The sequence below is a fragment of the Ylistrum balloti genome, unplaced genomic scaffold (assembly GCF_031769215.1).
Source record: "Ylistrum balloti isolate Yb309-2 unplaced genomic scaffold, AGI_CSIRO_Ybal_v1 Utg370744, whole genome shotgun sequence".
NCBI classification, from domain to species: Eukaryota; Metazoa; Mollusca; class Bivalvia; order Pectinida; family Pectinidae; genus Ylistrum; species Ylistrum balloti.
Window position 1 is genome coordinate 230,816 of NW_026782438.1, and position 142,480 is coordinate 373,295.

The window sequence follows — 142,480 nt, forward strand, 5'->3', positions numbered from 1 at the left end:
AGCTCCCCGAGTTACTCCCCTTCGTTATATATCCTATAGCGATGAGCTTGACAGCCGATGGGGGCCGAGACGGAGAGTAGCAAAACTATTGCCGATAATCAATCGGAGATATATAAAGCACGTGTAATATACGTCACTGTATCGCTATTACAGTATATCATACAATAAAGAAAGATGTTTTTGACCAATCAAATATGTGAATGCTTAATTATCCACCGTTGTGGTGATTCAGGGGTTAGAGGGAACTCTCTTACTTCATATTTGTTATAATCCCTCAAAATATATCTCATTAAAAAGAATTACAATGAAGGGGAATAACTAAAATGCATTTGGACTTAGATTATCTCCCCTAGACATTATAATTATGTAATCTTGAAACGCCCATACGAAATGAAATTGACCATACACAATTTTACTGTGGGTGTACAAGATTACAATAAAAAATTAAAATGACAATTTAAATGAAATAGCTTCTGAATCAGGTAAATGCTGATAGTAGTGTACCACAAGCATTTGTATGATCGAGAGTCCGGAAACATCAAAATACTTCAAAGTATGATAATTTGTATCGGCGTCACTAATTTCCATAGCTGTTATCTTTCCTATTAATGCCATTCAATTTGGTGCACGGAAAATAAAAAAATAACTAAAATACGTCAACTATCCATGAAAATTCCTCAGTAACATGTTGAAACAAACATCATTATAAGTAAGTGAATATTGGCTTGCAATTTAAAATGATACGAAAATTGCAGGAAATTCTTTGAAAAATATTATTAATGTATCATAACCAAAATAATCTTGAAATTTTCTTCAACTATTATATGTAGTAGTAAAAATCAATATCTTTCAGTTCTCGGGTTCCTTATAACTAACTCTCTCACATGTACTTTCCACTGAGCTAAATATCGATCGCACATACAACCTCAAGGCAACAAAGCAAAGATGAAAGATATTTCACTTTTAAATATACTGCAAGATATTCAGCTAGGCATACTTTCTTTAACTTCAGAATTATTTTTGTAAGGATCAATATTCCTTGTATATAATAATTCAAATGTTTCAAAAGTAAAGACAACGAAAATAGAAGTTAGGTAATACTTGATTTACTGCTCTCACATTCGCTTCATATCAGGATGTGATTTAAAGTTTATAACAACCAAAATAACAAAGTAAATGATACATTGTAAACCTGTCAGCTTTATAGTTATCCACTACACATTACCAAGATGTTTCCCTTATGCATCAGTACTTCAAAACATAGCTTGTTTCTTATAGCTCCATCTTCAAAAAATGCACACCAATATGAAATGTAATTCACAGTAATAACAGCAGATATTTCCCTCTTAATAATTAGCGTGTTTCTGACATAATTAATACGAAAAAACATATATAGTACTTGGAAAACCCTGAAGTTGGGCATATTATATTCTGTGTAGAGGGTATCAAACAACATTAACAGAGTTATTTTTTCCTATAGATAAATCTATATAGTTTACTTAGCCTTCTTGAAGTAATCACGAAGCGGAGTCAGAAATCTGTAAACGTGCTTTTATTTTTAGCAGGACTCCCGAAGTACAACATGGCCGACCAAGCACATGAACTTCCAAAAAGCCCGGGAGATAACTCTAATTACTCTAACCTCTCATTAAAGGGAAATAACTCATGGTGTTACATTTACTACACTTCTAAATATGATTGTACATTTCAGGATCAAATAAAATTAATTTGATTCGACAGACACTGAAAGGAAAGAGCTTGGTTCACAGCAGAAAGTAGGTAAGGAATTCCTCATCTGATCCTGTGAAGCCAGACAACGAAAAAACTGCAAAACTGCATCCGGTTCATACCCTCTGTATGCTGGATGAAAACTCAAGAGTTCAGCACAAAGTCTTACAGTTGTGACATGATGATGTCTTCTTCAGATTTGTAAAGTATTAATAACCATGTCTGGGACTGATGGTCACTGAGGCCGTGTCAGGACAGGTCAGTTTTGTATTCAGATTTCAGATTTCTTTATTTAATTAACCTCAGATCATACATGACATATGAGGATTGACATAATTGCATTGATATACAACATAACGTAGTTAGCATGATATACCTGTATACATTGTACTAATTAATAACAAAATAGTTTGGGTTATGCTTCATAATATGTGAAATACATTTACACAAGTTCAACAGTTCATTTAAATTGTTTGTTGTCATAATCTTAATGAATTAACGTACATATGGATTTACACAATATTGTGTACCTATGAAAATGTTTCTTAAATTAGAGAAGTAATTACAGACTAATACATAATGATATTCATCGCCAATTTCGTTGCTATTACATAAAACACATTTCCTATTTTCCCGTGTTATATTGTTCCATCTTCCAACTTCAATAGGGAGACGATGATTTGTTGTTCTAAATTTGGAAAAACACTTTACATAGTGAGCGGGTAAGGTTGAGATAAGATAATTTTCGATTTTTAAATCAGACTTTATTAAACTATACATTTGTCCTTTGTTAGAATTAACAATTTGTTGTTGCCATTCCTGAAAGTTCTGGTCAAACAACCTTTGTTTGATAGTATACTTCAGCCATTTTACATTTAAAAACGATTGACTATGCCAAATATTACTCATACCACAATTGTCCAATGTAGACTTTACTGCTTGTAACCACTGAGACTGGCAATTGTTAAAGTAATTGTATTTCAACAAAAAATTGTACACTATGTGAGCAAGTTTACAGTCATGTGACTCGACAATTCTAGCCCAGTAAGTAACCACCCGTGTTTTGATATGTACACTTAGTGGGACACGTCCGGTCTCACCATACAACATATATCTCGGTGTACTTTTTTTAACACCAAGTGCATTTCTGAAAAAATTTAAATGTATTTTTTCTTTACAGGCTGTGCTTGTGAAACTCCAGATTTCACATCCGTATAACAATATAGGAACAATTTTTGGTCAAAAAGTATTAATTGACAGTCAACAGGTAATCTTAAACTATGAATTCTAGTATACAGAGCATACTTGGCTTTTCGTACAAGATTAATTTTCGCTTCTGCGAAATTCCTACTTTGTTTAAATACAATACCAAGATATTTGTAACGGTCTACAATTTCTATATCCTTCCCATCCATTCTAAAATGGTGGTTCGGTGTACCTCTACTACCAAAAATAACTATTTTTGTTTATTTACATTAAGTTTGAGTTTCCATGTATTACAATATTCATTAAACATATCTAGATTATATTGTAGATCCGTCGCATTATCTGCCATAACAATAGTATCATCGGCGTAACATAAAACGTTAAACTTTATACACATATCCAACATTTCTCTATCGTTACACCCTCACAACCTTTGTGTAGTGAAAAAAACCTCTAGATCGTTCAGAAATAAGGAAAAAAGTATGGGAGACATATTTTCGCCTTGCCTTACTTCGGTTTCACATGGAAAAAAAGCTGAATTGGTATTATTGATTTTTATACATGATTTAATACCATTATACATATTAACAATAATATTATACACTTTTCCGTTTATACCATATTGTATTAACTTTTGCCATAAGCCTAGACGCCAAACGGTATCAAAGGCTTTTGAAAAATCTATAAAGGCACAGTATAATTTCTTTTTACCATGTTTTAGAATATCAATTAATGAATGTAAAACAAACATGTTATCTAGTGTACTGTATCCACTACGGAAGCCCGTCTGTGTCTCGCTATTAATATTACACTGGCTGACATAGTCGCCGAGACGCTTGTTCAGGATCGCCGTGAAAAGTTTACCCACGGACTTGTATATATTAAGTCCGTGGTTTACCTAAGCAGCTTAATATCGTAACAGGCCTATAGATCTCTGGTTGTGTAGAATCACCACCTTTGTAAATAGGACATATGTATCCTTCGAGCCACGAATCGCGTATACAGCCGGAGTTCAGAATTAGATTGAAAAACTTTACATATAAGGGTAGAAATATATGTTGAGACGCTATGATATGTTCGTTCAACACTCCGTTGAGTCCTGCTGATTTGCCCGTTTTTAGTTTTTTTTATCGCACTTTTAATTTCCTCTTCCGTTATTAATCCATTCAATAGTATGTTTTTTTGTCCATTGTGTGTAAAATATATTTCATCCTGTCTACCACTGACATCATCCGATTTATTCAAGTCCCGGAAATACGTATACGTATCGTCAAGTGTCACCTTGTTTGTTTTTTCGTTTTTGTTCATATATTTGTTCAATAAGCTCCAATATTGTTTAGGGTCCTTTGTTCTCATTTTCCGTAGTTCATTACACATATCTGTGTTGTATTTTCTAATATGTTTGTTCATACATCTTTTGTGGCGTTTACTACACCCAAGTAGATTTCTTTTGTTCGCTTCACTTTTATTGTTATTGAACTTTTTCCTTGCGATGTGATAGTGTTCCCTACCACTTTTGCACTCTGTGCCGAACCAAGTTTTATTTGTATTGGACAGTTTGTTTGTCTTTTTTCGTTGTGGAAACGTCATATTGGAACTTATTGAAAACATCGCTGACAATATCAGCCACAGAATTCACAAATTCTTTATCAACCACAGTTGGCACATTGTTCAAGCGTTGTTCTAGTCCGTTGATAGAAATGTTATTAACGAATATACCAGCTTTCTCCTTTTGCCATTTACATGCTTTACAACCGTTGTCAGATACAGAATTATCATATGTTTCTATTTCTCTTGTCAAAGTAAACACAATAGGGTTATGAACATCAGATAATAAACATGAATGGTCCAAGATTTCAAATTCTGTTATTTTACAAAATAAGTTTGGAGAAACAATCAAATAATCAATCGTAGTAATATTATTACTTGTAGCTTTACCAACACCCAGATCTTTACCATGTCTGCCGTTGACTATGTACAAATTAAATTTTTTTTACAGATCTCTATAAGTTTATAACCAAAGTTGTTCGTAGATTTATCTTCATTTGCTCGTTGGAGCCATGTTATTCAGAAGGAATTCCATTTTCTTGGAAAAAATAGCTAATTAAAGCAAAACAAAAATACACGCGTCACGAGGTTATATAACAGAGCCAGGGGCGTAGCTTCCATAGAAAGAAAAAACCCGGGCTTACACATAAAAATCCATGCATAGAGTATGTCGGACAAAGTTACAAAACTAAGGTTGAAAATAAATATCTAATATTTTTGATAAATCAAAAAATATAAATAAAAAATTGTTGAATAACTAGGCCTAGTGCATTTCGTTTCCGGAACTTTATACACGTCATACTATTCTACTTCTTACTGTCATTTCAACGTTTCCGATTATAATGTTGTTAAAGTGCAAATTTTTAAAATGAAGAAGTCTTCTGGATTACAGACGTCGATCGACCAGTTTCAAACAAAATAAAGTCTTTTATTTAGTCAGGGGTTGAAGTTTGATGTTAAAATAAATAAAAAAAAAACTGTCTCAGAAAACGATTCAAAACATCTTTGAAATCATGAAATTAATCCCAGTTGACCACGAAAATGTTGTTGACGTCAGCCGTATATTCAAGATAATTCATAACGTCAAATAACATTCATAAATTCAATATCCAAATTCTGATGAAACCATTTTTTTTTATATATCAAATTATTTGAAACGTTGAAGTTACTGAAACATTTCATGAAAAAGGTAGTTATTGAGAAAGTACCAAATTCACGCCAAAATGTACAGGGTTACAGGAGTGAAATGTCATTACCGACGCTGGTCACACGGTCGAAAGCACAATCGAAGTCAATTTTTTTTCACCCTGTCATCCATTTGTTCTCCATCGTGTAGTAATTGAGAGGTTATGGAGGTTTTCCGAATCTATCCCACAGTTGCTGAGTGGTACCTCTTGAATAAACAATTAGCAAACGGGCCAGGGAAAATTATCGTTGTGTTATATCAAATCCTTGATTTCCCTGAACACATCACTCAAAAAACCTTTACCCCAAACTAACCGTAACATTTTAATTTTTTTCCTTCTGTGTGATCAGGAAAATAAGAAAAACCATAGATCTATGACATTGTAGCTCAAGTCACTACAAGGATAGAGTTAACGAAGGGAAATAACTCTGGGAACCCAAAACGAGATTTGTAAAAAAAAAATACATCGGTAACAGTATTGCATTGAAAAAGTATAGAACTTTGTTTTCAGCACGTGTTTTGTCCGATTTTGTCTGTAAATAGCCATAAGATGGATGTTTGATGAAATAGATTTGAATTTAAAAACGTCGCCCTTTTATTCATTTCTGCGTATTCCGCCATTTCTGTACCGTTGTTTCGTTCAACAACACATCGAATGAACCTGTATAGCTTTTATTGAAATGATCCTGCTTCCGAATCACTATAGTTGTTATCACATATTGGACCATTCCTTGACTACAGATTGAAACCAATCCTTAACATTTACTGCAAAATTGGACAGAATTTGTCTGGACATAAACAAAATGGTTATAATCACTTTTCTTGAATTGCACGAGGTTTTAATCATATATAACGTGCTCGTTATAAACTATTCCCACTAGATGTTTATGCCAACTGAGAAAATCTTCAATACATTACGGTATAATGGGACAAGACAGGAACCTTAACTGCGTGTGTCGCTTCCCTGTCGAAATCAACGGTTTCGCCAATTTTATGATAGATTTACAAGGACTTCTGGGGGAATATAACCGTTAGTGATGGCGTAGTGTGCTGTTTGCACATTATCATGTTTTCAAAAGTGTTTGCCGTTGTCGAAATAACGTTAGAAACAACAGATATTCAAGTTTGAAATGGACACCTACCTTTTGTTGATTGAACCCGCCTCCAGTGTTTATGAAGACGACCATGTTATGGTGGGTGGTCATCGAAATTATGGGCTTATCGATATTGATGTTATTAAATTCAATTACCTGTCTTTAAAGTGCAACAAAAAATATTATGATCGACATTTTGATGCATTTTAGCAATATTCATGGTGTGATATTTTTGCATGATTGTGTGATGGACTCTATTGAATTTTAGCTTAATCTGTATTGTACACCGATTTGTCTTGGAGAACAGTTTTCTTCCTACTGTTCAGTGTTACACAAGATGTTGGTATCACACTTCAAACTGGCTAAGTAAGCAAAAAGCTTTTTATTGCTTTTTTTCTGGTACAATATACTATTGAGTACCATTCTGTATGGAAAAAAACGACATAAAAGAGATTATGGTACAATTAGTTTAATGTTAAACCAGAAAATTACTTAACTGATATTATCCATAAAATCCACGTACGATTTTTAGTTGAATTACGGATACCAGTTTCTATGAATGGCACTCTTCGTGGCCGTTTCAGTATTGCTGATGTCGTGAACCGAGTGCCTTTCCCCGAACGAGCCTTCCGTCAGTTTGCACAACAGCTGACGATGAATTGTTACAGATAAATAGTCCTTAGACAGCTTTCAGAACTTCCACTGTACAAAAAGACTGCTTTGTGACAACTCCGCCTATTTGTTTGAGTAATTTCGTGTTATTTCATAAAGCTCTAGGATTCAATTCAAATAACGTCTTTTCATTCTCACTTTTACTTTATTATACAAATACTCACACACAGCTTACATCATACAACATATTGAGACAAGTCAACAGTACACACGTGAATGTGACTCTTTATTTCAACGTTTCTTTATTCTATTATATTTATTCTGAAAACATGCTACGACACTGACCTCAAATGTTACAAGAACGTCGGTAACAACAAAGAGTTATTTCCCTTCGAACTGAATAGGGCAGATATGAAGGGGCACAACTCGTACTGTCTTGCGAATATTATGATAAAGCATCTCGATCGGGAACCCTCGGCACTTTCCGCAAGCAGTTGATTTAATATTCACAGGCCTGAACCTATTTTCACGATTTTCGTGCGAGAAGTCGTCAACTAAAGGACAAACTCGAAACACGGGGTTTCAAAAGATGCAGCTGAAAATTATGGGGGAAATTTACGGTCGTCATAGTTAGTTATATCATTAGGAAAAAATTACATTTCTTTGTGTGATATGAAGCTGGACGTATTTGATACTCTTTAGTTTGCCAGTTGGTTCCGTCGTTGTATACTTTGTTCACATTTGCGCACGTGACATATTTTACTTAATTGGATTGACCAAAATTTGCATGGTACTTCTCTTCAATTAAGCACAAGACGCTTACTCTTCCGGAACACCTTGTTATATTTTCCTTGTATATTTTCATGCGTCTCCGACTATATATTTCATTTGTTCCTATTCTGCGCAAGTTTTATTGAATTTGAATTATAATTATGTTGACATATTGCTATTTTTTTTTTTTTTTACATTTATGTGCGTTATCTGTATTTCCTTTGACTATTACATCACACAGGTAAATATTCATGATATAAATAATCTATTATAACTAACACTATTTCCCACACTTTACATAATTCTTGTATATGGTATGATAACAAAAAACCATTATCGTTAACTTGAACACAAACAGATATATGCTCCTTGGAATTCCGCTAATTCATAAATAATTACCTTCCTATTCAATAAGACTGGTCGAGACACCTGACCCAAGGTCATACTGGTGATGAAGCAATGTTTCTACGCCTGTACAAATTAAAGTATTACCTCTCTTTTGTGGTTTTTTCTTTGTATTTACGCCGCCAGAATATATGATCATTCACGCATGACGTCGCCGTTAATTTCGTTCATCCGTTTTGTCGTGAGTCACCGTTAAATGGTCAACAATGGAATTATACCAGGTGGGAGTCGACTGGACTGGACATATTAGGTGAATAATATCACTCCCTTGTATTACAGCATTTCACACAACGATATTAGGCATGGCTTAAATGAAACGGAGTAACTTCTTTAGATTTTTTTTAATGAAGTATACAATGTATTTTCCTAGCTGGATTAATATTACAAAACACCAGTAGTACCAGAATAATATCGTTTATGTTAGGTTATCAGGTAATAGGAGAAACAACCTGTTTGGACAGTAGTGTTTTCGTCACAATATAAAAAATTCATTTTGTATTTCATATCGATACATACGTTTTTAATATGAGTTAAAATGTGAAGATATCTTATTCAATGCTGACTATTTTTTATCAGAGATTTCTACATTCATTATAATCTGCTTGTGACGTTTTACTCCTTACAGCAAAAATATTCAATATCTTTTTAATTGATAAATAATTAATTTAGAATTGAGAAACAATAAGATTATGAATCAAAATTATCATTAGAATAAGAGCAGTTGAAAAGTAATCGATGAAATTACAAACACGAGGAAACGTCCCGAGATCGCAAAGAAGTTTGTAGTAAGGGTTATTTTTCTTTAATAAAACTCTAGTTTTTCGGTGACTTTTCAGAATATATCTGAATTACTTAGTTGAGACGTAAACGACCAGTAGCACGCGTTACTTTGATATGATACCCCATGATGAATTCAATTAAAAGAGTCGACTACAGATAACTTGCTCTGCTGGGAATTATTATCAAAGATTGTACAATCCCCTCGTCATAATTGATGTGGTTTGTCAAAAACATTAACGGGAATGCGTATTATTAACTTCGTCGTGCTTATTCTTATAAACTAGACACATTGGCGCGAGAGAAAATATTTCTTTTCAATGCATGGTTGTAAAATATGAGATCTAAACGAGAGCAAACAAAGAGCTATCATTTCAATCGTGAAATACACACATATTTACACCATTATTAGATATGAATGTAATGTGCGTGTCTTTGGATGCAACTGGCGCAGATGATGAATTTTTTAAAATATATACTTTGGGAGATATATTGAAACATTGAACGATCAATGTGAAGGTCGAACTTTAATTTTTGAAAGTTCGCTCTTGAGGGATCTTGAATTAACTGATAAAGTAATCATTTCGAATATACACGACTGAAATATTGATAAAATCACGACTTAAACCTATTGTAGTGTCATATGAATATACAACTCCGTTTGAATTTAATCTAATTCGAAACAGATAATATTGCTTTATCTCATTTTGCCTTATTGGCTTCTAAAACGTAATTTTTTAAAAATTTCTTTTTAATTAATTTAACCACAGCATGGGTATGTTTAATGCATCAATGTGTCTTTTTATTAGGTAGAAAACCGTTGACATATTTACAGCTAGAGGAAACATTCACTGAAAAACACACTGTTATTATTAGAGATGTCAATTTCAGTTGTAAGTTACTCGTGTCACCATTGAGATATCAATATCAGACATTCGTCAGTGATATTGACACGGTTTTGTGAGTTTTATACAGCGACAAAACCATTTGAGCTTATCGATAAAATTCCTGAATGATTCCTGGGGCTTGTCTGGTTTGTATCGCCGGTCGGTTTCGCACCTTACCTGTCACACAGGTATTCTGTGTTAGATACCTGGGGATGTTACACAGGTAGTAGATGCTTTCCTGTTGTGTTAAAATGTAATAAACAGTTAAGTTCACACCGTTATCGACCTGCAACTAGGTATCTACTTAACTAGATAATCACACTCCACTACATAATAACCAGACCGATATCAGATTAGCCACGGTCATTCAAAAAGAAAGAGATCAGATAGTGTTCAAGAACGGTTTTCCATATACTAATCTACCATTAATATAAACTATGCTTTTGACAATATGAAATTAGCAAAGACATGTATGTTAAATCAATAAAATTATATTAAGACTACTTACCATTTTTTGTCCATAGATTATTGCCTAGTACTTTTTGCCCGGAGTAGAATTATATCAGATAGACATTATATGCGTTTTTGATGATAAAAAAGTTTTTTTAAAAAACGCCTTTCCAATACATCGATATGTTCAAGTAAAATCACCTATAGTAATAACATTGATTTTATCAGTTGATCCTGGACTTCAAATATTTCTAAGCCCTTGCGTTAATTGTCCAGAGTCTAACTTGTAATCAGAGACATACAAAATGTATATATACGTCTCTGTTGTAATGGACATTTCGCTTGAATATCATTATTTTTCAAGTTTATGACTATTTTGAACAGCGACAGTAAATTTTGGCGATTACATGTATATCTTCTTGTATCGATATTGTTAAAACCTTCATTATGTGCTCCATACTTACTGATTACAACCACCTTTATTTGTCTCCAAAAAATATTTCGACCATGGTATCGATTCGACGTTTCTCTTATATTCGAGAGAGAAAAATACAAATGTCGTAGTGGTTTGTTGGTGAATTGTTGCTTGTTGTCAAGTTCTTTGAAATCAGTTCTAAGTAGATAGACGTATATAGTAAGACAGGGCCTTTGTAATCGAAAAACTATTCGGACACATGTTTATATTTCACCTGTATACACACGTCACGTGACTACTACACACACTTACACATTACAGTCATCGTCTCAATTCCGCTCCTTGCTTTCTTACGATAAGAAACTAGAGAAGAGAAATAAAACACGTTTTGTATACACTAACTAGTCATAAATACATGGTAATATAGATTTAAGACTGTTTGTAATTTACTTTCGTGCACTGATATTAAGAAAGAAAATCCAGGTAGCCACTGTTTGTCGGAATCGAGACATGCGCACTGTTGATCCACATTATAGTTGGTTGAGCTAACTTGGCGACTGCCTGTGAGAAGATCGGTAGGCATACTATGAAGGCAGTAAGCTTTTTGTGTTTACTAAGAAGACATGACTTGAAACACCAGGGAAAATGTAGTGTGTGAATATATATCAACGTGTAGAAGTGGACTGGTACTATTTCTCTTGTGAAAATGACTTTTTACGAACAAAAACGGAGAAAAATGTATACCGCTAGTCTCTAGTAGTGCTGTGTGTACGATACACAAACTCCTCAGGTGTGTTTGTGTACGAGTCACGCAAAGGAGTTGTTTGCAGTTGTGAAACATGGGCGAAAATGGTGTTTTGTTTTGTGTTACCCCGACAGAAATGGTGAGAACTAGATTGAAATCACCTCTTTATTAATTAATACAGTGTTTTATGTGTTGTAAACAATATTCAACACGGGCACCTGCCTTTCAATAACCTCAAAAGTGAGCTGTCATTAACCATATTACAAGGCAGCAGTAAAGAAAACGTGTTGTCAGATTAATCTTCGAGATCCAAAATTTGCCATTATTTTCCAATATTTAATATTAAAGAATTATTGGCTTTGATATATGTGAATAATGACTTTTTAAGTGAATTATTGAGTAATAATATCAAAAGTTCAGAATTAATTGAAAAAAGAATGGAAGTACTACTGAAGATGGGCTTGTTCAAAGCAATCTTCGTTTTACTGCTACTACCTGTGATATGCAGTGCTGAGGGTGAAACAAAACAAACTTTTGAGATCGATGAAGAAAAACCTGCGAATTCATATGTTGGTCGCCTGGGCGAAGGACTTGATGATACTTTTGGACCTCCATATACCTTAATTCCAAATGGAGATAGTTTGGGTTTAACCATTGACATTAACACAGGAATTATTACGACAGCTTCCGTTTTGGATAGAGAAACAAAATCTTCATACAATTTTATCGTCATGTCGCTGCTGACAGATAATCTTATTCAAGCTGAGGTAATTGTTCGGGATATTAATGACAACTACCCAAGATTTAATGTGAGTAAAAGAATAGAACTTTCTGAAAGTGCAAACACTGGATCATCAATACACATAGGAAGTGCCATTGACGATGACACCGGCGATAATGGCATTGTTTCATATGCAATTACGTCAGGTAATGAAAATGGGAATTTTGAATTAAAAGGACAGTTGTCAAAACCATTTCTATACCTTGATCTTGTAATCAAAAAACTTCTAGATTTTGAAAATATTTCAAACTATGCACTAGTTATAAGTGTTGTAGATGGAGGTCAGAAAACCGGAAGTGTAATGATTCAAGTTCCAATTTTAGATGCAAATGACAACCCACCGAAATTTGATTTGAGTCGTTACAGCGCACAGGTAAGAGAAGACCAACTTGTTGGTAAAAGTGTCCTCAAAGTTTCGGCAACTGATCAGGATTCCATGGAAAATGCTAGGATAACGTACACAATGGACTATCAGAAAGATCCCGACAGGCATTTCCGTGTTGATCCAACAACAGGGATTATTCGAATAAATAAACCTTTGGATTATGAGAAAACGCCAGCCTTCCAGCTCTCTGTCATTGCTTCAGACAATGCTTCACAACCTTTAAGAGATACAACGTCAGTAGAAATTATCGTCATAGATATAAATGAACAACCTGCAAATGTCAATTTGCTGTTTCTCTCTAACGAAACAACAGCCGGACATATCCCTGAAAACTCGAGTGTGGGTACACCCGTTGCGAGAATTTCTGTCAGTGATCCAGACAATCCAACAGTGTATTATTCAAATATTACTGTCACTTTACAAGGTGCTGACCCATATTTTGGATTAGAAACCAGTAATAATGTCACCTTCATCCTTTATGTGAAAGCTGGACTTGATCGCGAACTTCATCCAAATTTTAATATAACAATTCTTGCTGTAGATGGTGGTTCACCACCACTTCAAGCTGCAAAATCCTTCACACTTTGGATTGATGATGTGAATGACCATGCCCCACAATTTACCCAAAACATTTATGAAGCTTCAGTGCAAGAACAGGCCCAGGAGGGATCTTCTGTCATACAGGTTCAAGCTTCGGATCAAGATGCTGGTCCTAACAGCCATATAACGTATGGTATTAAATCGCATCTCAACAATTCAGATTGGTTCGAAATTGACCCCTCTTTAGGTATAGTTGTTGTTCGAGCTCGGGATACTATTGACTGTGAAGAAAACCCAAATCCGTGGATTACTATTACTGCAACAGATTCAGGAATGCCACCGCGAACAGGAAGTGCAACTCTCAAAATTACAGTTTTGGATGTAAATGACATGCAGCCACAGTTTGCACACACCTATTACCATCAAATTGTCCCAGAAAATGTTCAAGTTGGAAGCTGTATTCTTACGGTAAGTACACACGGCAGAATTCAATTTCAGCAACACTTAAGATAACCCAACAAAAGGTTGCTTGCTACTATAGCTCTTCTATAGACTACAGAGACAAGTTGACCTATGTACTCTTTCAGTAACAAAACATACTGGGGAATGAAATTTCCTCATCATCCTGGAAAGAAAATTATTCTTAAAATTTATTCAGGTAAACCGAAATCAGGAGTTGCGTTGCATATGAAGGTAAATTCCTGCTGTTTCATAGTTTATACGTCTTCACATCAATACAGGTTGACTGGAAATCTGTTTGTAGTGTATGCAAATTGTATTGCGACATTAAATGTCGTTCGTAAATTACACCCTCAAAAAATAGCTGCCATTGTGTGGCAGCCAACAAGCAGAAACATTACCACATAAAATTTCCGAACACCAGATCAGAGTGGAAAAGGTTTATGCCTAATTGAGTAGAGTTGGTTATACTTTCAAAAGACCCTTTACAAATCTTGTCTACATTATGAAGTAAATTGTCTCGACTTAAAACTTCAAATACACTCCATTACATCATACACGAATGTGGAATAATGATTCTTCTTAAATAAGTGTGTAGGTAGTTCATATCCAGAAGAAATTCACATTTAAAATTGAAGGGTTTTTTTCTGTTTTTAATTTTTGCTACATGTAAAAGGTTTGATAACTATACAAACCCACACAGGGGCATTTGACTGTTGTAAATAACCAATGTGTCCCAGTCAGTCAGGCATTGTAGCTTGAACACCTAAGTAACTATCTAACATGATGTGTAAATTCTTTTCATGTGACGAAAGAAAATAAGTAATGACATTTTCATTTTATGTAATTTTTAAAGATGGCAGAAGTAAACTTTTTTAAAGATAATTTGTCAGAGCAAAAGTTATTGTTTAAAATGTAAAATGCATAAAAAACAGATACTGCAATGTGTTTCTTGTGGTATATATTGCCTAAACATGAACCAGAGACATTTTGAGGCAAAACTTCTTTTAAGTAAAATGTAACAACATTATTGTTTTACCTTGTATAATATTGGTAATTACATCATTAATACAAAAAGAGAAAAATGGATTGAAGCCAGAATAGTAATAATTAAAAGGTTACTTAAAAATACTGATGGGAAAGTTCTCGACTAATGTTGGACTGTGAACAAAGGTTACTTAAAAATACTGATGGGAAAGTTCTCGACTAATGTTGGACTGTGAACAAAGGTTACTTAAAAATACTGATGGGAAAGTTCTCGACTAATGTTGGACTGTGAACAAAGGTTACTTAAAAATACTGATGGGAAAGTTCTCGACTAATGTTGGACTGTGAACAAAGGTTACTTAAAAATACTGATGGGAAAGTTCTCGACTAATGTTGGACTGTGAACAAAGGTTACTTAAAAATACTGATGGGAAAGTTTCGACTAATGTTGGACTGTGAACAAAGGTTACTTAAAAATACTGATGGGAAAGTTCTCGACTAATGTTGGACTGTGAACAAAGGTTACTTAAAAATACTGATGGGAAAGTTCTATAATGTTGGACTGTGAACAAAGGTTACTTAAAAATACTGATGGGAAAGTTCTCGACTAATGTTGGACTGTGAACAAAGGTTACTTAAAAATACTGATGGGAAAGTTCTCGACTAATGTTGGACTGTGAACAAAGGTTACTTAAAAATACTGATGGGAAAGTTCTTGACTAATGTTGGACTGTGAACAGAGTAGAATAAGTGGTCCCAAACTGCTTTAGTTGAATTTAAAAGTGAGCTTTAATCAGATTTTATTTCTGAAATGTTGATTATAATCCTTTCTAATCTCTATTACTGTAGTTGGTATACCTACATGTATATGTCACCTTTGTAACAATACTATTTGTGACATTGGAATTAGATCAAGTCATAGACTGAAAAATATTGGTTTAAGTACATTTTCACATCATGATATACATTTAAATGTATTGTATGGGTCATATCAAAAAGTATCTAGTCAGGACTAGGAAAATTTTAAATATTTGGTCATAGCTAGGGCAAATATTACCTATCTGGCAGATTTCATCTGCCAACAACTTCTGATAACAAAATGAAAAATGTGTGTTAGCTAAATTCACCTGGATTGGAATTTAGGTAAAATCAATGTTTCCAAAAATGACCCACAGGGGACATAAGTTTCACAGCTGGTGATTCAGTAAACTTGCTAGTAGGGGTTGACTCGCGGATCAGCTGGCTTCTGACCCTAACCTGCAGGAGTACAATGACACATGCTAATAAGCCAGTTTATAACAATGGATTAGGCTCAACAGGATTAAACAATGTTAAATTTTATTAAGTTTCCCTAGATGAGAATTCAAGTTTTTGATAGGTGAAAATATGAATTAGATTCAGAGATTATTTTTAAAACTGGTGTACAAGCCTAGATTTTGAAGGAAAAAAGATCAAACATCACTCTTAAGAAAATATAAAACAGCACACCAAGACTATCATGGGAAGGATGGATGTAGAAGACTTGAAAGCAGAACAAACTTGCATGTATGATTATTTTTTAGTTTAATGCAACATTGAAAAAAAAGACTTCAGAAGAATTTCTCTTGAAAATGAAAAGACGGACAAGAGAAAATTTTGAAATATGTAAACTTTTAAGTAAAATTTAAAAAAAAAATGAACAATCTTATTTTGCAACTTTTGATTCATTATCGTGCATGGCTGTTCATCAAGTCTGCCTGTTTATGTAATGCATCACTATGAGCTCGTGAGGTAGTTAAACTTTGATATTTTCTCCTATTATGCATCAACATCAAACAAAACACAAGAAATTACATGTCACTCTTATGTATGCATATACAATGACATGGCCATAAAAAGATGTACTTTCAACTTTTGTAGATTTTCAATAAAAATATTGCACAAAAGAATTGTAAGTTTCAGGGTCAGTTAGTACTAGATTGGGCTGAAATTCAATTGTTTTGTCAACAAATGACAAAGGAAGTGTTTATATTATTACACATGATATATTTTCATGTTTAAGTAATAAAACACCAGGATGTCTACATTTAAATCTGTTCTCATTACAAGAAAAACATCAAGATAACCAGTGAGATATGATTGTATATCCTGATCTACAGAGCTCCATCACCGACTTAAAACCCTATCATCCTATATACATTCTTTTGTTTATCCTGTATGGAATAAATGATAAATATTTTCAGTGAACAGCTGTATACGCCACAGGGGTTGGTCTGTCCAAGGTAGATGTATTCAGCTATCTGTTAAACAGGTGATAAAGGCGATCAACAAATTATTGATCACTGCAACCATTGTGGATTAGTTTATGACTTGGGGGTGCCTTATTTAGACAAGCGAAATTGCTGATAATTCAAGGAAGGTGACAGGAACTTAGTAGACTTTGGATAATACGTGGTCATTTATGAGACCTGTATGAAGAGTTTGAATGGTACTTACTAACTTTTTATTGGGTCAAACATATACTGCCCCGCAATAATTTATACCAATAGTGTTAGTAAGAACGGATTTTATTGTGCACAGGGAGTGGTAACATCAAGATACACACTTTTACATAACTATTATAAAGCCAATGATATATTAAGATGTTACGTACAGTAAAATTATCTTTTAAAAGATCAATACTGAGTACCTCTAAGTAAATATGTACTTTAGACTTGTGTTGTTTCAAAGTACAATATAGTACATGTATAAGTATTTTCGTACATATTAAGGTAGAATTTTACTGAGACCAAATGTCATTTCTAAACTAATATCACAATTATGCATGGCAAAACTTACAAAAGACAGTGCATTTAAAGCATCAAAACTTATATTCTATTTCATTATACAGCAAAATTGTTAACCAAACCAGAACAGTTTGAAGGATAAGATTTTTATTAAAATAATGACTTATAGAAAAAGTTGTTGAAAAAATTATCGTTTTAACAACATCAAGCGTATATGCATTACATTATTACAATTACGGATGTCTATTAAAGGAAATGATATATAAGAATATATACATGTGCTGAAATTTGTTATCACAACACAGATATTTGGTGAACAAAAGAGGTTGAATGACTTGATCGTTTCAGAGGAAATCCACCCACCCTTGTATTTTAATGTAACTATTGCATGAGTGAGTTACGTTAAAAGAAATTCTAGACTTTGTCAGATTTATATAATCCAGTGTATTGTTTTACATTGACGAGACAATTTTGCACTGGTGTCAACTCCTGGTCGTACCTGAAAGGTGAAAGACTATACTTGCGTTGAACTGTGTAATGTACCATATACGTATCTGGTGGGATTGGCAGAGCCCAGTGTAGAGCGAACTCCATTTAGACCCAGTTTTGTATAGATTCCACAACCGGCTCAAAAGCTTTTATGGAAGCCACATATATTTCTGTTCTTCCTTGTTGTTTTTGACCATCCGGGTAGTGTTCGTTAGTGTTTGACTGATTTTGAATGTCAGTTGGATATTTATTTATGTTTTTGAAATACATTTTCAATACTGAAGACCTTTCCTGGCTTGAAAGAGATAAAATATTCAGTGACTGTCAAAAGTCATTCCAGTTGTAGTTCTTGCTGAAATATTTACACTGTTTAAATGACCCATAGGTCTGGTTTGGCATTTCCCTGGGATGTTTGCTCACCAAGAAAACCCTACTTCAATGACCTTGTTGACACAAGTTTTTATGCCCTTTCAGGACCTGGCAAGGGAGACAAACATCTACATAAGCAGCTCTTTATATTTCATTTACAGTACATAACACATACCCATGGGCAGTTTCTCAACTTTTGTGTCAAAAGACGTTCTCAATTGATGTTTTCATGAAAGATTACAATGTTAAGATTGACCAGGAGATCGGAGGCACTAGACAATGGCTTCTGAACTGGACATTGGCCGGTTGTGGTCATTATCTCTTTTAACATCTTCTTGGCTAGTTGCCAATGCATGTTTGTCAATTTCTATCACGATGGACTGTTTTTACCAAATTTTTCTTCTCATAACGATTCACAAATTTTTCAAAAGAAATATTAGTGTCAGGTTTTATTTTGTTTAAAATGTAAACAGAAAAATCAAAGATATGCCTACATAGCTATTAATCCATGTATTGGTTAGTGTGATGGAATTAATTTGTAAAATTAAGAAAATATTTAGAAAGACTAAATTGTGTTGTTTGGCAACTTTAAAACCCAGTATGTCGTTGCCTATAACAAGTTTGCTTTGGTATAATTACCTGTTATGTAATATGAGGTAACATGTTTGAGCTGGGATTAAGTTGAACTCTCAAAGGTAAATAAGTACACTGGACTGAACCACAATGGCCACCTTACGCTAAATTTACTAAATAATCATGTACTTTTATGACACGTTGTTTGATGTGGACATTCTTGAGTACAGACAGGAGGGACGTCCATGGCCAACCCCTCAACGTTTACAATGTCACGCAGGTTGTGTCGTATCACCGACTGAACATCAACCATACCTTTGTGATTAGGTTTCCTTGGGTAGCCATGTTTAAATTTACGGAAGGCGACATCGGTGTATAAAAAGAAAGATATCAGTTTCGATAACGGAGCTTATTGTAAATTGTTGAAGTATTTTTGGTCACAGTAATCTTATTAGGGGTTTCAAGTTTTTAAAGGATATGCATCAAAAAGTTGCTTTAGTGGAAATAGATACAAACATCATTTTTCTTTTACTGATTTACAATACTGTATTCTGCTAAAAATCTAGGTGGCCAGGACATAACTAGCTTTTGACTCAAATTATTGGAGGACAATGAGATTGTTGGGGATATTCTGCTTAAAATACCAGTGAGTTACACTGGGCTTATTACTAGACATGGGCTTAATTGTCCAGTGGTTTCTGTTAGTTTCCGGGAATGGGGTTTTGATTAAAGTGATTAAAATTAAGGGAAGTACATCAGAATGTATTAGGATATACTAGTATGGTATTACAAAACAAAAGCTTTAAAAGTTCATCGATCTGATGGTGTGTACCAGTAATTTTAAGTTTTGTCCTCATATGAAAAAAACTACATTTAAAAAAAATTGAGTATGAAACACTCTCGTTGCTTCAAATTACTTCACTCTGGTTGCTTCAAATTACTTGTTAGGGAAATTTCCCTGAGGACAAAGTTTAATGGCTTTTTGAACTATAAAGAGTTTCGGAGAGTAATGTATTAATAATGAATTTTATCCAAATATATTATAAATTATTCTGTGTTTCCGAAAGTCTATTGATGTCTTTGTATTGAAAATGAATCACTAGGCTTGCCATGTGAATTCCTGGTTAGGTTTCGTCCATATTTATACTTTGTCAGGTGATTATTGTATCCGGAGCAGGACAATCATAAAGATTTTATCATGTGTCCAGAAGGCAGTGTACCTTTAGCAGATGCCCAGCCTATGAATATATTGTGATTTCTAACGTATACAGGTTTACCAGTGATGACTTGTCCTGTCTCATCATAAGGTGAAAGGGTCACATGTTTTTACACCTGTATGTCCTAAGGTTATCAAGTCATACTTTTATTTGTAGTTTTGTGATTTTGATAATCAGTCTTCTGATATTGAATGAACATTTACTGAGCTAAATATCAAATGTCTGAGGACAAAGACATTCTTCCTGTTGGGCATTATTGATGTTTTCAACTCTTTTGTTTTTTTTATAATTTTCTGTTATCTTTTATAAACAATGTAGGACAAAAAAAATGATAAAATGTTTTTAAATCATAGAAAAAAAGGGTTAACCCATATGACTTTAGATAGGATGACACCTGAACCCAAATTCTTCAATTTGAACTTTAATGTGATTTGTTTAAACAAATGAGCCTTTTTCAGCAGAATAACACCAACACTGGCAGTACTGACATTGTTACGAGATAAACTGGAATTTAGAGAAGCACCTTGCATGCTGTTGTCTCATAAGATCAGACTTAAATAACAAAGGAGATAAATATTGTAGGGATTTCTAAGCCACGGGAGATCTGGCTTCCGACAGAAACTATTTTCAGAACCAATGATTATGTTCTCAATTTTATTGATGGTTCCCAGAAGAAAAATCTGTAATTTTTTCTGTCATGCAAGGCAGAGTTGATATCAACAGAGAGTAATTGTTTTGCTAATAGAACTTAATATTCTGAATTAACAACTGTGTTTTATGTAAGTACCTGAGAAATGTATATACATTTTTAATATTATAATTGTTTATGTTAATGTTTGAGCATGAATTTGCAATTTTAGATATATTGATACATAAATGTGTTGGTTCATTTGATTTTGCTTCGATCTCGTTTTTTTCCCCCTAATTTTGTGAAATTCTTATTTATGTATTTGTGGTAACATAGTATGCACTGTAAGAAGATGTGAAAATCATGCAAATTTGCAGAAAATTTATGATCTATAAATAGTATGCTTTAATGATACATCTAAACTTCTAGTCTTGGTGAAGGTTTAAAACTGTACTACTGAAATCCTTAGATGCAACTTAAACATGATGTTTACATTCAAACAATAATAAAGAGCACATGTATATGCTAATTCAAGAATTTCTGAGATTTGCTTAAACTAACACGAAATATTTGATACTATGACATAATTCATTAAATCATCATTTATTTGTTAATAAAAGCTTTAGAGATTTCAATTCAAAATGCAAGTCTCATATTTTAGACATCATGCACCTTTTCCCTTTGTACTGAAATGACATCAGGTGTTTAAATTTCTGTAGATTTTGATGCCCAAGTCACAAAATTTGCCCCAACGTTTGACAAATAGAGTTGTAATATCTTGAGATTTTTCTGTATTTTGAAACCTGTAGTCGTGGCAACCAATGAATTGTAAGGAGGGTCCAGGTGATAATGCTTTTGTGGTGTTCCAAGGTCAATAAATACGTCTGAAGTGCTAATGAATACCTGACCTCGGGTGATTGTGGCTACTACTGGACGAAGAAAGATTTAATAGTCATTTTATGACAACATAAAAATTGCAAGTGAAAATGAAGAAGATAAAAGGTGCTGGTTGTGGTCATTGTAGAGGGCTAGAGATAGACAAGCATGTGGCAGGTTTTGCAAGGTTTTAATTATAATCCCTCTAGTTATGAGTTCTTCCTTTATTGTCAATTTGACACCCAAAGAGTAAAAAATGAAAGTTGTATATTGAATTCCTGTGTGTACATTATTTGATCAGTCAGGCATCTGGTTATTAATGGTCAGCTAGCTTTGCTTGGACAACCTGTGTTTATGGTCAGCCCAGCAGGAAACAATCAATTTACTGGACATAAAACCTGACCATTGATGAATTGGTGACCAAGAATTTAGATGGACAGCCTTACATCCAATAAATTCTTCAGTTTTTACAACCCTCTCTCTGCATTTTTGTCCAGCTCGGCAGGAAAGAATCAATTCAGTGACTGTAAATACAGCATTTAAATGATTTTATGTCCAAGTATTTGCAAAATTATTTTGTCCAAGAAGACATTCTTTCTGACTACTTACAATGTAATTACTAAAATGTATGCGGTTGATGAGAAACCTGTTTTTTATGGTCTCTATATTATCCAAATTAACATATTGATAATTATACGCTTCAGCACCATTCAACTTTCACATGTTATAGAATTTTATTTTTAGGTAGCTTTAGAAAATTTCACAAACTCTACTGGTTGGCTTCTATTTTTAATGTAAGATGTCTTAAGTTACAAATGACTATATATTTGATTTGAAATCATGCAAAGAACGAGTGGTATTTTAGGTACTTTTGGAGCCTTCATATTTAACTGAGAACAATTTTTCTGGGTAAAATAATGTCATTTGATAATTAATAATACAGTGCTTTGATCATGAACTGTAATGTTGTTTTATTCTTTTTTTCTGAAATATTTTCCAACTTTTGTCTTTAATAACAAAACAAGAAGCATTAGACATAGGATGAAGTCTATTTCAATGCTTGACCTTGTCTAAACCTTTAAAGTGTTACTGAAGCCTCCAAGGGTTTGTCTGATAAATGGTTCTTTACACTTCGGCCAAACTTTGTCAAATATCATAACATTTTATAATCCCTAAGTGGTGAGGTGAACCCAGGCTTCTTTTTTCTCTGACCTTTCTTTAGTCTCCTGGGAAATACTTTCACTCAAATTGGGATTGATTTTCCCTGCAGGGGTATGAGAGACTGGAAAAAAGGCAGATGTGTTCTGTCCATCTATGATGATGGATGGGAATTGTATGCAGATTTTAACTTTCCTGTGTAAATTGTGCGGAAATTTTGTTATAAGCTGGTAGACTTGGAGCGGAACATCACTAGCCACTTAATGATAGTGTGTCATATGGTGAACTACATCATTTTCAGCATACACAATAGAAAGTTAGTTTCTAGACAAAAAAAACCCCCTAATTCCACATAAACAAATAAGTTAAGACAGATAGGTGTGTGAGTTTCTGTACATGAAATAAATGAACCATGTAAAAACAAAAAAATGATGACGGAGGTTGTTGGATCCAGAATATTTTTACAAAACATGTTTTCCAGTCGCCACATGTAATAAAACAGTTACACACATCATGAAAACAACAAAAGCTGTAATGTTTGGATATGTTTATTGGGGAAATGTTATGTATTTTAGGTGAAACATTAGACTTGTGTGTTAAATTCTACCAAATATACAGCTAATAATGCACAAGAAAGGATTTCAAATAATTTTCACGCAAGGTAGAGCTGACGGAGTGTGGCTTTATCAATAAACTCTAAGTAACAAGATACAAGACACATCAGATGTAGTCGGTAACAGGTTGTTATTGTTTGCTTAGTATCACTGGGAAATGAAATAAGCCCTTTGTTTGCTGCGATGACACTGTAGTTATGCATACAAAGCCGCAAGGTAGCAATCATCCTAAGATGATTATAGACAGGTAGTGCTTCCTCCGCGGCAACACCTGTCAGTCTTGGTAAAGAGAAAGTAAGATTGTTTACATTGTTATAAAGGTGGGATTCCTTGCACTTTCTAATATTACGTGTTCTGCATCTCTGCTGTCAAATCGCCGATCACGACTATTTAGCAGGCATTTCTGGTACGAAGGATACCAAGGATCCGATGTTCTCCCATCTCATGCTTGATTGTTTGTTTGGTACAGGCATAGGGAGAACATTTACGATCTCTGTGAAGTTTTACGTCTCAGTAATGTGACTTTATGTGGCTTTTTGTAATTCCCAGATGCACACTTGGCATGATGCATGTACAGGGATCATATGATACGGGCAGTTTGTGTGGCTCCACTACACTATTGATAAACTGGGATAAAGATAAAGAAGCTAGTGGAAATATTTTCTCCGTTAAAGTCGGATATTTAGCTTAAAATTTGGGCTGGAAATGCATCATGTGAAAGGAGATAGAAGAATGAAGCATGTAGATAGGTATACGGAGATCGTGAATATTAATTTGTACCTGGAATTAGTCCAGCAATATTGTTTGAAGTTTTAGAAAGGGGGCTAACTTTCACAACTCCTTGTAAAATAAATACAACTAACTTTAAAAAATAGTCTTTGGTCTTTTAAAAAATTCACTAAAAGGGCAGAGGGAGTAAGTGGTAGAAAAACTTCAATAAAATTTCTACATACATTGAGTCCATGGAGAGATCGTATACTTTCAGTTAGTGATAACTTAAAAGAGACCTTGTTATGATGCTGTTTCTTACATGTGGTCCATTGGCTGGAGGGATGACCAGGGGTCAGTTTTAATACATCCATCATATGTTTTCACAAGTGAGGTGTTTGGTTAGACAAATTACCTGACCAAGCATATTATCATTATGGCCCAATTCCCTTGACCAGCTGAATGTAATTGTTCTCAGCAGCTCACCACTACAGTCAGTACATTAACTGACCATTCCAATTTTCTTGGAAGTCCCCTGGGTGGCAAGAAAAATGTAGAAGTGGTCAAGCAATTTCCATACCATGTTGCCAATCTACATACTATTACTGAAGACATAATTTGAAAATGGTTTAGTTTATGTTATACTGAGACATGCTTTATGTACATTTTTAAGAAAAGTTATGATTCATTAAGTGCATAAATTATGATTATCAAGAAAAACAAGGAAATTTACTGGGCTGTATGCAAATTACAACTGGATTGCTGGAGTGTTGTATGTTGTGAATCATGCAACATAGTGTACTATAAGTGTACTATACAGCAGTTAGCTATGTGTAACAGATATAACGATGATAAGTTTAACAGTCTTTATTTTAGACATTTTTTCTGACAATGAAAACACAATATGTGTACATCTGCCTTTAAATATATATAGGCTTATGTGTAGTTGGCAATAGTCACCCACCATTGTGTCAACTCAAGTACCTATTCCTGTCCAGACTTGTCAAGCACCATATAGTATGTATATAGTTCTGAAATTTAATGCGGGTCCACCATGTGTATGTAGAGTTTATCTCATTAAAGGACTTTTCTTAGCCTATAATGCTTGATTTTATCTCCCTTTAACTGTCATATGACCTTTGAACTAGTGTTGATTTCAACAGAAGCTTATGGGCTTAAATTGATTAAGTTAATATGTCCATCAGTGATAGGAACTCTCTGGTCAGTCAGTTGTCTGTCCATTTGTTAATTGACTGATGGTCATCACTGAATCATGCACTTTAGGGGATAAAAGTGGAGGGGGTTAATGAACTTTACTGGATAGTTTCATCAAAATAATAAATTTACTGGATTCTGATCCTATCAGTATCATCCGTCATGCATCTGTTCAGATTAGAATTCCTAAACCTGTATAGATGTATGATAGCTGTGAATGAGATCATATTTTTAATCATTTATTATGGCCCACTGTTTAAGAAATGTAAAAAAGAATACAAAATTACATGTTTGCATGAATTTATAAAAGTTTGCAGCAGATAAACAGGTTAAGAAGATATTTTTTCAGAAAATTGCTTGTGTTTTTATTGTCAGTCGTTTTTTTAGTCTGGCTTGTTGGCTTTGTGAATAGCAATATCTACCTATTTGTCTAGTCATTACATAGAAATACTGGTTATTAAAGTGGATATATGTCAACTTAAAGACATATCTTACAAGAACATAGAGTGATCTCATTGAAGATGATTCAAAGTTTGTCCATAAACCTTGAGAAAATTAGATTCATGTGTCGAAAAAAAAACCATATAGGTATTAACAGCTATGTAAATCATACATCTCCAATCTCTCAAAGATCTAGATGCTTTTTCCAAGCTTCCAAATTATTAGAGTTTGAGGGCTTGTAAGTCTAATGTAATTTGTAATATGTTTAAATCATTTTGAAATATCTCATGATGACCATTAAATTGGTAATTTAATGTCCTACTGAGATGTTTTATATCCCTTTGAATATGTACCCATCAGAGTCGTCATGGAGTTTGTAATAAACCATCAGAGTCAGATTGGTGTTTGTAGTATTAGCCGCAAGTGTTGCCTGGGGAACCTTATTGATGCATAGAATCTTTGGCCCTAATTTACTACTGGCATTGATGCTGGAAAATTGGTGAAAATACATGATGGTAGGCGGTCATAAAAAAGTTTGTCCCATGTGATTCCATGTCACCCTCAGGCAGAGGAAGAAAGGGGGGAATTATCTTGGAAAAAATGACAAAGATAGAATTTCCTTTCATGTTGGCTTTTATACTTTGGGGGTCTGAGAATGATACATCTGGGGTTACAAATGTGGCTCAGTAAGAGCCTCACTGGAGGCAGGAAAGGGAGCCAAATTATGTCTCAGAATCACATGTTATGTGTCAGTCATAGCTCCTTGATGCTTTCCTTACAACTTTCCACAAAGCTTCCCCAGCCCCTCCCTCAGATTTGTACCTCCACTGTTTGAAGTATGCCACAAATCAGACAGGGTGCGTTGGTGCCAAGTCGATGTTGCGTGGCATTTAGTATCAATTATTTCAGTTTGAATTAGTCTTATTTCAGAATTCTGTTTTCCATTGCATTTTATTACTCATCCTGTCTTGTGTATCACACATTAGGTGGAAGATGTCCAGAATCTATTCGTTTAATTCAGGCTGGTGTTGGCCGCAGTTTCACTACATGAAGTTAGCAGTACTATTGATGGTAGTGGGTTTGTGTCTGTGTTTGCTGGGTTTTTTTTATTAATTTTTTATTTCAAAGGCCTTGCTGCCTTATCACAGTTTTGAAATTCTGTTGAAAGAGAATTTGGATGTTTTTTGATGTTTGGGTAATAAAAAAGTTGTTTGTGAGGCAAACATCTATGCTTCAATCTTGGCAGAATCTGATCATGCACAATGATCGCAATATCTTTCTGATCTGTATACATAGAAATGGGTTTGAAATAGAATTTATCAGCTGTGACACATGAATGTTTAAGAATTTTTTCTTTCAAAGAAATTTTAATGCCTCCATTTTATGTCATCTACAAAATTACTTAAGTAGCACAACATTTTGGTTTCTTCAGTTTGACAAATTCTGTTGTGTTGGTGAATGATAACAAGGCTTTATATTTACATCTTTTTTTATGTCAAAAAATCGTACATATGAAATATCGATCAAAATTTCCACAACATAAAAAGTTTTGTGTACATATGGAGTATATATTTGTAGCCCAAGGTCTTCTACTACACAAACATTTCTGTGTTTAAGAGTTACAGTATTTGACTGACAGTGCGGTAGAATTGTTTACAAAAAGTTTGTACATGTTTCTATTTTGACAACTGCTTTTTGTCAGTATCTATAAACAAAAATTTTTCAACTGTTAGAAATGAAGACATCTGTTATTAAAAGATTTCCACAATTACTTTTTGGGATACCAAATAAATTTGTTTGATCTATTCTTATTACTTTTTGTATTTACGATAGATTTTCCTGGCGTTTGGTTAATTTCACAGCTGATTTGAATTCTGATAGTTTCCATCAGGTTTAATGTAATCATGTCCATAGGATGCTCAGTAGTTGTTGTCCACCTTACACAATTATCTCAAGACAAGTGACCGCATGGATGACCAGTGGTGACCAATGGCCCTGGGGGTTTAAACAGGCATCAGGACAAGAGGCTGCTGGAGTAATGGCCATGTTTCCTGGAAAATAACATGCAGATGAACATGACAGGAAGCATTATGTGTCCTGCATTACTCTGGGGCAAGGCAATGTTTGACCACCATCAGGTGCAAGGACATGATTGACAGGATAACTATTGACCATTAAGGTTGTGTCCACTTACATGACCTCTCTGACAGAACAGCAATAGCCACCGGTATAGACCCTGTCCATCCTAACTGCTCTGATTTATGTATCCCATATGCCACTCTCATCCATCCTGGCCTATAGTCTTGGTTTCATCAGAGCTTGTCACAGACTAGTGATCATGATCAACCACACTCTGTTTTCTTCAGTGTCATAACACTGATTTATATAAACATTTTCTAGACTGATGTGATCATTCACTGGTCATGGTTCCATTTGGGCTGACCAGAATTACATTTGGACAAAAGCCCTAGAAGATCTTACTGTCTGAGATTGATTTTTGTGTAGTTTCCACATGGTTAAAGAGCTTTAGCATCAGATTCTAGTTTTAAATTGTCACTTTTATGGCCAAACCCATACATGAAGAAAATGATTCACCAAATTACTTAGGCTTCTTGTGAGTGTTCGATTAACAGACCTTGTTTTCCACGTCACACATAAAAAAGACAGGTTTTATGGCTAATTGATAATACTGCTAGATGGTGGCCTTGGTGGTCTGCAAGACTCTCAAGGAAGTCTAATGATGAAGGTACATGTGGAACACAGGGAGGGTGGCATCATATTGATTTATGTTAGACTGAAAATGTGTCTTTCAAGTTTTAACACACAATGTTTGCTGTAAACTGTCACTCACCTTTCTCTATATATTGTTACCTGATTACAGAGTACTTTTGAAAATGCCTTAGATCTGACACCATAGACTATCCTGACAATCTGTTTACATGGGAAATTTACCTTTTTTATTCTATCATCCTAATTTGACTTCTGTTTTGTTTCTTTTTTAAAATTTATAAAAAATTTGTGTGTATAGCAACCAAAATCTATAAAATACCTACATAGATAGCATAGAAACTTGTATAATTGTACATACTTCGTCTGACATTAACCTTAGGACCACTCCCTGGACAATTCTGTTTATATACAGTGTATAATATTGATCTGTAAGATCTGCCTGCATTTACATATATATTTATATATATACAGGTAGATGATTGGTGACCTAAAACAAACCATTACCTACACACAAACAGTTATAGATTGAATTCATATCCATGAAATGAGTTACATTAAGACACCAGGTGTTTTTGTGTCTGTTTGGTTTCCTTTTCTGTTAGTAACATGTCTGCCCTATGGATGAAGATTTCTATAAACTTTGGATTGGAAACTGCCAAGGTCCAAACCTTTGTACCTAAATCGGCTTTGATGCTCACTTCAATTGTAAACAAGAGCTGCAGATGCTGATATCACAAACATAGCTTCAGCAAATTGTTAAAGTTACAGCCATGCATATATAGTGTACTCTGTAAATGTTGAGGTCAGAGGTCATGCATGCATGGTTTGTATATATCAATGAATTTGTTGAATTCCTTTGATGTTATGTGGCGTTAGGGGATGAGTATATTAAAGTAGAGATATGCATCTCTATGTATCAACAATATGGCCCTACCACTTTGATGGTGATGGTAATGTGGGGTTAGAATAATGAGCGATATACCAAGCTGTAGGCTGGTTGCTAATGCATGTGTCATCATGTACCCCTTTCCTCACCTGGATATTATTATAGCTTCTCAACTTTAATGGAAAGGAAGCTTTTTTATGTTGATTGACTATTCCATTATTTTTATGATAAACAGTGATCTATTTCCATTGATCTTTTTCTGCTTCATAAAAGCAGTCTCCAATTATCAATGATACATCGAAACTGGCATACCAAGATATATAATAATATATATGTAGTATATAATTCTAAGGGTAATGATATTCAGTTTCTGTTTTAGAACATGAAGGATGAAAATTGATTGATAGATTTATCAGTAACATTTCACACCTTATTTAAAACAATATTAAGTTTCAGTTTTTTGATCCCCTAGGTATAGATATTAATTAATAGACTTCTAGGTACTGTTTTATCACCTGAGGTTTTATTGCATGACAAGGGCACATTCAAAATGCAAATTAAAATTGTAATTAGTCAATTTATTCAGACATGTTTGAAGGGGATATTTATTATCATGCTCATCAGTGAGTATATGTGTATAGTACATGTATATATTGTGATGGGGTAAGACTTAATTGCCAGTTGCCACTTTAGTAATATAAAATTGAAAATGTTGAATATCATTTAATCATATTTTTTTAATAATATTTCTCACCTGGGACTTTTCTATAAATCAATCATTCAGAACTAAATTCTACTTGAAATGTTGAAATATTTGCCGTTTAATTGAAATATTGAAAACATTAACTTTTGGAAACCTATCTATATATATTTTTTATTTCAGAATATTTTTTACATTCTAGAACACATACCAGGATGACTTAATGAGGGTGGGCTTATTACAGGTGGTAAATCACTATTTTGGCATTTATAGTAAACTGTACTTAAAAAAAAACTAAAACAAGAGATGTGTATTGCTGGATAAACCAAAATTAAATCTCACTCTATTGTTGATTTCCATGTGAAAAGTAATGAAAGTAATTGTTTAATAATCGGGACAGAAGCATTAAAACATTAGTCTTATGAATGTATTATTTTGACCCCCAACTGGCTTTTCATAATGTGCCTATTGATATCAGAATAGTTATAAGAAATTAATACCCCTAATGATTACGATACATGCGGAAGGTTTAGTTACAGTTGAGGTCTGTATAACAAATCTACTAAAGAGAATGTTTCAACACCTGTACAGTTAAGGAGGAAATTACACCATTAAAAAAATTAATTTGAAACAACAAATTCCCTTAAAATTGTTTCAAGAAACTCTATCTATAACATATGTCATATACAGAGCACTGTAATGTTAAAATAATGTAATAATTCTATATAAGATATAGTGTCACAAAATATCATACTTTTGGGATCATTTTCTGACAACTTCAAGCAACAGTTCAAAGGTCACCACCCCTGATCAGGCATTTGTTCATAAACTGCAAGACTTAAATTTCCTTCGCCATGGTAAATAAAGTTACATTTTCCATGGCATGTCATATTTCAGTACAAACAATGATGCTTTCTAAACCTTCCTACCTCCCAAGTTTGCCAATCAACACTATATGTTTTCCTTACAGGTACCACTTCAACATGCAAAGTCTGTGTACACAATGCTGTACAGGATTTTTTAATATAGAACAAACTCAAGAAAGTAAAGTAGAGAATGTAAACGGTTAATTGTCCTTTGGGGGAAAATGAAATTTGAGTGCTTTAAATATTTCTTGGTGTCAAAATATAGGTCATTGTATTCAAACAAGACAAAAAAAATATTTTGAAAAGGTGTGAGATTTTTGTGAAATTCATTAATTAAGAATAAAATTATACCTCATGTTAAAAAAATTGATACATCTGTATGTTGTTGGGTTTCTGGAGTAATTTTATTGGAGAAAAAGAGACAATTTAAGTCTTAATATTTGTTTTCAAACATTTTGTTGAAATTGATTATTTTCTTTTTTTTTATTAGTGGAGAACAATTAAGAAATTATATGATAAGAACTATGTCTGTACCCATCTAATTATGTCCATTAATGTTTGAGACAGATCTTTCAAGCATGTCTTATGTACATCTTGTAATGCTGTATAACTGTTCAACTGTAAATAATGCAAAACGGATCTGGTCTGATTATAGAACTGGGCCAGTGTAATGTGACCTTCAATCCAACAACAACTTACAGTACTATATAGACACTAAAGAGACTGCATCAAGCTGAACTGTGTCCATTGACCTTGTATTCTGACCAAGTGAGAGTTCTGAAATATTCAGAGCAGAGGATAACTGCCTTATTGTATAAAAGAGACTTTGTCCTAGAATGTGAAATAGAGATAAATCCACAACTATTAGCCAGGGACATACAATAAGGATGACCCAATATGTAGTCTGATTTTGAATTTTATAGGTTTAGTACTGTTGACTTGACAAAGGAAATCAACACCAGTAAAAAAAGCACCTGAACCTCTAAAATTGTGAGAAATGGAGCCCCAGACATGACAATTGACAATGTTTGATCAGGAGCAGAGAAGTAATTATATCTGTTGGTAAAAGTTACTAGAATTGGTTTCCACTGGAATATTAGTTCCACAAGCATGGTGTCCGTAACTTATCATTATATGGGCGGTTTGCATGCAAATCGTTCATCTAGAACAGTGATACCTCTCTTTCTATACGTAAGTACTTTCGTCTCGAACAAATACTTCAATGCAAACTACCTTTGGTTTACTTTGTGTGAGTTTCAATGCTGAGATGGGTTTACATTAGTCAAGGCAGTTATATACTGGTGAATATTAACCCTGAATAGCTTCACTATATAGAAGCACTCTCAATCCCTAGCATAATTGTCCCTCTTTTGAAATCACTATCTCAAATTCTGATCAGGTTTTGTCAAAAGTGTGTAGATCTAGAGTTGTCTCAGACTATGTGGGTATCGGGTTTCAAATGTGGCCTTTCTGTATAGACCGTTTTCCTGTGATACACAACACGACAATGTCGTGTTGATGAATACGTCAAAAAAAAAATGTTTTTCAAAAGAGACCTTGTAATGACTGGCCCTTACAGAACGTATTGTAACAGTTTAACTTAAGGAAGGCATACAAATTGTCCGTGGGTCGTTCCACACCACATCAGCCATCTGATCCTGTCAGAAATATTCTCCAACTATAACAGTCCACCATTTTGATTCTTGGTAGGAATTTTCTGCAATATGGAGTTAAGATCAATAATGAAATTTGTATGAAAATGAAGTAATTTTTTAAAAAATGCATGTTATTTTATTTAAGCACTCTGTTACTTGAGATTTTAGAAGAGTTGAACTTCCAAACTCAGAAAATAATTGATTTGTTTACAGCATATCGGTACCTACCTTGCAGGTTTATAATGGAACTTGTGTTTGGAACTCTGTCCAATTAATATTAACGCTGTACAAAATGACACACTGATTTCTATGTTTATTTCCTGTTGATTCAAAGTTTTCTACCACAATATTACTGTTGATAACTGAGAAACTTCTCGTAGTTTTTTTTTTCCAACACAAAAATTTGTAAGATCACGGTAAGCTAAAAGGCATTTGATAATTGCCTTTGTTGATTCTATGAGATTCTTACAGTGCTATAATTGGAATCATTTATTTATAATGAAATACAGGGCCATATGGGTGCACTAGAGGATTTGTTATGTCAGATTTTGTATACCTTACAAACTTCCTGAGGTCTAATGAACTGGCTTTCAAATGGAGTGTTGTGTATCTCATTTGATTCTCAGCAGGATGGCTCAGTGGTATATTGTCACGAATAGACAGTACACTTTGTGGCTTCAGTGTTGGTAAAAGTACAGAGTTTACAAGGATAGATGATACACAAGGATTGTTTGTCAAATGTAACACCTAGGTTTTTTTTATCATTTTAAAAGTTTATGTATATTGTATTTCTGGTCCATATTGAATTGTGAGGCTTGTCTCAGAGCCACTTTTGTTGTAGTATTGTTTAGAGATGTATATACACAGGATAAATACAAGATCAACAACAAAGAGATCTGTACATTTGTTGTGGCTTAAAGTTATAATGTAATAATTTTAGATTGCACGATAAAGTTTGATTTCGTTGTTACATATTTTTATCCTATTTCAAATTTATTTCCCAGTGACCCAAGATATTAATGGATGCTGGCTGTATATACCTGTCCATGCACCAACGACCATGAATTACCTATATCCACATGCCATCAAGGATGGCTTTCGTTCATTTCCTCCTTGGCATTCTGTGCATTCTCTGTCGTCATGCTAGTCTAGCTGCCAGAGATTTAGCACACAATGTGTTTGGGTAGTGAAGGAGAAATCCAGTCTAAAGAGCCCTGTTGACAGAATTCATTTGATATTTGATGTGTTTATATCAATCACTCTGATTTAAATTCTCAATCAGAAGAAATATGTGGGTTTTGAATATGAAATCTTGTGAAAAGAAAGTTTTTGCCTGGGTTGGCTAGGTCAGAAATGTGGTGCCATAGGTGTTATTTCAAAGTAAATATAAATGGTGACTGAATTGGTTAAATGAATGCTTTCAAAGTTTGGTGACAAGAACATTTTCAATAAACACCTGATGATAGTTTATATAGATGGCCATTACATTCGCAGAGGGAAAGATGGTTGAACTAAAAAAATTTGTTATTTGTAACTTAATTAACTCAAATGAACAGATAGTTCTTTATTACTTCATAAACGTGTTTACATTTACAATTTCGTATAAAGGTCTTATTTATAATCTGAAATTGCTTCTTCAGATATGGGTGTGGTAAAGTTTAGAATTCTATGCATAACCATAATGATTTGCACATGATTGCTTATAAGGCACCTACCTTACATAACAGTTTCGGTTGTAATTGATAAAGCTAAGTCAAATTTGACAGATACCGATTCATTTATGACACATTCCTGTGAAAATATGCACAATTTGCCAATACAAGTCCGATACTAAACAGGCACAGCTGAAGATTTTGATTTATTGTATAACTTTTTCCTGCCCTCAGGTTTTTTTTTAATATGCTCATTATAAATTGTGAATTAAACTAATTTGTTTTTGGTTTAGATATTTGATGTCAGAAACAGTTTGTAGTTTCTGTGATATATTCCAAAACATATGGGATGATCCTGATAGTATACATACAGATTACAAAAACTAGAATGAGACTGTAAAATGGAACAATTTGTAATTCTTTACATGTCTGATTTCACAGTAAGTTGTAAACAACGCTGAATTGAAACCTATACAGAAGTGAAAACACAACACTTAATCACTCAGCTTAAAGTGTCTCCTGTCATTAAAGATAATCTTGCTATGAATATTGTTTCACCACTGGTATCACGAATCTCCGATCAAAGAGTCCAGATATTTTATCTGACCCTGAAAGGGCTCCTGTGCTTGACCCTTCAGATAGGAAAATTTGTTTTAAAGAGTTAAGGAGTTGACCTTTGTAGGTTAACTCGAGTATCTGATGATGTGTCTATGAGCATGTTACCTTGCGAGATGTAGGCAAACTCGCTATGGTGGGGGCCAATAGTTACTCCCGTTAATCATAAGTTAAACAACGTGGGGGCATGCTTCTCAGGTAAGCCCCAGGTAATGTATTTACACTAGCATCTAAACGGCTAATACTTAGTATATAGAAACCCATCCCTCTTGGAAATGGTTTCTGTTTAATTTTATACTTATAGGGATTAAGTACACATGGTAAATATTAGTTCTGTTCCATAGGAACATTAGTGAAAGTGTTATTTGACTAAAAATAAGGCATTTTTTCAAATCATAAAAACAATTTGTCTCAAGGACAACAAATTTTATGCAAATTGTCTTAAGATTTACATCTCTTTATAGAAAAAGATTTGTTTTGAAAACATATAAATGTATACTTTATATATTTTTTGGCTTCAAATAGAATATTAATTTAGATGTAACTTGATGAACACTTGAGTGTGAAAGTAAAAAGAGAATCAATTCCTGTAGAAACTGGAGAAAATCACATTGTTAACAGTAGAGGAAGAAAAATATATGTTGATATCAAATGGGGAATGTGTGGGATTGTGAAAGGAGGATATGTATCTCTTTGTGTGGTTTAGTGTTTCATCACTCAGTAATGGGGAGTCCTTTGAGCAAAATGGAATGCTCAAATTGCCATATTATGTTGAATTTCCATTTTATCATTGGCATCTGGGTGTATGGTACACCAATACTCTACTGTACAGAAACAGTTAAAAATTACGTAGTCCATAAATCATTTAAAAGACCACACAAGAATTGTTATCACTTGTCAAATTTCACACTGATGCAAACTTAGTAGAAAATCACTTAACTGCATGTCTTGGTAACTTTCTGATCATATCACGGGGAGGTAGTGATGTTTCTCGTATCATCAAATGTCACATTTTCAGAGATATATGAACAGTTGGATGACCATGTGGTGGATATGTATAACTTTCTGTTGAAACATTTCTTTTTTTCCCTGACGTTGCATGATCGATGTTAAATGATGTTTGATATCATGAACGGTGATATCAATGATATCAATAAAAGTTTTAGAACAGATTCCATGTGATAAAAAGTCTCCGATATTAGTGGAATGTTACCTTCTGTTTTTTAAGGTATAAAAGGTACCAAAGGGGCCACTGCTTTTATTTGTTAGTGAGGTACCAGTAAAAGAGAATTTTGTGCATCAATAACATAAGATATTTCTTGTAAACATGAGTCAATATCTCAAAATCATGTATCGTAATAACTAACTGAGGTATATCAGGTGCACAATTTTGTACTACTTTACCAATGGAAAGTTCACAGTTTGCATGAAAAAATATGCAGGTATCTTCATACAGTGTCAGTTTTCAAAATAATGGGCTCATTTGCATTTTTTACTCTTTTCAACAAACTTAGATTTATTAGATGCAAAGCTAATAAAGTGAGAATCTTACGTATTACCCAGTTTTTTTGAATATATTTACTGTGTAAGTGTTATACCTTAGAAATATTGCTCTCGTCTTTCCTGCCAAGAGTGTACAGAAAATCACAACAGCTAATTGTAGGTATCCAGTTACTATATGTCATATACACAAGGAACCTTTATTCTTTTATTTAACTTGCACTCATGAAAATAACTTTTGCCTTTCGGGCAAGTGATCTATAACTCTTGCTGTTCTGAAATGTTCAATGCCATATGGACAAGATAGGACAAGGCACATTAAGGCTCAGGTTGTTTTTTGTATGGAATAATTATACCGGACTGAAAATGGATCCATGAGGAAATGTCTTCAGATTTAATCAGTTATTTTTTTTGTTCAGAAAAATTGCAGATAAAGTTGATTTGACTTAAGATACTGACAGTATAATGGTTACAGGTAAAAGCCCTTTGTTGGCTTACGTTACAATCATTTATGAAACCACTAACACTTTCTAATATTGAATATTTGACCTTCAGAAGAATTTGTATGAAAATTATACTTCTTTCAAAATGACATCTCTAGAATTCTAATAAGTTAATTAGAATAATTGAAATCAATTAAGTTTTTGATCAAGTATAGATTTTGAAATTTGTAAAGGATTTTGAATGATATTGAAAATCATGGTGATACTTAAAGCACAACTGATTTCCAGTTATGTTTGCTACATTTTTAACAAATAAAGGTAATTTAAGGGTCACTGCATCCTGAAATCAGCAACAGACCTTTTCAAATTATTTATAGTTTTCACTTTATTTTCAATTTCAAACACCATCCTACTGTGGTGAAGAAAGAGGGAAGTGTTTGAATAAAGATCTAATTTTAATCTCGTTTGTTAGAAGTGTTCGGCTTTTCTATGAAGTTAAACACTGTTAAATGCATGAAAACTGCCCTTTCATTTTCGCTATAGGGTAATCTTTGTTGAAAACCACTGGAAGGTTCTGCTAAGGGGCCGGTGAACACGTACCTAACTGTGCAGAAGGAGAAGACACAATAGTTGGAGGGACAAACGGGCCAAGAAAAATATCCCATTACCAATTCCTTTGTAGACAAATCCTTTTAATTGTCATTTAGAAATTTCTGTGAATAATGAAATGAGGTGGGGAAGAATGTTAAGGAGTAAAATTGAATCAGCAATTTATATGAAAATCACTTTTACCTTTTTTAACTTATAATTGGAATTTTTTAGGTTTGGTTGAATGATATTATCCAGATCATTATCAGAGGAATTACCTGCAAATCTAAGTTTAAATATGTTTGAATTGTGTTTTATCCTCTGACTTAATTGTATTGGAATCTCAATATGCAATCAGTTGTAAAATTTAGCTAAACAAAATTAAAACGACCAGTGTTTAAAAATTTTAATTTTTACTCGCAGTTAGTTAGAAAAAATTGTGCCTGTAGAGATTTGTTTGTGTTCTTACATTGTGTTGTTTATGGATCGACTGACAATCCCGTGATTGAGGCAAACAATTAATTGTACAACTTCCATATTACAGAGTCTACACTATAACCCACTGTTCTACAATTAGTCATGTCATAGCTTTGTCAATGATAGGAGAGACAAACAAAAGATTTCAAGGACAGACGCATCTAATGTAAATGATTTCAGCTTGTGTTGAGGCCTGTCAAAAGCTTGCCATTCACATGCGATCACATGCAACACATCAGATTGATCTTTCGAGATCAGCGACACCTCTATTCTGCACAGACTTTAAACTTATAAAGTTCATGCAAATTGGAGGAAAATAGATGTTATTTTAATTTGACATGGAACATCAGTTTTTGTTACGATATCAAATGTCATGTATTGTCACAAGTAAACTTCTTTTAGGCGGAATGCTACGACACATTGACGAAGCCAGGCTCACACAGGGTCAAAGTTCAAAGATTAAGGGGAGAGTTGAATGCCCACAATATGTCTGAGTTTGCTAACTAGCACACATTTGATCCCCTTTTAGGCTTGTGTGGCTCCTTTGTGAGGGTGAAAACATTGTGGTTTTCACATAACATGTCCGCATATTTTAGTTGAATTGTTTGAGAGTAGGAATCAATCTGTTTGAAGCTAGCTGATCATTTAAAGGATATTTTCAAGTTCCGAGGCCATAATTACAAGCTTACTGTTCCATGGGCCAATTTTTCTAATCCACTTTCTCCCAAGACTGACGGTTTAAGCACTTCTCCTTTGACGATTATAGCCCAGCTCTGGCCTGCTTTAAAACATCTTGTTTGAAATGATGTGTTTTAATTCATAAATAAATTGTATTGTTATCTTCAGATCTGATTTCAAGATAGTGAAAAAGACCTCTTGAAAATGAATATTTAAAATTAGAAAATGTTTTTATTCAACAGCTCCTTTGCTTGATGTCATCAGCAAATTGTGGTCTTTAATTTCAAAGTAAATTAATGTTTACTTTCAAGAGGCACTTTTAAAAACAACATTTGATATAAAAAGTTACACATGATACATTTGTACTTCACATTACCTGGTACTTCGGAAAGAATTTAGTCATACATTTACAAGTGGCTGTGTTGGACTAAAGATTGTAAAGTTGTGCCACAAGCATTATTCTGCAGAATGACTCACCAGTAAATGTTGATTGCCTATTTCCGTTTCATAATTGACATTTCCAGTAAATTTTCTTTGCGAAAATAACCTTAAAAAATACACATTATTGTTTGGTATGAAATATTGATATTCAAAGCATACAGATTTCAGAAATTAAGTCACATCATCTTTAAAGCGAATCAACACTTTTCCTTAATAACATTAATGGGGAAGAAAAATCAAACAAAAAGCAAAATATTCAGGATAGTCATACATACTATCTTTGTAAGCCTATTGACAAGGATGCCATTTGCATGATTTATATATCCACAGCGTAAATCTTATTTGAAATAAAGTGACAATATTGTGTCATTTTTTTTGTGGGTGGTATGGTCGCAGTAATTGCTTTTGTGCCTGCAGCAGATTGTGACATTTTTTATTCCAATTACACATAATGATGGGAACTGTTTCAGTAATTACAGCAAAGATTTTTATATTAATATTTCTGCAGAGACCAGTCAGCATTTCATTCAAGACCAATCTAGTGTGATCTTGCTAGCTATACAGCAATTTGCATGTCTTTGTCCTGTAACATTCTACAATTAGGTTTACTGATGAAAAGCTCGGGGCAAGAATCACAGTATGTGTGTTTTATGCTTTTACACTGAACTGGAATGTGGAGGTCCAGCTTTTGGTATTAAACACTGGCAGGTTGATTACTTCCATGTAACAAAAGGCTGTCCAGTAAAATGTAATTGGTCATCATTGAAAGTGGTCAGTGTGTGTGTTAGTACCCAATAGAAGTGGTCAATTACAGCCATTGGTCACCTACTGGGATAATGCATGTCTCAGATTAACTAGATGGTCTTTCTGTTTGGCATTTCAAGAATATTCACTCCTGTTTACTCAGAAAACATTCAGTTAGCTGTGTTTTATTTGCTCAGGGGCCAAAACCATCAGATGCCATCATCTCCATGTTGGTTGTAATCTTGACACATACATGTGGTACTCTCTCCAAAGTGGACTTGATAGAAAAAAGGAATTCCGGAAATTAAGTATTAGGCAATGTTATCAACACAATATTTGTGTCTTTTTTCAACTACTAGAATTAATGCTATTGTATTCCTGAGTTTGTCATGCATAGGAATGGCCCTGTTGTGCCCTTCAGGGTGAAATACCTGAGGTTTAAATCTAGATATGTGACATCACTGGAATCATGTCGGTACACCCACCTGTTTCTGTGTAAAAAACAATTACCACTGAGCCGGGGACAGACAGTTATCTGCTTTTCTTTCAATCTTCCAAAAAACAAAACTGAGAGAACCAATTGGATCAGTTTGTCAGATGAGTGATCTTCAACCACCTGTTCACAAAGAGCTCACATTGTCAGGTACTTCACTTTGTATTTTAAAGGACGATAGGAAAGACAGGTCTTGAGTGGATGATTTTTCATTATTTTACAAACAAGGGACTTTGATTCTTTCACTGTAGGATAACACATTTGTTCCATTTCTAAAAAGTCAGTTTCACTTTTTACTGGGGTTTGCAGGAATGACTTGCATTTTATACAATCCATGAATGAAAATGCCTAAAAGGTGACAAGTCCTGTTGACTGACTTTGTACATTGTTGGTGACATAGAAATTTCTGGTTTAAAATGAATGATGAATTGCTTATAATGAGGGAAGTGAAAAGAAATTATTGATTCCAATAACACTTTTATTTGTTGGCTTTGTGATAATATTTGGGAAGTTATTGTATGTTGAACAAATTGAAGAGCTCTAAGCTATGAATATGCAGCTTTTGTAGTACTGTTTGACATTGTAAATCGTTTGTCCTGAAAACGTTTTGTAGTACTGTTAGACATTGTAAATTGTTTGTCCTGAAAACGTTGACATGTGTGTGTGTTATGGAGCTGTGCACTGTTCCTCACATCAGATTTGAATCCATACAGAAGTAAATCACAGGAAAAAAACAGGTTTGGCCAAAGTGTCAGATGAACAAAACACAGAAAGTCGGAACAGGTGTGAGCATAAAAAGTCACATAAATTCTGACTGACCGCATGGCTTGTGTGACCACAAGGTGTAAACGTGCCTTTAGAAAAACATTACACACTTGGTGGATTTCTCACTCCAGCGAATCCCTCAAATCCCTCAGAATCATAACCTCAAGCAAAGAAAGACATCAAACTAGTGATTTTATGATAATTATGGGCTGGGTTTGATTTTCAAAAGGACTTACCATATTTATCTAGCAGTAAGCCCATGTCTTGTAATAAGCCCACCCACATCATGTTCGGCTTATAGATTTCTTTTCATCACTGTATAATCAAATAATGTAGAAATACGTTTGCAAATTTAAATAAAAGTTTGATAACAATGAAGTCATTGTTGATGGAATTTTTATGTCACTGCTGTGGAGTCATGTACAGGAAATATAGTGAGATGTTTAAATGTTACTTTTCTGTGTGTTTTTGTCAGACTGATGGAACCAGCTTGTAACATGTACCAATTATTGGAAGGTCACTTTCAGGTGTAGGTAAATGTTGGAGAATTTGAACAGACAATTAAGGAAAAATTCAATGCAAGAAGTATCAAGAGATTTTTATTAAATTTAATGACACCTGGAGAAAGCTATAGGCTTAGTTATTTAATATTGAAGTATCATTCTATATATTAATTAAAAGTATTGTTAGCCTTCTTGTTAAATTTTGATTATAACTTACTTAAGATTGAAAGTGTCTTAATTGTCATGAGAAGTTAAATTAAAAAATAAAATAAATTATTACCACTGTTCTATATTTTGCCAAATTTTCTGAATTCTTTTCACCCCAAAGTTATTGTGATAAAAAAAGGGTTTGAAATCTAAATCACTATTTTGAAATTTTATTTAATTGAACTAAGAAATGATCATGTGAAATAAGTTGATTTGTATATGATAAATAGCCTATAGTTATGATCAGATTGTGTATCTAAGCAATGTGTCTAGCCAGATTATGGAATGTGTTTAAAATGGGTTTCTTTATACATATGTGTTTTATTGATATTAAAAGTTGTTAAACCACACATAAGTATAAAATAACAAAACCTTTAAGTCAGTAATCAACTACTAAAATCTCAATTTTGTTTATTCAGTCATTCAAAAAAAAATCACAAAATTCATTCATGGTTTGGAATTTGCTCTACCCAAAGAAAATGGAAGATATTAAAATCAATGGTGATCAGTGACAAACTTGTTTAAAAATTCATTGAGCCATGAACGTCCGATGCTAAAACGTAAATTGTCTATTTTGCCGCTGACAAGGAAGATATTGAAATGACGATGAGATGAGTAACATTATTTCATTGAGCCATGAACATGATAGTGGTGAGCACTTATCCATTGGCTTTGTTACAGACGTAGACTATACATATATAAAGTCCTGGCAGAACATCAGGATATGGCCTTTTATAACAGTATATACAGTTTTCTCTGTGGGAAGTCAGCTGTTTTGTGGGTTGGTACAGAATTAGTTGCTTGACTAAAGGAAGGTTCTCGTTTTTGAAAAGGGGGCTAAGAGCGCAAAGAATTCCATATAAAGCATTAGGTAACGTGTTTGCATTCGAGTAGATGAAATTTAAGTGTGCAGACTAAAACCATTGTGTCCTTGTCCTCAGTGAGAATTAATAGCGCATGGGTGGCACCTTTGAATTGAAAGTGTTTGAAATGTGGGTATTGATTTGTGTTATATTTCGACACATTCTCATCTGTCTGCTGATGTAGTAACCCATAAGCAATAAAAACTAGTCGACCATTGTAAAAAGGGGGCAGGATAGGGTTGTCCTCCGTTCATTTTAATCCATAACACAGATGATTTCTCAATCTATTGAAAGAGGTGTATAGCATTTGAATTGAATGTTTCTTCTTGGGACTCATACATTATTTTGTTGGAATAACCCAAGCTTATTAAAATCAACTTTGTTAAAATGCTTAGTCTGGTCTGTTTGACTGGATATGAATAAAGTGTGTTAAGCATTCATCTATTCAGTAACTTACCTCATTTGTCATATATTGTACATGATATTGTCTGGTGTTTTGTAAAGATTTTTTCATTATTACTTTTGCTGAAATTTAGTACTCAAATATTGAGTAATATCAAATGAAAAATATTTCACATTTGATGGAAGGAAACATGCATTTTATCAAATTTCCAAAGGATTTTACTAAACAATATGCTTTTTATATAAATCCTTGATGTTATTCCAGCGATTCAATATCACTGTTTGTGAAATATTTCTTATGTAAGCTGTTTTGAAATTAATGGTCCACTTCCAAATGTGATATTGATATACCAGATATGTTTGATAGAATCATGTCAGATCAGTCCCCTTTAATGACTTAGACAGACACAAAGATGTACATGTATATCAATTTTGCTGGGTCTGACCATCACAGCTGAAGCCCGGGGCATTTGCTTATCAATTAGAGAGAAATGATTTATGATCAGTATCTAATATTATCAGGGTTTGGACAGAACCTGTCATACCTGTTCTGTGACATACTGGGATGGCTGTAGTAATTAGCACAGCAAACATTTTATTGTCAGCTTAATAAAACCAGTCCTTAACTGCTTATTAGCTATTCAGAACTTAATGAAGTAATGCAAAAATACATAGAAACTGATTCTGTTAATTTTGTTTTCATGAAAATTTGATTTGCTATTTTCCCCAAATCATTTTGCAAAGCAGACAAATTCAATATCAAACCGTGATAGATATATGCGTTACCATACCTGATCCAACTTGTCTGGTTGTCAAAAGTTCTTACAGAATCTTTTCTTGAATGATTGAATCCTGTAGTAGCAATGCTTAATTTTGTAATTATACTTAAAAAAAAAAATAATTACATAGAGGACTCGAAATTTTAAGTAATATTAGAAGTTATTTTGATTGTTTTGAGTTTTACCTTTTGTAAGCTAACTAATACATGGATCCCCATGTGAGTTTGTCTATTGCACCTTCTGATGGATGGACTGACACTAAAGAGATGCACAGGGTTCTAACAAGGGATGTTATCTATGGAGGTGAAGATCGGGTCTGATCCAGTGATCCAGGCCATTTGATTTGCAAATTGAATTAAGATTGAATTTATGTGTTTCTCCACACATTCATCAGTCAGTTCTGTTATCTTTGAGCATTTTCACCATGTATTTAGTGGCTTACCAATTGATGATATCCTTGATAACTGATGCAAATTGCTAGACATAAATACAATAAAAGTATACTTTTTAAGTTGTGTCTTTGGTCTATTATGGCAGTAGTGAAAACTAGCGTTTTATTTGTTACAAAACAAATATTGTAAGCTGTAGTTTTAGGAAGTATAAACTATCACTAATGATGCATAGACAAACATATGGCAGAAGTTTATGCCAAGAGTAATCACTCTTTGTTTGGAACTCTTCACTGTTGAGGAAGGATCAAAGTATTGGTCTGGGAATCATTAAGGTGGAGTGAATAGAAAAATAAACTCCCCTAGATTTTTGACAGGGACTGTGTATACCCAGACATTTACACCACACTGAACACCTTCTGTTGAAAGATTCCTTCAGATCAGGGTCTGTCCTGTTTGTCTGCTAGATATACCAGGTCAGAGTTTCATACAGATTGGTCTGGTAAATTCGATAAGGTTTTGATGTGGAAGATATTGCCTTCTTTGGCGTCAGGAGAATTTATTTAGTAAATGAATTATTTCTAGAAAATGGCTATCAAAGATCAAATTAAAAAAAAAGTTTTGTGCATTTTACATGCATTTTTTCCACTTTGAAAGGAAATATCTATAACATATTGGAAAAGTGAGGAAAAAGTTAATTGCATTCCTACAGATATTTTGGATATTTACCGTAGATCTGAAGTACATTAAAACATTAAGGCCTCCACAGTTTACACCAGACATCATTATGGGCTATAGTAGAATGAGGAGAGAACTGCTTGAGATCCTTTAGAAAATAAACATAATTTTGCAGCTAATGGGGGTTATTTTCTGTGTGTTTGTGTGTGCAAGTGAGAGAGCTATAACCTTGTAACTTTCACCATTCTCCTAGACCCCAGAGCTGTTAGCAGAATCAGTAGAGATCACCAGGAAGGATTTCTTCCCCAGATAAACCCTCGGCCCAGCAGGCTTGAGAATAATCCAAACATATGTTTTACACAGAACTCTATATTTGTTTATATAGGCTGCAATTGAAGCAGTCAAAATGGTTTAAATGCTTAGCTGTTTTAATTAATAACATATGATGTTCTCATCAGCCATTGAAATGAATACCTCCCAAGCCAGTCATATTTTTATTTCTGAACGGAAGTTCAGAGTTTTCTTTTGAAAATGATACTGTATATACTACATTTAACAGATTGCAGAAGTAAATAAAAGTCAGAAACATGACAAATTAATGGTGGCAGTTTATCTACAAGTTAAAGAACCAAATTTAAACAAGATAAGTTTTTCCAGTGCATTTCATAATCCTACTTTGGTACATTGATAAGGAATAGCCCACAAGGAGTTTTTTGAACATTTTTTTCTTTTAAGTTATTTTAAAATGGTCAAGATTTTTGTCAAAAAATCATTGTAGAAAAAAATGTGTCAGCAATTTGATGACAACATGTTGTGTTGGAAAATAAAGAAATATAACAAGAGTAAATGTGGATGGATTTAGAAAGAAAAAAATGTTTTCACTGACATCCAATCTTCCATTGATGATAGATTACAAGGTATTTGAAGGTCAAAGTCTGGGTAGTAAAAACAATGAGGAACATGCCTGGCACCAAGATTTCTTCTGGCCCAACAGGTGCATTCACATCACCATGCCAACCAGGCATATCTAGGGGAGATAATACTGATCTCTGACTGTTGTTTTGCTGATAGATTTGGTGATAAATCAGCTAATGGTGTTGACGAGAATGTTTTGGGAGTTCAGGAATGACACTGGGGATGTAGATATCGGACTACAGCTGACAAGGCCAAAAGTAGATAAGTTTTCCTGGGAAACTGGGGAAAAATGGGACATGCACAATTTAAACTTGAAGGCTGGACACATTTATTTTAGTTTTTTTTAATATACACATTTAAAACATGACAATTTAAATGCAAGGTGTGAGAATTATAACTTGGCAAATGTTGATCTATCTTAGTGTAAAAGTTTCTATAAATTACGTAAAAACCTTTGAAAGTTTCCAAGTTTAAGGATTATTAATTTGTAAGTAATAAGTTTAAGATCTTGGTGTTATTTACAATAAGATGTGTCTTTCTGGTAATTTAGACGAAAGGTTGTTTTTTTTCTTTGAGTAATGAAATAGAAATTAGATGATGCATTTTACACTTAGTCAATGTACTTTGTGGTTTTTTCTTGAACAAGTCATCAAGTGGCTTTGGGCTATTATGTCAACACATGCTGCAAATGTACTTTTTCCTCCTATTAGCTTGAGGATATGTGGTAAAGTGCATCTGTCTTGACATTGTCTGATGATGATCATCTCATACCATTAGTTCATAACTTGACTTTTCAGATATTCCAAGACTTCCTCATGATATTTGACATTTAAGAGTGAAGATACTTCACTGAACTATACAAAAAATAAATTAGATGAAAGGTTTTGAACAAAGAAGCTCAGATGTTAAAACTCTGATGCAGTTATACAATATTTTCTTCAGCACTTATGTTGAATTTGAATCCAAAATATTAAAATTACCAGGTTCATTTTGAAACTGAACTTTTTGTTAATTTTTTATTTTTCAATTGTTACAGTTTTGTTTTGTGAAAACAGAGTTAGCTCTCCCTGTTTCACTGCAGATCAATTATGACATGTATGCTGAATAGAATAATGCAAGATTTGATCAACTGGTTGGATGTGGGCGTAGCTTAGGAAATTTTTCAATCCAATCAATCGTTTTATAACTTGGTAAGATTTGCCTTGCTACCTGGAAGCCTCATAAATACCTGCATATTTGCTTCATTAACATTACACAGATGTGTTCATAGGGTTCCTAGCCAGATTCCACAGTGGCCAAACAATGGTATGGATTATTTATGGAAAAATACCAACATAGTTTTAAATAGGTCCTCCACAATTTTTATATTGTACACTAGCACTATCAGGATAGGTGTCACTGTGTAATATCACCATTTTGGATGATTTATCGGACTTGGGCAAAGAAACCTGTAGGAGCTGAGAATCATTATGATCAGGCTGTAGTTAAGTTTATCATGACAGGTGAAACCCAGTAAAAATGTGGCTGCTGATTCTAATCTTAGATAATGATAAAATTGTCAAGCTCAGTACACCAGTATAAAAGTTAGGATGAACTAGGTAACACCTCATTTAAGGCCTTGGGGAAATAAAAGTCATATGTAATAAATGAAAAGTTATTCTATCTAGAAATTAAAGTGCTGAAAATTTATTTGAGCATTTAGAGATAAAGGCTTTTGAAATACAAGTAACCAGGTAAGCCTATTTTTTTCATTAATAATTGCAATATAAAAACTGAAAAAGAAATACATGTGTAAATTAATTGAAGTAGATTATATCTAATAGAGTTGAAATTCATACCATACCTGGTCAGATGTTCTCTTCCAATCTAATTAAAATGTAAGTCACAAATTGTATGTATTGTCTTTTTTCAAGAAATTAAATTACTTCGCAAGATAAATTGAGGAATTTTTTCTACTCTTTTAAACCAGAGATGGCTTTTAATTGAAACTGATCTGATTACTTATGGAGGTTTGAAATATCCATTAAATTAAGACATAAGTGAAGCCCTGCCTCCCACAGGCCAATATATCACAGGAGGATGAACACGAGACAGGAAAGGGGATTAAATGGGACAGGGTGGACAGGAATGTTAAATAGAATCACTTTAATTCAATTGTTGGAAGTGTAGAAAAGCATTAGAGAACAAAAAAACAAACCTACAACAAAAAAGGGATTATCTGTGAAAAATGGCTTTTGGGAGTCTGAAACCTCAGGATAATGGCCATTAGGAAATCCTAATGTCCAGTCAGAAAAAGGCCAAGCATTGTCCAGTTGTGCCAGACCAGTGACCAGTGTCTGGATCAGCTGGACACAGCCTGAATGATCAAATCTGGACATCCATTTGTCAAATGTCATGTGGTCAGTTCTTCTGCAGCTAAATCACTTGACCCCTTGATCTCTTGATTGAAGATGTGGCAAATTTGTAAGGATCACAGGTAGAGATCTCTCAACACCGATATCTGAGTGCATGGACATCATTACACAGATTCACAACCTCGATACTACTTTTTAATCCTACAACAATTACAGAAATTTATTTGAAATGAATTTACAAACTGAAGATATGTAATTATTTAAATTCATAGTTACAGATGTTACTGGTAATTTAATTTCAAATTACTCAAGCAACGACTTGTGTAACCTGATTAAAAGTTTGATAATTCCATATCCTGTACTGGTATTTATATATAAATCTTTAGGTTGTAATTGCTCTCCCATATTCTATATCAGGATATGGGTGGTGTCAGGGGAGAGCAGGAATTTATTTACAAAGAGTCAGTTCCTATATTGTGGTGCTGCGTGTACAGGGCAGGCAGAAACTGATCTGTTCAAGGTATTTGATAGGGTCAATTCAGAGGTCAGCCAGGTAGGTCAAGCGAGGGGGCGAGCTCTGTCGCCGTGATGACATGGTAACGGGAAAGGTCAAATGCTTACATTGTCCCACCAACACTGTCGCTCCGACACTGTGACTCGTCTGTGGCCATGAGTAGCATATTTGACAGATGTGTCTCTTAAAAAATTGTCCTTTCTATAACCACAAGTGTTGAGTTTCATCTTTAAAAGCATTGATTGACCTCCTTTAGAAAGAAATATTAAATTGCTTAATCAGGTTTTGAGTTTCCTAATTGGTTTAGGTATACATTTCAGTTCATGTGTGTCCTTTTTTAAAATCTCTTTGAAGTCAGTTTTGATTTTAAAGCATTTTTGATAATTTTATATCAGTGTAGAAGATGAGAATTTGATGGTAGATATAGGTTTTCAATATTTATTAAATTTCTACATCATAGATTTTATAAAGCTTTAAATAATGGAGTATTCATATTGAAGAAGTGGGGAAAGGACTTTTGTGCCCCATGTAACTGCTATACTATATCATTTTATTTCATCAATGACATTCAAATGATAAATGTACTTTTCAGGAGTTTCTTGTGTTCCATCTGTGATTGCTGCTTGCATTTTTGTATAAATGTAAAATGATCCATAAGACACTATGCAAGTTTCAGACTGAAAAGGATTCATTTTATAAATGTTGTGGAGTTCAAGAGTCTCATTGATAATGAGCTATGATTACAAGCTTCTCGGGGAGTTAAATTGTCATTATAAACAAGCAATTGAGGAAAGCAAAGTTCATATGAATGTGCAAATTAATTGGTATGCATGCCTGGATATTTAGGCGATCAATTTAATTCTTGGTTGCTGCAAAAGCATTATCTCTATATTGTATAGAGAGTTATTTGATTTATCTTCCAAAAAAATGTCCCTTGATTTAACTGTCAAATTAAATTTGGCAAGTCATCTGTCTTTCTGCAGATCTGTTGTTTGAGTACAATATGCAGGTAATATTATTCTAGATGTGTACATCAGGAGGTCCCATGTATCTATAACTCCAATTTTTACAGGTCTTGTGTTTTATTGTGACATCTATTTCTTTAAGTACTTAGTATAGATTTAGAGGGAACACCCTGGAGATAGGACCAACTCTTCCTTTACTGCTTTGGCTTAATGTTGATGTGTTTTTTAAAACCCAGATCATGTTGTCCTAGTGGAGGCTGTGTCGAGACATTGTGACAAAATGGACGTCTAGGAAGACGACTAAATCTGCATTATAAATATAGGTCTGCATTTCATGCTTGTCCGGACACTTTTATGTGAATATCTCGAGACAAAATAGCAGGATTAGGTTTCTGCCATCATGGGTGATGTAACATCATGCACGTCCGCGGGTAGCGGATAATGAGGGGTGTACAAATAACAATATTTGTTAAAGGAACAAGCTATCCAGTTACATCCGTAGTTCCAGAAGTATGTGGAAAAAGTTGAGAGTTAATTCCTGGTTTGCTTGGCTTGTTTTCCCCTGCTTGCATTAAGAGTTACGTTAATGTGGGTAATTTAAAAAAAATCCCTGATATAAGGAAGGGTAATGACAACTGACTGAGACCAGGTACTTTGTGTGAAGTATAGGCTAAATCATAGCCAGACGGTTGCTACCCATAGTCTCGTGGTTGTCTCTGATACTTGCCTGTCTGTTGCCCATCATCGCTGTAGCGCTCTGGCACATTTTCAGACTTATCTACATCACATTACTCTTAGTGTGTTTAGTAAGACATGTGTCTATCAAAATCTGTTTAGCATTATTAAAAAGAAGTTAGCTATCCCTGGGATGAAAAGATGACTAAAACTTTTGATCAAATTACATCTATAGCTGAGTTATGCTCTGAATTATAATGTTTGAAATTATTTTATATATACATGTATCCCACTAGAAAAGATGTTTAAATTTGCAAATATCATCAGAATTTCTGTACTGAGCATAATACTTCTGAAGACCCTGAATAGTCTCTCCTTGTATAAACAGCTTCAATGAATAAAAGAAATATTACAACATAAAAAAAATCTTTGTAAATTTATGTAGGGTATTTTTGTTGGGTTGTATCCAAAATATATTGAAATTATCAAGATGTTATCTTTCCTTGTATGAAGAGTTATCTTCCCTTCATTACCTGTAATTTCATTGATTAGTGTCCGTTATAAACTTCTAATAATAAAGCAGGAGTAGTGTAGCGTATGACAGTCATTAGTGAATACCCTCATGGATCAGAGGAGTCCAGAAACCTTTATGTCAAATCGTTGATGAAACTAAGTCAACAGTCACAAAATTAATAAGTGATCATTTTAGGGAAAAACAGCAGTTTAAAGACTGAAATATTTATGCCACCACATCAGTAACAAATGACTAGATAGATTAGAATGTACAGATATGAAATATTAGATGTATGATAGTATAAATGATTTAGATGTGTGTCTGGGTTATGCAATGCTGAGTATATAGAGACTGTTGATGGTAAGCTTTAATTCTATGTCAGTCATACAGGAAGCTGGTATCAAAGGATATTGGGTGTTTAGACTTTCACTTTGATCGGTACAACATTCTCACAACTAGACACAGATTATGAACAGCAGATCATGAAATAATAATGAGGAAATGGCTATATCTTTTTGGATATTGATCACACAAGAATGTTTGTGAGAATTTCTGTTGTAAACCTTCAGACTCGCTGTTTAGGTAATTGTAGATATTTGCTTTGTTGAGGTGTTTATCAGAAGTAGATGTATGGACATCTGTTTTGTATAGGGTAATCATATTTATATACTTTATTACTGTTCATAAACAGCTTATAGCTGTGTGTGCAGTGGAAATGTATTTGATGTACGGATGCACCATGTCTGCTCGGCATAACAACAAGGAAGTTGGAAAGGGCTGGAAGAGATGGCAAAAGCACAATCCAGGGAATTAGGATCATAAAGATTATATATGGGCGAGGGTTGAAGGGTAGAGATATAGTTTCTTCTAAACACTAATTGTGGGAGGGGATGTAAGATGTTCAGAAGGGGGATGTGGGTGAAATTCTGTCAAATATTTTCTTCCAAAACGTGATGTATATTAAACTTTTTCAGTTAATGTGATTCTAAAGATTTCCTGCCATGGTTTATTGGCAGATTTCTGTAGACTGAAACTGAAACACCACCAACACGACTGATGTGACAGACAGATAGGCTTATATGCTTTATGCATCTCAAGGATAAAAACGTGTGTAAATTGAATTTCTACATCTGACATGTCTGATGAGTTGATAACTAGATACATACGTGAATTTAAAGCTTAAATACTAGCGTGATATATTGCAAATAAATGAAATATTTATGGGGTTCCAAAGGGTGAACTCAAGAATCTAAATAGATCATGAACTTTGATAATCTGTCTACTGACTGATATTTTTAACCTTAAATTGAATATAAAATTATGTAAATTTACATTTCCTAGATAGATAAAATTCAAATAGCAATGATATTAGAATAGAAAAGGATCATGAAATAGGAATAGACTGGCAGAGGAGGTTTGTAGGACAAGTGACATGTTGGGGCACAAAAAGGTGGGATTGCAGGTGTCTGTAATTATTTTGCTAGAGAGTGTAACTGCAACAGTATATAGATTTTAAATAAAAGTTTACAACTTATAAGCTACGGCATTTGATCTGAACTGAAGAATGTTAGGTGTCATATTAGCGGAGGAAGGACAAATTTGCATTTCTACCAAATTTGCACATGCTTCACAGATCCTGCGACACTTAATATTGCTCAGTACGCTTGTCTTGTGCATACACAGTTAACATGTACAAGTTTGTATTCAGTAAAGCAAGCGTACCAGTCCCAATCTTCAAAAAACACTTTTCAGCCATGTTACCGCCAATTATGCACGTATATGCACTGCTATCGTGACAGATCACTCACACACTCTCATGAGCTAAGGACCATTCCGCTGCTAAGCAGACGGCAAATAGCACAAGTGTCCATGAGTAGTGGTTAGAATATGTAAGGAGGAACAGTGTTTTGCTCGTTGTACCTTAAGTAAGACAGTTTTATGGGCTATATTTTTACCTGTCAATTCCCTGATTATACAGTCAGGTATATAGGTTCACAGGTGTAAATATCACAGGTATGATATTTTAAGTGGTAAAAACCTTGTTACCAGGGGATAGTAAAGGACTTGACATTTTCCCACAATTGACATGAAAATCGAACAACTATTTGAGGTAATAAGGACAGTCCGGTTAGATCTTGTATAAATACTCGTAGCGACTTTTGATGATATTTTTATGTTGATTTAAAACCAACACGAATGATGTGAATCGTTTTTATCTTGGATGTTGACAACATGAATGAAAACAAATATGGGCAAAAACCCGGTCTTTATCCTTTAAGAAATTAAACCTTTCATTAAATGAAATGATTTCAAATTCAAGAATAGGTTTAAGGTGTTGTAAAGAGCCTTGTTAGCACTTCTAGATACTTTTTGTCAGCATAAGCACTTAGTTGACTCCAGGAACAGTGTGTATAATTTCTTATTATTAGAGTAAAAGATACAGGGCAGGGCTGGAAATTATTTGTTTGAAGGGATATAAACTTGTCTTAGGAGTTCCTGGTGGCAAGGTTTCTTTTGGTATAAGTCACTAAATCTACATGGCGTTGAAACCAAGCCTGTTACTGAAATTCATCATTTATATGGTGTTTACATATCTATGCATAAATTAAACATTGGTTTGCATCTTAAAAGAAACATAAGTGCAACGGTTGTTTTGTTTCAGCATCCGTTTGTCCTGTACTCCCTTTGAAAATATCAAATATACATGCATATGAATTACACATCTGCATTTCGACTTGCAAACGTATGATTATCACAAAAAGTTTATACGGAAATAAGGTAATTTATAGACGTTGGCCCAGAGTACTGGATACCGTAACCAAAAGACTTGTTATAGAATTAAGTTGGTCTTATTGTCCCGTGGGGTGTCTCTTTATCCAGACGTGTAGATTTAGTGTCACCTTTTGTGACCATGGGTGTTAAGAAATACCTTGCAGACATTATATATCCTTAAGTTGGAACTTATTGCAAATACATCAGGTATCAGTCTGAAGTAAAAAATTCATTTTCTCAGGTAAGGTAAACATGGTGAAAATACCCCAATCAACACAGGTGTGTTTAAACGTACTTCAGCACGGCTAGGAAATCATTTCAGATTCAGGATAGATATATAAGTCTTGTCTGAAACAGAGATTACACACACAAATTCCTCAATAAAGGGTCTTCAGTTTGCAATAAATTCAATTTATTTGATCACAATGTGTGCTTAAGCATATTCCCTTTAAATTTTCATAGCATGTCATTGTTTCAGATAATTTAAAGCATTTTGATATGATTTTATGGTGAAGTAAGTGAAACGTTCTTAGGATTTTCAGTTATTCCTCTTAAGGTGATAAAGTTGTGTTCAAGGGTTTATAAGCAAGCAGGATTTTGATAACAGCAGTGAAATGCAGTCCTCTGAAATTGTTACACATTAAAGTTTGAAGCAAATACAGTTTTGTTTGTTTTTACAGTTTAAATGAATGGCTGGTTTTACTTTCTTATGTGAAGGTTTATATTTTTCTTCTTGACTACCATATAAGTATTTTATTGTGTCAAAAATTTAATTTTTTTTTTCTGGCAGTTTTATATGTTGTAATCTTGAGAGCTTATTACAGTTTTATGAAATTTTAAGTTGATTATGCATTCTAACTGTCTCTGATATATCAAGCTTCTATAAATAGACGACTCTAAACTAGAATGCTAAATGTCACACCTAACTTATCCATTTACAATAAAACAGAAAGCAACACGAGGATGCAAGATTCTTTCAACCACCATTCTATTCATGGAGGCTGTAACTGAATCCATTTCTACATGACAAAGAGACAATAATGTTGGCAGAGCAAGCGTTCCCTACGTCCTTTCGTCATGTAACTCGAACTGCACAACATTCGATTTACTAATCTTACTTTTCATCCATTCAGAAGCCTCATCCATCTTTAAGTTACAAATTATAATTATTATGTCAGCTGTGATAGAAAGTGGGATTCCATATGAGATCCTCTTCATGTATAATTTTCTTTTCGAACCTGTCTGAAATGAAGTTGGAAATTGTGATTGATCACAAGTTGAGTGTGTAGCTCTTACATCACTTCTGTGGCATCATTCAACATCTCCATAGGATGCAAACATCTGATAGCACTGAATACTTGAGCTTTCATCAACCTAGATTTAAAGACGCATTTTCATTTTTCTTAAGTTTGACGTTTGGAAATTTACCAGAGACTTAAAATTCTGAAAGTATTTGAAATGAGATTTAGCACCAATTCTTTATAAAAATGTATTCAAAATGCCTGTCAAAGATAAATGTTTACTTTCGTCTCTAAATACTGAATATTATCTTGTTGGCTTGATAATTACAGATAACAATTTTACAGTCAAGATAAAAATAAAAATAATTTAAATGTTAGATCACAGAAAAGAAAATGTAAAATTATTCAAAAGTTATTCATAGATTTTTTTGAAGATTGTGAAGATAATTCTGTGAATATTCATAACGTTGTTCTCATTTATGCACAGTTTGAAATGTATATGGCTTAAGTTAGAGAATTTTATGTGAAAAGGGTCTTATGTTAGTAAAGTATATAGACAATAATTGATACATGTATACGCTTACTTCATGAGAAAGTGTAGGGGTACCTTGTTTATGTGGGCAAATGTCTGTACACTACAGCTATACTTTGTATGTAGCTACATTTTATAGGTTTGTACATCTTTTTTTGTGTAGGATGTAAATTTAGATCTCACCATCTGATACCAGAAATAAAAGCTGACTTTCAGTTTAACCTTTTGCTGCTAGGAAAATTGCTGTCATACATTTGCTGACAATCGCCAAAGAATCCAAATTACATATTTAACATAATATAAAGAGGATATTATCTTTGAAAGATTTTCTAAGGTTCAGATACTTTGTCTAGTGGCGTGTGAATGCTGCACATTAGTGTGTGCTTCGTGTGGTTTAAATAGCGGTGATAAAAGAGATATTTTCTGACAGTTTGAGTCAATAATTATGATGTGTACACATAAAATGATAATATTTCTCATATTTCTGTTGTTCAGATGTGATGCCATTCATCAGATACAGAATATATACTTGTAATATTACATACCACTTGTCATAAAATTTTATGTGTATATATGTACATTTTATGTACATTATCAACATACAATACATTTTAGTGGACTTAGATGGCAAGCCTGTTTTAAAAAGATGGATCAGAAAAAATATGCAGTGTTTGATGTGTATATTATTAAAAATTCTCGTTGAATTCTGCATTTTTCGGGTATGTATTTCTGGATGTCATCTTTTGCTGATTTCTGTAAAACACACAGTAGAAATATGACAATTCTCAAGTCCAGTTCTTGTAAAGATGCATTATAGTCAGATATATTATCTATATATATTTACAAATTTGGATTTCTATTTCTGAAAAAAATTCTGTAGTTATTATACATTATCTCCATTCCATCTCATATAATAGCAGTTATTCTGTATATTTCAGTGCAGGGCATTTCTCAGGGATGATGAATGGATTTTCTTTATGTTAGAGTAATAAATATCAATGAATACACAGATAGGTATGTCTTTTCCTGAGTTTTTATAACTGCTTGTAAAAATGTATACAACATTTGTTGTGAAGTAAGATATCTGTTGTATTGTTCACAATTTAGTTTAAGCAATTGATATCTTAGAAGCAGTCAATTTCTTTTAACTTTTCTTGTTTATTCGCCAATAATCTCATCCTTAGAACTCTTTATTAAACTTCATTAGATTTGTAGGAACGGTATCAGATTTCTTCAAACAAAAGAGCTATGAATTGCAAATTCTGTCTAAGTGACTTTTAAGTACAGTTTGAAATTGGTCGATGATTTGTAAGAAGAATGTAGGTCTGAGAATGGTTTAAGTGGTGTCTGGTAGTGCAAATGAAATTATCTCTAGTGTAGTAATGCTTTGTTTTACAAAAAATTCCACCTAAATTTTTGTCATAATATTTATAACAATTACAGCTATTGTCATTATCTAGATTTAATATTAAATAATGTAAAATCCTGTTTTTAAAATATACCTTAAATTGTTCACTCATCTAGAGTTCTCACTACATATCTATTTATTTTTAGACCTAATTGTTTTTCAGTACAATGGACAGAAATATGAACAGTAGTCCTGAGCAAGTCTACACATTTCTGATTCATCACTCTCTTACAATATGAGTTATAGCCCTTTGAAAGTGCCCTCTAGTGGATGTACTGTTGTATAAGTCCAATGAATGATGAGCCAGCTTATGTCTGACATATCAACCTCATATATTAATATTGTCCTTGCATGCAGGCATGGAAGATTGAGGATATATTCTGCTGATTACTGAAACAGACATGATGAAATTCTCATCTGAGCTATGACCTATATTTCGTACTTTGACTCCAGACTTTTCTTGTTCTACTCTTTTAAGTTTTGAAATATTTGAAAATTTAAATTATTTGTTGCATTAAGAAGAACTTAAATGTTTCTTTCATTTTTTTGAATACAGTTGTTTGAAGTGCTTTTCAGAACACTTTGGTTAGTTCATTTTCACATGAACTATTTGGAGTATGTGATCTGCAATGTGTAGAGTGTAGCAGAGCATGGTGAACCTTTACCTACAGTTTGTCTTTATGGTGTGATATATATTTATATATTTCATTTATCAAATTAAAGTTATTTCACACTTCTAAAAAAACAGTTTCTTGAGATTGTGATTTTCCCTAAGGCTGAGTTACAACTTCGGTCTACCTTCCGTCACACACATCTGACCGATTGTATCAGACTAAATTTGAAGTTGTAAATGGGTTTTACATTAATAACACAAAGTTGAGAGCTTTTTAATATACTTGGTTGGTAAAGTCAGAAAGCTTCAGAAAAAACCCAACTCTGACCAGTATTCAGTGTTAATGAGGTGTAAACTATTTTATAAACTCAATTTGGTTTAAATGGATACTTTTGACTTTTTTTTGTTCAATACAGGTGTGTCCTTTCTGGTCCCTTTCAGCCTGTACTTACAGACTAATTCACATTCAATTTAAGGCAAATATTTGGACAAGGTAATTTTTTGGAAGTAAATATAAGATTTGACAATGATATCACAGTTCAGTAGAATCAGATCTAAAACATATTACTTTTTAAGGAGTTGTATAGTCATTAACTATAATGGATCATAACTCTTTGAATGGTCACAAAAAAAATCATAACATTTATGAATTTACCTACTGAAAACAGGTCTGCTTTTGAAATATGCAAATTATTTATTCCTTCAGTTTACATTTTCAGTGGCAACAAACAAATTTGAAATGCATTATTGAAGTCTGCTGTGTAACAAAGAAAGCTGGCATAATGTCGCTGATTTTTGTTAATTAATCAATGACCTATTTACGAAGCCTCATATTGGCATAAATGTCACTTGTCACGACTCAGTGCTGACAGAAATTGCTACATTCTGACACGTGTTTGATATATGTAAGGATTCAGAATAAAATCTGATGTGACAGTTTCTAAACCCATCTAAAAAGTACAACCAAGTTAGTCATATATTGATCATGTTGAAAAACATGGTGGGCTTAGTTTTGACTTTCAAGGGGATATTTTTTACACCTGTAATTTTGTTCAGCTGGGCGAGAAAGGTGACTGACCCTGTTTAAGTTACCTGCGGGGTTCTGTTACGGTGGTCGTTATTGTTTTGCCCGATATAGGTGAAAAGCCTGTAGCTGTCAGACTTGTGTACAACTGGCTATTTATGTCTTAATTAAATATCTTGGTCTTAATCATACCTCCTCAACATATTATCCATCATATATATGGCTGTCTACCTGTTAATGTTACAGGAAGGGCCTCATGACACCTTCTAATTGGGGACCCGTCAGGGGAATTGCATGCAAATTCTTGGACATTTGAAAGTATAGATTAAAATAAAGTTTGTTTCAAAACTTGATAAATATGATTTCTAATATAAAATGAAAGATTGAAATAGATGCTCATTTCATTAGAATAATCTTAAAAACACTTATTTATAAAATTAATTTCTATAGTCAGAAAACCCATTTGGAACCTCAGTAGCATTATGTGACTAATAAAGGGAGGTCACTCTGAAGGTGTTTTAACAATTCAACAGGTTATAAAACTTGACAATACAGCTTTATGTTTTGTAATCAATCATCTTAGATATGATATGAGTATATTCTCGAGTTGTTCGCACATAACTTCACACTATTCAGAAAATTGTACTAGTGCCTAAAAACACAATAACAGAATTGTTGTGTATCACGTTATCTGGAAATAAACAGAATAATTGTGTTGAAAAATGTTTTGGCTATTGTTACGAATCTGACATTTCAATTCCAGAATTTTCCTATCTGAGGTTTTTGAGAAAGGCAGCTGGAAATTCTATTCATTTAGTGAAAGACTGTACTTTTACAAGTGTATGTCATGCTTGTTGACTGTGAAAAATGTGACATTGTTAATTATATTTTGTTTTGTAAATATTTGTTTTCAATACACAGGATGTATGGCATCAGCATTTAAAAATCTATCACAGTTAACTGCGCATTTAAAGGATTCATTTCTTTATAGCCAATTTTAAAGTTGAATATTGTCACAAAATTACTTTTCAGTGTGTCCATTGTTCCTGGTGATGTAACACCTTTTAGCTAAAATGAATTCTTCAAATCAAAATTGATAGAATTTAAAAATTTTGATTATATTATGTAGCAATAATGTCCTGTTATTTAACATGTTGTGGTGTGAATTGGCAGTGTGTAATAACCGTTTGTATCCAAAAAATTGGGAGTTTATTGTACTTCAGTTGAGTTTGATATGTTAAATTGTGGTCATTGTGAATTTTAGGAAGCTGGAAAACTGAAAAGTGTATATAGTAAAGAAGTTCAATAGCATTGATTGACAGAATTTTAACAAGTCAAAAACGAATAGGAGGAAACAAATCAACAGAATCTGGACTAGGAAACTTTAAAGGCATGCATGCCAAGTGACAGAATTTGGAAACAAAATGATGGAGGCAATGAAACTGATTGCCAGAAATTAGATGAGGAAATGGTATAGAGATACAGAGACTCAGATTGGCAGAATTTTGATGTGTAAGCAGTAGAAACAAGGAAAAAATTGATAGAATTTTGATTAGTAAATGATCGATGCGAGGAGACTCAGATTGGCAGAATTTTGCTGGGTAAACAGTAGAGACAAGGAGACAAATTGATTCAATTTGAACGAGTTGGAGACAGAGAGCGTAGTAAAGATAGCGAGGGAGGAATGAAATCCTAAACAAGAGATAGGCACAATGAGAAAACATAAACAGTATGATATAAGTAGACTGTGGGGAGTTTTCAGTTCTAACTGACTGTATACATAGTCAATAACACTATGATACAGACAAGTTTTAAAAGTAAATTCCACAAACAAGGACAATTTTATCTCCAGTTTAATTTGTAATGCTTTTATCCCTTGTGTCTGCCTTGAAGGGCCATTAGGGGCCAAGTTTAAACGTCCTGTCCCCACCTGTTTGTACAGTGGATCAGGGGAAATCGTGATTGATACCCAAGATAAATATGGAGAGGTATGTTTGGACAGACGAAAGTGGTTCTGATTTGTATTTTCATTAAGTTTGTTGAAAATCCCAAAATTATCAGAGCTTTAGTTCAAGGGCAGTTTGTCAGGTTTTTAGATATACATGAATTATCCATTAAATATTTGACCATATTTATACATGTAAATTTATATTCTGGAGAATGACTCTACCGTTTACAAATGTGAGTCGCTATCTGCCAGTATACATTCGTTTTATATGTGAAACATGGATCCTGAATCGAGGATCGATAATGAACTCTTGTGCTACAAATCTGGATCAGGTGTTTGCGGTGCATAAGCTTTAAAAAGTAGGGCCTGCCAATTATATGATCACTATCGTTTTGAATCTCCTTTTAAGAGCCAATTATAATGTTTTGAATGATTAGTTGACATGGAACCATCCTGTATGGGTTTATAATAAACCACAACAGATGGGCTATATATCTCGTGCTCCAACTGAAGTATCAAAAACTGAGACATGTATAACACTGGAAATGCAGGAACACCTGAAATTTTAAATACACCTATTTATTTTTTTATATTAAAAAAAAAATTGTGAAGAACATCTTTCATGTAGAAGGGATCTAATTTTCAAAAGATATTGACTTTCTTCATCACAGGTTTTTGTCAAATTTCAAAGTCAATAGTGAAAATGTTTTCATGTTTTGAAGATAATACACTATTGGTTCAGGGTAAGCTCTCTTTGTTGTGTGTTCTCAGCCCCAACACTCACTCACTTGAAATTTCCTCAACATGGATACCATAGAATTTACTCTTTGAAGGTTAATTTAAGGTCAGTCATATTGAATTCCAATATATAGGTGTATAAACTGGGAGCTGTAAACTTGAGACACTTTGCACAGGTATCTATACTAAATAAATAAACCACTCAGGTCCAATCACAACCCCAAGGGAGCCATATTAGGTGGCTAAATTTCCCAATGAGGGAAAATTGAATATGGCACTGGTATTTAGCAGGGAATTTAGAGTTGTTCGCCAATTAAGGACCAATGACAAAGAAATAATGACAGCAGTTCTAGTGTGGGATTGAAGCCTTCTCTAATCATTTCACAGAATTCACAATACAGATATAAACATTAACCTTCTGCTTGACATGACAAATGTTTAAAAGGACAAATATGTTTAAAATCATATAATTGTGCTTGAGATATAGTTGAAGTACTTCCTCACAGGCAGAAATATTTACAGAATGAATATGAGGGCCTTCATAAATTAGCACATCTTTTTACAACAATACTCACATATTTTACCGTCCAAGATGGAATCCTTTTTCAGAAAATTCAAATTCAAATCTTGTCAAATTAGAAGTGGCATGTTTAAAGGACAGTGACAAAATTAATTCTGTTCTTTATAGAAGTTGGCTATTCAGAACTGACAACCCCCTTTTAGTACCTCTTTCCTAAAAGTACATATTCATTAAAACTGTCCCTATTTGCTAAGGTTTCTTCACATATACTTTGATGTGAAATGGCGGATTAATGCAAACTCACATTTACAACAAGGATTTTGATCCTGTATGCATAAACACAGGCATCAGTAGAGAACAGATTGTTTACATTTGATAGAAACAAAACCATCCAGAAAGAGGTTTTCAGAGGAGTACGGAGAAAAAAAAAGTGTGTCGGTACCTGAGAGCTGATTTTTATTCAATGTAAAATTTACATTTTGAATGGATCATGAAATACTTTGAAGATTTTAAATGAAAATATATTCAAATAGATCTCGGATGTCTTCCACAATTTGCTGATGAAAACTGATGATTGTTGATAATTCTACACGATGCCTTTAAGATGTTTGGTTTGATCTTCAGAATACTTCAAAAGTCAGGCTCAAAGTGCACCCATATTTATTTGATTTTAATGCTGGTTTGCAAAATTTATGCAGGTATTTTCTATGTCTGGAAAAGTTAACGTTAAAATCCAGCACAAGGCACTTGTTTTCTGAATGACACTTGGTCGAGGAAGGCTAATATGAAAGATTATTCATTAAATTCAATGCAGGTGCTCGAAAAAATTTACATAAAAAAGTCAGAATGCAGGAGTATTCAAATGTGTTTAAGGACTGATAGTATAATACTTGTCTTTGGTTGTCTGGGACTTGTGTGGAATTAATTTACATGGCTGGAACAAATGATATTTATCACAAAGATAAAATCTCATCTCAATGCATGTGGTGATTATCTTACTTTCCCATCTTCAAGTGAAAAAATTCAGGCGACCTTTCTAATGGAATGTTAAATTTGTAATGAAGTATACATTTGTAAACTTTGACCTTCACATCTTTTCATTTCGATTTTTGCTCAGAAAAACAGAGAAAAGAAACATATGAATCATTTTCATATCTAGGTTATTAATATCATTTTAATGTGTAGCTCTCCAGGTATAAAATTATTTTGATCGTGTTTTAAAGCTTTTTACCCTTAGTTAAGTGGGTGCATTTCTTCTAATCTGTATCCATTGTGGTCATATCATTGATGTATTTATAATTATGTGGAAAAAATTCCAATTAATAAACATTTCTATCAAAGTAAATCATAGAAACGTGTAAAAGAATTTAATCAGTAATAACTGCAGAATAAATTTTGGCATTTGACAAATTTTAGAACAATTAAATTACTTTTATGAGTTCAGATGGTAGAAATGATCTCACTAATTATATTTTGACAGTTATGGAAGAGTTTTTTTCATTTTTTTTCTGATATTTATGACAATGAATGCAAAGTAATTTCCACGTTAAGTTCAAGTTTTACTTTGGGTTAAATGGTGAAATTACATCACATTGACCATTTGTTTATGTCGACATGACAACTTTAAAGTGACCCTGTAAGTGACCACACATTGTGTTTGACCACACCCCATCACCTAGGACTGAATGATTGACCACAGTAGCATTATATGATTCACTGGAAGGTGTGAACCAATAGAATTGGTCTTTTAAAGGTTTTCCTTTCTGACACAAACCTATGTAGTTCGTCGCTATCTAGGCTGATAAGGGGATCAGGGTGCACACACACAATATTGAATGGAGACTTTGTGCAAGATTTTGTCCATTTAAAGTCATAATCCCACGTCATGCTAGTAAAGTCGTTGGGGAATATTGAACGGTCATACATCTTTATAAATTGTTCCGATATCTTCGTAGTTATGACCATGGGGATGAAATAGGTGGCAGCAGATTTTCAATTTGTCACTGCATGGAGTTGTTTTGTGGTTTTTGTATGTGTGAATGGTTCAGCCTTTTATAACTGGATTTGTAGACCTAAGCCAGAAAAATATACAATTTTCATCATAAAGGATTTCCATCCTGTCATCTGATTTGTTGGTTGTAGAATTTATTGATTTCTTACATACAATACATATATAATAATTTTTTACACATGATATTGGTTTTACAAAATACATTACTTTATTGAATCAGACAGTAGGTTTGCATATCCCTGTCTGAATATAAAGATCCACCCTCATCTTTTCTTAAAGTTAGGTTTCAGGTTGTTTTTTCTTTTCCTTTTCGCTAACCTGGTATACCAGACTCTTTCTTTTACATGTCTTAGATATTGTTTTGTGGAGAGTTATCTTAGCCGCCATTACAGTTTTCGTGGGAAATGAATTTTGTTCACATGAAAAAGGACTGCTATATCAAAAAGAAAACAGTGTTGAAATTGTCACTTTAAAACTGGAAGTCTCTTATTAAATCTGACCAATTTTCAAAATTGCTAGATATAAATTCCTACCAGGTGTGTTCAAAGTAGCAAGGTGTCTGAGTAAGAAGGTGGCTAAAACCTGCGTCCAGTGATTGGATCAAACGTTACAGGTGTAAATTGATGTAAACATTGTTATATAGTTTACAGATTTGTCATGGAAGTCACTTCTGACTGTGAAAGATATTTTGAAGACATTTTTCTGTGGGTGTTGAGCTAGGAACGTTAAGATCAATTTTGACATATTTAATGTCTCACTTGTGTCGATAACACTTGCCATCAATTATGCATTGTGCACCTGAATTACCTGTGTTTTACCTGCTTAGGTGATCTGGATATATCCTACCACTGGTGTTTAATGCAGTTATGTTTATTGGGTGTAATTCCAGTCAAACTTTTTCCTTGGTTTTATATAGGTGTGATTTTCCTTCTAAAAGGATACAAACCATTGGAATTAGACCTTTAACAGTTGTCAAACCTTAAGTACGGACCATTATATAAGAAGGCTTTCGGAACTGCTTTGCACTGATTGCCTCTGAGATCGTATGTCAATATGCCATATTTTTTCGCCAAAGACTTTTCCCTTGTCTGACTACAGTGTTATACCTGTAAACGAGATTGTTCTTACCTTAGCTATACCTATGTAGTAAATCTTACCTGTACAGACAAAACTTCCCTAGCCTGCTACTGTCATATACTCGACATTTTCCCATGAATAGAAACACAGAGAACAGGTTACATTATTGACCTTATTTTCCCACATTTTTGATGTTATCAGCACAGAAACAACCAATAGTTAGCATTCATCGTCTTCTAGGACTTTTTTTCTTCTGGGAAGCGGACGAAATTATGTTGGAAGTCTATTTAAAGACTCATTATTTGTTATAAATTGTTCTGGTCTTTCCTAAGGATCTATTTATCAAAGATTTTGTTTGTTAAATAATTTTTGTATAATTTCATACCTGTATATGACCAGTTCAAAAAATCTGATTGTTTTAATCTCAAATTATGTATTGCATGACTATCTTTTTTTCATGGTTCATGGAATTATGAATTTAAAGTGTTTCTTCTCCCTAAGTTTGATGTGTATTTATATTGCTGTAAAAATAGTTATGGATGATCGTCCAAATGGGAGAAGTGTAAGACTTAAGATTCTTACTAACTGTATAATGGACATTTAAGTAGTATATCAGTAGTAGTGTAATGTAATATTGAGGGGGTTGACAGGAATCGGTCGGGTAGAATTAACTACTGACTAATCGATAAAAGGTGTGTACACCTTATGGTCAATCGATTGGCTGGAATGACAGAGGTCAGTGAGGGTATTATTAATTGGTCAATAAGTGCGAGAGTGATCTGTGGCTATAGGGATTTGGGATGGATGACCGAGTGCACTTTAGGTTAACAAATGAAGGGAAAGCTGTTCATTTGATAGAATACTGAAAAAAATTATATTTAATTATATGGTTCAGCTTCTGTAGTTTTTAATGCTCTTTCTTTCTGATCAGGTCAATCATGATAACGTGATTCAGTACTCACATTTTTACCACGACAAAAGAATATTGAAAAATTACTGGAAGTATAAAATATGTATATACTAATACAACAATGACTTTTGCATTTTGGCCACTTTGAACCTGTTTCTCGTTGATGAAACTTATATGAGTACTAAGTTATGAATGATTTAATGTCTAGAAGACATTTTACATTTCCTTCTGAGAAGTAGGATTCATAAGGCTTGAGCCATAATCTGGTACAGGTTCACAGACTGGAAATCAGTCTTTCTCTCTACTATTTTGATCTTGTTTCTGTAACCATGGTAACAGGGATCCTGATATCATTAGTGCTAATGATGTGATATGAGGTAATGTTCAGGCAGAAAAAAAGCCTGAATTTGACTATCATCATTTTATGCACTACATTTACCAAAATATGTTACATGTTACCATTTTGAATTGCAAATATATGGAACAATTTGTATGTGTTTACCAGTATACTGGTAACTCTTTGTATACCTCAGATGATTGACCAATTATGATACATGTTTATATTAATAGCAAAAGACTACATGTCTGAAAAATAATAATCAGTTAGCTTTATGTAGTGATGGGGAAAAGAATGTGCTCACTACAGAGAAATGTGATTGCTGTTGTTAGTTTTCATTTTCATCATCATTGACTCATAGCGATAAATTCTGTTAAAACATTGGCAAACACAATCTGTTTTTGATACAGTTTGGTCCTTGAAATTCAATTATGGAAATATGGTAGACTTCAAAAAATTTAGAGTTCATATGTTTAATTGAAATTATATGTTGAGAAGATTTGTTTATAAAGTCTTAGTGTTGTACTAATTAGTGCCTTCAAACATTGTTTGGGATTTTGTGATATTGATTAACTTGATGCTGTTTTCACTTAATTGGGGCATGTAACTTTGGAGGCAGATTTTCAGGGGTAATAAAAGTCAATTGAGTTCTTCAAATACGAAGGTTTTCATTACACTTAAAATGCTTTTACATGGCAACATGTTTAATGAAATTATTCTTGTCTTCATATTTAACATAGATATATAATCATTTCAAGTAATGTGCCACCTATTTGTTTTCATAGGACAATGAAAGACATAACTTATCATTTATATAATTGCTAAAATACAACACAAAATCTGTATTGAATTTGAGTGTAATACATGGTCTACATGTTTCTTTCGAGTCATCATCTTTGCTTTCAAAGATATTCCTGTAGTGAGTGAGTTTGTTGCCACATGTAGTAGTCCCCTTTATCTGACTACTCAGACGATGACACGTCCACATTTTATCTTCATTATCACAACTTCTGTGTAACACACACAATCTGCTGTATACTATTTTTTTTGGCATTCTCACTATGTGGCCATCAGGTCATTTTTTACACATATAAATAATAGTTTTTTTCTCAGTCTCTATGATGTTGAGAGGAAAACTTGGAAACATATAGATTCCACCTCATGTGGCGTAAAGAGTCAAATGATTTTGATTGGATCAGCCAGATCTCTGGAGAAAATGTCCCGTTTAGATGGAGACATTTCAGTCTTTTTCAGATGCTGGAGAAAACGCACCAATAAATAATGAAAGGAAGAGGCATTAACCCAGCAGGTGCCCTGCTAATATTTTTAATTTGTTCAATTTACGACATCTGTTGGGAAGTGTGGCTTCGGTTTTCCTTTTGACCTACTGTTTTGTAAATGGATTTTGGATTCTTGTGAATGGAAGATGGATTCAAATCATTAAAACAGTTTTATGAATAGTGAACTAATAAAATTTTTAATACTATGGATTATGAATGGTTGACCTCTTCAGATCAGCAAATGAATTTTGAACTTTTAAAGTAATTTTTTTCTTTTGCTAGTGTCAGGGTCTGTATGAAGAGTTTCTGGTTTCTACATTTATACAAAATAGATTATGGTATTGAAAGCTCAAATATCTAGACAAATGAGAAGAAGAAATGTAAACAGATATAGTCAAAAGGAATTTTGTCTACACTATTAGAAAATTTTCTCTTTCTACACTATCAGAATATTTTCTCCTGGTTGGTAATGTTAATAAAATAGAAGTTTTTATAGCACAACCAGAAGAAGATTTAAGTGTACCAATTAGATGACTACATGCTCATCATCATCAGACAAATGACCAGTGTGGAGTGTACTGGCACTGACGTACGTAGTCTACGAGATGGTTAGGAAACGACCAACTTTTTCTGCTGCTCTATAATCCTTTGTACACTAAGATCCAAACTGTTGTAACAAAATGGTAAACAGTTTATGGAAAAAATTTGTATGATAGTCAATTAGGCTATGCTTTGTTTAACACTGGAGCTGTATTGTCTACACTCCTGGGAAATTATTTTTTTTTGTTGTAACCAAGGGAGATAACACAAAATGTAAAGTGCAAAACTTAAAGAGCTCCAACTTTTAAACATTGTAGATATGATAATAAACACCTAAGCTTTCAGAACTCTCCACACTGACTTATAATGAAGGCTTTTGAGTAAAGAATGTTTGAGTACTTATAAGCTGTAGGAAAGAAAAATAGAGGTGGGCATATGAAAAAGTGGGCTTTTAATTTCTGACTATAAAACTTATACCCCACGGAGAGATAGCTTTCACTTTCTGTTGTACATCCACCAAAATGCCTTAGATAATATTGACTTATTCTTACGGAAAGGACAGAGTTCATTTATTGCCGCAGTGAATGCTCAAAATTTGAACAAGAATGTTTTTGTTTAGGAGAATTTAGGTTATAATGGGTGCTTGAAGTAGTCCGGTGGTCAAATATTGATCTAAAGTTTCAGGGTATTGGGTTTTGTCCATGTGAGAATGTTTTCGTTTCTTACTGTAAACGACACGTGCATGTTAATGCATTAATAGGTATATTGGAACTGTAAGGTTGTGTATTGATTAGAGATCAATATAGGTAAGGTTTACACAGGTAGAAGTGCCCGAAATACAGGTTGTTGTCTACCTGGAAGTTTAATCTATAGCCCACTGCTCGAGCTGTTCAATATAGTTTATTACACACCTGAAGCTGGGATTATGTAGGTGAAGACATCAGAAAAATAGTTTCTTTGTTGATGGAATCAAGTATTTTGTTTCTAGTAAGAACCAGTTTTGTTGAAGAAATTTTATTCAATATCTCCTTCAGGGGATCTGACACAGTATGGAGAAAAATAATGGAGGCTTTTTTTAATTAACTATAGTCAAAATGATTAATTTTGAAAAACTTAATTACTTGAAATTGGCAATTAGACATGGGTGTGATAAACAAAATTAAAGGTGTTAAGCAAGTATGTTAGCATACCTGTAAACTTCAGTTAATTAGTCTGTTGTTGACAGGTGTACTTTGAAAACAGGTAGTTATATCTCTCAAGAGGTTCATTTTCTGAAGAAATTCTCATCAAGGAAAGACTGATTGGGTGACGAATGGAATAAATCTATGTGTTGATTGTACAGAACGCAGGAATGTATCTGACAATTTAAGTCTGAAATGTGTCAAGGGGTGGGACTTCACTTGTCAATCAGTCAGTCCATCAGGAAGTGTAACCCTGATCGTCGTATTTTAATTATCTGTTGCTGTAATTGTGATAGAAATTGATTGCTTAAGAGTAAATTTGAGTGGAATTTAGATGGAAATGTAAACGAGAAGACATACTTGCGCAGTTATTTGTCTGCACTATAATTAATTCACATGATTTATGTGGGAAAAAGTGAGTGAAAAAGAGTTTCAGCTTCTTTCTTAGAATGACAGGAGGAGCTAAATTACATCTGGTTGTCTTTGTAATGTCAATTAATGCCACATTGGATTTCACTGTTACTCTGAATATTTTAACATTAATCTTTCTATCAACACTTAAAGAAAAATTGTATATCATGTCAAGAATTTCAAACACAAACGTTTGTCTCCCTTTATTATTGTGACCTTAAACAAAGTCTTTTGAGAAATTGTTTTTCTAAAAATAAACAGACCAGCATTGAAAACTATGTTGGATACAATGGAGAATAATGTAGGTAAAAAGTCTCATTTTATTTCTAACGGTAATGTTACAAACCTCTATTTGATACTCTTTATAATCTTGACATTTAAGGTTTCCACAAGCTGCCCTGATTTGATACTAATACTCTGTAATATGAGCCCGAAATCAATTCTATCCTTTGTGTACCTATGCTTTTGACTTGTCATATATGTGAATGGTGATGAGAAAATTAGGTTATGGCCTATTAAGTGACATTGTCCTTTAGATAAACTATAAAGAAATTATTTGAAGAATAATAGAACGTTTTCAAGGTCACATTGTTCATGAAATAACAAACTAGGTCATTGTTATTGTATTTAAACGTCAGCAGAAGGAATCAATATAACGTATAACTTAACTGCGTGTCAGTTTAAGGATTCTGGACGTAATGATGGTACTTTAAATTATTTCACAGAGGTATGATTAAGTTTCTATCATGTAATGTCATATTGGTCTTGAATCTGGAAATTTAAAGAAGTGAAATAATTGTAAGACAAGTAATATAAACTTGGACCATAAATTGAGATAATAAAAAATTGGAAATATTTCGGAAATATGCTGCGTAATGCTGACTTTTCAAAAAGCAGGAAAGCCATCAAATGGCAAGTTGAAGAACATACACGGACAAGTGTGAGTTGGATTAACAAGTTTATTATAGCATTATCTGATTCAGTTTCTGCACAATCATGACAGGTCTAGGAATTAATGGTTTTAATTTGTTAATACTCTCCAGGTTCTTTGTTAATTTATTGCAGTTGTAGATCATTAAGAATTCCTTTTAAACAAAAAAAATATAATAAAGAATAATATTATGTTTAAAGATGACCCGAGTGACTTGCATTTTGGGGAATTTTTTGGTTTTGGGTAGTAGTAGTGTAGTAGGGAATCTCGTACTGATGTTCTCTTTGGACAATTTTTGTTTTGTCATTCAGAAATTTTGTTAAATTTTTATGATACTTGAGATGAAGGTACAGTGTGTTTTTCCAAAGGTGTGACTTTACATTAATTATTTTACTTTAATAAATGCATACTGTTGTGACATGTGAAGTCTATTGTAGCTTTTGTGGAGGTGTTACTCAGGTTTCTACACGCAGAGCTTGTCATTGGAGATAAGTAAAATTATCTCCCTTTGATTCAAGGTGAATATATGTATGTAGCTGCAAATTTTTAGTAATATTGTATTATTCGTATGTGAATTGATAATGATCTTGCAGTTTGTTAAAACCACATTATTAAAGACAGAACACATTTGTTCAAAATTCTATCTAGATTAATTTCTAAGATTCTGACTATTTATGGCTTGATAATCCCATCAATATATTAAAGTGTGTTTAAAGTCCCGGAAAGGCACCCCTGAAAGATGTTTTCTGTTTTCCTGAAAAAGTATAAATGCTGTGAAATATATTTACTTTTATATCAAAAGTGTAGACAGAAAATGCTTCTTTTGTGTGACTTCATTTCACTGGCTCTGATCATGTGTAGAGGTGATTGGTGGTGCCTGTGATGTTGTGTTATTTTAGTGGTTTGTTAAAATGGAGGGATTCCAAGTTCATACATATTGTTTTATTATCTGGAATTTCACACATTTCAGCATCAATTTGTCAAATATTTCAGGGTTACATTCATGAAATTGTAATCCCATTGCGATTCCACAGAATGGTCCATACACATTGTCATGGCTGACATGAGCAATTTCTTGCACCTCACTATATTTACTTGGCAGAAAAAATACCAGAAATGCCGTCCCAGCAGCTGATGTCATGTGATACTGTAACGAGAAATTTATAGAGCTAACCTCTTACTGCCTCTATCATCACACACTAGATGGGGCTCTGTTGACATTTCTCGATCTAGAAGCAGGCTCCTGAAATCTTAAATGGATTTGATGTGAAACACATGTGGTGTATGTCTACCAAATCTACTTGTGTTGTTACTCTTATGTAATTAATTCCAGCTAACTAGCCAATTTGATACCATGATAAAACTTTAATAGTTTCCGCTGAATCATTAAAGAAATCGGAGTTGTACTTGGTATTGGTTGTTGCAGTTTTTTTTCTAAATTATCTGTTCAATAAAGTGTTTTGAGGGGTCAATTCATTCATATCTTTTATAAACAGTAGTTTCTATTGGGATTTCCTAAATCTGTGGTTTTTCAGTTTTTTTTTGGTTTTTGTTTAGTGAAGGTTCTCATTGGTTCTACAAAGTTGGTCGGGTGTACGTAAATAACAACGATTTCAGTGCCTGACTTCAATGAATGTTGCCTCCCTATCTAAACTTGGTGAATTAACCTGTAATCTGAATGGTAGTGCCAGACCAAGTATGTGTGGTTTAGCATTAATTGGTTCAAATACTCCTTCTTGGCTGGACTTGATTATGTATTGATGTATAAATTTGAAAAACACAAGCACATTTTCTGCCTGGTTGGGTGAGATCTTGCACCAAATAGAACTTCAATAGCTAAGTGATTATAGGATCCCTTCACTCTAGAATGGGCAACAGATCAACCAAATTAAATGCCAGTTTGCACATTTTCACACAAATTATCCAGACTACAGAAAGGAGAATGTAGTCACGTTTTAACTAGAAAACCTGCAAAGAGAGGGAAAAGGTCTTGTTTTGAACTTAACATGCAGCAAATTAAGGAAGTGAGGCCGCTGGGTAATTGTGAACCGTACAAGCGTTTATCAGTACAGTACAAAATTAATGATGAGGATCCCAGTACATAGTATCTCATGATCTTACAGATATAAAGTCACAGTGGCAGCAGTGCAATAATTTGTAGCAATAATTGCCAAAAGGTTGATTTCAGAATTACTTAGCTGGGTTTGTAAAATATAGCAATTACCCAGAACATTAAACTTACAGAGAGTGCATTTGGCTGTCTTTTTCTAAACTTAAGTTCCTCTCCCAAAAAAAAAATAGATATTCATTTTCCCAATGATAGAAAATTCACATATGTATTTAAGTGCAGCAAATGTCTGTGACAGATTTAATATAATGTGCAGTCAAGATGATCGTTGATATTGATAAGCTGGATGAGGATTGATGGCATCAAAGCTTTCCATGTAACTGTTTTATACATTATGATATAGCTGCTAGTACTTAATATCTCAGGAGAGTTCCATGAAAGGGAGATAAGAAAGCTACAAAGATAATCTACAAGTGTTATCTTGTTATACGAGTTAAGAATTCCCAGGGTTTTGTTGTTTTATCAAGATTTCTAATCGTTATGTTGGGATGTTTATAGTGTAACAAGATTAGTAGTGAAAGGTGTGTGATGTTTAATAGAATTACTTAATAACATATCGTGTAGCAGCTAAGTTAGAGGATATTATCAAATATTTTTACGTACAACATCTGTGCTCGTGGTGGGAAAGACTTCAAGTATTAATGTTTAAGTCATCAGTGTTATATAAGAAGAATGATTTTTATTTTTTTGACACTGTATTGTGATCCTGATTTCAAAGGCATGCACTGTGATCGTGACATGTTTGCATTCTCTCTCAAAAATTGGCTAATAAATTTGAAAAATACTTCATAGGTTTATATCAAAACATTCTCCTGTTGTGTAGAACAGTAACGTCTGTTGTGTAGAAATTGCAACAATTTATTCAAATTCTTATCATCAAGGTAGAATTATAGAGTATGTAAAACCAGTTGCACACGTGTATCAACTGATCATCATGCTGTATATTACTAACATAGGTATATGTACAGGTAATTGCAAAGCTATGGTGCAGAATGGTGGTTTTACTGATAAAACATCAAGGGACCTTGAATTTATAATTTATTTTAAAACACTTATTTTCTAATTGCTGATAAACCTATTTCAGCAGACTTGTTTTTTAGGTCTCCGAACCATTTACAGTACATGCTTGTAGTTTATGTACCTATAAAACAAGTGTGTTGAGTCACAGACTTAGAAGCCATCCTTGTACTCCATGGTACCAATTTGCATTGTAGACAGCTCAAGATGTAAACTAAAAAATTGTTGAGGTTAAAAGCAATAGACATTAGTGGTATGACTGTATGACAATGAGACAATAAACAGTGACATTTTAAAATGCAAGCCCTTCTCAAAGACGAATCGCCATGATCTTATCAGATCATTTGTCAATTCAGACACACGCCCTATTAGCATGTTATTTCTTAGCTAATGAATACCATAATGACGTTTTTGCATGTAATGTATATCTGTGAGTGACAAAAATGTCTGCCAAGTTAGGAAGTACTTGGATAAAAAGAATTCCTCTAGGTGAAACAATGAACATTTTTGCTCGTGCTTGTCTCTACTTAGCCCCATAAGTTAAATCTGTAACGGGAAAGTTTCGTGAGTATGGGGTTGATGACACTTAATATAGGAATAAGTGAATGGTTATTTGTAATGATAAAGGTTTAATGATAGGCTCAAGTTCAATGTCAGAAGTTACTCCCAGAGTGTCTTCTGTGGGGTCCTTCTGTATAAGAAGTCTCTGTTTGTACGTGTATGAAGAAATTAATAAGGTTAATTATGTTTGAAAGGCCCCCAGCTTGTTCTCTACCCCACCATTACTATAAGCAAAGTCCAAGTTACAAGAGAAGGATTTCGTTTGATGTTGGTTGATCATGATCAAGGTACAAGTTCAACAGGTTTCAGACAAAGAAGAGATCACTTTTAAAATAAATAAACTGAGAAAGACTTTAATTCTTGTCTGTATATCACTACAGAAAAAATGTCTTCATTTTTAGAAGTTTCTTTTTACAATGCAAAGTAGCTGTACATGTATGGACCTAGCAAGAGATTTTTTCTTAAATTATTTAGCGAAAATTCATTTGCATTTGCGTTATGATGATATATAAAAAATCTATATAAATCAGACTTTATGTGGAAAACAGATGCTGTTATTACATTCATGAAATACTTTAAAGACATTAACAATCCATCATATGTTAGGTAATTTGTGATAAGGACATCAGTCATTATATGTAAAGGTAAATTTTATGTTTTATTACAAAGGAAAACACTCATAGATGAAATCAGGCATTCTTTTGTACACAAGAAAAAGCAGTTCAATAATTGATCTGTGTTTAGAATGTTATTGTTCATTTTCTGCATAAGAAGGCAGCTGTTTATCAATATGTGATGAAGATAAGTGATAGAAATATTGATTTAACCATTAGCCAATCAAATTACTACAATCTTTAATTACTGATTAGTGATTGGCTTACTGCCGAAACTCCTTATGGTTCACACCTTTTGAATGTTAGTGTTGATGTTGGAACCTGAAGTACTTAGGTATTTTCTATAAGGTGTTCCGTTTAAGATACCATCAGTTCCCTCATCAGTGCTTTCCTTATCAGTAATGAGCTCTGGTGCCAAAATAACACTTTCACGGCATTGGTAGTGATAACCAATGAAACAGCTAATGGATGTGTTGTCGCTGCTGGTGCTGCATACAGATGAAGAAGGGGATAATGATGATGACTTTAGTGATGAAAACTAATGACGATGATTGAAACTTTTGAAACTTTTTCATGTCTGAAATTTTTTTTTTTTATTGAAGTCAGAAAGAATATGATATGGATTTAAAATGTTTGTAACAGTGCAATTGATTCTTCTACTGATCAGAGGATAAAATTTACAAAAAATAATCAGTACTGATCACTAGAGAGGTCATGATGTGAATGGTGTCAGTGATGAAAGCTTTCTTAGAAGAGCAATGTTGATAAACTTGGCTATGATAAACATCGGTAATGATAGATAATGGATGGCAGAGATTATCTTAGAGCCAATTGTGTCAGGGACAGCTGTTTAAAGTTCATCCCTGACACATACCTGACATCTGTAAGTGTGGAGGGGAATGAAGCCAATGTACACCCCACATGTGGTGATGGTGGTGCTGTACAGAATGATAGTGGTTGTCATGGAAAGAGTTAGGGAAGCTGGTATACCTAAACTTAGTGATATAGTTATCAAGGGGTATATAAACATCCAAACCATTCACTTGGTCTTACTAATTAGTATTACCTATGTCACTTACTATTACGTACTAGTAGATATATGATTTATATTAACACTGATATACAGATGTGTAGACAGGTGTGTAAACTTCAGCTCCTGTTTACCATTGTTTAACCTTCTAGCCAAATAAAAAATGTTGAACCTTCACTTAACACCCCATCATTTACGTCATTTAGGAATTTCTGTGAACATTGTAATCTCTGAAACCACATCAATATGTAATTAGTAATGTTATTTTAGTGTCACCAGTCCATCGTTTGTGTTAATGCTGTTCCTCTCACCACATGCAATAGTGAACTTTTTTTTAGATAATTCTTCAAGAACCCTAAATGGCAAAAATTACTTTGCTCTTCAGTGAAGAATATCTTTGATGAGAACACAATGAATGTTTAAACTGTAATTTGTCTAAAAGTGAAGTTCTTCTAGCAGTGGTAACTGAAAAGTTTGTCTCTATTGCTACGGTAACTAATATTTCATCTTTGTTGTTATGTTACAGGTGTCGGCAGATGATCCAGACTGTAACGGGAACACCCAGTTGACGTATCAGCTGTCCAACTCCTCCCTCCAGACCAGTGACAAATTCACCCTGGGCATTTCCTCTGGTGAAATCTGTATTAAGCATCCCTTGGACTACGAAACTCAACATAGCTACACCTTCCAAGTTTTCGCTGTTGATAATGGTACACATCGATCATCATTATATTCCTATCCTTTGTTTCTGAGATAGTTCTCTGACAGAAAGATTGATTTCTTCTTACAGATTAAATTAGATCAAGCAGGCATACAATGGAAAAAGATTATTGTTTTATAATTTGATACCATGTCTTAAAACTGACCCAGATGGAAAATTCAGATTAATGTATATGAAGCAAATACAGTTAGATTAGAATTTATTTGTTTAACAACAAATTACATAAATGAGTTATTTCCTTTTGTTTGTGTGGATCGTAGCGTGCAGGAGGATGGAGGAGGGGGATGTTAATTTGGGAGAGACTGAAACTGAACGTACCCACAGAAATCCCATGTTGAAGACCAAATCTTTTCATGTCCACTTAAGGACGCAAGCCCCTAGTTATAGTGATGAAATGCTTCAGTTATTCACCGAGATGCCTTAGGAAAACTTTTTATATTTCAAGATGTTGACTGATTTATTTCACTTCCAAACATTTTAGATTTAAAACAAAGATAAAAACAACAGTTCATCAATACTAGATAAGTTTATCAATCAGAGAGTTTACTTTGTCTACTTACAGGTGGTTTGACAGGAGACACCAGAGTTCAGATAACAGTTACGGACATCAATGACAATCGTCCTGAGTTTTACCCACGTAACTACAGTCAGAATCTCGACTTCATTGAGGCCACCAATCCCAGCAAGGACATAGTGACAGTGGTGGCGCATGACATTGACAGTGGCAACTATGGTCGCGTGTTCTATCGCATCATTTCTGGTTCACAGGGTGGAGCTTTCACCATTAATGCTCAGAGTGGTGAGTATTTCGGGTGATTTTAAAAAATGGCAAAAATCTTCAAATATTGAGGAAAGTTTTAGGCAAAACTTTTTAAGGTAATATATCTTATCCGAAAAATCAGACAGCAGTCAGACTGGCCTTAAAGGCTACCTTAACAATTACCTGTCTATGAAGGCCAATTTTATATAACAAATATCCACATATAAAGGTAACCTGTATATAACAAATACCTGTCTATAAAGGTCAACACTTTATACCAAATACCTGTCTATAAAGGTCACCTGTATATGAATACCTTTTTATATAGGTAACCTGTGTGTAACAAACACCTGTCTATAAGGCCACCTTTATATATTTTTAATTACCTGTCTATAAAAGCCATTAGATACTGATCCTAGCAAAATACATATCATATTACTTGAACCTCCAAAAGGACCACTTGCCTATGAAGGCTGCTTTTCTGTGTTGTGTATATCCGAATATTTTTTTTCCAATTCAGATGACCTTTGCTAATAGCCAAGTTTGCTTATAACAACAAACATAGAAGAAAAAAATCAAAATCAGCCTTGACTTCTGGGTTTACAAGTAAAACAGATCTTGATCAGTGTGGTATATAGAGGTGTCACTTTTTTTATGTAAGATGCAGACCACTTGAGTTGGTCAGTTTACATGTAACATTGACCATAACCATTCACCTGTCACTGGCTCTTGTTACCTGAAAACTGACCAATACAATGGCACACCCAATTTAATCATAATGGGATTAACAGTCATTGAGAGGATTAGACCAATTCAGATGGATCAGGAAGGAAAGGTTTCCAAACCTCTGTCTGATAACTTAGGTGAAGTTATTTGGCCAGCTATGTAGATATTGAACTCGTCCAGGTGTTCCGCAATCTGCTAAATCAGGATTAAGATGGATTACTATTGGACAAGGTTATGGCTGTTACAGCAATACTGAATGATTTCTAGATTAATATTGAAAATCGTTTACAGGTAAAGATGACTGATAAGGAAGCTATAGGATAGACTATTTAAACTTGTTGACAAGGAATCTGTGTACAATACTTGGTCTCCCTCGACATTGACAGTGTCCAGATACATTGTCCAGGTGATACTTAGGAGAAATTACTTTGTGACACAAATCTTACTTTTACATAGATAAACATTTCAAACTAATTTCAGTGTAATTCCAACCTTTCATCAAAGTTCAAATACTATCTGTATATATTTGGTATTAAACTAGGGGAAGTAAATCTGATTAGTAACTTTGATTTATTTACAGATGTTGATTTTTAATGAGATAGATAACTCTATTTTCTCCAAAACAATGGCTGACACATTATAGGATACATGTACAATATCTACATAGGGATCCTGTTAGATGGTTTGGTCTGTCAATCTTCTGCCAAGTTATCCCTCTGTTTCTGTCTGTCTCAGCTGGATTACAAAATTTGGAAGGTGGCCACAACCGATAATCCATACTGTCTGTTATACAGGCATGTCACACATTTCAAGCGAAAAAAGATGGTGTCATAATGTCGTGTAATCATGAGGCATCCATGTAGATTATATCTCTCAAGGTCATAGACAGTAAGGTCAGGTAACAGGAACGAAGGGAGGAGACAGTACATGGATGAGTGTGGAGTTATTGTATATCCCCCACAGCTGGCTGATACATGTCAACTAACCCCTGGCTAATTGTTGAAGCTGACATGTATGGTTTAGCTGTATGGGATGAACATATACAGATACTGTTTTAAGGGTTTCTCAAGGTCATTGAATGTATGCTTTGGGGTGTTGGGGAAGGCACTATTTCAAGGTCAAATCTGTGTTTGTAATAGATGGAAAGGGTACAGTATCTTATGAAAAGAATAAGGAAGTTTACATTGTCAAGGTCAAAGTAAGGTTATTAACTCGATCATGTAAAGAAAAGAGATTAGGTAGCTTTGAATATAACTGATAATGAACAACAGATATCTAGTATCATAGATTGTATATTTTCCTTACCAGTGTAGATCAGCAGGGCAATTTCTTATACACATTATCGGTAACACTGCTGCAAAAACATCCATTTTCCTGTCAAAATTTCTAATTGATATCAACAGATAATTTTTCTTCTATTCACTTTCATTTCAATTTTCCTGAAAACTATAATCCTTTTTGACTTAATATAGGAAACATGGTTATCAATAATGAACCGATTTATGTGTCAAGAGTCAAATTTATAGCCAATTAGCATGCTTTCCATTGTTAACTATTAATGATATACTGTCTGGTATTTGATACCTTGATTACATGATTCTGTTTCTGTGACAGGTCTGATCTCACTGTCGGCCAGTCTACCGCTGGAGGAAAAAGTCTACGTCGTGGAAGTTGAAGCGTATGATGGAGGTGGTCTTGCTTCTCTCCTGGCTGCCACGGTTCATATCAGTGTTATGGGAAATGGTTCCCCACGCCCCTCGTTTGAGCGTGCAACCTACAGCTTTTCCGTGCCGGAAAAAGCTGCCCAGTCAACATTGGTGGGGCAAGTGTTGGCCATAGTTACTCCAAGCAATGGACAAGGTGAGAATACAGGTCATCAGAGACGCCAAATAAAATACTAGGAAATCCTCTGTAAGATAGGTTACAGTGGTTTGATTGCTAGAAATGATTGGTAGGAATTTTAGATTAAATTTGTTAAGGATAAGCGTAATCAAAAGAGTTTCAAACATTTGACTGGAAATCAATAGTTCCCTGATGTCATAAATAAATAAACTTAAGTGATCAATTGACATAGGAGAAATAGAATTGAATTGATCACTTCAAATTCTTAAGACAGTCGCTCCTCTTCCATCCCTAATGGTGACAAACCTATTTAGGCCAAAAAAAGAAGAATGAAATTGGTGTAAATTGTTTTAAAATTATGTTTTTAAAAGCTAATATCCAGTTACTATTTAGAGTAGGAATCTTCATTATATTTCTGGAATATTTTGAGTTGTGATTTAATGTAAACAACAAGTTTCTATACATCAACTATAACATAGACATTCATGCTCTTTGTAGCTATCCATTACTCCATTACCTCGGGTGATGTAGACAACCACTTCTACATCGACCGACTCTCTGGTAAAATCTTCACCAATGATGACAGACTGGACCATGAACAGACAACAAGTTTCCTCATCACTGTCATGGCAGAGACTGATAGCCCACCTGTTTTTGGAAAAACTCAGGTCGGTATTTTGTTAAGAAATGTTGAAATGCTAGGGTTTTTTGGTTTATTTTTTGCAATAGTAATTCTTACCTAAATGTCCATACATTATCCTAGAAAATACTATCGGTAACTTTGCCTCTGTGTGAGATTTATTAACATGTAATTCAGTCATAATGTATTAACAACATACTTGCAGAAGTTATGATAGTAAGGTGCAATATTGTCATAGAAACTATTTTATACAGATAAAGCTGGTAACTTTTCATCAAATGCATTAAAGAAGTTTGTAACATACTTAGACGTCATAATCACCGGTATGTTTAATTTTTACAGGTGAATATATCAGTAGAGGATATCAATGACAACGCCCCACAGTTCTACACCCAAGATGTCAATATCCATGTTTGGGAGGACGAGGACATGGCCGAGGTCCTCTACAAGGTCATTGCTACTGACAGTGATGGCGGTGTGAATGGCACAGTGCGATACAGTCTTGTAGAGAACAGAGACTCAACGTTTGTCATTGACCCAGTCAGTGGAGACATTCGGCTTCAAAAGTCACTGGATTATGAAGATATAAAATCTTACACTCTGGTCATCCAGGCACGTGATATGGGTATCCCACCACTAAGCACCAATACGACCCTGAATGTGTTTGTCACCAATAAGAATGATAATCCCCCAACGTTTTTGAAGACCTTCTATGAAGTAAATGTTGCTGAAGATTTGTCGCTGAGTTCAACATTCTTGGAAGTGCAGGCAAGTGACCTTGACATGGATCAGATAACATACACACTTCAGGAAGTGAGTGACCTGTTCGGGATCTGGCCCAACAACGGTCACATGTATTTGAAAATGCCATTGGATCGTGAAGTGCAACATCTGTACCAGCTGTTTGTCATTGCTAAGGATAATGGAAAGCCAACACAGCTCTCTGCCACAGCCACCGTCCTTATTCTAGTCACAGACGCCAACGACAACTTCCCTGAATTCTCTGACAATTTGTACATCTTCCCTGTGTCTGAGGATGTTGCATCCAGAACAGTTGTTGGATCAGTAACTGCAACAGATAGGGACATTGCAGACAATGCCAAATTGGAGTACTCCTTTGTTGTTCCCCAGACTGAATTTATCATCAATACTTACAATGGTGAAATCAGCACATCAATGGCTATTGACAGAGAGGTCAAGGCCACATACACCATGAATGTGTCAGTTCGAGATTTTGGTGTTCCATCTCACACTGATACCACAGTAGTTAAAATTGTCTTACTTGACATCAATGACAATACTCCCCAATTTACCTCAGAGAACAGAGGGACAGTGATGGAGAACCAGGCTAAGGGCACAAATGTTATCCAGGTTAATGCCATTGATCCAGACAGTGAAGAGAATGGCACAGTTTCATATTTTTTCGATGAACAAGGTGACTATCAACTTCTATTTTTTCAGATCATTTATGAAATCTGATATCAATATTGGCAATTTGTAAATATGTGTATGAAAAAGAACAGAATTGCTTGTAAATCAGTTTTGGAAATTCCTAAATTCCAATAAGCTTTGAATGTATATTTAAGTCTGAATTGATAAAAATAGATCTTCAATCTTATTTTTACTTCCAAAATAAAAGTTACATAAAGAAAATGGAGGAAAATGATTTTTTTAAAATTCTACTTCTCCCTTTTCTGAAAAATTCTGAATCTTGATTCTTTTGTCTTTGAAGGAACAGATGCTTTATCTTTGGCACATTTTGAACTGGATCCCAAGTCAGGATGGTTAACAACTGCGGAAGTGTTGGATTACGAAAAAAGCATCAAATATCATGTGGTTGTTGTGGCTGTAGATTATGGAACACCACAGAAATCCTCATCTGCTACCATCACCATTAGCGTCCTGAATGACGTAAACGAGGGCTACATCAACGAGGATATAAACATGACTATAGGTGTGGTTGAAAACACTCCAGTTGGTTCCATTGTCGGCAGAGTCAAGCTTCACCAAACTGACAATTCTAAAGTTTCTTACTTCATATTTGCTGGAAATGATTTCAGTCTATTTTCAGTGAACCATACCAATGGTGACATATACTGCATTAGAGACATTGATTATGAAGTATCGTCATGGCACACCATTGGCGTCCATGCCATTGACCAGAGTCTTGTTTTCCCCCAAACAAGCACCATCAAGGTTAATATCAATGTTCTAGACGAGAACGATAATCCACCGTTGTTTGAGAGAGACCCAGTCATGTTGACAAAACCTGAAAACCAACAAGTTGGACAGATTGTGTATATTTTCTCAGCAACAGATCGGGATTCTGGTGTGAATGGCTCCATAACCTATTCAATTGAGAGTCAAGAACCACAACTAGACTTTTTCAGTTTAGATGCCAATACAGGTACATTGAGAATCAAATCTGTGATTGATTACGAACAGACAAAGACTGTAACACTGTTGGTACGTGCGGAGGATAAATCTCCTTATCCTGCTGACCGACTTCAGTCAACTGTTGTAGTGGTCATCACCATTGAAGATGAGAATGACAATACGCCTTTGTTCAAGAGCTACTCACCGTTACATGTGTTAGAGAATATACCAGTAGGTGATGCCGTTGTTAAACTTTTTGCAGTAGATTTGGACGACAATGTTGACAACAGTGGAAATGGTGTAGTTTCATATAAGATTGTTGCAGGAAATGATGGCTCCAAGTTTGCTCTGGACTCTCACACTGGTAAGTGTACTGATGATAATGTTTGTCACCAACTTTGGTGTTAGGACTTGAGTGGAAAGAGATGATCCAGTTAAAGAGAAAACACTACCTTCATGATGTTGAAATCCTTTTTCTTGGTAATGATCATATTGCAATTCCCAAAATAACAATATCATTCATAGTAAAGTGACAAGTTTTTTGTACGATCAGCAAATAACTTTGGTAATTGTTAGAAAACCTTTTGTACCGTTTAGAGAAAGAATTCATCCTTCAAAGTATACCCTGAAGCATCTTAGTGGGGGGGAAAAAAGGGTTTCTAATGAAAATTTTGAACGGCTAAAGGGAGGTAACTCAAGATTATTAAAGCATGATTGCCATTTATGTTTTAAATCAAATGTATTCTGCAGGGATATTGTCAATCAGTCATGAGCTAGACAGAGAAACAACAGGCAGTTATACCCTGAACATAAGTGCAACAGATCGTGGCATGCCTCAGCATATGTCATACCTGGAATTCAGTATTGTGGTAGACAACGTGAATGACAACCCTCCCACATTCTTAAAGAGAGTGTACAATGTTGAAGTCACAGAAAACAACAGCCAAGATGATTTCCTCATCGCTTTGACAGCTACGGATGTTGATATAGGTGTGTATGCGGTGATTTGAAGGTTACAAGATGATGGATAGGGTTATAGATTTGTTTTGCATTTGCAAGAAATAAATGGTATATTGATTCATGGAAACTGAAACAAAATTATGTTTTTTTCGAAGTTAATAAAAACAGAGGTTGGAAAGGGGAATAAGTATATAGTTGCACTGGGTTTTATTTGAAAATGAGAGAATTGATTGGCACACAAATGAGACTAGAGCAGAATTAAAGACGAATATGGAAATGTGGATTTGACTTTCGTGAAATGAATGGGAAAGTATCAAGGATGGATTAAGGCAAGGGATGCTGTCTTGTAATTTATTATATCTGTGAAACAGAAGATAATAAGAAGTCTGAAGTGGCAAAAGAAAACATTGAAGAAAAGGGAGATTAGTCTGGTCAAGTGTGGGAGGAATATTGTATTTTATATTTCAATGAAGTTTGATTGTATTTATCTGGAGTTTTTGTATTATGTCAATAATAATTATCAAAACTATTAATTGAAAGTTGTATGGTATCATCATGAAATCTATTTCATTACTTATGATATGAAAATATTTATTTTTCAGGGGATGACCAGCAAATCACCTACATGCTTCCACCTGGAACTGCTGGGGGCAAGTTCATCATCAACTCTAAGACTGGTGCTCTTAAAGTGACTTCTATACTGGACAGGGAGGAACAGAGCTCCTATGAATTCACAGGTATAAAAAAGACATTACTGATGTCCAAAATATGAAGTTCATATTAGGTTTGTGCATGGTATAAATCCCATAAAAACATATAAAGCATTTTAAGAAATATCAGTAGAGAATGATAATCACTGCTTCCAATCTGAAAATAAGTGGATTGAATACAATAGTGAAATGAATACAACCGTCATGTTCTATTGTCTCATTAATGGAAATCCTATTGTAAACACACAAAAATAGAGAAAAATGTGCGATGCAATGAAATCATGAAATCCAGCATTGTAAAGAAAATGTTTTATATTGACAGCGTTTGTATTTGACAATGGCAATCCTGTGCTGTATGACACTGCCACAGTCATTGTAAAAGTGACAGATGTCAACGATCATACACCAGTATTTCAACAAAGTGTTCTGGAGCTGAGGATCCCAGAGAACATCGATTTGGTGGCCTTTTATACTGTCAGAGCACAGGATCTGGATGAGGGCAAGAATGGAGAACTCTCCTACACTATCCTAGGTAGATATTGTAAGATATGCAGGGACCGGCAAACAGAATTGCCATATGATAAAGTCAACTATCTAGATACGGTACACCCAGTAACCATTTATCACTAATCCCTGTGCCCCATTTTCAATCATTGTGAATTCTGGGATATTTGTTCCTTTTCAAGCTATCTGGAAATGTCTGATTAATCAGTATGCATTTTTATGGAACCATTGTAACCATCTTCTGTTCAAAATGGTCACAGTGAAGCAGCTGTATAAAAACCCTTCCTGTAAAAAGGTGGCAGTATAGTGTATACTTATAAAGTGATCCAAATCAAAATAAATCTGTATCATTGTGTTGTAATGATCAGTATTTCTTCTGATACCAAGGCATTGTCATGATAGCTCATGCTAAAATTGACTCAGATCATTCCACAATGAGGATATACAAAGAGGCTAGATTCAATTTATAAAGCCTATATTCTTGTATTTGTTTGGAAGCCTGGACTGCATATGGATCATGGTATATCACACAACTATAATACTGTTTTATTTGTGTTTTCAGATGGTAATCTTGGTGATCACTTCAGCATTGACCGCACCACTGGTCAGTTGTCCTGTACTTACCTTGACCGCGAGGACAGGTCCTCTTACAACTTGACTATCCAGGCTCAGGATGGTGGATTTAAAACTGCATCCATGGTCATTCAGGTCATGGTACTGGACGAGAACGACAATGCACCAACATTTATCCAGGACAAATATACCAAACGTCTGAGTGAGGATGTCCAGATTGGAACAATGGTCAGATTAGTGTCAGCTAGTGATCGGGATGAGAACGGAAATGGTCGAATCACCTACTCACTTGGTAATGATACAGATGGCATGTTCAAGGTTGATAGTGTGACAGGAAATATCACAACTGCCAGGTAAGTTTGTTTGTTATAATTACAAGTTTTCAAAGCTTAAGAAAGTACTAGATGATTCAGATTGTTTTTCTGATGCAGTTGCATCGCATTTCATCTTTCTGAACAATCTAAAAATTTTAAAAATGTAAAAGTGAAGGTTTCTGTTTCATCTTTTGATCAAGATTTTTCCTGACAATTGGATTAATGAAATGGTAACAACACAGAGTAAAAGAAACCTTTTTAAATCCTGCCAATGTTTATGTTAATTTCAACCGATATGTCATTTTAAAAGGCCATGCTTCTCTCTTGCAGGCATTTTGACCATGAGAAAAAGTCAAAGTACATCTTCAAGTTGGTTGCCGAGGACAACAGCCAGTATAACAGAAAAAGCACAACTGCTACCATAGAAGTTACACTGGACAATGTCAATGATAATTCACCAATCTTCCAGAATGTTCCTTATATTGCAAATATAAATTATAGTGTACCGTCAGGCACATTTGTAGTCAGGGTGAAAGCTGCCGACCTTGACCTTGATCAGATCAACTACAGCCTCAGTACGACCTCTGGAGATCGGTCCTTACGATATTTCAGAATAGATGCCATTAATGGTGATATATACACTCGTGCATTCCAGGCAGAAGCTAAAGGCTATCATTATCTCCATGTGATAGCTAAAGACTTGGGCTTGCCATCCAGAACAACCACTAGTAAGTAGACCACTGGGTTTATTATATAAAGATAAATCTTTGATATTAACGTCCAGGGGCTGTGAAAGCTGAGTCAGTAGAGCATTGGCATACACAACCTCAGATAAAGATCCAAGGTGTGTGGTTCGAATCTCCTTACCTGTTGGGTTTGTTTTTCTTGGGAAACTTAGCAAAACAACCAGTGCTGATGTGGTTGTGTTCTTACATAAGACATTTTACTCCAATTGCTCTTGATGGCATGCAATAGGTATCTTGTATCTTGTTGACCTCAGCTACTACAAGGAGAACCTGCCTCAAAATAACCATGGCAGATCGCAGGGTGATAAGCCCAGAAAAAAGAGAAATAGTATTTTTTTTGCATGTGAAAAAATGCAAAGTCAAATCTGATTTGTGTGAATTTGCAAATGAAGAGTTGTATGACAATTATCTTTTGTGTTCCAGCTGTTGTACAGATCATGGTGGGGACAGACAGACATGCACATCTTAAATTTACTTCACCAACTTACTATGCTCAAGTTGAAGAAAATTCTGCTCCAGGAACCTCAGTAATCGGGGTATTGGCACAGGTTATGGAAGGTTCTTTACAGGGTAACATCCAATACGCTTTTGTGGAAGGAAACAGTGACAACATATTCTCAATATCTAGCTCTGGTAAGATATGAAAATAACTACTGCTTACAGATAACATTTTCTAAACTGGATCCTGGTTGGTCTAAATATGTGTTTAAATTAAACAATTATTTCCTTGGAGTACCTGCACAGTTTGTTGACATTCATTATAAATTATTGTAACAGATTAAACATTAGAACTAAGAATATTTTCTTCATTATCTATTTCAACATAAGTGCATGATTGTAAATTATGTCTTATTGAAATTTAATATTTTGTAAGATTTTGGAATCTTTTATGAGTTAATGTAACAACAAAATCTTGCAGTCCCGATGATAGCTGAAAGCATATGTTTTGATTTAACTATTTCACAATGCTGAATTTATAAAGGGTTTTTTACTTTAATGATAATAACCAGATCATATTTTTGTTGAGCAGGTGAAATCACTGTTAAGAACAATGACAAATTGGATTATGAAACCTTTGAGAAAATCCAGTTGTTGGTGTCGGCGAAGAATGGCGACCTATCGGGATATGCCTTGGTTGAGGTCTCTGTCCTTGATGTCAATGACAATGCCCCACAGTTTGCTCAGGACCCTTACTACACCTTTATCAGGGAGGATGTTCCAATTGGCACAACAGTGTCACAGGTACATATGTTATCTCCCCTTAATGATAATAGTGTCTCAGGTACTAACATAAGATTATCTCCCCTTAATTATAATAGTGTCTGAGGTACTAACATAAGATTATCTCCCCTTAATGATAATAGTGTTTGAGGTACAAACATAACATTATCTGTCTTTAATGACCACAGTGTTTCAGCTACCTGCATCTTCTGGTAATGGCCTTCAGATTACAGGTATTAACATGATGCATTGTCTTGGAATATCAGATCATGTTACCTCCCCTTACTGACTTCTGCCATGTAGAGATTGATTCGTGATTTCTATCAAATCTTATTGTAGTTATATAGAAATATCCTATGGTAAAAGGTATATTCTGGATTTAATACTGTCTGTGACTTTATAGAGGATCACTATCTATCCTTTCCCTGCTTACAGCTGCCACGGATGAAAGTGCCAATACATGTATTGAATATTGCATAAGTTACATCATGATACTTTGCGCTTCATGACTAGATATTTGGTAACTCATTTGATATAATGTCCCCTGTATTTCATTCTTTCTGTGAGAGATTTTACTTCAGATCTACAACTATGATGCTTTTTCCTACAGGTTATTGCTACAGATCTAGACAGCTCGGTGAATGGAATGATATCCTACAGTATCCTACAGACAAACGATCAGGACATTGTGTTTGTTATTGACAACAGTGGACACATAACTACCCACCTCCCACTTGATTTCGAGATCGTCCAACAGTATCGCCTGGAAATTGAAGCTGTTGACACGGGTTTGTCGTCCACAAAGACAGGAACCTGTATTGTAACAATTAATGTGGTAGATGTCAATGACCAGTATCCCAAGTTTCCTCCTCCACGAGAAGAAAATGTCACAGAAAGTACGTGGAAATCATGGATCAATTATTGTAATGTTTATTGTTATTTATATGAAATTCTGTCTCATATAATATAATTGATATTGTCATTAAATCAATAGCTGTATCATTGTATGAATTTTTTATTCAATTTTATCATTATAACATTGCTATTTTTATTGTTATATAATATTTTGTTACTGTCCTATTCAGCGATTGTATCACTAACATTATGATTTATTTCAACATGCTATTTTATAAATGGACACCTTTTTATCATCTGAGAAACACGTTTGCGCTCCGTCCATCCGTCCGTCCGTACACCCGTCCATCCGTCTGTCCAAGTGCTTGTCCGGGCTATAACTTCGAAACTGTGCCATTTGCTATTGTCGACATTTCACTTATTATATCTTTTTTTGTTACCATGGAAACATAATCAGAAAACACCAAAAGGGGGCTTTTCCGGGCTATAACTTCCAAACCGTTCCACTCAACTTCACAAAACTTTCTGCACATATTAAGTGGGTGCCCTATTTGTGCCTTTTGCTATTGCTGTCATTTCACTTATCAATTTTTTTTTCTGTTTCCATGGAAACATACTCAGATAAGTTTACATATCAGATAAATGCCACTTAATTCTTAAAGTGTTACATATTTGATTGGTACGATGTGTCTAACAAATTAATGTTGATATACTGCAATGGAATTATTATCTCCCCTTCTGCCATATGCTGTTTATAACATCATGCTGTGGTTACCAAGGCATTATAGTAATTGTATCGCCTGAAGATAGCTGTTATGGCTGAAAATGTTACTGAAACACATTTGTTGTGTTGATTCTATATTTTCAATTATATCTCGATATATATATATCTATAATGTTGAAGTTGAGGAGATGTGAGTTTATTATTTTCTACTAGTGCTTTCACTGTAATAGACCTTCACGTGCAAAGTACTGATACATAAGTGTGTGAAGTCTCAAATTATTACAGTGCTATATATAGCATATTTGAGTTCCATACCAACACCTGTGCGCGGGGGATAATGCCACGCTTTGCGGCATCTTGTTGTGATGGAAATGATTCACAAGTCCAGAAGTATTGATTGAGTCTGTTTCATGCTAAATTACTCCAGCTATTTCTGACAAACAATGCTGATACTGTGCACTGTCTTTTGTAAGGATCAATATGTTGTACATTGGTGTGCAGCCTAAGAAAAAAACATGGATGCATTACGGTATCGAAAATCATGACTTATTTGTTGACACACAAATATTTGAACAAACTTTTGAAAATCATTATGATTTCTGTTTTCTTCAGCAACACCTGTTGGATCTCAGATTATGAAAGTGACGGCCAATGATCGAGACACCTTTCCTCCACTCCTTTATGATTTCGACAACAATGGTAATCAAGATGGCCGCTTTGCCATTAACAAATTTACAGGTGATATCATTCTAGCCAAACCTGTGGACCATGAGGGAACAAACCATTACAGAGTAGCATTGAAGGTAGGTTTTTATACATCTATCTAACTCCAGTAATGTTTTACTGACTATAAGCACACTCTTCATTTTCAACGCTTTATACCTAGAAGTAGAACATTTTCAAGCTCTTTAATACAATTGTATATGGATTTAAAATCTTATGTTGAAATGTTTTTTTCCTTAAAACATTTTGAAAATCAAATATTACTTTTGTTTGTCATGTTTCTATACTTTTCGATGTTATAAATATATGAAGTTTTATTGTGTTCTGTTTCTAGGTTACTGACGGAAACAAAACAGCTACAACTGTTCGAGATCTGTACATCATGGACGTCAATGACAATGCACCAATGTTTGTTCAATCAAACTATCAGGTACAACGTGTTCCAAATTACTAGAACATAAAAACTCTTGTATATCCCATGATATCATACATATTTCATCCTTCAGTGTTTGAAAGTCCATTATATTTCTATCTTATAAGTATTTCCGTCAACGTACCTCCTTAAATAGGTACTTTATATGTCGGAAAGGAAACTTAGGAGAGTTGAGTGTGATGAAAATGATAAAGCACCATAGACTATACTTACAAAAGCTTGTCCATTTCATAGGAAATTAGGTGTAAAAGGGCTTTGTCCAGTCATCATCAGTAAGGCTTACAAACCTTTGAAAATACCCCTGATTTATGTGAATAGAGCATAACTACATGAAAGCTGTTTATAATTTCAGGAATCTGTCAAAGAAAGAACGATGGCAAACACACTGGTACTACATGTAACAGCTTCAGATCATGACAGTGGATTGAACGGCGAGATTGTGTATGGAATTGAGACTGCTGTAGACACTGGCTTTACAATAAACCCGACCACTGGTAAGTAAATTGAATCAAGTCCTCTTACAGTTGTTACTTTTTAGGAAATTAAAGATTATGAGGTTGTTCAGGTTTCCAGGTGGACACCTTACTTTACTCTGGTAATAGATAATATTATCAAAAAGGGAGGTATATATATATAACTTTTAGAATGCCATTTCAGACATTGAAATATTTTCAAACAAATATTTAAAATCTTAAAACAGTATAACATGATTCCTCATAACAATCCTTTGTTTCCTTAACTAAAAACTATGTTACTACTATTGCTTGACATGTGTTTTTAAGCAGGAAAATGATTTCAAGACATTCTTAATTTGCCTGCAGTCATCAGCATATCTTGCCTACATTAACAGGTGCCATAACGACCACCAGGGAAGTGCAGTTTGATCCTGATCATCCGACAGTGCAGCTTACAGTGACAGCAACAGACAGAGGTCAGCTAGCTCGGTCAACAGCTACTTACGTCCACTTGATTATAGAACCAGTCAACAACAACGCTCCTCGTTTCTCTTCTTCCAGTAGCACGTAAGTACATAAACAAACACAATTTGTAAAGGTTTATCTCTGTTTTTTATACCAGCTCATGAAGTTTTCAATATCATTTTTGAGGAGAGCAACTGCTGTTTGGTAAAGACATTGATGAGCAAAACATACAAAAAGGAGTGCTTCATGCAAAACTCTTGAAACAAAAATTTACATTATATACATTTCATTACATGGCATACATTTCTAACTGTATTGAAGCTTAGAGGCTTCAATTGAAATTGGTATTTATACAACAATAATTTATAACCCATTCTTAGCTTATATGTGTCCTGAAAGTGTTGAGCAATGCTAACATTTGGAGTCATCAACTTCTATCAAGGTTTTCAAAAATTCTGTCTTTTTTTTTCAGCATCAGCGTGGTGGAGAATACCCAAGTTGGCTCATCTGTTGCTCAGCTTGTCGCTACAGATGCTGATGTCTACCAGACAATCCATTACTCTATACGCTCGGGCAACAACAACAACGCATTCTACATAAACCACACATCTGGTGAAATCTTTGTCAATGGAAAGCTTAACAGAGAGGAGATAGCAGATTACGACCTTGACATCGTTGCAGAGGACAATGTGACCCCAATAATGAGAGGATCAATCATGCTACATGTGACAATTGAGGATGTAAATGATATGGAGCCTCGATTTGGACAGACCAATTACACTGTGCCTCCATTACTTGAAACCTACCCACCAAGCACCAGCTTCCTGAAGATGCTGGCAATGGACAGTGACCTTGGCAACCATGCTAAGCTACACTACAGCATTATCTCTGGAAATGATGCCAATATATTTGAAATCAACAGCTCAACAGGAGATCTGAAAATTGCTGCTTCTAAAAGTTTGGATTATGAACTTCACACGAGTCATCGCCTTGTTGTCCAGGCAACAGATTGTTTAGATTGCCCTGTAAATGTGCCAAGATTGTCTGGAATTGCGGTGGTTGTCATTGATGTAACTGATGTAAATGATCACCTTCCCGAGTTCCCAGTCCCATTTTATTACACAGTGTTTAATGAGGAACAGTCAGTGAAGACACAAGTCTTTCAGGCAGTGGCATTTGACGGTGATGCTGGTCGATATGGCGAGCTGTCCTACGCCATCAGTGATGACAGGTTCTTTAGGATTGATCCCATTACTGGCTGGGTGTACCCGAAAATTGTCTTTAATGTAGAAAGTCTGCCAACTAATATTAATGACATTCCTGGTAGTTTTTCTTTTATTGTTACGGTCAGTGATGGAAGAAATGCATCTGTAGGGGCAAGAGTTGTCATTGGTGACATTGATGAATATCCACCACAGTTTTCCAAACCTGAATATGAGTTTTCTGTGGCAGGAAATGCAGAAGTTGGAGCTGAAGTTGGACAGGTGTTAACCACTGATGCTGACCAAGGCTCAGCAAAAATTCCGTACTACTTTTTGAATCGTCACAACGACTATTTTGATGTCAATATTACCACTGGTATGATTTATGTCAAATTGGGATTTAATTCAAATCCAGGAAATCGTCGTCGCAGAGATGCAGACCACTCCCGTCACAAGAGGTCATTGTCTGACGCTGATAAAACACTGATAATAGAAGTGAAATCAGCTGTTGCAAACTCGCGTTCGAAAAGTACGGTTGTTACAATCGCTGTTGATGAATCCTGTTCAGGGTGTCAGATCATACCTCCAGTAACTAAAAATCCAGAAGGCTTTGGAGGAACCACTATGATTATAGTTATAGTGTTTGTAGTTGTGTTGGTCATTCTGATCATTGTCATTGTGTTAATATTTGTCCGGTATAAGCAGAGAAGTAAAAAGCCTGTAGCACAAGTTTATGATGCTACTGATTTCAATGGATTTGATTTCCCACAAAATCCAGATCAGTCGGGTGGAATAACTTATGATGAGGCACCAACTTATAGTCGGTCTAATTCTAATAATATTACCTCAGAAGTTTCAGAGCACTCTCATCATTCAGTGTCTAGTGGACGCGGATCAGTGGAAGCAGAAGATGATGCGGAGATTTGCATGATAAATTCTCTGCAGTCTGATTTGAATCAGTCGAGTGGCTTCCGAAGTAAAAACATGCCAGATTCAGGTATACAGGACGATGATAATACTTCAGAACCATCAGTTCAAAATTCTAAAGACTATTTAGCTAGACTTGGTATAGACTCTTCACAAATACCAACGAAAAATAAAAATACTTCCTTTTCTGAGGAGTCATTACCGCCATTTTCGGAGGAGGGTGGTGGATTAGACACAGTGGACGATCCACTGGATATAGACTATAATAGGCTTGGGCCTGTGGACAATGAGCCTAGTATCAGTGTTATCAGTAGTTCTCACCACACTCAACCGAGAGACCTCGGCTTCCATGAGCCCGAGCACTACGCTCAGCCGGGCTCCATGTCAAGTGTGATAAACAGTGAGGAGGAATACAGTGGCTCGTACAACTGGGACTACTTACTGGATTGGGGCCCACAGTATCAACCCCTCGCTCATGTGTTCTCTGAGATTGCTCGGCTTAAGGATGACACAATCCAGCCAAAGAAACGACCAATACAGACTGTGCCACAGACTAACAGTGTCAGCACAACACTAAAACCTCAGGTGAAAATGATTCCTCCTCCAATGATTACAAACGCTCCCCCGCAGGCATTGTCACAGTCTGCCACTCGAAGGTCTAGTCAAAGTAGTGGAGGCAGTAGCTCATACAAACCTCCTCGTACTTTAGCCAAGAGCAACAATATCAAAAACAATGTCTCGTTACCTAGCAATGCACGTTCACCCATCACAAATGAGGGGGGATTCAACCCTCCTCTCACACCGTCATTCACGCCATCTTTGTTACCATTGGCAACAGGAGCGCCAGTCGCAGGCACACCTAATCATAGCGGACATGGCATACCTAATAGACAGCAAATGGGAGTCCCTATGGGCCATCAGTTGGTTATCTCCCCTCCTCATGAGCAAGAACAGGAGCTACGGATCTAGTGAATGGGTCAGTGTTGAAGCTTCACAACATTTTATAAAATCATTAGTGTACCTCAAAGTTTTAAGTCATATGACATGAGCGCAACGTCATGCGACTGATGATACAGGAGGTATCGTCTTCCATAAAAATTGGTCAGAGCAACCCTGAAAATCGGACAATATATTCATTCAGGGACCTATTTTTATTGTTAACATTTTATTGAGGTATGAAATATCTCTAGTTTTGTAATTCAAAAATGCATTAGCAAAAAAGTATAGCTGTGATATGATTTTAATGCATTCGTATGTTCAAATATTTTTACTTTAACATTTGTATTACACATATTTGAATCTTGTGGGTCGTCCACAAAGTTTAAATAATACCCAGTGTCAAATGGTTGCTATCAAAGTGACGCAGAAGTTGAATGTTTGTAATTATGTTTAAATGACCTCCTAGTTGCACTATAAACTTATCGCTCTGTATGCATTGAAAATAGTGAAGATATCCCAGTTGTTTTACATTTCCAGTTTACAGGCAATCTCATAATACTCTAGACAATGGTCTATTCCCCATTGTTTTTATTGCCTGAACATTTAGCCCTCCATACCAAATGACAAGATATTAAACTAGCCAAATATTGTATCTAACAAATAGAAAAACATGACATTAACAGGAATGTGATTTAAAACAATATGACACGAAGTGGAAACTTTTCTATGTATTAGAAAATCAGTTAATTTTTCTTGTCTTTTCTATAAGCTACCAGCTAATCACTTTACTGTTGTGTAATAAATGTATGTTTGAACAATCATTAATTTTTTTTTTTAATTGAATCTATATTTGATGCTCCATGTAAACTGATTCAGTGACATTCACCAAGAACTTCTTCTGCATGACAGGCTGGTCAAGGTCATTTAGTGTCATTCCAAAACATGTAGTGCCATCTCCTTCAGCTATGTCATTAGTTCATTCGTAGAATTAATTAAGTTCATTCTTTCATCATAGGAACTCTATGGGAGCAATTTATTTTTCTTCAACTGAATTCCTTTAAAAAATTAATACCAAAATTGATCAACTTGATACATTTTTAAAATTTTACTTTAGGATCTACAACAGGGATTTTAATCTGTAGATGCAATATTTTAATTAGTTGATGCATGTCATGGCATGCCCTTGTATGTTAAGTACTGTGTCCTTAAAATTAACTCAGATTTTCTTACCGTTTTTTACTAGCTTATGTCCATGTTTGTGATTCAAAGATATCTTCCAAATAATTATAATGTACTCTATACCAACTTTTTTCTTTTATGTTACTTTTTAAAAATATGTTTTAAGTGTATTTGTTGATAAACATGAATGTTACTAACGCAATACAGTGTGAATGCAAGATATAATTCATTTCCAAATATGTTGTTATTAGATTTATAATTTAATGTATAATGACAGAGAATTTGTTCAGCGTTAAAAAACATGAATCATTTGCGTAAGCTCATATGAAAGAAATATCGTAATATTTTATTAGTTCAGTTTACCATTGAAGTGATTGGGTAGGTATCTTTATAATGATGTGAGATTGCGTATTCATGTTAGAGTGGTGTAGATTTTACAGGATGATAGATGCTGATTTGATTTCATTAAAGTGTTGTTAAATGTTGTTTTAGGAATGGAAGGATATGTTTAACATGCATGTTGAGATGGAAATCCGTGGATATTATATTGTTGACACAAATAGATCATTTTTTAGCTTTACTATTTTTTTGTTGTATCTTGAATTTGCCATCAGAACAAAATAAAATCAACATTTTATTCACAAAACCATTGAAATGATTTCATTTCCTTTTTTGCAAATTCAAATTTCAGTTAAAATGATTTTAACTTGTAAATCTCCAAAAAGCAGTCCAGATGAACAGGTGATGCAGATGTGAACTTAATTGTGTTAGATCTGTATAAAACTGATATTTACTACATCACATGATTTGTTCTCATCAAAACTTGATCATTAAGAATTACATGGATTCCTTGGTAATAACATCACTTTGTCAAAAACTCATTTACGTAAAATTTGACAATGTGATACTTTCTTGATTTAAAAACAAAATATGCATGTAATGTTCTAATATTCTTGCACATTACACACATGAAAGCAATAGTTTTCATATAAGAAAAATCAATTTGACTTAAATATTTGTAATTGTTTCTGTCTTGAAATAATGAAGTAAAGAACTTTTTGAAGGGATTATAAAGTTAGGAAACTGACATTAAGGATTGAGATATTGTTAGGGAATTTCATTCACACTTTATTTTACATACACCTGTTAAAGTGAGCAAAATTTTGGATATTTGAATTATCACTATTACAGTGGTGCTTCATTTTAAAGTATTTTAATTCAAACATAAAAACACATTATATGCAAGTACATACCGTGTAGTGCTATGATTAACTTTCTTGTTCAATTTTTTATTTAAAAAATAGAGATAATTACTATGTGTGGGAAATTTCACTATTTATGTGCTTTGGCCGATGAAGCAAAAAAAAATAGTCAGAAGTTATTTGTTGTAACTGATATTATGTATCTTTTTGGAATGTTTGGATGAATTCAACACTAGACAAATATAAATAATTTTATGTAAGGGTGAAAGGAAATTCTAGGTGAATATTTCACTGGGTATTATAGAGTACAGCTAGACACATTAGGATCATCCATGTTAATCAAAATTAGGAATTTTTTTAAGGTTGTAACAAAACTTAGGTTAGAGGTAAATAGTGGTCATTCATTCCTGTATATTAACTTGAAATGTTTCTGTATGTATGTGTCTGATATTTGATGTTACATTGTGTCAAAATGTCTCACTTCTTTTTCAAATTGAGATGTAGAACTTTGAAAAAGTTCAGCATATCATTAAATGTTTAATTCTTTTTGTCATATTCATGAACAAATTTAATAAATTAATATTTCCTTGCAATGATATTCTGCTGAGAAAGGAGAATATGAAATATATTTGTAATAAAACAAAATAATGAAAGAGATTTTTTGTTGTTTTCTATCTGCATCTGATTTTGTTCCTTAACAAGAACAGATTTTATTTAAACGTTTCCCAAGACTAGCACAACCAATCATTACACCTTGGATGAACATCTCATTCCGCAGTACAGGAGAGAAAAAAGAATTCCAAATAAATGTATATACATGTCTGATGTTGGATTTTCAAAAACTTGGACAATTTGAAATCCAATTCAATGAACTAAACATACAAATGACCAATAAAAGAAGATGGTGGATGGATGGACACCCCCATGATCATTATATCTGACAATATCAGGTTGGATGATGATACGTTTCATATAAATCATAATTAAAAATATCTTTCTGGTGTCAAAAAAATTATAAACTTTCTTCACTTCTAGAAGTAATACTAAGAAATTACCCTAGATTTAGATGATCCTTCTCTGAATATGTTGACTGGTTTTGCCAACAGCTAGCTTACTGTTGTAGTCCCAATCCTTGGGCCCACAGCTGACACCTGTAGAGGCTATTTGGTGTTGCAATGTACTAAACCGTATCATCTTGAATATTGTTTTTCAAGATTGCTGGATAATATGCTCTGAGTGTTTGTAAAGGACTAAGATATAGTCATCAAAGTTTGCCATGATCATACATAGACACAACTTTTTTTTTGTTTCTAAACATTAACAATAAAACAAATCAAAAACTTCAGGACCAAAAAAAATCATTATTTTCAAAAGAAATTTTGCAGAGTAATTGAAAGCACATATAGGCCAGGCTAGAGTGAGAAACAAACAGCCATCTTGGATTTATCATTATTTCTTAAGAAGTAAGGGAGATCTTACTCTGGAGGTAGAAATAGACTAGATCTGATTCACACATTACATTTACTACAGGATTACAATTCCTAAACAGAGACTGATGATGAAAATATACCAACAGAGAAGTCTTCAGACTTGGAGTCGAAATCACTGACCACAAAGAATGCTACTAAGCCACTATTATACTGGAAAATACCATCCATGTAATGATTTAGAAATAGTTATATGACATTGTCATAATCTTATCCTGTTTTCATACATATGCCTATGAATGCCAACTGAAAACAGTTCAATGGTTAAGGACATCATGTGTTAAAATGGTTAAATGGTCTACACCAAAAAGATACAAAAGTATGATTATGTGTAGCAAGGCAAAACAATACACCCATATCAACATGTTATAGTGAAACACAGGCAGTATAACACAAATATCAAATATGGATATGAATAATGATATGAAATGCTGTGGGAAAGCACCAATTCTCTCATAATAATTTAAAGGTTGAAACAAGGGAAAAACAAAATTAGATAAAAAAAAAAAAAAACAAAGACCAAAAGAGGGATAGTAACTCTTCAATCATTTTTTCTTAATCAAAATACCATTCAGGAATTTGACATGTTTTTTTTTAGTTGGAGATTGCCATCATATTTTTAATTCCGGGATCCAAATCCTAGAATGAGAATGTAGATCATACAGCAATTTGTTTGCTGCCAATTGACACAGAAATATGTGAAATGTGAGTGACAAGTGATTCTTATCTTGCAACAAGAGTTCCTCGGAACTTATGTGTCGCATGCATAACGTGTCACGGTCACCCAGAAATTGAAATGGATGTGCAAAGATCAACCATAAAGTTGTAATACCAAATTTCATTTCTATAACTTGAAGCATAAAGGGAAAACTGCGCAAAGAAATATTCCTGAGAAATTTTCCAAGTTCAAAGAGACATATCACTGCCAAGAAGGGTTACAGACTGCCAAGAAGCAAACTCGGTGCGTAACTTTTGACCAAGAACTCATATACAAAATTGTATTTTCATAACTCGAAGCATAACCAAGAAAATTCCAGAAAACAATATTCCTAAAGAATTTGAGTTCAATGGGTCAGGAAGAGTCACGGAGAGCTGGGAATTGAACTCAAAGCATAATTGGGAAATATCTTGAAAACAATATTCCCAGAGAATTTTCTAAGTTCAAAGTGACATAACTCAGCCAAGAAGGGTCACAGACAGCATATAGCAAATGTCATTTCTATAACTCAAAGCATAACCAAACAAAGTCAAGAAAACAATATTCCCAGAGAATTTTCTAAGTTCGAAGGGGCATAACTCATCCAAAGAAGGGTCACAGACAGCCGGGAATCAAACTTAATCTGTACCCTTGCAACGAAAAGCGATATGTCAAATTTCATTTTGATAACTCAAAGCATTATCGAAAGAAGTCCGGAAAACTTTCGTAAGGACGACGACGCGTGACGATGGACAATGAAATAAACAAATAAATAATGAGATATCAATTCTCCCGATCTGAATCCAGAAAACATGAAATCCTGACATTTAAACTATTATTTTCAAACTGTTATTGTAATAAAGCAATAGTATATATTTATTTCCCAATCAAAACCAGATCATAATGTCCTTCATTCTATTTCCTATGTTTGCATTCTGTGATTAATATAATTGGAAACATTTTTTGAAGACTTGAAAAATTGTTGCTTACTATGCATTCAAGCATGGAAAACAGATGCATTTCCAATCTGATTGAAATACAGAACTTAGTTTACCACTAATTAAGAGAAAGTACTGGAGTGGTAAATTAAGATCTGTATTTTAATCAGATTGATTCACCAACTCCCCAAATACAATATGTAGTAAAAAAATAAAGTATTGTATCAATTCAGAGGTAATGATTTTCAATTTCGTCTTCAGTTTTACCTTTATTTATTCAACTTAATTTCGGATCCTAACTGTAAGAATTAATGCTCTCTTAATTTACAAAAACAACAAGAAAATATCAACATGCGAACATACTCATAATCCAAACTCAAAGTCGATCAAACTATGGCATAATATTAACAAAAGAAAAAATTATATGGAGACTGCTGAAAACGTACAAGGAGAACTGGACCTGGTGTTCCAGAAGGGTAAGCGTTTTAAACTTCATTGAGGACAATCGCCATGTAAATCTTGGTCAATTTAAGTAATGTCTACAACAACGAGACCACCAGGCCAACTAATAAGCGTCAAACACGTCCATCTTCATATTCCACAAAGTAATAGGATATTTCTCAATGAGACCACTATGACGCCAGTAAAACCTGTAGTTTTTATAAACCTGCATCTCTCAAACCTTGTGTTGTGTTGTCTTGTTAGTTATCGACATCTTGCACGACAATCGAGATACAGAAAGCAGGTCCTTGAATATCGAATCAACTGCGATATGTAATCATCATAAGTTGGGATCCATGAATTTTGCTATCCAAAAAGGGAAAATTACGAAAGGGAAATTAAAATCATCACACTTATCATTCAGCTTGATTGAAAGCTGTCCATGTTGGTATCGTTTTATTAAAAGGTCGAGATAAGAAACTGATGGTGGGCATATACGACGGAGGTGGCCAAAAAATATCGTGTCATTTTCAGACAATACGTAATCAATATATCAGAACGTGAAACTGAAGGACTAGCAAGGCTTTTCTGACCTGTTTCGATAAGCAGTATAATTTCGACAATAGGTTGGAAGGTCTTACCATCAAACTTTTGTCAACCAGAAACACAATTATTTCATGATTTTGTCCTACGAATATTGCTTCTGAGATTTCGACGTAATTGTCACGAAATAAACTTCAGTACAGTCTACAGCCATTTATTTGTACCGCCGTCGACTTTTCTTGGGAAAGAAACCTCTCCTAACAACAGAACGAAGTCTCAAAACCAGATATGGATAAGAAAGCACCAAAGAAACACTGGCCATGAAATTGTGTTAAATAAAGTGTCCAAATCTAAGATACATATGTATTCTTTTGTAGACATTTTTTGATCGTTCTTAAAACTGAAAAACCTAGACACGAGGACCAATGAAACTGACACATACACTTATTTGATCTGTAGAGGTAATATTTCTTTTCAGCGTATAATTGGATTGATACATAACTTCTTTTATATAATTTATGCTGTTAATTGAAAAAGTTGTATTCCAACAAATTTAACAGTAATTACATCATTTTTTTGGTTATAAAACTGAATTGAATTTTTCATTTCTCATTAGCGATGTCTTTTATCAACCCCAGTTTATATGACATACTACTACGGTACTCTGTCAAGAAAAAAAAAGAAAAAAAGAATAGGAAACGGTTTAAAGGTTGCCACAGGCTGCATGTCTTTGCGACAGGATAAACGAAAGCGGTACCACAATGCACTCTGGGAGAGATTGCGCCACTGGTTCAAGCGTTTCAACCGCATTCGCGACGCCAGTTGCAAGCTTCTCTTTGACTAAGATGCGAGCAAGGTGAAGGGCAACACGTGGGTTACTTGTCAGGTCTGTCGTGAAGTGTTTTAAAAGAAAAAAATGAGTGTTTGTAGAGTAATTCGGCGGGTTTCGGGTTTAATACCAAGTTGCAGACTCCTTTTAAAGCCAGCGAGGGCGCTCGAATCGACCACTACCAGGTAGTATGAATTTTAGATGCGTTCATAATATGACATTGAACTGCAGTTATAAACACGCAGATAGAAGAAGTAAGGAGTTTACCTGTTTCAGACAAGGAAAAAATATCGATTTTTTCTGTTATGTTTTCGTGCATTTTGGTTTTTCAAATGCTTAACAAAACATGTGTAACATTACTAAGGATCTAGATTACCCAAGATTTTAACGTAATTTGATAATATTTAAGCGTGCTAAAGGGAGATAACTTGAACATTTCTAACCTCAAAACATAAGGGTAGGGTTACGATACTAAAGCCCACTCTACAATCACATCATTTCATTTTAGACATAAAAAAATATTAGTGAAAGCGATATTGGACAGAGTCTTAAATTTCGGAAAAATAACTCTTAAATCATCTGGTCTGTTTCTTACTAAAAACCGGGAGATTTTTTAAGTAAGATTATTGAGAATAGACAGATACCTTTGCTTTTCCGTGGGTCATCCGGTGAAATTGAAATAATATCATTGCATGACAGCAGGTTGTACTCTGACACTTTAAACAAAATTAAAACAAAACACATTTGAAAGGCACTTGATGAAAAGTATTAAATTTCCAAAACCATAATTTGAATAAGGAAAATGACAGTTTTGTTTAAAAGCAAGGCAAACTGCTGTGTTTGTATTCACTCAATATTACCAGAAAAGTATTTTAAAACAATTGTCACATATTCAAACATGCATTTCACTTGTAAATATAATGCATCAATAATTTCTGGTCCTCTATACTTTGTTACACTTTTCATTACAAAATTACCTACAGATATAGCATGGTGATGTGAAGCATTGTGAACTGAACAATGGTCAAAATACCATGATAGTGAAGTAAAGTAGGTTCACTTTACTATGATGGTGAAATGAACACCCTTCCATGATAAAATGAAGCCAATTTATCAATTTTTGATCACTTAGCTTATTTTCCTCCATACATAATCAAACAAAAACCTTTTTTTCTAATTACACCAATTCATTCATTTAAATGCCTACATAATAATACATATATCTGGGATGGGGAAAGTTTGGGTGGGACAGAGAGGTGGGGTCACTCTACCATGACCCCCACCCTGAATTTTCACACCTAGACATCTTCTTTGTTATGTACATATTTATATGAATGAATAAACTTATATAGTAACAAAGTAGTGATATGCTTCACTTTAGCATGGCCATGGTGAAGTGAAACCCCCACCCCTGTCCTACTCTGAATTTCACCACCCTTGTTTTGTTTTTTTATGTTTTATAATGTATGGAGGTACATAACTAAGTAAACTGATGAGAATAATTTAGTGAAGAAACATCAAGATGTCATGACACATAATAGAAATATAGTTGTGTGTTGTTCACTGAATGATACTTTTGTCCATTACTGTCCAGTGCCATTTCACATCTAAGGGTGTTCCCAACTCATGGAAGAATTGTGAATGCCCTTTTCAACTCTTGTCATATCAGAATAAACTTGTATAGGAGGAGCAACACTTTTAGTTCTTTTTTGAAAATAACCATATTGCTTATGGCTTGGTATTATGGTATTATTCACAATATTCTGCATGTGGCAGGTTTTGTTTCTCAGAATACTGAGAGACGGACCAGTCTCAATGTCTGTGCTGCTGTGGCTGTGTCCTTGGGCAAGACATTTGACCTTGTCCTAAATGTTCTGAAGGGCATGTGAAGGTCTTCCAGTATGTTGTTCAGTGAATAGCTACCACTTACTACATTGAGATCTCACTCAAAATGACCTTAATTGGCTGTTCATGGAGTGACAAACCCAGCTAAGAAAGCAACCAACCAATGGACTGTTACTGGAAAATTTACTAATCAAGTCATATATATGATGCATACAAGTGTAAAAGGGCAGAAGTTAGGGACTTACTTGCTGTGGCTAGAGAGACTTAATTTCCCTTTAGTCAATAGATAGAGTGTCCAGCTAGAGACCAAAGGATGGCTTATTCAAACCCCAGCAGATGCAGAGTATTTTTCATGACTCCTGCCTATTACAGTACACATGTAAGGAAATGAATTTTTAGAGAATTGATTAACCTGTATATTCTAACTCAAGGATTACGTTGAAATCAATGGTAGGACAGGGTGCTTTTTTATACTCGTCTTGGGAATTGCACATTTATCTCATTTAGGAAGAAAATTGATCAATTGAGAAGGAATTTTTAGGAGTACACTGTATATATGTCAGGAATATATTCATGTTACAAAATAAATCCAATTGGGAATGGGGCCCATATTCAGTTCCATAGAACCCCAAGAAAAGACATGCAGGAGTAGGGTGTGATTGTGGAACTTGATCAACCACTGCGTGTATAACCACCATTTTCACTCTCTAAGTTAATTAAAGTAACTTAACAGACATAATAATCTATCACTGTTATACAATTTTTCAGAACAACCTTTGACCTTCAACACTATGTCTCATTACCAAGGATCCTCCCTGCAGCAAATTATTCAACAGAAAGTCAAGTAGAGGGAAAGGTAAAGTTGGATACATAAGAACTTGTATAAGTCAATTACATGGAAGATGAGAAACAATATTCAGAAATATAATATAATCAATGAATTAAAGGGCTTCTGTAGGAAGAAATCAATGATAAAATGATGCCGTAAAATCATCAATTTTTGTGGAGGGTTTATTTTTAATGATTTCATGGGTACTCTTCATCTACAAATTATAATGTCTATCAATCACAATTGAGGTTTTTTCCCCTGAAATCAGGTGTCTATGAAATAGTTCTTTTTGGAACACTCATGAAAATTGAGGCCCAAAAGACATATGACTACAGAATATTTATTTTTTGTGCGGGAAAATCTACACATTTAGATATTGTGTGAGAGACATGATAAGTGGATAACAAAAATGAATATATAATGAAGTGAAATGCTGATCAGTTGCTGACAGTTTAGTGTTTATGATCAATGGTAACTATATGATTAAGGTAGTGAAACTGGTATCATTTTGAATTTCATGTCTGTGAAGTTATAATTTGTCATATTACTTTGGTGTTATATATATCTTTATTACACAGTGGTAGGAGATTTTGTTGTCGTGAATAGGATAGGTCCTGGTTTAATTGTAACATTGCTTTTTAAATTTTCAGCATGAATACATACAAATGAGAGGTGTGCCCTTCTCAGCAAATAACAATGATGTGAAAGAATTCCTCAGCGGTAAGGCAGCATTAGTTATTTCCCTTTTTCATAATGAGATTTGTACTTTCTCCCCAAAAATTTAAGAAGAGCATATAGTTGCTGCTTTGTCTGTCCGTCTTTTCGTCTGTCCTTTTGTGTCTGGAGCATAACTGTGCCAACAGTTAAGCAAGAATTATGAAACTCGGTGTATATATTGGTCAAGCTAAGGCAGTGTGCAGTGTACCAAATTCAGGGCCCTTGACTCCTCAGTTACAAAGCTATTACCCTTTGTTTCAATTTTGTGTCAGGAGCATAACTTTTCTTGTATATACAGTAGGTTACTGAAACTTGGTGTATACATTGATCATACTAAGATGATATGTAGTGTTCAAAATTCATGGCCTGTAACTCCTTAATTGATGTTATAGCCTAGATTAACCTGAAGATTTTAGCCGAAAAAAGTGAAATCCCAAACATGCCATAGATTAGTAAACATGCAATAGATTAGTAAAAATTATACCATGTTTGACCTTACAGTCTTTCATTTCAATTTATGTAGAAAGAATAAATACAAAGGCACCTTTAGATATATACACACTTTTGTACACACTTAAACAGCGACTGGCAGGACTGAAAAGAATTTTATTGTTTTAAAATTCAATAAACTTCTTCTCCAGAACAAGATACATTAAAAACAGATTCTCTTCATAGATGTAAGGATCTGAAGGTGCTTATCCAAAATTGTAACTCTCATGTTTCCCTAGTTCTTTGTCATTGGGATAGATGTAAATTTTACCCTAGTTTATCTGGGGAAAATGATACGTTTGAGCATAATTTGTTCATTTGCCGTTGGAAATAATTAAAACTTTGGGAAAAAAAAAGATTTCTTGGTAGTATGTTATGGTACTTTGATGGTATATAACATATTGACTCTTAGGGTCCTGAAGGGTGGGGCGAAATTGGACAAGATCTTCTCAAGATGCAGATATGGTAAAATAATTTAGTTGAATCATCTGATGAAGCTTAACCAGAAGTCTGAAATTCCAGATGCCCATAAACAATTTACTGATCAACATCTTGGTGTTGACAACATACATCACAGCCACTTACTGTTTGGTACTTCCAGGTCCTTGGTTGAAAATTTCCGCCGTTATCATTCATATTAATCTATAATGATTCATTTTCTTTGATATCAATGTCCTCAGACAACAGTTTAGTCCTCTGGTTCAACACAACCCAGTCAACAAATGTATTCTCAACCAAAAAAGAAATGCACAGTTAAATTATGCAATTAATAACCTTTGATATTTTGGGAAATTTGAGCAAAATTTTATATCATTGTGAAGGGACAAGTCTGCTCTATACAATACTGTAGCAGAAAAGTCTGTGTGACGTCAGTCGTGTCGTAAGTAGTTATTCTAAGTGGGATACCCAAGAAAAAAAGACACTTCAGTACCTGGTGTGGGCACCTCTTGCACGAATCCTTGCACAGATTCTCCTGTGCATTGAATTCATGCGAACATTAATTTGCCTTAAGGGAATGTTGTTCCATTCTTGTGTTAATGCTGCTATCAACTGGGCTTGGTTAGTTGGAAGGTTTTGACGTTTCCTAATATATCTGTCCATCTCATCCCACAGATTCTCAATAGTTGACATGTCAGGGCTATATGGGGTCTATTCAAGAGACTGAACATTGTTTGCGGTGAGAAAATCATGTCATACTCTGGCAACATGCAATTGAGCATTGTCATTCTGGAAAATTAGGTTAGGACATCAGAATGTGGAAGGACATGTGGTTGGAGGATCTGGTCTCTGTATCAAACGACATTGAGATTTGGATCCAGGACCATTAAGAAGGACTGTACTCCATGGGAGATGCCTCCCCAAACATGCATCAGCGAAACACTCATCACATCTTTGATATACCCTTTTTTCTTCCATCTGACCAATGCAGACAGAATCTAGACTCGTCATTGAACGTCACACGCCTCCACTGATGTATCTGAAGCCTATTTGGACCATGTCTGTGCATCCAGTCAAGACGCACTTACCATGGTGTCCGAGGTGGCCTGACATAAAGTCAGCTCACAATTTTAGGGTAGATTGTCGTGAAGGGAGATCATTCATGACGTAGTACTTCAGGGGGGACCTTTATGGGTTTCTTTTTTTTTTGGTTGAGTATATATTATAGATCTCAGGTGACTGTTAAGGCCCTTGCTCTAAGCTTGTTCTTTTATTTTATTTTCAGGCATAGATGTACATGATATAATATACCAAAATGAAAATGGCCGCTTCTCAGGGAATTTAGTGGTTAAAATATCATGCAGTGATGTTGCAGCAGCTTTAGAGAAAGACAGATGTTTTATTGGTTCAAGATATGTCCTGGGTAAGTAACTACACATCTGAATTTTTTGAGTGGATACCCAGGAGACAATAGACAGCTATATTGGGTAGAAAAGGGATTATAAAATTTATGTAACAGGTATAAATAAGAATAGGAAAATACCTGACTGTTTCTCCTGTACTATTGTGGCCACCTGAGACAAAATCTCAAAATCTTCTTCTCAAGAACCCATGAACTGATTTGATTTTAATGAAATTTTGTAGAAACCTTCTTGGGCCAAAGATGAACCAAAATAGTTATGTGGTTCACAGCCCCAGGGGCCTGACAGGCTGTGCCAAACACTGTCAAATTGACTCAAATTTAAAAAATCTTCTCAACACCCAGATATTGTAGAATTGAATGCTCTTCATTGATGGAAGCATCTTAAGGTGTTTGACCAAAATATGAATTTCATGATCCCTAGTTCTAAGATATATAAAGTCAAACAAAAGTCATTTAGGAGCGATATGGAAATGTTTTCTTACTTGACCTGATAGTCAAGCACTTCAGCATGCAGCCCCTGGTGCTCACACCTCAGCAACGGCAGGGTGGGGATTTTACTCATTATGTAAAAGAGCATGAGCTTTATTGATTATATGTACTGCTCTTAATGAAATTTCTAAGTAAACATGTGATTGTACGTTATAAAAAAGCTTCGTTTTCAATACTTTAAGTACTTTGAATTAATGTCAGTGCAAGTTTTTGTATAACAGTGTAAGTGTTACGCTGACGTACAATATTTCACTTTCAATCAAGAGTATCATGAAAAACAGGTTTGTGAAAAGTGTTTGCCTTCTACACTACTGTTTACATATTAGCAACAGTCAGTCGAAGTAACGCTTCGATGCCACATGCATCATGTGACAAGTCATGTCATTAAATTACAAGTACTTTCAACTGAAAATATGGGTATTGGTATATAGTTGAGTAGTGCGATCTAGGTGGTAATGTTATTTAGTCAGTGATGTAAAAGAATATAATGAAAATCAAAATCAATCAGAGCAGCTGATCTGTCATAAAGTGAAGAGGAAGTTATGTAATACAATAGTTTGTATGTGAGTATTTTTGAAGGTAGGCAGGATTATTTGAAATTCTTGTTAAGGTGATACAAAGATGGATGTAGGCATTGAATATACATACTGAAGTTATAGTATGTACTGATATGAAAACAAACATTGTGGCCAGAACTCTCTAAACACTTCTGTTAATGATATAGTCCAAAGCATTTGTTTGTTCTGAAAACTATAAAAGATATGAATACATTTTACAAAACAAAGTCGAATTTGAATAACAGTTGCTTTTTTCTCATTCTTTTTTTCAGTCAATCAGTGTACGGAGATTATGAAGAGGTATGTTACAGATGTTCTCAAAATGAATCTAAATTTTTTCACTCGGCTGGTCCAAAAGTCTGAAGAACTTCTGCTATAATGCAGCACCTGTGGTCTGTTCATCAACATTTCCTTTAAAGTCACTTCTGATATCCAAAACACCTGACTGGGTTCTCACCGATTTGGTTTGTTCATTACACTGGGGTGACATACTTAACTTTTTATAATTGGATGATTTAAAGTACTTGGTATGAAGAGTCTGTCCTGGCTAGGTCGTCGAGAGAAGATCTAGACCAAGTTCATGAATGGATAAGGGAGTCGGGAGGGAGAATATGCAAAAATAATTTATGATGTGATAAAACCAAAATTAAATCTTTTTCCATTTAAAATATGAAAATATAGTTTTAATAAATCTTAGAATCTCACCAGAAGTGGAAATTCATATAAGATCCAATATGTAAATAAGAATAGTGGCCCATTGGTCAAATTCTTACCTTATATGGCCACTTTTAAAGTCAGTATTACATGGAAAATGAGCCAAGTTGAGTCCACTTGACCATAGGAATTACTCCTGCTCTTACAATGACTTCAGCCAAGTCAGGGGGCTATGATATCTCAGATGAAGCACAGAAGGGTGTTATGATGTTGGACGCTCTGTACACGTAGCGGCTTGTGTTTCTCTGGAATTTAAGAAACTGACGAATATGTGCTGTTGTGGTTGTGTCTTTAGGCAAGATACCTTCCCCCATTTGCCATGGATGCCTTTGATGGATCTCCTGTATGTTGTTCAGTGAGGTGGCCAGCACTTACTACAAGGAGACACCACCTCAAAATGACTCATGGGATGATAAAACTAGCAAACGTGTTAACTTCTGTGTAATGTTCTGAAAATTTCTGTCAACTAGACAGATGTCACTTTACAGTAGTCACTCAAAGTTCTAAAGACATTTCTACTTTCACTTTTACTTCTGTTTCTAAGAACTGTATGAAGTTAAACTAAAAGTAGATTACACTATTGGAACTTTTATAATACTAGTCATACATTTATGTTGCATGTAAATTCTGCCCTGTTTGGGTCTTTCAATTGATTACAGCTGTCAAAATAAATCTACATGATGTTGAATTTATAATATTTTATGCTCATTCATTCATGTGAAGATTGTGTATCAGTTTTTCCTGTTTATTCAATTGTTAGGCCTCACTCAAATTGCCTCTCTGCCCTAGACCAGGCCCCGAGCAAGTCAGGAAAGTGTGATGCTAAGCAGTTCTATTGATTCGAGAGCCTATAAGGTCAGGCCTCTATCTGATTATTCAGCTGACATTGATGAAAGGGAAAAGCCACCATGAAGACAGCTTATTGATATTAATGTATTTTGTGTTTCTGTTGTATAATAATATTTGAATGTTTAACTATGTTTTAGACAACTTGAAAGCAGTATCAAAGATTTTAGAACAGGTGAAGAGGATGGGGTAAGTCATTTTTGAAGTTTGGAAAATCAGAAGTTAGAATTTTAGCCCACTTTCATCTGATATTGCGCTATCCAAATCACCACATCTCTCAGTTATTACTTTTATGGCTTTGAAAATTGTTGTTTCACATTCATAATGTGTAAAACTTACCTAGATAGTGTTGACTGCAGGCCCTCCAGCCATAGGCTTATTAGTGTCATGATATGTATAGATTTACAACTTTGAACACTTTTAATGATTTACCTGACAAAATGCTAATCAGAATGGAAATTGCACAATTCATCAAAAGTGAACAGATTAATTTTAGCAATTTTCCAAATGTTGATATTAGTAATTTTTGAAAAGAAATATTCAAATTTCCTTTTCCTTTTTGAATACTGCCCTACGCAGCCCTTGCAGAAAGAACCAAATTTACATGTATGAATGTAAAACTTCTTAGTATATTGACCCAAGAATGAGGTGATGCTTATTTTCTAATCTGCTTTCCTAATTTGTAGGTAGCATACATAAAATTGGAGGGATTGCCCTTCCGAGTGACTGAAGAAGAAATACGAACATTCCTAAGTGGTAAGGCAACTTTTTTTTGTTTATGTTAATATAAAGGGCATGATTAACAGATCTGTTAACCGGTTTGTGAGTGGGCAGGTTATACAACCCTTTAAGACTATTAACTGGTAAGTAAGTGGTCAGGTTATACAACCCTTTAAGACTGTTACTGATATGCGAGTGGTCAGGTTATACAACCCATTAGGACTGTTAACTGTTACGTGAGTTATCAAGTTACACAACCCATTAGGGCTGTTAACTGTTACGTGAGTTATCAAGTTACACTACCCATTAGGGCTGTTAACTGATACTTGAGTTATCGAGTTACACAATCCTTTAGGACTGTTAACTGTTAGGTTAGCTATCGAGTTCCACTACCCATTAGGGCTGTTAATTGATACCTGAGTTATCGAGTTACACAACCCTTTAGGACTGTTAACTGTTAGGTTAGTTATCGAGTTACACAACCCATTAGGGTTGTTAACTGATATGTCAGTGGTCAGGTTATACAACCCTTTAGGACTATTAACTGGTAAGGAAGTGGTCAGGTTATACAACCAATTAGGGCTGTTATCTGTTACATGAGTTATCGAGTTACACTACCCATTAGGGCTGTTAACTGATATTTGTTTTGCCACGTTGTATAACCAATTGGAATCTCATGTCTGGAATGTCTTTCTATAGTTGTGTTTTATACAAAATTTCTTTACAGGGACACCATGGTTAAACAAATTTCTTTTTTACCAATTTTTTTATTTTTTATTATCATTGCATATATATATCAAGTATATCACTTTATGAACAATGACAGGTGGTTTTCACTGAAATATGCACACAAAGAGGCTAGTCGATGATTATAAAAGGGAAATTCATATCTGTTGATCAACGCTTGATATGTAAATGCTAGCATCATATATGACAATGCACACACACAAAACAATGCCACCTGTAAATAAAATGGTTTCCTGCCAGGAACAGTTCATGATTAATGTTACTTATTTAGTAATTCTGAATTTACTTAAGATATTGAATAACATTTGCCACACCCAAAAACAAAGGCTGATGCTGAAAAACAAGCTATTACTGACTATCATTACTTTCACTGTCATTTCTGCCTACCATCATGTGTTCATGTTTACAAAATACAGTGCCTCGTTTTTAAAATTATCATATGACATTAACAGTGCTAAATTTGAGAGGGGTTTCCTAAACCAAAGAAGTGGTCAAGCTGGACATAGGAAATTGAACGTAGATATCAGGATAGCATAGTAATGTAACTGAAAGTATAAAAATATGCGCAATTAGTAATAAAATTAATGTTTTTATCATGATGTTACTTTAAGGAACACTTTACAGGTCTCATCTAATGCTCCTGTTTCCATTTCAGATGTAGATGTGCATAGTATATCATATGATATGAAATCTGGTTTATTCACTGGGACTGCAGTAGTAAAAATATCAAGAGATGATCTTCTAAAGGCTTGTGACAAACATAACAACTATATTGGTTCTCGATATGTTAATGGTGAGTGAACATTCCATTGGACTTCAGTTTGATGTATTACACAATATTGACTACTTGAAGGTACCTATTTTATATACCTTGACTTTCATTGAATTGGTATGTGAGGCAGAATTTGGCACCATAAATTACTGTTATTTGCTCTGTCGAGAACCATTTTTGTTTGAAGCATGCTTTGGAGAAAGTTAATCATTTTTGTGTGAGTTTTGTATAAACGTTTGGTTTTCATCCTTTGTTGCAAGGTCCGATATGGAAAATAGAGCAAATTCTTTAAAACCTTCCTGTAGGAATACCTGGATGTTGTCTAAATATGACATGAAACATGATTGAGTGAAGAAGTAGTTTTGTATAAACGATGTATCTCAGTGATATAGGGCGGGAGGGATGGGGCCCAATATGGGAAACAGAAAGCAAATCCTTTCTAGTCCTTTTCAGGGAATACCACAATTTGTCCCATTTAGTCTGAATGGTCTGAAGCATCCTTGCATAAAGAAGAATCAATTTTGTATAAATGGTTGGAGTCTGTCCCCTGGGGCAGAAGGGCATGGTCTGATAGGGGTGGAGCCCAGTGATGAACAAATTGCAAATTTAAGAATCCTTATCATTTAGTTTGGATAAAGCAAAACCAGGTGAGCAATGCAGGCTCTGTTAGTCTGTTATCATAAATTATCATCATTATTATTATTATATTTTCAGTATTTGAATGCAGAGAGAAGCAGGTAGATTACATGATGGAGAGGTATGTTAATTTTGATGTCTATGCATATGTCATTGCTTCTGTCTGCCATTCTGTTATGATTTGGTTTCTGCTGAATAATTCTTTGATAGAGATATCATTGTGTGAGGAACACTGAACTGAAATATGATGTGTTGTTGTTATTATAAAAATGATGCAGTCTTGATTATCATTACCTGTCTGTAAGCTGTATGTTTTTAGCCTACCATGGACTGTTGAAAGGAACTTGATGGATCTTTCTCAACTTTTAATATGTAGATTACCTTTGGTCTTACATTGTGCATGTTTAATTTCTCTAATGATCAGGGGAAAAATGGTCGTCATATGATCATATTGGAAAGTTGGAAATTGTTATCACTAAGAAATCATTTTAAGAAATGCTTCTTACTGGATTGATCCATCTGGAATTTCTGATATGGACACCCCTGAGTCCCTAGTTAGACAAGTTCATTTAAATGTCTTGGCAGGTTGCTAAATTGTGTTATGGAAGATAAAATTTGCAATGACCAGTCTGGTCCCATTTCTTTACAGTTTACCAAGAAGAATAATTTTGCTTTACCTTGTAAACATTTCCAAATTGGTTGGTTCATTTTCTTAGAGGATATGCATATCTTTTCTCCCATTATCCATTGACCATGACTGGGAATCAAAATGATTATACTTTCATAAACAAAGATACTAGAAGATTTCCAGTAACATCTACAATGGGCACTGTTAAATTCTGTGTCAAATTAGGATGAAGTGCTACAAAGTTTGTTCATGTTGATTACCTTGATCCACTTTCGAATTCACAGGTGTCAAATGTGTTGAAATTCTTTTCAAACCAAAATGTCCACGGTTAAGGGGCTTTTAGCATGCTGGGTAATTTCTGCACAATACCTCCAGTTCTGTTAGACTGATTTCACTCCGACTTTAATCTATTGCATTTCACATTCATAAGTCAAAGGTCAAGGTCAACATTACTGTAAGTAGAAAAACATCACATATGAATGTTATGGTGAACATTATCTTATCATAAGCATTCAAATGTCAAAAGGTTTAAGACAAACCTCAAGTAATATAGATTTCACTGCCAACCTTCATCTTCAAGGAATTAGGTAGGGACGACTTGGACAATTAGAATGACACGACTGTAGGATGTAGACCAATACTGACATGGCTTATCAGATTCTAAAACAAAGACGCCTTATTGGATCCCAGGTTAGGTGGTTTAATGTATAAGCCAACTTAAATATATCATTTAGCATTCTTGTTAGAATGTTGATTTAGCTGTTGTAGGAACATTTAATTTTTGTGGTTATTGGGGAGCATGATGACCATTTTGAAAGTTGAAATTTAACTTTAGTGGGTTATAAGTGTAGGTGACAGTTCCTTTGTACTAATAAAACCAAATGTAAATTATTTTAGTTCACTTTACAATACTTCAGTCCAAAACAGATTTACCCCTATGCTCGTTTTCTTTAAAACAATACATAGCAATATTCTCAATCAATTTTAATTCCTTGGGAGAAAACTCTGAATAACTATTTATGGACAATTTATTTGCTACTTTTGAAGATGTATTTTAGCACATAATTACAAATGGACTCCTATAGGAAGTTGTACTTTGACCTTCAGAAGATTAAGCCTAATGTAAAAAGAGCATGTTCTTTTTCAAAATCGACCACATTTTTATCTCGTTCCGAATGTATTCAAAACTGACTTCTTGCCTTGCATATATGATATCTAACATGTTATTATCAGCGGGCTCATGTTTAGTTTTCTCAAAAATGAAGAAATGATATTGTAGCATTTTCCCCAACAACCATATATTTTTTTTTCGTTTTTGGTATTCTTGTGTAAGTACATATATAAGCTGTTGTATTTGCTTCTTAGGCCATTTTGAAACCCACCTTTTTAATAATTAGTAACATTAGATTACATTGAAATCAAAAGACTCCTTTGTAAAATTTCGTGTCTGTTGGGTTACCTGATATTAAAATTATCTTTCTGTTGCAGCAATGTAGATGCTGAAGACTTAGATATACCGGTAAGCCATATTCTTTATTTGCTCACCTGGCCCTAAGCGCCAAGTGAGTTCATGATGTTGTATGTTATCCTGTTGTCTTTGGTCCCTCTATCTAACATCAACTTTTCCCATTAAACATTTGGATGAAACCCAACAAAGTCTGAAAAAAGAAACAACCATGCATGACCCGTATTCATGGTAACAGGAAATCTTTGATAATGTCTTCTGATTAACAGAAAGACATAAAGTCATAATAATCAGCTGGTGGGTTTCTGGGATGAATCATGAGAAAGTTTGCAAAAAAAAAAGTGAAATGATCATGTTCTGTATTTAAGGTCACAGGTGTCAAATTTGTCAAAACCTTCAAATGATGTCTTTTGATTTTACCAAAAGTCTAGAATCATAATATTCACTTGTTAGCCTTGAAAAATACCTGACAAACTTTACAAAATTGAATTACCTTAATCCATATTTAAGGTCATTGGGGTCAAATTTGTTCAAACTTTTAAGCAGTTGTTTCTCATTTAGCAAGACTTCAAATGATGGTGGGTTGACATGTTAAAATACTTGGGAAAAGCATTGAATTACAGGTGAGCAATGCAGGCCCATTGGCTCTCTTGTTGTCAAAATTCATATCAACCTCCTGTAATCATTTCTGAAGGTTTCCTGAAAGTCCTCATTATAAAAGGTGTTTTTTATTACATATCCTTCAACATTGTCTTTCATTTTAAATGTGGATATCGTGGAGAAGAAAAAATAATTTGATTCTTTCATGTACATCAAACGAATCTCGAGGTCACTTAACTGTATAATGTAATGGCTTTGAAGTTGGATGTCGCTTCTTTGTAATCTTCAAAAAGAGTGTATCAGCCTATGATTGGTCAGTTTTTTCCCATGGAACCAATCAAATTACTTAGCTTGTGCCTTCAATTTTGCCATGAGAGTGCAGAAAGCGAAAGTGAGTGTAACCCCTGGAGTATCAAGGATTACTCCACCCCTTTTTCCTTTTCCTATCCATGCAAGTCTTGTGTACAAGATGTAAAAGAAATCTCGTGGACCCCTCAACAAAGTTAGTTGATATCTACACCATATCATCACACTCTACACCTGATCAGATTTTAGTGGTCATTGATCAAGGTTAAATGGTCAAAGGGACCTAGGTGATCGTGTTAAAATTGAAATTGATATCTGATATCTTTAAAAATTCTTTTAAGAAATTACAATTTTTTAGAAGGAAGCAAGAGCAAAACTACATCAGGGTAGCCAATGTTTCATTGACACTTAGTGCATCTTCATACATATTCTTTTAATTCTTTTTCATCGAATTTGGCCTGAAGCCTAGGGGTAAAACCAGACAAAAATTGTAGCTACTGAGAGTGAAAGTCCTATCCAACGATGGGGAAATATTCGTAATTTTATGATGAGGGCAATTGTTGTACAATGACTGCTAAAATGTCATGTTTATACATACTTTTATGTATTATCTATTTTCAGGAAGGTATGACATACGTCAGTCTTGTTGGAGTCCCATTCACTGTCGGGCATTCAGAAATAGCAAATTTCCTAGGTAAGCTCTAGGGATTGATCATTGTAGGGATGGATTCAGGGTTATTTAGGGTAAGCTCTAGGGATTGATCATTGTAGGGATGGAGTCAGGGTTATTTAGGGTAAGCTCTAGGGATTGATCATTGTAGGGATGGAGTCAGGGTTATTTAGGGTAAGCTCTAGGGATTGATCATTGTAGGGATTGAGTCAGGGTTATTTAGGGTAAGCTCTAGGGATTGATCATTGTAGGGATGGAGTCAGGGTTATTTAGGGTAAGCTCTAGGGATTGATCATTGTAGGGATGGAGTCAGGGTTATTTAGGGTAAGCTAGGAATGATCATACAACAAATAGGGATAGTGTAGGGTTATTTAAGTTAATAGGGATGCTGATATTGTAGGGATGGACTTTATCAGGGTTATTTAGGGTAAGCTCTAGGGATTGATCATTGTAGGGATTGAGTTAGGGTTATTTAGGGTAAGCTCTAGGGATTGATCATTGTAGGGATGGAGTTAGGGTTATTTAGGATAAGCCCTAGGTATTGATCATTGCTATTAAAGAGGATGGATTCATGTGACAAGTTATTTTTGGACTTACTCTTTTAGGGATATGTTTTGTAAACAGGTGATGGAGTCAGGGTTATTTAGGGTAAGCACAAGGGATTGATCATTGTAGGGATGGAGTCAGGGTTATTTAGGGTAAGAATATCTAGGGATTGATCATTGTAGGGATTGAGTCAGGGTTATTTAGGGTAAGCTTAGGGATTGATCATTGTAGGGATTAGCCAGACAGGGTTATTTAGGGTAAGCTTTAGAGATTGATCATTGTAGGGATGGAGTTAGGGTTATTTAGGGTAAGCCCTAGAGATTGATCATTGTAGGGATGGATTCAGGGTTATTTAGGGTAAGCTCTAGGGATTGATCATTGTAGGGATGGATTCAGGGTTATTTAGGGTAAGCCCTAGGGATTGATCATTGTAGGGATGGATTCAGGGTTATTTAGGGTAAAATTTTGATAATTGTAGGGATGGAGTCAGGGTTATTTAGTAAGCTCTAGGGATTGATCATTGTAGGGATGGAGTCAGGGTTATTTAGGGTAAGCTCTAGGGATTGATCATTGTAGGGATGGAGTCAGGGTTATTTAGGGTAAGCTCTAGGGATTGATCATTGTAGGGATGGAGTCAGGGTTATTTAGGGTAAGCTCTAGGGATTGATCATTGTAGGGATGGAGTCAGGGTTATTTAGGGTAAGCTCTAGGGATTGATCATTGTAGGGATTGAGTCAGGGTTATTTAGGGTAAGCTTTAGAGATTGATCATTGTAGGGATGGAGTTAGGGTTATTTAGGGTAAGCCCTAGAGATTGATCATTGTAGGGATGGATTCAGGGTTATTTAGGGTAAGCTCTAGGGATTGATCATTGTAGGGATAGAGATAGGGTTATTTAGGGTAAGCTCTAGGGATTGATCATTGTAGGGATGGAGTCAGGGTCATTTAGGGTAAGCTCTAGGGATTGATCATTGTAGGGATTGAGTCAGGGTTATTTAGGGTAAGCTCTAGGGATTGATCATTGTAGGGATGGATTCAGGGTTATTTAGGGTAAGCTCTAGGGATTGATCATTGTAGGGATAGAGATAGGGTTATTTAGGGTAAGCTCTAGGGATTGATCATTGTAGGGATGGAGTCAGGGTTATTTAGGGTAAGCTCTAGGGATTGATCATTGTAGGGATTGAGTCAGGGTTATTTAGGGTAAGCTCTAGGGATTGATCATTGTAGGGATAGAGATAGGGTTATTTATGCTGTATGCAAGGAATGCAGGTCTCTACAACAAATAGCTGGAGCTGTGTAGGGCCTATTCTGCCCAAGCTAATACTCTACACTCGTGCTCTGCTGATATAATTTAAGGAGAGCTGTTGTTATACTTTATCCATTGATGTTACATGTAATTTAGGGAATCAGGTTTACTTTGCACCAACTTAATTGAGTGATTTATCTTACCTGTTCAGTTTTGAAGGCAGATGGGAAATTTAATGTTATCAACAAAGAACTCTCTTGTTAAAAAAAAACCTTTGTATGTTTATGTCTGTCCTGTTGGCTATTAAAGAGATTTTTGTTGAATTCATGTGACAAGTTATTTTTGGACTTACTCTTTTATTGATATGTTTTGTAAACAGGTGTGCCAGCATCTAAAATACTAATAGGCCATACTCCACAAGGTGTTCACAATGGCGTTGCCTACTGCTTGATAAGTGAAGAAGACTTACCTGAAGTTTTGAAAAAAGACAAAGAATATCTGGGCAACAGATATGTTGATAGTAAGTAGTTTGGAAAGTATATAGCTTGAGTAACATTAGAATTGTGTCATTTATAGAGAAGGCATTAGCCATCTGACATGAGTTTCCATCTTGATATGTGATTTATAAAACTAGTCTTCAAACTTGTCATTTTACAAAGCCAAGTAAATTGTGATGACTTTAAAAGATCACATGTAATATGGAAACAAGCATAAGATTGATTTTGTAAAATTTTGTAAAAGGCAGCATTTTATTAGACTGATACAAAATGCATGTGTTGCTTTGTGACATCACAATGGAAACTTTCAGTCATTGACAACTTCACAAGGTAATTTTAAAAATATGTAATATCAAAAAAGTAATGACTGTTATAACACTGATAACAAGACATCCATATAATGGGCATTATAGCACTGACAACAAGACAGTTATATAATGGGTGTTATAACACTGATAACAAGACATTTATGTAATGGGTGTTATATCACTGATAACAAGACAGTTATGTAATGGGTGTTATAGCACTGATAACAAGACAGTTATGTAATGGGTGTTTTAACACTGATAACAAGACAGTTATGTAATGGGTGTTATAACACTGATAACAAGACAGTTATATAATGGGTGTTATAACACTGATAACAAGACAGTTATGTAATGGGTGTTATAGCACTGATAACAAGACAGTTATGTAATGGGTGTTTTAACACTGCTAACAAGACAGTTATATAATGGGTGTTATAACACTGATAACAAGACAGTTATATAATGGGTGTTATAACACTGATAACAAGACAGTTATGTAATGGGTGTTATAGTACTGATAACAAGACAGTTATGTAATGGGTGTTTTAACACTGATAACAAGACAGTTATGTAATGGATGTTATAGCAAAAATTTGAATGAATTTCTTCATACTTTAATTCCTATTTGTAATTTCCATATTTTTACTTCAATCTTTTGCAGTTCGAAGAACTCCATTGGATAAGCTAAGATATGTGAAGCTAGCCAAAGCATACTTAAGAGATCAGAGAGACAATGCTTGTAAGATACCTGAGACAACTAAACCTACAGAGTATTGAAGATCTATCAAGTTTATTTTTTTATAGAAAGACAATGGCTGTAAGACCCAAACTCTGTAACACTGAATATCTAAGATCATACTTATCAGAAAGACAAATATACCTCAGACAATGTCTAAGATCTATACTTATCAGAGAGACAATTTGTAAGATTACCTGAGACAATAATAAGTTTTGTTTTAACTTATCAGTGTTTATAGACAATCTTGTAAGATTACTTGTCAGAGAGACAATAGTGTGAAATTGTAAGATTATCCTGAGACTTAATGTAAGATTAAGATCTAATACTTATCAGAAAGACAATCTTGTAAGATTACCAGAGAGAGACAATGTCTAAGATCTATACTTATCAGAAAGACAATCTTGTAAGATTACCTGAGATATTATTATCAGAGAGACAATCTTGTAAGATTACCTGAGACAATGTCTAAGATCTATACTTATCAGAGAGACAATCTTGTAAGATTACCTGAGACAATGTCTAAGATCTATACTTATCAGAAAGACAATCTTGTAAGATTACCTGAGACAATGTCTAAGATCTATACTTATCAGAGAGACAATCTTGTAAGATTACCTGAGACAATGTCTAAGATCTATACTTATCAGAAAGACAATCTTGTAAGACAATCTTGTAAGATTACCTGAGACAATGTCTAAGATCTATACTTATCAGAAAGACAATCTTGTAAGATTACCTGAGACAATGTCTAAGATCTATACTTATCAGAAAGACAATCTTGTAAGATTACCTGAGACAATGTCTAAGATCTATACTTATCAGAAAGACAATCTTGTAAGATTACCTGAGATGATGTCTAAGATCTATACTTATCAGAAAGACAATGGTGTAAGATTACCTGAGACAATGTCTAAATAGCAGGGCCAAAAAAGGGTCTATACTTATCAGAGAGACAATTTGTAAGATTACCTGAGACAATGTCTAAGATCTTTTTTAACCAAAATTGTAAATTTCATAACCCCAGGGTCACATATTTTTACTTATAGATCAAACATGGTTAGAATCATTAGTATAGTCTAACATTTCAATGTTAGGCATATATTGAACCTGGCTGACCCACAGGGACTGATCGGTGTGGTCAAAAAAGGGTCAAAGAGAATGAAATTTCTAAAATCATCTTCTGAGATCCAAATATGGAAGATTGAAATAGTCTTCTTGGACTAAAGGGTCTAATAGTGTTTTCTGTGACCTAACCCCTAGGGGCTGACAGGTGTGACCAAAAAAGTTAAAATTGGCTGCAGTTCAAATACTCTATGTGTATAGATTGGTCTGAAAGTAAAATTCTTCAGTCCCTGTGCATAGCATTTCTCATTCTGTAGACATTGGTCATATTAGTAGAATGTAGTATGCAAAATTCAGGGCCTGCAACTCCTTAATTACAGAATTATGGTGCTTTGTTAAAATTTTGTGTCCAATAAAGTCGTTTTCCGAAAGCATTCATCAGTTTCACCGATACGCTAGTTTAAAATTTTCCATTAATTAATTCAATTTTCCAAAAAAATATAAGGTTTGTTTCTAGTCAGTTTTATATATTGATGTTGTTTTTCTTTTTAGGAAATACACGACACTTGGTCATTTAAATTGAAACTCATGTTCTGATAGGTGCCGACCAAAATCTACCATAACACCACAATGGCTGGCCATAGGAAGGCACAAGTAATTCCTCGTGGACATTAAAGAATTTATATCTCATTCATGTTGAATATTTCATCACGACAGTTATCATGAATATCTCATTGAATGTACAGCATACATCTGGATTTTTTTAATAATAGTTGTTGATGTTTGGGTATGCAAGGCAAAGAATAAGATATTCTTTTGAATGCTGCATGGTGGTATGGAAATGACAAGTGAGACATGCCTGAAGTTGGTTTTCCAGTATTTATTTGTGATATTTCACAGTCAGCATGAATATATTAGAAATGTAACATTGTGGTCATGTATACACATTTTTTATCCTGAAATAAGTCCGAGGGCCAACATAAATAGATAACTGAAAATCAAGGTATAAGGTTCTCGCAGGGCAATGGAATAATATTTGTAATTCTATGTGAGAGCTTGTTTAATAGTTATACGATAATACGATAGGCTTAATATTTGATAAAAACAATATCACTGACAGCATAGCTGTAAGCATGATAGTCCTTCATTTACAGACATCACTAAGTATCTTAATACCAGTTTTTGAAGAACAACTTGATCAGTGATGGGTTTTAAACATATATCACCCATCAAATTGTATTCAATACGTAAATTGACATTTGAGTTTTATTTCTATTCTGACTCGTACGACCCATTAGATTACATTCAGTATGTGAATTGACAGTTGAATTTTATTTCAATTCTGACTCATATTAAGGAAAGTCAGTATTGTTGAATTTCATGTCAGGAATGTGCTACAAGTGAAATAAATAACTTGGTGATAAATGGAATTCAAGAGCACTGTATACTAGGCTAAATACAGAAGTCTACGTCAGGTGAGGAAAAAATTCAAATGTTGTTATTTACATTTTTATGTGAGTGGTTGATCAAGTTTGCTTTATTAAACATATATCTGTATTAAGATGCCATAAGAACTTGGGAGTGCAAATCATAAAATGACTTTGTTAGGAAGTAGTTTCAAGTATATATATTTGTGTTTTGACAATAAATGAATTTTATTAACCTGATGATATCATTGGTTATTGTTTTTTTATTTGCTATTCTTGTCACTATGTAAGGAAATGGAGGAATGGAATTTAGATATTTTGAGAACAGCTTGTTTAGTCCAAGTAAGGTATGTCATGTTCTTCAGTGAGGGCTAGGTAAATAACGTAGATTCTGACAGGCATTCTTATGTGCTTCAAACACACTCTTAGAAGTAGATATTTCCTGAGAAGGTCATGAACTTTCAGGTAATATCATCAGCTGTTGTTTTTTGACTATGTTGTTGCAAATGAATGTCTCTCCGAAGAATTGTGATTCAATGTTCAAGGACATTTTACTAAGAGCATGCTTATGAATATTAACTGTGAGAAAGAAACTTTGTGGTAACTATCAATAAATGGAAAATTTACTATAATGTAGGGTGACATGTATTCGGAATGCTAATTTTTGTACAGTTTATAGGAAAGCTTCCTGTTGGTTTGAAGTCAAGTTAAAGGTTAAGCCACAGATGTAGAAGAGTATGCCTTGTCCTTCATTTCAAGTAAAAAAGTTCAACAGTGTCTGAAAACCAAAAGGAAACCGTGAGTTCCCACAGATGTGTCAATTATTAATTGAACAATTGAGACACAGAACCAGAAATGCAATAATTTCTACATAGTTGAGGACAGAATATGGAAGGGAAGCATTGTTGAAATGTGAGCAATAAGCAAAACAGGCATTGGTCACAATTTATTTACCATCAACCTTCAGCTATGTGCAAGACCAGTGAAAATTATGATCAGTAGCTTTGATATACAAGTGAAAGTAGTTAAGGTGGTAAAATAAGATGGTTGCTATGTATACGTCTCTATATGTAGGTTAGTAGCTAGCTATTGCCAGGAAAACAATGTTATTTATCAAGGAATCCTGGAATTTTGGATATGTCATGATAGAATGGACCATATAGCATTACTGGTTTAGAAGTGTGAAAATGACAAAGCAGGGGTATATTGGCTTGTTTAGATATCTACTGTTATTAGTCTCCAGTCTGTCTTTAAAAATTGACTTTCATGTTTCCCCGTCATGTAGTGTTTGAGCAATCCGTCTAAAAAGTAACAACACGACCCAGAGGTGGAGTGTTAGTGCTGTTTGAAGACACTGCTAAAACATTCGGCTATGGTTCTTCCTTTTATTAAAAAATGGAAGGTTTCTGGCAGAACAATGACAAACTGTTTCACTAACATCTAAGTTGGTTCTCTTAAAACCGTGCAGACAATAGAATAAAAGACAACTGCAGATTTGCAGTTTATTTATTCGTAGTTATTGTCTTTTGGGATATTTTGGAATTTGCAGTTCCACTGTTCAAAATGCAGACAAAAAATGCAGTGTCTGGTTGGTAAAACAAATTGAAATGTAATATTTCAATGGTTTTCCTATTAACTTTTCTCTTTAGAGCTCTTCGAATAGCAATTGTATGATTTTGTGATTAAAATTCATTAAATCAGAAAAGAATGAACATGTGATATTCTGTTATGTCCTCCGTTATCAAATAGTGTTAACCTTGTCATTCATATTTTTTCCTCTCAATTTAATCTTACACAAATACAGGTATTGAACTGTAATTTTGTAGTTGTGTAATGATATACAGGTCAAGTTTTGATTTATTAAAAATATTTTTTCAAAGCTTTTTTTATTTAACTTTTAAGACTATTAATACTTTTTTCAAAAATGAAATAAAGATGGTCAGAGTAATATTGGAAAACCTTGTATAACTCCAATGGGGATGTTTTTTTTTTAAAGACGGAATTTTAATTCTTTCACATTCTTTACTATAGATTCGGCAGACAGAACTTCAGTTTTATTTTAATTAGTCATCAGAAAACACCTCTTACCAGAGTCAATAACATAAAAAAAAAGGTTCCAAACTTTTTATTCGATTGTCGTGGTGGGCATTTAAGTCGCTCTGAACACACCTGGTATATCCTAGTCAGTTGTGTGTCTTTTGTACAGCCTTTGAGATAGCAGGTGGTAGATACAGCTGGTAGACTACTGTGTCACGTTAGTACATCTACATGTACTTGATATTCTTGTGAAACTATCAGATATATGAAAATTAGGAATCGTATAGAATTACTGAGTAAGAGCACCTCCTCATCTAGATTTTGAGATTTTTTTTCGATCACTTTGGACTTTTCCTCAGTCACGCCATATGTTTCTAAATTTAAGTCCATATCATCACTTCAGGGTTCAAAAAGGACGAAACAGAAGTTTGAATTCAGTAATTGTCACTACTGTATCTAATTCTAAATTTGAAAGGACACTTCAACACTATTGTATGCCAGAAAACTGAAAGCTGTCCGATAGAAATTGCCGAGCCACGTACATTATGTGGTTATTGGGAAATATCATAACGAAAGTGTTGTAGTGTTATCTAATGAAACACATTGTTAACAAATCATGCACATGTATCTCTCAATGTACCGACATTCTAATCAAATCCTATCCTACTGCCATTTCCTCCTATAAAAATTAGTCCTTCCATATATTTGTATTTGCCGATGTTGATTTGTTTATTCCCCAGATTTATATATATCCAGGGCAGTTGCCGAAGACTAGGAATGTACTTCTGTAGCTCATAAGGTAAACGTCTAGCCTGAAACATCGGGACTAGATAACGAAAGGGCACACATCAAAGAATCTGATACAAAGAAAAGCGTAAATTCGTTTGCATTTTCATTTTATTTCTTTTTTATAATACGTTTTGGTCAGAGACATCGACAGTTATTCCGTCACCCGGAGAAGGGTGCTGGCGTGCCCATCCCAACAGTGTGGAACGTTGTCACATGACACAATGTTGATCTGGTCGTGGTTGTGTGCGTCTCTCTGTAGCTGTAATGTGTGACTGTGCTCGTTGTCGTCGGTGGTAATGACGGTGACTTTACGGTTATGTGTGAGTGCCCACCAGTCACGCGAGTCTACGAAAACTTCATGCTGATGAAGACCAGGTGGAGTCTTGTGAGTAAATGTTGTAGTGAAGTGTTGCAGTTTGTCATCTGGGTTCGATGCCTGAATGTTTTTTGTTCCGAATGGAGGAGCTTCGAAGAACTTCAAATTTTTGGGTATGTCCAATACCATTTCTTTCAAAGCATCCAATTCTTTGTACATTGGATTGCCTTCATGGTAGGATGGGGCTACCGGATACCGGGTTCGAAGCTTTCCAACGCCTTCAATTTCGGGAAGAATGATGCGCGTGCCGGACGGTTTGACGAGTCGCACGTGCCCGTGCTTGTCAAGTACACCAACTACATCCTTTGCAGTGTCTGCAGGATCACGGCCAACTTCGTTACTTTTGAAAAAATCGGTAGGTGTAAAGTAGTAGTAAGACATGCTTGTTCCGTTGAACGCCGTTGTGGCATTAGTGCCACCACTTCTTCCATGAAGTGGTGGGATTTTATTATCAGCGTTGAATTCCAAATCGTACGGATTCCACATGTAAAGTGGGGTCATCCAGATAATTTCCAAGGGAAACGCGTAGGAATAACGAACGGTGGAATTACTACACGACACGTCTTGAAGACTGGCGTTGTACTTGCAGGTTGAAATAGTCATCGGAGCTACTCTTGGCTGCGTGGTTTCAGCTACCCAAAGATTTTCGTCGGAGAACCCCTTGTAAGAGATGTGATCTCCCTGTGAATCACCAAGTTTTGAGTCTGTCAGCCGATGGTAATAGGCAGCATTCTGTGGACTCTTACCGTTATTAAGCATCGTTTTCTCATCACCAAAAGTATTGTCTGTCAGGGTATGGTGATAGTTGTCCTTCCCCGGTATTTCGTTCATTATGAAATCAAGAACTTCGACCCCTGTATATTCTAGGTCAAGTTTCTCTGAAGCCAGTTTTGTACTGTTGTACTGGTTGTAGCCGCGAGGATTTATTCGGAATCGCGCAGTTCTCTGACTGTATGCTTTTTCAAACGAAAATCTACGAGCCATCCGAACACCCAGATCGTCGATGAGAGCCAAACTACTGAGCGTCATTAGAGATGAGCGGATCGGGTGGCAGACAATTCTGTAATTCCATTGGGCATAAACCGGGGCTCCGTCTACAACATCGGTGATTGTTGTCGGAAGGAAGCTGTAGTTTTCATTGTTGCTTTTCCCTCCAGTGTAGGATGTGAATCGAACCTTTTCTAAGAGATCGAACCAACTGGATGCATCTAAGAAATGGCGGTCACTGTGAAAAGGTTCACTGATAGTCTTTGTATCCGTGGTCCAGGCGCCTTCCACATAGCACAATACTGGTTTGAAGTAGTTGCGATAGTCGTGACGGATGGAAGCGTTTTGTTCCTTGAAGGCCCTGAAATACTCTCGCATCTCATTGATTTGGTCGGCCACGCTATGTTTTGCCTTCACCGATGGTGGAACATCTGGAAATGGCACGTTTTGGAGAAGATGGAACTTCGTGCTGTTTTCACTTGGCATGCGCAATTTGTAGTCGTTGTGTCTTGTTCTGAACTCTACTCCGTTCATAACGGCACTGAATTCGCCCATACCAATGGTCCTGTCGTAGTTGGTGTGATCATGAATGGACATCATTGAGCCCATGCTGAATGTATCGCCAAAATAAGCCCTGGTTCCTTTGTGGGTGCCTCGGATTTGTTTCACTCCAGAGTTTCCATCAGACCGGATCCTCTCCTCAATGACGAGCTGTTGAAGCATAAGATGCCTGGCGAGTTCATCTATGTCCTTGACAAGCTTGTCTATATCCGCCTGATGAATGGCGTTGACAACACCAAACAGGCCGAGCAACAAGATGGACAGCATACACTGCAAACAGACGGAGGAACATGATCAAATCTAACATTTTACATATTAGAGGATTCTTGTCTTCAGTAGGAGATGAAAAATCTAATTGCAAAACGACGAACAAGAAATTCCATTATCTGTGTCAAATTTAGCTGTCTTTGATGACGGCATGTCAATCAAGATCGAATGTACCTTGACGGAGTTACAAAAAAATATAATTTCTGCTTTGAATGGGAGGGAGAGCTGCAGGCGAACATTTTGCAGATAGAGAAATGTTATTTGGATTGACAATGGTGAAGTTCTGTTGATGTGATGACTTGCACACCAAACGTATGTATTAAGCTATTGAAGTGAAGTCAGCCACTCAATCATAAAACTTCTTTATTAAAAAAAAACAGAATTAAATATAGAAAGTGTTGAACAAAAATAAACATAATATCTTTCAAATCATCAGTTTTGATATAAAAAAACAACCCACTCATTATGGTCATCAGAGTCAAAAGAATAATGAAAATATCTTTCAATTTCCCCCCAAATTACAAATCCCGTCTCCGCCACTCCTGCCGTTGTCGGGTGAGACGATACCCAGCAACGAGAGGAGTCAGGAGACAGAAAACCTGTCAACCAACAACCAACCAACCAACAAATCCCGTCTCCGCCACTCCTGCCGTTGTCGGGTGAGACGATACCCAGCAACGAGAGGAGACAGGAGACAGAAAACCTATCGACCAACAACCAACCAACCAACCAACCAGTCCTGCCTTTTTATATATATATATATATTTCTCCGTCGGCCATATTTGAAGAATACAGAAAGTACTAACTGGTCGCGAAGAGACATTTTGCAAGTGTTGTTTGTTAAAGCTAATCTCCGCTGAGCTATTGACTGATATGACTAAAGCTGTCCCCAGTCAATAAACAGTAAAGGCTACGATATCTATATGAAGAAATAATTTCAATGACGATCATATCATTTTCCTGTGCGGCACAAATCCAAAACTAGAAAAACCCATACTTCATATCTGTTTTTTTCTCTCTCATTCTTGGCCTTTGAAACTAAATAGCCGTTCGCGTGTCAATTAGATTTACTTCCCCCTTTTCTCTTTCTCGTTTCCTTTGTATTATATTCTTCAAACTGAACGTTATCGGTGTCCTCGGCGGCCTTTTGTCATCGTTTGATTGATACCCGATATCCGCTAGAAATTCATTCTAAAGTAATGAAAGGAAACCCAAGTAGTTCCTGTTTATTTTAAGATGTGCTCAATCAACGGAATACACTTTCATAAACTGTTCTTCATATGCGATCTTAATTATTAAAGAATGCATTTTCATATCATTCTGAATGAATTCGTGTTTTTCAAATAGTTTCATTTGAATATTGCACATTCCAACACTCGGCATTGTATTCCAATAAAAATGTTTGTTCAAAAACGAAAACAGACGTGTAAAAGATGTTGCATCTTTAAACATATGCATGTGCTTAGTTTAAAAAAATAATGTTATACTTTCAAATACGTATATGTATTTGACTAAAATATATGTTTGTCTTGATTTAACTCTGTCTTGGACTATTGAAAATACCCACTAACCAGTACTGCTACGTAGATATAATGACATACCTTGCTCGTCATCGTGTTGACGTTCGCTTGGTCGGTGACTTCTTCACAATGATGATTCCAGAGCTTCCCCGCCAATATATATATAGATATCAATGGCAGATGTTTCGGCAATCTTTAAACTCGTCCCATGGAAACAGACATTGATAACTTGTCCTTGTTATCGGGTTCTTTGATAGTACTAGAACGCACCAGGTGAAATCGTTCTGGTCAATTGTGTTAAATAAATGCCATGTCCTACAAATATACTTTAAAATCTAAATGAATTAATTTGTAAGTTTGTTTATGTATGTTTCCCAATTTTAAAATGAAACCTTGTTACCGAATTTTTTTTTACATTTGTGAATCATTGATTTCGTGTATTGATTATTCTGTCGTACGGATCGATAGATCAGCACGTGACCATGATGACTGCACTGCTTGTGTCACTACCTCTTGTTCTTTAAAACCTAACTATATACGTAAAATGTGGATTTATAACAGTAGATTATGAACAATTCAATTACCTTGCCTAAACTTACAAATGTGTCGACCTCTTCAGTAATTGTGATTCTGTGAACACACTTATAGCACGTGACCGCTAAACTGATGTTTTCTTAATTTTTTGCTAATTAGTGTATTCTCACTATATAAGTATCTATAAGACCCAATGAAAATCGTGGATGACCTCTGAACTTTAAAAGATGATGGCTAGGTTACGAGAAATCGCGAGGATAAAAAAGACTCCCCAGATACTAATAAATTTAAACTGCAGCAAAATAAAGTCAATAACATGAAAACGTATGCACGTGTCATCCTTTATAAAAATGTCCCTGATATTATTTAATGGTTTTCTTCCTCTTAAACGAAATCGGATCGGAACTTTGTAAAACGTTTGTTTCAATCTACTGGTTCAATAAAAAAACAATAACAAAAAAACAACAACAACAGCAACAACAACCTCTCCTCTCATCAAAAAAACAAAACAAAAAACCAAACAAACAAAAAACTATGGTATATAAATTAATCAATATATAGATAAATAAAAAAAGATAACGCCAAAAAGAGCATTCTATCTAAGGGTCTCTGGATAGACAGCAAGGAACTTTTCGGAATGTTGTTTCTTTCAAATATTTTTGTTGTATTTCGAACGCTTACAATAGGTACTAGCGTTTATATGAAGTACAAAATATATCCTACCCCCTACACACGCAAAAATAACGAAAGCCTCAAGTCCTACCTCCGACAATTCTGCCTAATGATGTACATTATACACTTCTGTTACTGACGAGACGAAGACTGATGTCTCCACTTCCGTTAGTGGACATGGGATATTATGTCAAAGTGTAGCATGATGACTTTATTACATGTTTTACATTCCTTTTACAAATTAACAAACTTCATGCAATGACTGAATAATAATTATTAGCTAGTCGCATATCACCAAATAAAAAATAAATAGTTTGAATATCAGATTTCAAATTTGCACAAATGATTAACTCATTTGAATATATTTTGTCAATTTTGGGCATGGTGATGATTAAAAGTACCGTTCTGACGCCCATCATCTCCCCGCTTATGTACTTCTAATACGGATTTCCTGACGTTGAATTTTAATGCAGCTTTGCATTTCACACTCAAAAACTACCACACTAATAGAGCAGGGCATGTTGTTATGTTAAAATACTGCTGGACCGTAAAGTCTGTAAGTTAAACTGTAATTGTAAATAGTGTGCGTGTTGTTACTTGAAGTTGGACTTACTTTAGTCTGAGCAACAAACTTAATCAAACGGAAAACTTTAAAATGAAATGTTGATGAGACCTCTAGGAAAGTAACGCCATTGTCTTGCTTTCGCAACTTTTCGTCTCAGGCGAGATAAAAATTAAATGAAATACGTCTTTAAAAATTAGCTTGAAATGTTATTAAAAGCTCATTTGCATAAATTGGGATAACCTTCTCGTAAGGGTTTCAAAACAGCTCCAAATCAGTCAAGCAGCCCAACATTGAAAGTTCTTCAATTCTCATATGTACATCCCATATCAGAAATGTTAATTACACAAAGAGAATTTCATGGAATTGATATTAAACTATTACTATTATTAATTCAATATTCTGTGTTATAAATGCCACAAAAGCCGTAATATTCGACATTGTAGGGACAGATTTTTCCGGAGCACTGTTTATCCCGTGAGATGGTTTTTATTTTATTTTACATGTACTGTACATTTAGTTGTCCTGCAATATAGTTCACTTCTCATATGTTGATCAACTAGCCTTGATTTTCAACTCCCCTAAAGTTGATTTTTGAAACATTTTTTCTGCAATAAAACATATACCAATTATTACGGAAACCACGAAATAACTATTTTTCATTTAGTTTGCGACCAAGCAATCCAAAGAAATGGAATGCTTTCTAATTCAATGTTACAACAAAGACATTTTGACATATTTGTCTTGTAGACATTTCACACCAATTAAAACACATTTTGAGATCATTTAAAAATATCCAAAGAAATTAAGGAAAGTAATATATATTCGTCAAAGCCCTGTGTATATTAGAGTGAATAAATTAGATGCGATAAGATGCCATCAGATTTTTAATCCATTCAGGGAGATGTTGTTCGAAGGCAAACGTTTAATTGTTTTCCTTACAAAATGCTAAAATTTAAAGAATTATTCCGTTTTAGTAAGCAAGTAATATGTTTTTATTTTGTTTAATCTTTTAGAAACTATTCAAAAATTGTTTGGAAAAATTGTGGTATCACAAAATAATCTGTTTACGTATCTTTGGTGAAATATATCTTCAGCGACGGAGAGTTCAACAATACACCTGGCCAGCTGACTGTTGATAAAGAGCAGGACTGTCTTGTTCTAAGGTCAAGTTTGATAGTCAAGCATCGACGGAAAAAAGACGTTCCACGAAAATTGGTGTATGACTTAACATCAAGGACAAATAAGGTCACTCCACAGAACTTCAATTGAAACGAAGTACGTGTAAGTTACGTCATTTAATTTTTAGTTAGTTTCGTTCGTCCACTGGATCGTAACAGGAGATCGCAATGGCTCTGTCGGTTGGAGCGTTGGCTTAAAAGTGTGTGGTTCGAGCTCCCTTACCGGGGCGATTTGTGTTTCAAAGGAAGTTTAGAAACGGACCAGTCTGGGTGTGCATCGACAAGACAAATTTAGCCTTATTGCTCTAAATGGCGGCTTCCGGTATATCGCTCAGTGAGGCGCATACTGATGACAGTGATGTGTAGTAGTGTAAAGTAAACTATTTTCTATCTTATATGAGACCTGTGAAAATATTCAAGAATCAGATACTGGCTAAGTGAAACTAGATTCAACAGGTAGACAGGAATGTCCCCGTCAGAAAACCTTTTAATAGGTGTATTCATGATTTTGAAATGAAATTGAAGCTTGCTTGCAGGGTTTATGAGAAAGAATATAGGCGAAATAATGAGATATGTCTGCTTTTATTGAATGAACTGCTAGAAAAACTAATTGTAAAGAATAAGAAATAAAATTTGAGATACAACAACAAAATATGCAGCACAATAACTAGAAAGAACAGCACTACAACCAGCATAGATCAAAATGAACACACAATGATGCTAGAAGATTCCATGACAGAAGCCACACAATGGCACAAGCTCGTTTAGGCATAATATGTAGGAGTGATGGCATACTTTGTAAGTCTGTACAAAGTTTGAAGTAACCTCTGCCTGGCGTCTCCAGTACCAAATTAATTATAAAGTAACCACTGCCTGCCGTCTCCAGTACCTAATTAACTACAAAGTTACCACTGCCTGCAGTCTCCAGTACCTAATTAACTATAAAGTTACCACTGCCTGCGGTCTCCAGTACCTAATTAACTACAAAGTTACCACTGCCTGCCGTCTCCAGTACCTACATAACTACAAAGTAACCACTGCCTGCCGTCTCCAATACCTACATAACTATAAAGTAACCACTGCCTGCAGTCTCCAGTACCTACATAACTATAAAGTCCAGTACCTACATAACTATAAGTAACCACTGCCTGCAGTCTCCAGTACCTACAGAACTATAAAGTAACCACTGCCTGCCGTCTCCAGTACTTACATAACTATAAAGTAACCACTGCCTGCCGTCTCCAGTACCTACATAACTATAAAGTAACCACTGCCTGCCGTCTCCAGTACCTACATAACTATAAAGTAACCACTGCCTGCCGTCTCCAGTACCTACATAACTATAAAGTAACCACTGCCTGCCGTCTCCAGTACCTACATAACTATAAAGTAGCCACTGCCTGCCGTCTCCAGTACCTACATAACTATAAAGTAGCCACTGCCTGCCGTCTCCAGTACCTACATAACTATAAAGTAGCTACTGCCTGCCTGCTTAAATTGTGACTTATACCTGCAGACATCAAGAAGTTCTTCAAAACAGTAACAAACCTGAAAGATCAAAATCCCAAGAAGCCACTGAAAGTAACAATTATTTATGGGATCCACTGACGGACAAACAGACTGAGCATAGGCAAAAGAGGTGATGAGCTAAAAATAAGACACGTTTCTGTTTAGATTTTTCAGATGTTTATTCTGTACAATTATTTTTATGGTGAACTGGACAGAAGGAATCTGAAACCTGGCAAGCCTAATGATATCATCAATTTTACTAACAACAAAATTCTTCCTTCATGATCATTTAAAATATTGAGGAACCTCAAGCTTATGTGAAAACATTTTTCTCTTCTATTTTTATTCAAACACTGAAGTTTTTGGCCCCAGTTTTGTGCTAATGTTAATGTCAGTGAGTATATGCTATCTTTTTATATAGGTAAAATGTCTTCATATTTAATCTGCTTTCATTGTAAAATATATGTTTGGATGCGGCTCATATTTTGTGATTTTCAAAAAAATATACGTTTGCGCTGGTATTTGATTTCATATATATACTTTCATTGCATTGACATATATATTTGTGGATTTAGAGTATCCACAAATCCTATGAAAATCAATCCCCCACGAAAATTAATGATTTTTCAGTATATCAAGTTTTCTGGTCATTACAAGACATTTGTTTTGTGTCTGTATGGGAATTAAATACCATTTATCAGCATGTTCTTCTGTCTGTTTATATGTAACATCATGTCAAGCTTCTTCATGATTATTTACATTACAAAGTAATGCATTATTATCTACATTACAAAGTAATGCATTATTATCTACATTACAAAGTAATGCATTTTAGATTTTGTATTACAGGTTGAAGGAGTTACACTTGATACATTTTGACAAACACTTAAAATTTTGACATGAATTATCTAGCAAAAAAATTGTTTTATGTGGATTGAATTGAAATTCTTCATCAAAATATATGATTTCCACTCTCTGGCACTCATATATGATAAAAAATATTAATATCTCCAATGCATAGCACAGACAAGGGAGAAAACCAATCACCCGTCAATTCTATTTCGTGTTCAATTCTCACATAATTTTAAAGACTCTATCAAGTCATTAGATCATTTGTAGACATTACTTTTGTCAAAAGTGAATATTTTCAATTTAATTAAGACCTATTAATTTGTTGATAAGAAATTGGTGTAGCTTTTGTTGTCAACAATATATAAAAATCGTGTTTTAGCGATGTTGGTGGTGAATTTCAAGAACATCTACACAACAACGTTCAAATTCTCATACAATATCTGAAATTAATTTTTCAGTTATTGCTTTATTTCTGATTTTACAAACTCTGAAACAGTACTTCATGCAATTTGGACAAGAAAAATTTCCTTCTAAGCACATGGAGAAATCAATTTCTTGTCATTTACTGATTAAAATTTAGATGAGAAGATTTCCTGATGATCCTCCATGTCAAGTTTTTTCCAGTGTTGATGTATTCCAATATATATAAATGCTTCTGTCCTGTCAGTCTTCTTTTTTTTCTTGTATTGTTATATCACAATGTGAAACATGTTAACTGTCACAGTATATTTTCCTCTTTAATTGGACACATTGGATAGCCACTCTGTTTCAATGTTTTTTCTTCTTGTGTTCTACATCGTGTCCAGCTTCTCCTGTTTTTCTTTTCTGTAAGATGTTCTGTATCTTCTGCCATTGCCTGTCTAGCTCGGCCTTCTCATCCTTGGGTCCGGCTCGTCTCGTTTTTCGACCATCTGCCATTTTGACTCCATATTGGAAAGCTGCCCTAGAAACAAAAAAAAGACAATGGAAATTGAACTCCTCTATAATATTTTAAATCTTTAAGGCTTTTATGATATGATAAAACAGTCCCACCTTAATAGCTTATTACTCATATATATTGCCTAAATCATTGTTTAATCCAGATTTTTATTGAGCAAATCAGACCTGTGTATCATGACATCTTGTCTAATTTCACTTGTCTTTTGTGATCCAGAGGTAGTCAGATAAACAAAGGCTTCATATCAACTCTAGTTTTTCCAGTAAATAACTCTGAGTATTGTCAAGCTATGTATAAAATAATGAGAACTTAGTACCTTATCAAAACAGCGTAAGAAATAGGACATTCTTGCTAAAATCAGCTGTTTAAAGTTTAAGACTTCACTGTCACTTGTGTGTAATTCATGACTGTTGTCGTACTCATTGTGTCACCTGTGTGTAATTCATGACTGTTGTCGTACTCATTGTGTCACCTGTGTGTAATTCATGACTGTTCTCGTGCTCCTTGTGTTACTTGTGTCTAATTCATGACTGTTTTCGTGTTCATTGTGTCACTTGTGTGTAATTCATGACTGTTCTCGAACTCCTTGTGTCACCTGTGTGTAATTCATGACTGTTCTCGTGCTCCTTGTGTCACCTGTGTGTAATTCATGACTGTTCTCATGCTCCTTGTGTCACCTGTGTCTAATTCATGACTGTTTTCGTGTTCATTGTGTCACTTGTGTGTAATTCATGACTGTTCTTGTGTTCATTGTGTCACCTGTGTGTAATTCATGACTGTTCTCATACTCATTGTGTCACCTGTGTGTAATTCATGACTGTTGTCGTACTCATTGTGTCACCTGTGTGTAATTCATGACTATTCTTGTGTTCATTGTGTCACTTGTGTGTCATTCATGACTATTCTTGTGTTCATTGTGTCACCTGTGTGTAATTCATGACTGTTCTTATGCTCCTTGTGTCACTTGTGTATAATTTTTTTGTTGCTTTCACAATTTGTGCATATTCCTGTTTTAATTTTACAATAAACTGTCCTTATTTGATATATTTAATCATTTCTAATAGTTTAATTTTATGTTTCTTGTCATCAATGCCTCAGAAATTCAAAGTAAAGTCTGAGTCAGCCACTTTGTTGCTAGTTAAAACAACCCTGCATATAATCCAGCTGATTTCTGAGTACATAATATTTTAATGAATGAATACGCTTGAAAGACATGAAGATAAACATCATTATTCTATGTTTGATACTTATTTTCTGTTTGATAAACATGTCATTAGTGAATTCCTACACACAACCATGTCTAACTGAAGTGTTTCACGACATCTTTAGACATCACAAAAGAAAGAAAACATTTTTAACCATGATGTATAAAGATGTCATGAAGGATACATGAATACCTTTTTTTTGTGACATGATCATATGAGTAAGCAATGAGTTAATATTTCTTCCAACATTAATAAACACTGGCTATATATCACTATACACAGTGTAAACCTACTTGGGAAGGGCTTCCTTATTAGCCATGTAATCACTATACTCTTCCTGAGTGTCAAAGTCCCATCGACCAATGGGTCCTTTTTTGTTTCCCTGGTCCATCTTACTATAGTCTACTTCATCGTCCGAGTCACCAAAAGCATCTGCAGCTTCTTCCATACTATATCATATAAAAGCATTACTTATGATATATAAGTGAAAATGGCTGCGCTTTTTTCTATGAGATTTTGCACTGTCTATTTTCAATAGCATGCATTCAATGATTTGAAAGCTGAAAATTGAAAAGAAACATTGAAAAAACTGTAGAAAAGGTCCATATGTCCTGCATTTGTCACTTTATCTGTTAAATCTATGACCCATATATAATATCTTTTATTACATTACAGAAGAAAAAATAGCATTTTACACTCATATAGTCGCTATGATACCATGAGAGCAATCACCAACTGAATTTCAACATTTGACTATTGTTTGTCTGATTTGGAATACAGGTAATTGTTTGAATTATGAACCATCCAAATACTTTCAATGCATAAAACAAAAATATCAGTGAAACTGATGAATGAAAACAACTTTAAAGGACACAAAAATTTAACAAAGGCACTAACTCTGTAATTAAGTGGTTGCAAGCCCTGAATTTGGCACATTACACATCCTCTTTCTATGACCAATGTATAACCTAGGTTTCATTATCCTACCTTAAATGAAAGCAACTTTATGCTACAGACATAAATTTTAACAAAGGGCACTAATTCTGTAATTACACGGTTTCTGGCTTTTACTTTAGTAAAATGCGCGTTCCTTTTATATGATTAATGTACACATCATGTTTCAATATCCTAGATTCAATGCAGGCTAAGTTATCATCCAGATTAAAAATTTCAACAAAGGGCAATAACTCTGTAATAATGTGATAGTGGGTCCTTCCACTGGTACACTGCAATGTAATGTAAGCAATTAAAAGTTGTGCTCTGGATACTTAATTTTATCAAAAGGGCAATAATTCTGTAAATAACTGGTGTCAGGCCCTAAATTTGGTACACTGATCATCATCTTACTACGATCAATGTATACACCAAGTTTCATTATCATAATTTAAATACAAGCAAAGTCATGCTCTGGAAACAAAATTAAAAATTTTAGGGGACTTCAAATTTTTCAACAGGTGCCATCAGGGATTAATCTTACATAAATTTTTAACATCGGAAAAGGGTAGTATTCCCCAAGTGGTTTCCCTCTTCCAGATATATACAAATTCCCCATTAAGAAAATATCCTGAAAACATGAGTACAACATAATACAGCCCCCCACCACCCCCGCCCCCCCCTTCCCTTGAAGAAAAAAATGATAGAGATAATTGGTTTAATCTTAATTAATGCAATCATGGAAAAGAATTATTAATCTCGCCTCAACATTGTCATATTTATTTATGTAATCTTCATGTATGTCATACATTTAAAACCTATCCCTTTATTGAATTATTACCAAAAGAGCTGTCCAAAATTTCTCCATTTCTCAAATTAGGCCAAAAACTCCTTCTCTTTTACAAAGGGCAGTATTCCCTGAATTTCAGATTTATCAATGACTATGGGTTCTGCCCTTCCTAACCACCAAACGTGGTTCCAAATTGTAATAAGTTGTGGGTTATTTTTTCAAATTTTCCACACCAAAAATTTAATCACATTTGGTTACCAATACAAGTATATTTTAAAAGTTTATATATGCAAAGACCATGTATCTTTTTAGAAACATACCCAGGGTAACACTCTGCATAACTGTCGACACCAACTTTGGCCTTTAATTTCTTCATCCATGACTCGGCCTTCTTTGCCTCCGCACTAAAAATAAATCATGGAAGTTAAGATTGAAAATAATTTTCACTTTAAAAGAATTTCAATTTTCAATACATATAAGGTATAAATATCTTTTAGTTATTAGTATTCCTAATTCTTTATAACATGAATCTGTATTTAACCTGTAAAAACTAGAATCACAACAAATTTTGCAAAATTTCATCTTTTCAGAACCAATAAGAAATTCTACGGCATATCTATTGTATAATAAATATTTGTGATGTCTTGATCCACACTTTGGTGTGACCAAGCATTTTCATCAATACCTCTTTTAATTTATCTTCTATTTTCTTATATTATGACTTATTTGTCATCAATTAAAGACAGGGTTAAGGCAAGGTTTCTCTGACACGCAAATTATACAGAACTTACGATGCTTTCTCCTCTTCAATCTCAGCATAACTCTGCATTAGAAAATATTAAGTAAATTATATATTAAGGTGCCACAATAAAGCTACTCTCTTTAATCTGTTGCTCTATTGGCCTATTTTTTTTTCAAATATAAAATATAAACTTTCAGTTTCTCCTCACATCAGCATAGTATTTTTATCATACAAAATAAGGGTTTTTCATGTGTGTGTATTAACATGAACAAAACCTTTTGATTGCTATCTAGTTGATAGCTAATATCTGTTGGAAAATTATTTCTGAATTTATGTCGACAATTTCACTGAACACCATACTCAATGTATCAGCGGTATAAAGTATTAAAAGAACATATTTCTGAAGAAAAAACATTGTTTTCACTGTATCACTATATAACACATGTCCCCCTGGACCTCTGGCTTTCAAGTATTGAACCAAATGAGCTAAAGAGAAGTTATCTCTAACCAAGTGGTGTATTGCAGCCAGCAGTTATCAAGCTTGAATGCTCCTTCCCTCCAGGAAAGAACTTGTCCTAGAGTTTACTTGGGTGTAAAAACGACAATTACAGAGTGAATTGGTTGACATTTCTTGGGTTCCTACATGCACCTCAATTAATCTGCTAGGTACAGAATCCATGACCTCTGATTTAACCAGTCTTTTGGTCAGAGTTGAAGAGAAGTTCTCTTCAGAAAAAGGGTATATTGCAGCTAGTATTTACTGAATAACTTTCCAATCTATCTCACCTTGAAACTGGCGTTGATGCTTTTGACCATCTCTGAGGCTGTCTGTTGGGGAATGACTTTTTCCTCATCCTGTGACAAAAACCAAAAGTCTACATTAATTACAACGAGAAAACTTTGATAATCTTGTTACTTTCCTGAGACAAAAACAACATATGATGTTTGAACAAGCTCGGTTAGGATTGGACATTAAGAGAACAGAGGAAATCTCACGGTGGAAACTGAAGAAATACAATATATAATATAATTGTACAAGTATCACAGACTATCAAAGAACTTTTGATGAAAAAATCCCCCCAAAAAAAGAAATAAAGACTTTAAGAAAGCAGATCCTCTGAAACAAGGAAGAATCATATCCTTTATTCAACATTACCTCTTCAGATGGTTTCTCAAAGTAGGATTTCTTTTTCCTTTCCTCTCTCTCTCCTCTGTGTGAATCACGTTCACGATGTGACTCCCTCTCTCGGTCTCGTCCTCTATCGCGTTCTCTGTCCCTATCGCCCCTGTCTCCTCGATCCCGTCGGTCTCTGTCGCGATCTCTACCCTGGTCACGATCACGGTTACGCTCCCTGTCTCTGTCTCGATCCCGATCACGATATTCACGTTCTCTTCGGCTTTCTCGTTCATCCTCCCGTCCACGATCTCGTCTGTCTTTCCGGTCCTTGGACTTTGACACACTTGGCACATAGTCACCAGCATCGGCATAAATACTGTTGATAAAACAACAAACTATTCAAGTAACAAATCGAACATTTTCTGCAGGTTGGTAATTTGGTGTATTGACCAGATTCATCATCTGTTGTACGAGGTAAATCTATCAAAAAGGTACCATGTGTAAATATTTCCTTTGTGTATTTTCATCGGAGGTGCTTTAGAGAGGTTTCATGTGTATATACAATAATTCAACAAGGTAAATTGCCTTGAAATTGCAAAACTAAATCTTTTTTGTTCAAGGAGCTTTCTTCAATGTGCGCCATATTTGTTTCATCTCAGAGAACATAGTCAAAACTTAAGGTATTGTTGATCATTTTTGATGAAGATTTCATTTTAGTGAAACAAATGAACGGCATGTTGATTGTATCGACGTTTTAGTTAAACACTAGTTGTTAATGTGCAGTTTTGAATATACACCAAATACCACATTGTAAAATGGCAGTAATAGATAAATCTTGGTTCTATACACTGCTAACAGATAGCCTTTCAGTGAACTTACTAAATACTGACCAATAAGAAAAGAGCATGAAATGCCAGGACAACAGCAATATTCAGACCTTTTTGTCATTGCACTTACTTATCATCAGCTCCAGGCAGTTTCTCCTTTGGTTTTTCTTCATCTTTCAACTTCCCTAGAACAAAGTCAGCAGTAATTTTGAAATTCATCCCACTTCCCTGGTGACTTTAAAATGTGCATGTCATATATAAACTGATATTTCCAACAGAATGTATGTACAACTCATACAATATTATTTAACATTAACAGACAAAATTTACTCTTAACATGCAATGCCTAAAAGAAATATAATACCTGATTCGTCTGCCGATAATTCTAGAATTCCTAAATTCTGCTAACAAAGCTATATGGCAGTATTATCTGTCTAAGCAGTTATAGATGAATTCCCACTTGAAAGCTTTTTTTTTATTTATATAACAAACATCAATTCCTCAATAAGTGTAAGACTGGATTATTTATTTATTTATTATATCTGTATCTAATTTGATATATGTCATCAATTTACACATTATGTATAGACAAGCAATTTAATAATTTAGAAACAAAATAATTCAATTTTGAATCTTTGAATGTATATTGTTTTGAGTTTGAGTTTCATGCATAAATATAGGTCTCAAAGGTCAAGTTATAGCCCAACAGAAAGCAACAATAAAACCAGTTGTTCTGTCCATTTTTAACAAGCCTGGGCCAACTGGTGAAACCAATAAATGAAAACAGCCCATGAGATACAGAAGATGGTAAAGACAGAAATAAATATTTTAAGACAGTCTGGCTTGTTATGGAAACTGACCTTTCTCCTTCTTTTTGAGTTTTTTGCTCTCCCTGCGTCCCTGTCTGAGGTAGGACAGAATCTGTGTAAGCTTGTTGATGACAATGTCATTTGTGGTCAAGGTCGTTGTGGCCTGTTGTGGACAGACAACACAAATATGATATTGTATTGGAGTTCAACACATAAAAAAGAAATATTGAAAGAGCTGACAAAACACTTCTGTGCATCAACAGAAATTAATCCTCCCACAATAGGATGGTAATCCATGGCAACACAAACAGAGCTTACAAAGGAGCATGCATCTCACAGCTGATCAGTAACAGCAAAAATATTTAATGCAACATACAGCTATACATATTATTTTCTCTTAGATTTATGATAAGGTGTTGGATCATCACACACAGAGATTTTGTCCTTTACAGCCAAATAACAGTATTCATGTATATAGTGTGTTGTGTTTTTTTGTCATGATGAATTCACTTTATAACAGAGGTAGAAAAATGGCAGAATTTTCAGTACAGATTACCTTGCCTTAAAGATCACCTGTATACA

General features: G+C 34.4%; 4 protein-coding genes across 4 annotated transcripts in view; 2 read left to right on the plus strand and 2 right to left on the minus strand.

The window, feature by feature from the left end:
* Nucleotides 1–12,261: 12,261 nt before the first annotated feature.
* LOC132558006 (protein dachsous-like) lies at nucleotides 12,262–97,650 on the plus strand. The gene is made up of 20 exons (XM_060222527.1): nucleotides 12,262–13,998; nucleotides 76,371–76,554; nucleotides 77,128–77,364; nucleotides 79,666–79,911; nucleotides 80,392–80,561; nucleotides 80,876–81,968; nucleotides 82,266–83,273; nucleotides 83,660–83,899; nucleotides 84,472–84,606; nucleotides 84,902–85,111; nucleotides 85,646–86,009; nucleotides 86,301–86,698; nucleotides 87,140–87,349; nucleotides 87,747–87,958; nucleotides 88,548–88,833; nucleotides 90,129–90,319; nucleotides 90,574–90,669; nucleotides 91,025–91,166; nucleotides 91,523–91,694; nucleotides 92,065–97,650. The coding sequence occupies exons 1-20, from the start codon at nucleotides 12,262–12,264 to the stop codon at nucleotides 94,688–94,690; spliced, it is 9,957 nt and encodes a 3,318-aa protein (XP_060078510.1). The 3' UTR covers nucleotides 94,691–97,650.
* Nucleotides 97,651–102,018: 4,368 nt separating this feature from the next.
* LOC132558007 (epithelial splicing regulatory protein 2-like) lies at nucleotides 102,019–120,240 on the plus strand. The gene is made up of 13 exons (XM_060222528.1): nucleotides 102,019–102,161; nucleotides 104,590–104,677; nucleotides 105,301–105,370; nucleotides 107,580–107,717; nucleotides 109,036–109,063; nucleotides 110,464–110,512; nucleotides 111,010–111,079; nucleotides 112,446–112,583; nucleotides 113,277–113,319; nucleotides 115,315–115,345; nucleotides 116,819–116,891; nucleotides 119,038–119,178; nucleotides 120,125–120,240. Exons 1-13 carry the CDS (start codon nucleotides 102,064–102,066, stop codon nucleotides 120,238–120,240), a joined length of 1,083 nt encoding a protein of 360 aa, XP_060078511.1. The 5' UTR covers nucleotides 102,019–102,063.
* Nucleotides 120,241–125,668: 5,428 nt separating this feature from the next.
* Nucleotides 125,669–129,321, minus strand: LOC132558008 (uncharacterized). The gene is made up of 2 exons (XM_060222529.1): nucleotides 129,310–129,321; nucleotides 125,669–127,711 (listed from the first exon to the last, which is right to left on the minus strand). Exons 1-2 carry the CDS (start codon nucleotides 129,319–129,321, stop codon nucleotides 125,669–125,671), a joined length of 2,055 nt encoding a protein of 684 aa, XP_060078512.1.
* Nucleotides 129,322–134,958: 5,637 nt separating this feature from the next.
* Nucleotides 134,959–142,480, minus strand: part of LOC132558019 (protein Red-like) — a 15,094-nt gene continuing 7,572 nt past the window's right edge. Inside the window, exons 11-18 of the mRNA XM_060222538.1 lie at nucleotides 141,950–142,061; nucleotides 141,220–141,274; nucleotides 140,302–140,638; nucleotides 139,932–140,000; nucleotides 139,195–139,226; nucleotides 138,724–138,807; nucleotides 136,974–137,129; nucleotides 134,959–135,481 (exon numbers count right to left, since the gene is read on the minus strand). Coding sequence (XP_060078521.1) covers nucleotides 135,307–135,481; nucleotides 136,974–137,129; nucleotides 138,724–138,807; nucleotides 139,195–139,226; nucleotides 139,932–140,000; nucleotides 140,302–140,638; nucleotides 141,220–141,274; nucleotides 141,950–142,061 — 1,020 coding nt within the window. The 3' untranslated portion in view covers nucleotides 134,959–135,306. The remainder of the gene's footprint in view (nucleotides 135,482–136,973; nucleotides 137,130–138,723; nucleotides 138,808–139,194; nucleotides 139,227–139,931; nucleotides 140,001–140,301; nucleotides 140,639–141,219; nucleotides 141,275–141,949; nucleotides 142,062–142,480) is intronic.

What these genes read in the sequence shown, in the direction of transcription:
- LOC132558006 (XM_060222527.1), top strand. Translation starts at nt 12,262, where the DNA reads ATGGAAGTACTACTGAAGATGGGCTTGTTCAAAGCAATCTTCGTTTTA. An exon ending in TTGGAAGCTGTATTCTTACG is followed by an intron (nt 13,999 to 76,370) that starts GTAAGTACACAC and finishes GTTATGTTACAG; the next exon opens with GTGTCGGCAGATGATCCAGA. An exon ending in AGCTACGGATGTTGATATAG is followed by an intron (nt 83,900 to 84,471) that starts GTGTGTATGCGG and finishes TTTATTTTTCAG; the next exon opens with GGGATGACCAGCAAATCACC.
- LOC132558007 (XM_060222528.1), top strand. Translation starts at nt 102,064, where the DNA reads ATGAGTGTTTGTAGAGTAATTCGGCGGGTTTCGGGTTTAATACCAAGT. An exon ending in TGTGAAAGAATTCCTCAGCG is followed by an intron (nt 105,371 to 107,579) that starts GTAAGGCAGCAT and finishes TTTTATTTTCAG; the next exon opens with GCATAGATGTACATGATATA. An exon ending in CTGAAGACTTAGATATACCG is followed by an intron (nt 115,346 to 116,818) that starts GTAAGCCATATT and finishes ATCTATTTTCAG; the next exon opens with GAAGGTATGACATACGTCAG.